The sequence below is a fragment of the Camellia sinensis genome, chromosome 12, assembly GCF_055761805.1.
Source record: "Camellia sinensis isolate YWXY chromosome 12, ASM5576180v1, whole genome shotgun sequence".
Taxonomy (NCBI): domain Eukaryota; kingdom Viridiplantae; phylum Streptophyta; class Magnoliopsida; order Ericales; family Theaceae; genus Camellia; species Camellia sinensis.
This window is the reverse complement of record NC_138972.1, coordinates 138,100,406-138,244,584: the sequence shown is the minus strand read 5'-3', so window position 1 is coordinate 138,244,584 and position 144,179 is coordinate 138,100,406. Positions and strand designations below refer to the sequence as shown.

The 144,179-nt window shown below is 34.2% G+C and overlaps 2 protein-coding genes, 2 long non-coding RNA genes and 1 pseudogene across 9 annotated transcripts; 2 read left to right on the top strand and 3 right to left on the bottom strand.

Annotated features, from left to right (window-relative positions):
• Positions 1-54,443: 54,443 nt before the first annotated feature.
• LOC145803911 (L-type lectin-domain containing receptor kinase IX.1 pseudogene) lies at positions 54,444-55,184 on the bottom strand (annotated as a pseudogene).
• Positions 55,185-65,353: 10,169 nt separating this feature from the next.
• LOC145804823 (uncharacterized) lies at positions 65,354-85,009 on the bottom strand. Of its 2 annotated transcripts, none has more exons than XR_014347325.1 (5): positions 84,806-85,009; positions 77,358-77,484; positions 67,875-67,966; positions 66,431-66,514; positions 65,354-65,950 (listed from the first exon to the last, which is right to left on the bottom strand). It is a non-coding gene; the product is annotated as an uncharacterized LOC145804823 (long non-coding RNA). The 2 variants fall into 2 exon arrangements; XR_014347324.1 differs by having other exon boundaries at positions 65,354-65,938.
• LOC145804824 (uncharacterized) lies at positions 82,006-82,746 on the top strand. The gene is made up of 2 exons (XR_014347326.1): positions 82,006-82,362; positions 82,466-82,746. It is a non-coding gene; the product is annotated as an uncharacterized LOC145804824 (long non-coding RNA).
• Positions 85,010-109,400: 24,391 nt separating the features above from the next.
• LOC114303534 (uncharacterized) lies at positions 109,401-120,286 on the top strand. Of its 5 annotated transcripts, none has more exons than XR_014347321.1 (11): positions 109,401-109,748; positions 110,772-110,873; positions 110,982-111,141; positions 111,672-111,851; positions 112,679-112,813; positions 113,130-113,212; positions 113,577-113,670; positions 113,793-113,892; positions 116,365-116,420; positions 118,548-118,742; positions 119,687-120,286. XR_014347321.1 is itself a non-coding variant. In XM_082900008.1 (9 exons), exons 1-8 carry the CDS (start codon positions 109,510-109,512, stop codon positions 113,880-113,882), a joined length of 1,083 nt encoding a protein of 360 aa, XP_082756134.1. In that variant the 5' UTR covers positions 109,401-109,509; the 3' UTR covers positions 113,883-113,892; positions 114,652-115,072. The 5 variants fall into 5 exon arrangements, 1 of the variants encoding a protein (XP_082756134.1); XR_014347320.1 differs by having other exon boundaries at positions 118,481-118,742; XR_014347323.1 differs by lacking the exon at positions 116,365-116,420.
• LOC114303533 (oligopeptide transporter 4) lies at positions 116,651-120,044 on the bottom strand. Its single transcript, XM_082900007.1, has 4 exons — positions 119,509-120,044; positions 118,573-118,825; positions 118,065-118,247; positions 116,651-117,463 (listed from the first exon to the last, which is right to left on the bottom strand). The coding sequence occupies exons 1-4, from the start codon at positions 120,042-120,044 to the stop codon at positions 116,849-116,851; spliced, it is 1,587 nt and encodes a 528-aa protein (XP_082756133.1). The 3' UTR covers positions 116,651-116,848.
• Positions 120,287-144,179: the final 23,893 nt, after the last annotated feature.

Below are 144,179 nucleotides of genomic sequence, written 5' to 3'. Positions count from 1 at the left end.
GTGATTTTTGGATCCAATGGGTCAAGCCCATTTTGCCCATAACCTCCCTCTCTACAAAACTTGGGCACCCCTTGGGGTGTGCCCCGAGGTCCAATCCCGTGCCTTATAAACCCACTCAAAACATCCCACCAAATCAATGTGGGACAAGCCATTTTCCAACCTTAAGGAATTTCCACCAAAACTCCATTTCCGTGGAGCTCACTTTGGCTTCAATTTCCCATTCACCCGATAATGGTTCTGAGCAACCAAATATACCACGTGAATCACAACGCGGCATAGAACGCGTTACCGCTTAGACCCGCCAAAATAGACGTACGGGTCCCACCTAAATAATAGACTAAAGTTAGCAAAAAATTCTGTTTTTACCCAGAATTTTTCAACCATTTCCAACAAATTGTTATAAAGTAGGGATTAGTTTTAGGTGTGAAAGTATTTTATGAAAAAAATTGAATGTTTGATTATGATGCTTGCATTTAGACAAGACCATGTGCATTGTGGTTACATGAAATATTATTGGCCATTCAGATTTGCCAGCTCTAAGGTTGTGTTTTTCTAGCCCGATCTGATCATGGTCGATTCTCATTATTGAATCTATTGATAACCGGACTAGTAAATCTATTTGTCCAAAAAAAAAAGGGTCAAAAAATTTATTGAGAATTTGATTATGCGGGCTTTCTTTTTTAATAAAAAGGCGCTTCTATGATGAAGGAGGCATTGTGGACTATCTTGTACATTATTTGTAGTGCTCATGGCGAACACATAGCCCAACTACCACCTTGAGGCATGGACAACACATTGCCCAGCCAACACCTAGAAGTATTGTCCGCTTTGGCCTAAAGCATGATAGCTGGAGAGCCGCACGGATTTATTCCTTTGGTTTCCCAAGGACGCCTCCACAATGGAAGTGTCCAATGCTATCTTATAAGTCTATTCTAAATATTATATACAATCGATGTGGGATGGCAACACATATTTGAAACAAGATAATTGAGAATATTATCCGCAATCGATGTGGGATGGCAACCCATATATTTGAAACAAATGATATAATAACAAATATATAGCTTGGACATGAACATTGAATACATCATATTAATATTTTTCAAAACTGGTGTCGTTCAATGGTCAATTTTATTGAATTATTTTAGAAAATTTGAAGTTATTCTCAAATTTTCAAAACTTTAATTTATATTTCTTTATTTATCTTGATGAAACTTTGTCCCACGTAAAAAAAAGAAAGGATAAAAATAATGTATTAATAAATGAGGTTTTCAAAGTAATTTTTAAATCAAAGAGGCTTGATGATTTAAACCAAAAAAGCATTTTGACGGTGGAGGTATTGCTGATGAAGAGTGATAAAAAAAATTTATTAAAAAATCTACGTCAATAAATTTTTACTTTAACTTCACAAATGGTTGATATATATATATATATATATATATATATTGAATATACTTAAACAATTTGATAGGTGTAGACTGTTAGTTTTTAAAAGTACAATCATATAATACAATCTTATGAAATCAAATAGAAATCTCGACATAATCGATCAAAATTCTAATATTTAGAGCTTGTTTGGCATGAGCGTTTTTGATGAAAATAGTCAAAATGTCAAAACATCAAATCAGAACACTTTTTTACTTTTTATACATCTTTTCTTAAAACATAAAAAAAATCAATTAAAAGAATCAATTCCGAAATAGCCCCTAATGTCTTTTTTCACCTCTCCATTTATTTATATTAATCGTAAGTAATAGATTAAAATTTTACAATACATATGGCACGTTTGTTTGTTTGGTGAGTGCTACATATGAACTTAATATTCAATTCATTAACTTTTTTCTATTATAATTTGAACTCACAAAATGATTACAGGGGTGCGAACCAAAATGATAAGCAAATAAGTCTCAAAAATTGAGGCTCCGTTGGGAAAGTCTCTCAAAATATGGTTCCACCCGTTGATTTGAGTGTGTTGTTTGTTTGGGTCTTTCAAATCATAATTCTACACCCATTTCTCAAAACTCAATTTAAAACAGAATTGTTACTTTTCAAAACTCATAACCAAAACACATAATTCAAAACTTAATTCAAATCAATATTTTAATTTTTTAAATATTTTAAATATTTTTAAAATATTTTAATTTTGTTAAGATTTTAAATATTTTAATATTTAAACATGTTATGCATTTTTAAAATTTTTTGAATACTTTTAAATATTTTAATTTCAAAATATTACGATTCGCAGTTTTTAAATTTTAAAATATTTTATTAAAATAAATTCAAACTCTATTTTATAGAAATATTTTTAAGTATTTTAATTTTTTTGTTATGTATTTGGTTACGATTTAGGTGTAGAGTTGTGAAAGTCGTATGGAGTTTCGAGTTATGCGTTTGGTTATGCGTTTTAAAAATAATTTCATAATTGACTTTTGTTTTATGTGTTTGGTTACGATTTGAGTGTAGAGTTGTTTTTAAATTTAAAATATTAATATTTGAAATTATTTAAATTTTTTGAATATTTAAATTATTTAAATTTTTACGATTTAAATTTTTTGAATATTTATTTTAATTTTTTACTTTTTAAATTTTTTAGATTATTTAAATTATTTAAATATTTATGATTTTAATTTTTTGAGTATTTATTTTGAAAAAAATTTATTTCCTCTGTAGTATTTTCAATTAAAAAATTGATTAATGTTATTTTCTATTAACAATAATTTTTTTTAATAGAATTCTAAAAAGAGTTTGGTTATTAGTGTTGATCAGAATTTTCAATAGTGTGAAAGTAGTATGTTTTGTTTTGAGTTATAATAATTTGAATTAAGTTTTGAAAACTCTTTCCAAAACTCATAACCAAAAAAATTTTCTTACTTCACATGTCAGATCAAACTTTCAAAACTCAATTCCACACTCTATTCAAAAACTATAACCGAACAGATTTTCTACACTCAAATCATAATTCCATAACTCACAAACTCAAAATACAACTCATACTTTCAAATCATATTTACAAAACTCTACCAAACGTAACCTAAAACTATGTATTATTCAATACTCAAGATCTAAGAATAATTAAAACAAAAAACAAAAAATAAAAATTTAAAAATTTTGCCAAACGGGCCTTACGAAGTTGAAATCGAGACGTAATATAATTTGTTTTTATCAATTTAAATAGAATGGTTCACGACACTAGAACTATTATAAAACTACACAATTCAAAGGATTTGTAAATTCATACCAACTCAACTCGAGTCAATGCCCGAACCCACAAACAAATTAAGAATATTATTTAACAGATACCCAAAAAAATAATAAATAAATAAATAAATTTAATTTGATTCAACTCGTTACAAATATATTATTAACATCACAGTTATAAGAAGTATGCCATACAATGGTATTATTAAAATTTCAAAAATATCCCATGGCTTTTACTCAACCACCTTACTATAGAGGCTAATAAATTGTGTGCGTGACATTAGTAAGGCCAATCATCTAGCCACACAAGATCTTATGTCCCTATTTTTCCCTCCACATATTTCAAATTATTTATTTGTCATACGATAAGTTTGACCGTATAAAAAGAAATGATTTGAGACAATGGGTCAAGCCCGTGTGGTGATTTTTGGATCCAATGGGTCAAGCCCATTTTGCCCATAACCTCCCTCTCTACAAAACTTGGGCACCCCTTGGGGTGTGCCCCGAGGTCCAATCCCGTGCCTTATAAACCCACTCAAAACATCCCACCAAATCAATGTGGGACAAGCCATTTTCCAACCTTAAGGAATTTCCACCAAAACTCCATTTCCGTGGAGCTCACTTTGGCTTCAATTTCCCATTCACCCGATAATGGTTTTGAGCAACCAAATATACCACGTGAATCACAACGCGGCATAGAACGCGTTACCGCTTAGACCCGCCAAAATAGACGTACGGGTCCCACCTAAATAATAGACTAAAGTTAGCAAAAAATTCTGTTTTTACCCAGAATTTTTCAACCATTTCCAACAAATTGTTATAAAGTAGGGATTAGTTTTAGGTGTGAAAGTATTTTATGAAAAAAATTGAATGTTTGATTATGATGCTTGCATTTAGACAAGACCATGTGCATTGTGGTTACATGAAATATTATTGGCCATTCAGATTTGCCAGCTCTAAGGTTGTGTTTTTCTAGCCCGATCTGATCATGGTCGATTCTCATTATTGAATCTATTGATAACCGGACTAGTAAATCTATTTGTCCAAAAAAAAAAGGGTCAAAAAATTTATTGAGAATTTGATTATGCGGGCTTTCTTTTTTAATAAAAAGGCGCTTCTATGATGAAGGAGGCATTGTGGACTATCTTGTACATTATTTGTAGTGCTCATGGCGAACACATAGCCCAACTACCACCTTGAGGCATGGACAACACATTGCCCAGCCAACACCTAGAAGTATTGTCCGCTTTGGCCTAAAGCATGATAGCTGGAGAGCCGCACGGATTTATTCCTTTGGTTTCCCAAGGACGCCTCCACAATGGAAGTGTCCAATGCTATCTTATAAGTCTATTCTAAATATTATATACAATTGATGTGGGATGGCAACACATATTTGAAACAAGATAATTGAGAATATTTTCCACAATCGATGTGGGATGGCAACCCATATATTTGAAACAAATGATATAATAACAAATATATAGCTTGGACATGAACATTGAATACATCATATTAATATTTTTCAAAACTGGTGTCGTTCAATGGTCAATTTTATTGAATTATTTTAGAAAATTTGAAGTTATTCTCAAATTTTCAAAACTTTAATTTATATTTCTTTATTTATCTTGATGAAACTTTGTCCCACGTAAAAAAAAGAAAGGATAAAAATAATGTATTAATAAATGAGGTTTTCAAAGTAATTTTTAAATCAAAGAGGCTTGATGATTTAAACCAAAAAAGCATTTTGACGGTGGAGGTATTGCTGATGAAGAGTGATAAAAAAAATTTATTAAAAAATCTACGTCAATAAATTTTTACTTTAACTTCACAAATGGTTGATATATATATATATATATATATATATATTGAATATACTTAAACAATTTGATAGGTGTAGACTGTTAGTTTTTAAAAGTACAATCATATAATACAATCTTATGAAATCAAATAGAAATCTCGACATAATCGATCAAAATTCTAATATTTAGAGCTTGTTTGGCATGAGCGTTTTTGATGAAAATAGTCAAAATGTCAAAACATCAAATCAGAACACTTTTTTACTTTTTATACATCTTTTCTTAAAACATAAAAAAAATCAATTAAAAGAATCAATTCCGAAATAGCCCCTAATGTCTTTTTTCACCTCTCCATTTATTTATATTAATCGTAAGTAATAGATTAAAATTTTACAATACATATGGCACGTTTGTTTGTTTGGTGAGTGCTACATATGAACTTAATATTCAATTCATTAACTTTTTTCTATTATAATTTGAACTCACAAAATGATTACAGGGGTGCGAACCAAAATGATAAGCAAATAAGTCTCAAAAATTGAGGCTCCGTTGGGAAAGTCTCTCAAAATATGGTTCCACCCGTTGATTTGAGTGTGTTGTTTGTTTGGGTCTTTCAAATCATAATTCTACACCCATTTCTCAAAACTCAATTTAAAACAGAATTGTTACTTTTCAAAACTCATAACCAAAACACATAATTCAAAACTTAATTCAAATCAATATTTTAATTTTTTAAATATTTTAAATATTTTTAAAATATTTTAATTTTGTTAAGATTTTAAATATTTTAATATTTAAACATGTTATGCATTTTTAAAATTTTTTGAATACTTTTAAATATTTTAATTTCAAAATATTACGATTCGCAGTTTTTAAATTTTAAAATATTTTATTAAAATAAATTCAAACTCTATTTTATAGAAATATTTTTAAGTATTTTAATTTTTTTGTTATGTATTTGGTTACGATTTAGGTGTAGAGTTGTGAAAGTCGTATGGAGTTTCGAGTTATGCGTTTGGTTATGCGTTTTAAAAATAATTTCATAATTGACTTTTGTTTTATGTGTTTGGTTACGATTTGAGTGTAGAGTTGTTTTTAAATTTAAAATATTAATATTTGAAATTATTTAAATTTTTTGAATATTTAAATTATTTAAATTTTTACGATTTAAATTTTTTGAATATTTATTTTAATTTTTTACTTTTTAAATTTTTTAGATTATTTAAATTATTTAAATATTTATGATTTTAATTTTTTGAGTATTTATTTTGAAAAAAATTTATTTCCTCTGTAGTATTTTCAATTAAAAAATTGATTAATGTTATTTTCTATTAACAATAATTTTTTTTAATAGAATTCTAAAAAGAGTTTGGTTATTAGTGTTGATCAGAATTTTCAATAGTGTGAAAGTAGTATGTTTTGTTTTGAGTTATAATAATTTGAATTAAGTTTTGAAAACTCTTTCCAAAACTCATAACCAAAAAAATTTTCTTACTTCACATGTCAGATCAAACTTTCAAAACTCAATTCCACACTCTATTCAAAAACTATAACCGAACAGATTTTCTACACTCAAATCATAATTCCATAACTCACAAACTCAAAATACAACTCATACTTTCAAATCATATTTACAAAACTCTACCAAACGTAACCTAAAACTATGTATTATTCAATACTCAAGATCTAAGAATAATTAAAACAAAAAACAAAAAATAAAAATTTAAAAATTTTGCCAAACGGGCCTTACGAAGTTGAAATCGAGACGTAATATAATTTGTTTTTATCAATTTAAATAGAATGGTTCACGACACTAGAACTATTATAAAACTACACAATTCAAAGGATTTGTAAATTCATACCAACTCAACTCGAGTCAATGCCCGAACCCACAAACAAATTAAGAATATTATTTAACAGATACCCAAAAAAATAATAAATAAATAAATAAATTTAATTTGATTCAACTCGTTACAAATATATTATTAACATCACAGTTATAAGAAGTATGCCATACAATGGTATTATTAAAATTTCAAAAATATCCCATGGCTTTTACTCAACCACCTTACTATAGAGGCTAATAAATTGTGTGCGTGACATTAGTAAGGCCAATCATCTAGCCACACAAGATCTTATGTCCCTATTTTTCCCTCCACATATTTCAAATTATTTATTTGTCATACGATAAGTTTGACCGTATAAAAAGAAATGATTTGAGACAATGGGTCAAGCCCGTGTGGTGATTTTTGGATCCAATGGGTCAAGCCCATTTTGCCCATAACCTCCCTCTCTACAAAACTTGGGCACCCCTTGGGGTGTGCCCCGAGGTCCAATCCCGTGCCTTATAAACCCACTCAAAACATCCCACCAAATCAATGTGGGACAAGCCATTTTCCAACCTTAAGGAATTTCCACCAAAACTCCATTTCCGTGGAGCTCACTTTGGCTTCAATTTCCCATTCACCCGATAATGGTTCTGAGCAACCAAATATACCACGTGAATCACAACGCGGCATAGAACGCGTTACCGCTTAGACCCGCCAAAATAGACGTACGGGTCCCACCTAAATAATAGACTAAAGTTAGCAAAAAATTCTGTTTTTACCCAGAATTTTTCAACCATTTCCAACAAATTGTTATAAAGTAGGGATTAGTTTTAGGTGTGAAAGTATTTTATGAAAAAAATTGAATGTTTGATTATGATGCTTGCATTTAGACAAGACCATGTGCATTGTGGTTACATGAAATATTATTGGCCATTCAGATTTGCCAGCTCTAAGGTTGTGTTTTTCTAGCCCGATCTGATCATGGTCGATTCTCATTATTGAATCTATTGATAACCGGACTAGTAAATCTATTTGTCCAAAAAAAAAAGGGTCAAAAAATTTATTGAGAATTTGATTATGCGGGCTTTCTTTTTTAATAAAAAGGCGCTTCTATGATGAAGGAGGCATTGTGGACTATCTTGTACATTATTTGTAGTGCTCATGGCGAACACATAGCCCAACTACCACCTTGAGGCATGGACAACACATTGCCCAGCCAACACCTAGAAGTATTGTCCGCTTTGGCCTAAAGCATGATAGCTGGAGAGCCGCACGGATTTATTCCTTTGGTTTCCCAAGGACGCCTCCACAATGGAAGTGTCCAATGCTATCTTATAAGTCTATTCTAAATATTATATACAATCGATGTGGGATGGCAACACATATTTGAAACAAGATAATTGAGAATATTATCCGCAATCGATGTGGGATGGCAACCCATATATTTGAAACAAATGATATAATAACAAATATATAGCTTGGACATGAACATTGAATACATCATATTAATATTTTTCAAAACTGGTGTCGTTCAATGGTCAATTTTATTGAATTATTTTAGAAAATTTGAAGTTATTCTCAAATTTTCAAAACTTTAATTTATATTTCTTTATTTATCTTGATGAAACTTTGTCCCACGTAAAAAAAAGAAAGGATAAAAATAATGTATTAATAAATGAGGTTTTCAAAGTAATTTTTAAATCAAAGAGGCTTGATGATTTAAACCAAAAAAGCATTTTGACGGTGGAGGTATTGCTGATGAAGAGTGATAAAAAAAATTTATTAAAAAATCTACGTCAATAAATTTTTACTTTAACTTCACAAATGGTTGATATATATATATATATATATATATTGAATATACTTAAACAATTTGATAGGTGTAGACTGTTAGTTTTTAAAAGTACAATCATATAATACAATCTTATGAAATCAAATAGAAATCTCGACATAATCGATCAAAATTCTAATATTTAGAGCTTGTTTGGCATGAGCGTTTTTGATGAAAATAGTCAAAATGTCAAAACATCAAATCAGAACACTTTTTTACTTTTTATACATCTTTTCTTAAAACATAAAAAAAATCAATTAAAAGAATCAATTCCGAAATAGCCCCTAATGTCTTTTTTCACCTCTCCATTTATTTATATTAATCGTAAGTAATAGATTAAAATTTTACAATACATATGGCACGTTTGTTTGTTTGGTGAGTGCTACATATGAACTTAATATTCAATTCATTAACTTTTTTCTATTATAATTTGAACTCACAAAATGATTACAGGGGTGCGAACCAAAATGATAAGCAAATAAGTCTCAAAATTTGAGGCTCCGTTGGGAAAGTCTCTCAAAATATGGTTCCACCCGTTGATTTGAGTGTGTTGTTTGTTTGGGTCTTTCAAATCATAATTCTACACCCATTTCTCAAAACTCAATTTAAAACAGAATTGTTACTTTTCAAAACTCATAACCAAAACACATAATTCAAAACTTAATTCAAATCAATATTTTAATTTTTTAAATATTTTAAATATTTTTAAAATATTTTAATTTTGTTAAGATTTTAAATATTTTAATATTTAAATATGTTATGCATTTTTAAAATTTTTTGAATACTTTTAAATATTTTAATTTCAAAATATTACGATTCGCAGTTTTTAAATTTTAAAATATTTTATTAAAATAAATTCAAACTCTATTTTATAGAAATATTTTTAAGTATTTTAATTTTTTTGTTATGTATTTGGTTACGATTTAGGTGTAGAGTTGTGAAAGTCGTATGGAGTTTCGAGTTATGCGTTTGGTTATGCGTTTTAAAAATAATTTCATAATTGACTTTTGTTTTATGTGTTTGGTTACGATTTGAGTGTAGAGTTGTTTTTAAATTTAAAATATTAATATTTGAAATTATTTAAATTTTTTGAATATTTAAATTATTTAAATTTTTACGATTTAAATTTTTTGAATATTTATTTTAATTTTTTACTTTTTAAATTTTTTAGATTATTTAAATTATTTAAATATTTATGATTTTAATTTTTTGAGTATTTATTTGGAAAAAAATTTATTTCCTCTGTAGTATTTTCAATTAAAAAATTGATTAATGTTATTTTCTATTAACAATAATTTTTTTTAATAGAATTCTAAAAAGAGTTTGGTTATTAGTGTTGATCAGAATTTTCAATAGTGTGAAAGTAGTATGTTTTGTTTTGAGTTATAATAATTTGAATTAAGTTTTGAAAACTCTTTCCAAAACTCATAACCAAAAAAATTTTCTTACTTCACATGTCAGATCAAACTTTCAAAACTCAATTCCACACTCTATTCAAAAACTATAACCGAACAGATTTTCTACACTCAAATCATAATTCCATAACTCACAAACTCAAAATACAACTCATACTTTCAAATCATATTTACAAAACTCTACCAAACGTAACCTAAAACTATGTATTATTCAATACTCAAGATCTAAGAATAATTAAAACAAAAAACAAAAAATAAAAATTTAAAAATTTTGCCAAACGGGCCTTACGAAGTTGAAATCGAGACGTAATATAATTTGTTTTTATCAATTTAAATAGAATGGTTCACGACACTAGAACTATTATAAAACTACACAATTCAAAGGATTTGTAAATTCATACCAACTCAACTCGAGTCAATGCCCGAACCCACAAACAAATTAAGAATATTATTTAACAGATACCCAAAAAAATAATAAATAAATAAATAAATTTAATTTGATTCAACTCGTTACAAATATATTATTAACATCACAGTTATAAGAAGTATGCCATACAATGGTATTATTAAAATTTCAAAAATATCCCATGGCTTTTACTCAACCACCTTACTATAGAGGCTAATAAATTGTGTGCGTGACATTAGTAAGGCCAATCATCTAGCCACACAAGATCTTATGTCCCTATTTTTCCCTCCACATATTTCAAATTATTTATTTGTCATACGATAAGTTTGACCGTATAAAAAGAAATGATTTGAGACAATGGGTCAAGCCCGTGTGGTGATTTTTGGATCCAATGGGTCAAGCCCATTTTGCCCATAACCTCCCTCTCTACAAAACTTGGGCACCCCTTGGGGTGTGCCCCGAGGTCCAATCCCGTGCCTTATAAACCCACTCAAAACATCCCACCAAATCAATGTGGGACAAGCCATTTTCCAACCTTAAGGAATTTCCACCAAAACTCCATTTCCGTGGAGCTCACTTTGGCTTCAATTTCCCATTCACCCGATAATGGTTTTGAGCAACCAAATATACCACGTGAATCACAACGCGGCATAGAACGCGTTACCGCTTAGACCCGCCAAAATAGACGTACGGGTCCCACCTAAATAATAGACTAAAGTTAGCAAAAAATTCTGTTTTTACCCAGAATTTTTCAACCATTTCCAACAAATTGTTATAAAGTAGGGATTAGTTTTAGGTGTGAAAGTATTTTATGAAAAAAATTGAATGTTTGATTATGATGCTTGCATTTAGACAAGACCATGTGCATTGTGGTTACATGAAATATTATTGGCCATTCAGATTTGCCAGCTCTAAGGTTGTGTTTTTCTAGCCCGATCTGATCATGGTCGATTCTCATTATTGAATCTATTGATAACCGGACTAGTAAATCTATTTGTCCAAAAAAAAAAGGGTCAAAAAATTTATTGAGAATTTGATTATGCGGGCTTTCTTTTTTAATAAAAAGGCGCTTCTATGATGAAGGAGGCATTGTGGACTATCTTGTACATTATTTGTAGTGCTCATGGCGAACACATAGCCCAACTACCACCTTGAGGCATGGACAACACATTGCCCAGCCAACACCTAGAAGTATTGTCCGCTTTGGCCTAAAGCATGATAGCTGGAGAGCCGCACGGATTTATTCCTTTGGTTTCCCAAGGACGCCTCCACAATGGAAGTGTCCAATGCTATCTTATAAGTCTATTCTAAATATTATATACAATCGATGTGGGATGGCAACACATATTTGAAACAAGATAATTGAGAATATTATCCGCAATCGATGTGGGATGGCAACCCATATATTTGAAACAAATGATATAATAACAAATATATAGCTTGGACATGAACATTGAATACATCATATTAATATTTTTCAAAACTGGTGTCGTTCAATGGTCAATTTTATTGAATTATTTTAGAAAATTTGAAGTTATTCTCAAATTTTCAAAACTTTAATTTATATTTCTTTATTTATCTTGATGAAACTTTGTCCCACGTAAAAAAAAGAAAGGATAAAAATAATGTATTAATAAATGAGGTTTTCAAAGTAATTTTTAAATCAAAGAGGCTTGATGATTTAAACCGAAAAAGCATTTTGACGGTGGAGGTATTGCTGATGAAGAGTGATAAAAAAAATTTATTAAAAAATCTACGTCAATAAATTTTTACTTTAACTTCACAAATGGTTGATATATATATATATATATATATATTGAATATACTTAAACAATTTGATAGGTGTAGACTGTTAGTTTTTAAAAGTACAATCATATAATACAATCTTATGAAATCAAATAGAAATCTCGACATAATCGATCAAAATTCTAATATTTAGAGCTTGTTTGGCATGAGCGTTTTTGATGAAAATAGTCAAAATGTCAAAACATCAAATCAGAACACTTTTTTACTTTTTATACATCTTTTCTTAAAACATAAAAAAAATCAATTAAAAGAATCAATTCCGAAATAGCCCCTAATGTCTTTTTTCACCTCTCCATTTATTTATATTAATCGTAAGTAATAGATTAAAATTTTACAATACATATGGCACGTTTGTTTGTTTGGTGAGTGCTACATATGAACTTAATATTCAATTCATTAACTTTTTTCTATTATAATTTGAACTCACAAAATGATTACAGGGGTGCGAACCAAAATGATAAGCAAATAAGTCTCAAAAATTGAGGCTCCGTTGGGAAAGTCTCTCAAAATATGGTTCCACCCGTTGATTTGAGTGTGTTGTTTGTTTGGGTCTTTCAAATCATAATTCTACACCCATTTCTCAAAACTCAATTTAAAACAGAATTGTTACTTTTCAAAACTCATAACCAAAACACATAATTCAAAACTTAATTCAAATCAATATTTTAATTTTTTAAATATTTTAAATATTTTTAAAATATTTTAATTTTGTTAAGATTTTAAATATTTTAATATTTAAATATGTTATGCATTTTTAAAATTTTTTGAATACTTTTAAATATTTTAATTTCAAAATATTACGATTCGCAGTTTTTAAATTTTAAAATATTTTATTAAAATAAATTCAAACTCTATTTTATAGAAATATTTTTAAGTATTTTAATTTTTTTGTTATGTATTTGGTTACGATTTAGGTGTAGAGTTGTGAAAGTCGTATGGAGTTTCGAGTTATGCGTTTGGTTATGCGTTTTAAAAATAATTTCATAATTGACTTTTGTTTTATGTGTTTGGTTACGATTTGAGTGTAGAGTTGTTTTTAAATTTAAAATATTAATATTTGAAATTATTTAAATTTTTTGAATATTTAAATTATTTAAATTTTTACGATTTAAATTTTTTGAATATTTATTTTAATTTTTTACTTTTTAAATTTTTTAGATTATTTAAATTATTTAAATATTTATGATTTTAATTTTTTGAGTATGTATTTTGAAAAAAATTTATTTCCTCTGTAGTATTTTCAATTAAAAAATTGATTAATGTTATTTTCTATTAACAATAATTTTTTTTAATAGAATTCTAAAAAGAGTTTGGTTATTAGTGTTGATCAGAATTTTCAATAGTGTGAAAGTAGTATGTTTTGTTTTGAGTTATAATAATTTGAATTAAGTTTTGAAAACTCTTTCCAAAACTCATAACCAAAAAAATTTTCTTACTTCACATGTCAGATCAAACTTTCAAAACTCAATTCCACACTCTATTCAAAAACTATAACCGAACAAATTTTCTACACTCAAATCATAATTCCATAACTCACAAACTCAAAATACAACTCATACTTTCAAATCATATTTACAAAACTCTACCAAACGTAACCTAAAACTATGTATTATTCAATACTCAAGATCTAAGAATAATTAAAACAAAAAACAAAAAATAAAAATTTAAAAATTTTGCCAAACGGGCCTTACGAAGTTGAAATCGAGACGTAATATAATTTGTTTTTATCAATTTAAATAGAATGGTTCACGACACTAGAACTATTATAAAACTACACAATTCAAAGGATTTGTAAATTCATACCAACTCAACTCGAGTCAATGCCCGAACCCACAAACAAATTAAGAATATTATTTAACAGATACCCAAAAAAATAATAAATAAATAAATAAATTTAATTTGATTCAACTCGTTACAAATATATTATTAACATCACAGTTATAAGAAGTATGTCATACAATGGTATTATTAAAATTTCAAAAATATCCCATGGCTTTTACTCAACCACCTTACTATAGAGGCTAATAAATTGTGTGCGTGACATTAGTAAGGCCAATCATCTAGCCACACAAGATCTTATGTCCCTATTTTTCCCTCCACATATTTCAAATTATTTATTTGTCATACGATAAGTTTGACCGTATAAAAAGAAATGATTTGAGACAATGGGTCAAGCCCGTGTGGTGATTTTTGGATCCAATGGGTCAAGCCCATTTTGCCCATAACCTCCCTCTCTACAAAACTTGGGCACCCCTTGGGGTGTGCCCCGAGGTCCAATCCCGTGCCTTATAAACCCACTCAAAACATCCCACCAAATCAATGTGGGACAAGCCATTTTCCAACCTTAAGGAATTTCCACCAAAACTCCATTTCCGTGGAGCTCACTTTGGCTTCAATTTCCCATTCACCCGATAATGGTTTTGAGCAACCAAATATACCACGTGAATCACAACGCGGCATAGAACGCGTTACCGCTTAGACCCGCCAAAATAGACTTACGGGTCCCACCTAAATAATAGACTAAAGTTAGCAAAAAATTCTGTTTTTACCCAGAATTTTTCAACCATTTCCAACAAATTGTTATAAAGTAGGGATTAGTTTTAGGTGTGAAAGTATTTTATGAAAAAAATTGAATGTTTGATTATGATGCTTGCATTTAGACAAGACCATGTGCATTGTGGTTACATGAAATATTATTGGCCATTCAGATTTGCCAGCTCTAAGGTTGTGTTTTTCTAGCCCGATCTGATCATGGTCGATTCTCATTATTGAATCTATTGATAACCGGACTAGTAAATCTATTTGTCCAAAAAAAAAAGGGTCAAAAAATTTATTGAGAATTTGATTATGCGGGCTTTCTTTTTTAATAAAAAGGCGCTTCTATGATGAAGGAGGCATTGTGGACTATCTTGTACATTATTTGTAGTGCTCATGGCGAACACATAGCCCAACTACCACCTTGAGGCATGGACAACACATTGCCCAGCCAACACCTAGAAGTATTGTCCGCTTTGGCCTAAAGCATGATAGTTGGAGAGCCGCACGGATTTATTCCTTTGGTTTCCCAAGGACGCCTCCACAATGGAAGTGTCCAATGCTATCTTATAAGTCTATTCTAAATATTATATACAATCGATGTGGGATGGCAACACATATTTGAAACAAGATAATTGAGAATATTATCCGCAATCGATGTGGGATGGCAACCCATATATTTGAAACAAATGATATAATAACAAATATATAGCTTGGACATGAACATTGAATACATCATATTAATATTTTTCAAAACTGGTGTCGTTCAATGGTCAATTTTATTGAATTATTTTAGAAAATTTGAAGTTATTCTCAAATTTTCAAAACTTTAATTTATATTTCTTTATTTATCTTGATGAAACTTTGTCCCACGTAAAAAAAGAAAGGATAAAAATAATGTATTAATAAATGAGGTTTTCAAAGTAATTTTTAAATCAAAGAGGCTTGATGATTTAAACCAAAAAAGCATTTTGACGGTGGAGGTATTGCTGATGAAGAGTGATAAAAAAAATTTATTAAAAAATCTACGTCAATAAATTTTTATTTTAACTTCACAAATGGTTGATATATATATATATATATATATTGAATATACTTAAACAATTTGATAGGTGTAGTGTCACGCCCCCAAACCGCCCCTAGTAGTTTGGTGCCGTGATGGCCAGTAACCCGAGGTTACCGAAGGCCGACTTACAAAAATCACACACAATCAGAGTATGAAATATGGGGCTTACAAGAGCGGAAGCAAAATATATACATAAAACTGAGTAGTCCATGAGAGCCGTGCATAAGTCCAATGGAATGTCATACATCAAACATCTTTACAAGTCTTACAATTTAGATACAACAAGAATGAGATACCAAAATACATCCTGACCAAAAGGCTTCTCAAGCCGACATATGCCAAAACAAACAAAAGAAAACATAAGCCAAGAAGCATGATCTTCAAGATGGTGCAAAAATGCTAATCCAAAACATGTCGGCAATGCACCCAAAACACATCGGCAATCACGTCTAGGCCTCAATGCCTTCTTGTTCATCACCTACATATATATAGAGAGGGTGAGCTTGGATACTCAGTGAATGATATTAGAAATAAAGGTTTTGCATGATTGATATCCAAGATCTCTTACAAAACGATACATAGCATACTTTACAATCAAGGTAAAAGTCAAGTTCATTTGCCGGCTTTCAAGTTCCTTGGATGTTAATAACATCTACTTATTTCAAGGGGTGATGACACATCAAGACAAGAGTGCAGTTGCATTAGAGTCCCCTGCAACTAAGGACTTTCAAGACAAGAGTGCTGCGAAAGTTTAGAGTCCTCTAGCACTAAGGACTGTCAAGACAAGAGTGCTGCGAAAGTTTAGAGTCCTCTAGCACTAAGGACTGTCAAGACAAGAGTGCAGTCGCATTATAGTCCCCTGCAACTAAGGACTTTCAAGACAAGAGTGCTGCGAAAGTTTAGAGTCCTCTAGCACTAAGGACTGTCAAGACAAGAGTGCTGCGAAAGTTTAGAGTCCTCTAGCACTAAGGACTGTCAAGACAAGAGTGCAGTCGCATTATAGTCCCCTGCAACTAAGGACTTTCAAGACATGTCATCAAAACAAGATAGTGTTTGATATACAAATAGGGATAATCATTCATGCTAGATCAAATACTTTTCAAGACAAGGCAAAACAAGATTTATCAAAACAAGTGTAACATAGCTTTATTAGAAATACCACTCACATAATTCTTCAAACGTCGGGGTCAAGCAAGGTCCAGTCCTACAATCACATTGCAAAGCGTACTTGAACATATTTCCTCAAAACAAGTCTAACATGCATGCAAATGATTTTTGGAAAACCTACTGGGCACCAACCAGGTCTAAGCCGAGGTGTGTTTCCGAGGGCCACATACAAGGAAAAAGAGGTCGGGAAACTCTGGGTTCCCCTCTGCTGATGAACTTGAAGAACATGGGTGTGAAAACATGAAAAATACGAATGTTTGATCATAATCTGTCATCACAAATCTGAGGTTTTCGTGCTATGAGTTTGAAAACATGGACCTGGGTACCCATACTTGGAAATCATGCAAGAACAAACACAAAACGTGAATCTAGGCATAAAGCTTTCGGATCAAATCAAGACTTTCTTGAAGAACACATGAATGTCATTTTCTCTTTCTAAAATCGAGCTTCAAAACGATGCATGGCTTACAGATCATTTTCAATCATGCAATGCAATAACATAATCATAAAGAACATTACGAGTAGATCAAGAATCTAACCTTAGAATGCGGATCTAACGGTTGGATCTCTAGAAATCAAGCTTGAAGATCTACTTCCTCACTCTAAAACTCTTTCTTCCTCCTAGAGCTTCTCTCTCTACAAGACAAGGTTATGACACCAAATGATAGTTTTCTATACCCGGTTCTGGGGTTAACCCTCTGCTGAGACACGTGGCGGCGGCTGATTGGGTTTTACCTGAAAAGGTGCCTGACAGACCAGACAAGGCATGGTGGAAGGTTGTTCAACAAGCAAAACGGTATGGGCTCTCTGACAGGGCAATGACATCGGCTGACAACAAGGCGTATCTAACAAGCTACACAGAATGACACTTCGGCAAGGGGTGACATCGGCTAACAAGGACTTCGGCAACTAATGTGACAATGACCTCGGCTAGGAAGGACAACACTTGACTAAGCTGTGCCACATCTTGGCCTAGATGCGCCACACCTCGGCCTAGGTCATACCGCTCCAGGACGAGATCACTGGGGTGCAAGGTAACATCTCGGCTAACGTGGTCGAGGCAAGGACTGAGGTCAACAAGGGGTTCCAAGATGCTACTACTAGACTAAGGGTGACCTCGGCTTGGAATAACATCGGCTAGAGGCAAGGCGTGACCTAAGTTTTTACATCAAGGAAGGAACAAAACAGGTACACTATACTTAGACAAATCACAAGGCTTCAAGTCAAGGCACAGATTTCACTTGCTAAAGCAAATCAAGTCACAACATGCACATGCAAGCTTAACAAGTCATACTCATACAAATGCTCATGAACATGATTAAGATGAAAAATGTGGGTTCTTACAGTCTACCCTCCTTAAGGAAGTTTGGTCCCCAAACTTAAGTTACCTTGACCTATGAATAACTCCGGGTGACAGATTTTCATCTCCTCTTCCTTTTCCCATGTGGCCTCCCCGCCATAATGCTTCTCCCATTCGATTTTCACCATTGATATCGACTTGTTTCTCAACTGTCTCACTTGTCTGTCGATAATTCTCATCGGCTTCTCTTCGTAGCCCAAGTCTTCATTAACCACAACTCCGGAATAATCTATTACATGCAGTGGGTCTCGGATATATTTCCTCAACATCGAAACATGGAACACATTGTGGACTCGACTCAAATCTGGTGGCAAAGCAAGTCTGTAAGCAACGGTGTTGATCCTCTCAAGAATTTCAAATGGCCCAATATATCGAGGTGCAAGTTTACCCTTCTTCCCAAATCTCGAAACTCCTGTCATCGGCGAAACTTTCAAAAACACGTGATCCCCAATTTCAAATTCTAACTCCCTCCTTCTTTGGTCGGCATAACTCTTCTGTCGACTCTGTGCGGTTTTAATCCTCTGCTGAATGAGTTTGATCTTCTCAGTTGTCATCTGAACCAACTCGGGGCCAATTAGAGCTTTGTCTCCTACTTCAGTCCAACATATCGGCGATCTGCACTCTCTTCCATACAGAGCTTCATACGGCGCCATGCCTATGCTGGCTTGATAACTGTTGTTGTACGCGAACTCTATCAATGGCAAATGCGATTCCCAACTCCCCTGAAAATCCAACACGCACAACCTGAGCATGTCTTCGAGTGTCTGAATCATTCTTTCTGTCTGCCCGTCAGTCTGGGGGTGAAAGGCTGTGCCAAATCTCAACTCTGTTCCCAAGGCTCCTTGTAGACTCTGCCAAAATCTAGAAATGAACTTCGGGTCTCGGTCTGACACAATGGACATCGGCACACCATGAAGCCTAACGATCTCGTTTACGTACAATTCGGCAAGTCGGTCGGCATTGAATGTAGTCTTGACAGGCAAAAAGTGAGCTGACTTAGTGAACCTGTCAACTATAACCCAAATGGAATCCATACCTCTTTGAGTCCTCGGCAAACCCACTACGAAATCCATGGAGATGTGCTCCCATTTCCACTCAGGAATTGACAAGGGTTGGAGAAGTCCTGCCGGTCTCTGGTGTTCTGCCTTCACTTGCTGACAACTCAGACACTGAAACACAAACTCAGCTATTTCTCTCTTCATGTTTGGCCACCAAAAGGTCCGCTTTACGTCTTGATACATCTTGGTGCTCCCTGGATGAATGGCAAACTTGGAGTTATGGGCCTCTTGCAAAATCTTCCTTTTCAACTCTGGTACGTCGGCTACACACAATCTTCCTTCGAACCTAAGCACCTGATTTTCCACTGTGTACCCTGGCCTCGGCTTGGAGACAAATTCATCGATTACCCTTTTTAGGAACTTATCTTCCACCTGCCTGGTCTTTACTTCCTCAACGATGGTCGGTTCCGCTGAGACTGTTGCCAGACACGCCAAACTTCCGACCAGCTTCCTGCTTAATGCGTCGGCTACGGAGTTTGCCTTACCTGGGTGATACTGAATCTGCATGTCATAGTCCTTCAACAGCTCGAGCCATCTTCTCTGCCTCATATTTAACTCTTTCTGGGTGAACAAGTACTTCAGGCTCTTGTGGTCGGTGAAAACTTGACAAGATGTTCCATACAAGTAATGGCGCCATATCTTCAAAGCAAAAACCACGGCAGCTAGCTCCAAATCATGGGTAGGATAATTCTTCTCATTGGGCTTCAACTGACGAGACGCATATGCTATGACCTTACCTTCTTGCATTAACACGCAACCCAAACCCTTATGTGAAGCATCGCTGTAAATCTGAAATTCCTCATTAGTCGATGGCAGTACGAGGACTGGTGCTGTGACTAACCTCGTCTTCAGCTCCTAGAAGGCTGACTCTCTTTCATGGGTCCATTCATAAGCTGCTCCCTTCTTGGTTAATTGTGTCAATGGCACTGCAATCCTCGAGAAATCCTTCACAAACTTTCTGTAATAACCTGCCAAACCCAGGAAACTACGAACCTCGGATACGTTGGTCGGCGTCGGCCAACTCACAACAGCCTCAATCTTGCTGGGGTCGACTGATATACCATCTTCATTAATCACATGCCCTAGAAATGAAATGCTGGAAAGCCAAAACTCGCATTTACTCAACTTGGCGTACAACTTCTTATCCCTCAAGGTCTGCAGGGCAAGTCTCAGATGATTCTCGTGCTCGCTCGTACTACCGGAATAGATCAATATGTCGTCGATAAAAATAATGACAAACTCATCTAGGTATGGCTTAAAGACTCTGTTCATCAAGTCCATGAATGCTGCTGGGGCATTGGTTACTCCGAATGGCATCACCAAAAATTCGTAGTGGCCATATCTTGTCCGAAAAGCAGTTTTCTCGATGTCCTCGGCTTTAACCTTCAACTGGTGGTAGCCCGACCTGAGGTCAATCTTGGAAAAGACTCGTGCTCCTCGTAGTTGATCAAGTAAGTCATCAATCCTTGGCAATGGATACTTGTTCTTAATGGTCACCTTATTAAGTTCCCTGTAGTCGATGCAAAGACGAAGTGTGCCATCCTTTTTCTTAACAAACAGAACAGGTGCTCCCCACGGTGAAGCGCTCGGCCTGACGAATCCCTTATCCAACAATTCCTGTAGTTGCGATTTCAGTTCTCTAAGTTCTGTTGGGGCCATTCTGTAGGGTGTTTTGGAGATGGGTCGTGTTCCTGGCGGGATGTCCACAGTAAACTCTATTTCCCTATCGACAAGGTGGCCAGGCAACTCATCCGGAAAGACATCGGGAAATTCTTCAACAATAGGTATGCCGGCTAACTCAACACTTCCATTCAAATCACTTAGTATACTGCATAAATAACCCTGACATCCTTTTTGGATCAACTTGCAGGCCTTCATGGATGAGATCAAGTAAGGTGGGGGTACTACTCCTTTACCTTGAAAAATGACCTCGGCTTGACTTGGGGTCTTCAGTGTGACGCTCTTAGTAACACAATTAATGGATGCATGGTTCGCTACTAACCAGTCCATTCCCAATATGACATCGAAGTGGGTCATGCTTAAAGGCATCAAATCAACTAACAACTCTACCCTCTCAATCATGACAATACACGTCCTATAAACGGATGTGACAATCATATTTCTCCCAGATGGAGTAGACACAGTCAAAACATAATCAAGGGGTTCTAATTCTCTACCCAACTTCTCGGCAAATATAGTGGACACAAACGAATGCGTAGAACCCGAATCAATCAATACGTATGCATCTTGAGAACAAATTGAAATGGTACCTGACACCACTGCTTCAGCATTCTGAGCGTCTCCTGGCACTAATGCGAAAACTCTGCCCTGCCTCGCCTGTATCCCTCCGGTGTTATCCTTCTGTGCAGAGCCCGAGGTGCTTCCATTCCTCTTCCCATCAACGGTCCTTGCTTTCGGGCAGTCTTTTACGCGATGGCCTACCTCGCCACACTCATAGCAAGCTCCCGTTGCCCAACGACAAACCCCGAAATGTAGCTTCCCACAGCTCGCGCACATCGGCTTAACGTTACCTTCTTGATTGGAGTTGCTGGAACTGTCCGTACTCATCTTCTTCTTGGCATTGAACGGAACTCGGCGACTTTCATAATTCTGTCTCTTCTTCTGACCCTCACCTGAACTCTGGTATCGGTTCAAGTTAGCTTCAGCCAGGATGGCCTTGTCCAGTACTCCGGCGTATGTCGGCATATTGAGCATATTGACCCGATCTTGTATCGGTCCACGCAACCCACTTTCGAACTTCCTCGCCTTTCGGTATTCGTCGTCAACCATATGAGGCGCATATCTCGCCAGTTCAGTAAAGGCACGATCGTATTCTGCGACTGTCTTGTTCCCTTGGATCAGATTCTGAAACTCCGTGGTCTTTCGGTCTCGGACGCTAAGGGGGAAATGCTTGTTGTAGAACAACTCCAAAAATTTTGCCCACGTCAAACCCGGATTGCTTTCTCGGACCATCATCCACCACCTACGAGCATCGTCGTCTAATGTGAATGCTGCTAGAGATACCTTCTGGGCGTCTGTACTGGGGAAAACTTCAAACAACTTCTCCATCTCTAAAACCCATGCCTCGGCTTTCATCGGTTCTATACCTCCCTGAAATCTCGGCGGTTTCATCTTCTTGAACTCTCTGATTAGAGTTATCGTGTCGTTCCCATACAAAGCTTGCTGTGGAGGCACTTGTGGCGCTGGAGGGGGTGGAGCTGCATATCGGCCATTCGTCTGTTCGGCATGCGTAGAAGTGGTACCAGTATCCTGTGGCCTAGGTTGTCTCTGCTCACGAACCAAGCCTTCGACTAACCTTTCCAACCTCTCCAACCTGTCTTCTGAACGATCTCGGCCAACTGGGGGTCTACCTCTCCTCATGATGCTAGGGGGAATGCAAGATGAGACTTTAAAACAACTAAGCAGATAACACATATATGGATATCAAACGTCTATGCCAAAATGATGCACACATAGTCAAGTAGCAAGCAGTATGATGCAACTCCTAACATCATTCTAAGGGAAATCCTAGGCTCTCTAGGACCCAAGGTGTGTGATTTACGTACTACAAGGATCTTGTGCTCTGATACCAATCTGTCACGCCCCCAAACCGCCCCTAGTAGTTTGGTGCCGTGATGGCCAGTAACCCGAGGTTACCGAAGGCCGACTTACAAAAATCACACACAATCAGAGTATGAAATATGGGGCTTACAAGAGCGGAAGCAAAATATACACATAAAACTGAGTAGTCCATGAGAGCCGTGCATAAGTCCAATGGAATGTCATACATCAAACATCTTTACAAGTCTTACAATTTAGATACAACAAGAATGAGATACCAAAATACATCCTGACCAAAAGGCTTCTCAAGCCGACATATGCCAAAACAAACAAAAGAAAACATAAGCCAAGAAGCATGATCTTCAAGATGGTGCAAAAATGCTAATCCAAAACATGTCGGCAATGCACCCAAAACACATCGGCAATCACGTCTAGGCCTCAATGCCTTCTTGTTCATCACCTACATATATATAGAGAGGGTGAGCTTGGATACTCAGTGAATGATATTAGAAATAAAGGTTTTGCATGATTGATATCCAAGATCTCTTACAAAACGATACATAGCATACTTTACAATCAAGGTAAAAGTCAAGTTCATTTGCCGGCTTTCAAGTTCCTTGGATGTTAATAACATCTACTTATTTCAAGGGGTGATGACACATCAAGACAAGAGTGCAGTTGCATTATAGTCCCCTGCAACTAAGGACTTTCAAGACAAGAGTGCTGCGAAAGTTTAGAGTCCTCTAGCACTAAGGACTGTCAAGACAAGAGTGCTGCGAAAGTTTAGAGTCCTCTAGCACTAAGGACTGTCAAGACAAGAGTGCAGTCGCATTATAGTCCCCTGCAACTAAGGACTTTCAAGACAAGAGTGTTGCGAAAGTTTAGAGTCCTCTAGCACTAAGGACTGTCAAGACAAGAGTGCTGCGAAAGTTTAGAGTCCTCTAGCACTAAGGACTGTCAAGACAAGAGTGCAGTCGCATTATAGTCCCCTGCAACTAAGGACTTTCAAGACATGTCATCAAAACAAGATAGTGTTTGATATACAAATAGGGATAATCATTCATGCTAGATCAAATACTTTTCAAGACAAGGCAAAACAAGATTTATCAAAACAAGTGTAACATAGCTTTATTAGAAATACCACTCACATAATTCTTCAAACGTCGGGGTCAAGCAAGGTCCAGTCCTACAATCACATTGCAAAGCGTACTTGAACATATTTCCTCAAAACAAGTCTAACATGCATGCAAATGATTTTTGGAAAACCTACTGGGCACCAACCAGGTCTAAGCCGAGGTGTGTTTCCGAGGGCCACATACAAGGAAAAAGAGGTCGGGAAACTCTGGGTTCCCCTCTGCTGATGAACTTGAAGAACATGGGTGTGAAAACATGAAAAATACGAATGTTTGATCATAATCTGTCATCACAAATCTGAGGTTTTCGTGCTATGAGTTTGAAAACATGGACCTGGGTACCCATACTTGGAAATCATGCAAGAACAAACACAAAACGTGAATCTAGGCATAAAGCTTTCGGATCAAATCAAGACTTTCTTGAAGAACACATGAATGTCATTTTCTCTTTCTAAAATCGAGCTTCAAAACGATGCATGGCTTACAGATCATTTTCAATCATGCAATGCAATAACATAATCATAAAGAACATTACGAGTAGATCAAGAATCTAACCTTAGAATGCGGATCTAACGGTTGGATCTCTAGAAATCAAGCTTGAAGATCTACTTCCTCACTCTAAAACTCTTTCTTCCTCCTAGAGCTTCTCTCTCTACAAGACAAGGTTATGACACCAAATGATAGTTTTCTATACCCGGTTTTGGGGTTAACCCTCTGCTGAGACACGTGGCGGCGGCTGATTGGGTTTTACCTGAAAAGGTGCCTGACAGACCAGACAAGGCATGGTGGAAGGTTGTTCAACAAGCAAAACGGTATGGGCTCTCTGACAGGGCAATGACATCGGCTGACAACAAGGCGTATCTAACAAGCTACACAGAATGACACTTCGGCAAGGGGTGACATCGGCTAACAAGGACTTCGGCAACTAATGTGACAATGACCTCGGCTAGGAAGGACAACACTTGACTAAGCTGTGCCACATCTTGGCCTAGATGCGCCACACCTCGGCCTAGGTCATACCGCTCCAGGACGAGATCACTGGGGTGCAAGGTAACATCTCGGCTAACGTGGTCGAGGCAAGGACTGAGGTCAACAAGGGGTTCCAAGATGCTACTACTAGACTAAGGGTGACCTCGGCTTGGAATAACATCGGCTAGAGGCAAGGCGTGACCTAAGTTTTTACATCAAGGAAGGAACAAAACAGGTACACTATACTTAGACAAATCACAAGGCTTCAAGTCAAGGCACAGATTTCACTTGCTAAAGCAAATCAAGTCACAACATGCACATGCAAGCTTAACAAGTCATACTCATACAAATGCTCATGAACATGATTAAGATGAAAAATGTGGGTTCTTACATGTAGACTGTTAGTTTTTAAAAGTACAATCATATAATACAATCTTATGAAATCAAATAGAAATCTCGACATAATCGATCAAAATTCTAATATTTAGAGCTTGTTTGGCATGAGCGTTTTTGATGAAAATAGTCAAAATGTCAAAACATCAAATCAGAACACTTTTTTACTTTTTATACATCTTTTCTTAAAACATAAAAAAAATCAATTAAAAGAATCAATTCCGAAATAGCCCCTAATGTCTTTTTTCACCTCTCCATTTATTTATATTAATCGTAACTAATAGATTAAAATTTTACAATACATATGGCACGTTTGTTTGTTTGGTGAGTGCTACATATGAACTTAATATTCAATTCATTAACTTTTTTCTATTATAATTTGAACTCACAAAATGATTACAGGGGTGCGAACCAAAATGATAAGCAAATAAGTCTCAAAAATTGAGGCTCCGTTGGGAAAGTCTCTCAAAATATGGTTCCACCCGTTGATTTGAGTGTGTTGTTTGTTTGGGTCTTTCAAATCATAATTCTACACCCATTTCTCAAAATTCAATTTAAAACAGAATTGTTACTTTTCAAAACTCATAACCAAAACACATAATTCAAAACTTAATTCAAATCAATATTTTAATTTTTTAAATATTTTAAATATTTTTAAAATATTTTAATTTTGTTAAGATTTTAAATATTTTAATATTTAAATATGTTATGCATTTTTTAAATTTTTTGAATACTTTTAAATATTTTAATTTCAAAATATTACGATTCGTAGTTTTTAAATTTTAAAATATTTTATTAAAATAAATTCAAACTCTATTTTATAGAAATATTTTTAAGTATTTTAATTTTTTTGTTATGTATTTGGTTACGATTTAGGTGTAGAGTTGTGAAAGTCGTATGGAGTTTCGAGTTATGCGTTTGGTTATGCGTTTTAAAAATAATTTCATAATTGACTTTTGTTTTATGTGTTTGGTTACGATTTGAGTGTAGAGTTGTTTTTAAATTTAAAATATTAATATTTGAAATTATTTAAATTTTTTGAATATTTAAATTATTTAAATTTTTACGATTTAAATTTTTTGAATATTTATTTTAATTTTTTACTTTTTAAATTTTTTAGATTATTTAAATTATTTAAATATTTATGATTTTAATTTTTTGAGTATTTATTTTGAAAAAAATTTATTTCCTCTGTAGTATTTTCAATTAAAAAATTGATTAATGTTATTTTCTATTAACAATAATTTTTTTTAATAGAATTCTAAAAAGAGTTTGGTTATTAGTGTTGATCAGAATTTTCAATAGTGTGAAAGTAGTATGTTTTGTTTTGAGTTATAATAATTTGAATTAAGTTTTGAAAACTCTTTCCAAAACTCATAACCAAAAAAATTTTCTTACTTCACATGTCAGATCAAACTTTCAAAACTCAATTCCACACTCTATTCAAAAACTATAACCGAACAGATTTTCTACACTCAAATCATAATTCCATAACTCACAAACTCAAAATACAACTCATACTTTCAAATCATATTTACAAAACTCTACCAAACGTAACCTAAAACTATGTATTATTCAATACTCAAGATCTAAGAATAATTAAAACAAAAAACAAAAAATAAAAATTTAAAAATTTTGCCAAACGGGCCTTACGAAGTTGAAATCGAGACGTAATATAATTTGTTTTTATCAATTTAAATAGAATGGTTCACGACACTAGAACTATTATAAAACTACACAATTCAAAGGATTTGTAAATTCATACCAACTCAACTCGAGTCTATAGCGATCCCGGGTTTACCCTTGTTGTATAGTGATCCGGACATGTGTCCGTGGATGTTGGTAGTTGTTTATTATCTTGTTTACATCCTTTCTTACTTTGTATTTGAGTTATAGGATGTGTTGAGCGGGTTTGTTACAGGTTGGTTGAGTTTAGAAACCAAAACTAGTTGCCCAGATTTTTGGCCTGTACGCTCGAGCGGAGGTGTTGGCGCTCGAGCGTAGATTACATCCATCCAGTATCTTGTTGTGCAGTGTTGTGAGCTCGAGCGTAGGGATTGGGAGCTCGAGCGGAGGCCTGGTTCTGCAAAAGTGCTGGGCGAGTGCATTCTGCGCTCGAGCGGGAGGTTGGCCGCTCGAGCGGAAGTCTGTGAGTGGCCGCTCGAGCGGGGTGTTTTACGCTCGAGCGGAATACTGGGTTTAAGTCCCGAAATTGTGACTTTTCAAATCACTTTTTCACTTTCTCTTCTCTCTCTTACTTTTCCAAAAACACCATTGTTGAGTCTTTCTCTCTAGATACTACCTTCTCTCTAGGTTTTGATCTAGTAGGAGTGATTTACTCACCTTTGGCCTTTACAAAAAAGTTGTTGATCGTCTAGGGCTTCATTTTAATCTGAAAATCACGGGTTTTGGAGCACGTTGGGTTTTGTCGTCTTCTCCTTTGGGACTCCGAATTTGAGGTAGGGATAACCTACTCCTCTCTATGGGTTTTGTCTTTAAATTTTGGTATTTTGAGATGTTGGGCTTGGTTTGGTAAATTTGTGAAAGTTTGGGGCTTTTGTGTAATTTTACAAAGGTTGGGGTTTTATTCATAATAAACCTAGATGCATGTTTGGCATGAAAAAAATGGAATGATTGTTGAATCATTGATGAAAATGGGACCTAAGGGTTGAAATGGTAATTATGGGAATTGACCTAATTACATTGTTTAATTAATTGGGATAATTAATTGAGAAGAATGAAGAAATGAAATGTTGATTTAATATCCATTGTGCATTTATTTTCTGTTTAGAAATAACTGCTTTGGGCTATCGGTGGAGGATAGTCGGAATTGTTGTAGACACTGCATGATGATTAAGTAAACGGAAACTAATCAATGGAATGTGTCATGGAACTTGACAGTTGATAGAATACATTAATTGTATGTATTGTGTGATTGTATATAGAACCAATGTGTTTATATACGTTATGTGTAGAGGAGGAGATAGGGGATGTACTCCGCGGTTTAGGGGAAGATAGGGGATGTACCTCTAAACCGGATAGGTATTGGGAGGAGATAGGGGATGAACTCCGTAGACAGAGCTCATATGCTTGTCTAGAGAAGTGAAGATAGAGCTCATATGCTTATCTTTGTGAAGTGTGGATACAGCTTGTATGCTTATCTGTGGATATTGTTGATATACATATCTGTTGAGATTGTGGATATAGCTTTTATGCTTATCTGAATGTGAGATATAGTTTTTATACATATCTGTGGAAATGATGATAGAGCTAGCATGCTTATCTGTTGAAAAAGGGAAAATGAAAAGTAATTGGGACTTGTAAGTCGTTGACATAAATATGTAATTTATGTGATTGTATCAGTGTTGACCAACTATCAATTGCTAATGTTTTAGTCATTGTCCATGGTTGGTTTAGTGTATTTCTACTGGGCTGTGGCTCACCCTATATGGGAATATCATTTTCAGGTACAGGAAGCATGCCACCTCCAAGGACATAGCTGGGAGGCTAGTGGCGGGCATAGTTTTGTCGTTTTACTTTTGATGTATTATATGTAATTTCAAGCCAAGGGCTTAATGTGTAACGAGTTAGAACTCTTTGTTGTAACCAAGTGTTAACTTGGAAAGCTGTAAGCCCGTAGGGCATTTTGTTATGAGGTTAACATGTAATACTTATGTCTTGGAATTCTAATGAACGAAAGGAATGAGGTTAGTTTATATGTAAATGCGTGTCTTATCTGATGGGTTTAATGTTATTATTTTGAGGGCGTTACAACTTGGTATCAGAGCGTACCGGGTTCGAATACTTTGGGTACGTGGGAAGTGATTAGGATCACAATGGGTTTGTCTCGCTTGATAGAGACGTAGATGTAGTACCATATGCTATGTGTTTATTTGATAACATGCTTATGTGACTATGTGGGTATGGGATTTAATTTCTAGGATGTTGATTGGATCCTTGAGTTTCTGGGAGTCTTGTTGGAAAAGCACTTGATCAATGCTGTTTCTAACCGGAACTCTAGTAACGTCTCGGGACTATCATTATCCGGAAATGAAATTCGTAAGTGCTTATGTGTTTATGTGCTTATGTGGAGTGAATTACAGTTGTCCATGCATTAGGACGTGAGTGTTCAGTTTCGGCACACCTATGAATGTGCTAACGTTCTGTGATACCTTTATTAGGATGTCAGGACGAGGAAGAGGTGCTAGGCGTGGTAGACCTGCAAGGCAGGAAGCGCCGTTACCGGGTGAGATTCCGGCAGTGCAGGAGGGAGTTGGGCAGGCCAATGTGGCCGAGCCAGTGGGTCAGCAGGCTATGGGTGCCTTGGCCAGAGAGATAGCAGGAGCTTTGGGTATTCTTAGAGCTGGGAATCAGGCAGCTGAGGCAGGACCTTCCTTCTTGAAGAGGGAGTTCTTCCGGTGTAATCCGGACGAGTTTATCGGGGATCCTAAAGAGCCGCTTAAGGCAGATGAATGGCTCGAACAGACAACGAAGACGTTTGAGATGCTTGGCATCGAGGACGGAGCACTGAAAGTGACCTTGGCATCCTTTCAACTGAAGGGAGATGCGGGTCAATGGTGGAAGTACGAGAAAGCTCGTGTTGGTGGTACTTGGGAGGCGTTTGTGAATGCTTTTCAGGAAAGGTTTTTATCTGCAGTAGCAAGGGAGAAGCTGAGAGATCAGTTTAGCCGGCTTAATCAGCAGGGCTTGTCAGTGGCCGAGTTTGAGGCTACTTTTACCAGTCTGTCTAGGTTTGCACCTGAACTGGTGGCGTCTGAGGAACGCCGTTGCTATGAGTTTGAGCGGAAGTTGAGGCGGGGCCTCAAGTTGAGAGTTGGTGGGTCTTATATTCGAGAGTATAGACACCTAGTGGATGCTGCAGCTCATATGGAGCTTATGATGCAGGAGGAGGATGAGGGTCAGAGAGGCTCCAAGAGGAGCCAGGATAGTCAGAGTGATGGCAGGAGGCAGAGGGGTTCTAACCCTCAGCAGTCTCAGGGTGCAGTCTCTAGATCGACCTTTCCAGTGCCTAGTGTAGGCTCGGGGAGAGGCAGTCAGGGAGAATTCACTTGTTACAAGTGTGGCCAGCTGGGTCACAAGGTTTCTGTTTGCCCGCAGAAGGGTGGGGGTCAGAAAGCTGCTTCTTCTTCAGCTAGACCGCCGAGTCAAAGTTTGGGCAGGGGGGCAGCTCTTGATTTGTTATCAGTGTGGACAACCTGGGCACATGAAGAGGTTTTGCCCACAGTTGAGTGCCACTTCGGGAGCGTCTGGTTCTAGGCAGACGCAGGGTTTTCAGCCAGCTCAGTCTGTGCAGGCCTCGAGGGCCAATCCGGGAGCTTCGTTATCCCAGTCTATGCAGCAGTCTTTTGCTCCGAGAGGTGAGCAGGTAGACCAGGGGCCTACGGGACGCGTGTATGCTGTTACCGCGCAGGATTTAGTACCGGCTCCATCAGTAGTGAGAGGTACTTTTCTGTTTTGCAACTCAGTTGCTAATGTGTTGATAGACACGGGTGCATCTCATTCTTTTGTATCTGCTGCATTTGCATCTGTTTTGGAATTGGAGTTAGCACAGTTAGCATCTCCTATTTGTGTGGTATCGCCTTTGGGTGGTGAGTTGATTCTGAAACAGGGTGTTAGAGGATGTGATATTGAGGTCGCCGATTATAGGCTTCCTTTTCCGTTTGTTGTCATGCCCATGAAGGGTTTTGATGTTATTTTGGGTATGGACTGGCTATCGTCATACCGGGCTGTTATTGATTGCTACCGCCAGAGGGTCACGTTATGTACCTTGAGCGGGGAGTGGTTCCATTTCTTGGGAGACCGGGTTGGTAGTGTTTTGCCACCGGGGTTTGATTCGCGAGGGCGAAGTGAGCTTAGTGGTTTACTTGCTAGCTTTGAGAGTAGCGAGTGTGTTGAGACCCAGGTTGTGTTACCGAGGGTGGTTTGTGAGTATTCGGATGTCTTTCCCGAAGATCTTGTTAGTTTGCCACCTCACCGAGAGATAGAGTTCTCTATTGATTTAGTGCCTGGTACGGCGCCGATTTCTATGGCACCTTACCGTTTTGCTCCAGCAGAGTTGGTTGAGTTGAAAGTTCAGCTCCAGGAATTGCTCGATAAGGGCTTTGTTCGCCCTAGTGTTTCACCGTGGGGAGCACCGGCCCTCTTTGTTAAAAAGAAAGATGGTGCCTTGAGATTGTGTATAGACTACCGGAAGTTGAATCGGGCTACGGTTAAAAATAAGTATCCTATGCCCCGTATAGATGATTTGTTTGACCAGTTGAAGGGTTCCCGTTGTTTCTCTAAGATAGACTTGAGAACGGGTTACCATCAGTTGAGGGTCAGGGAGGAAGATATTCCGAAGACGGCATTCCGTACGCGGTATGGCCATTATGAGTTTCTGGTGATGCCATTTGGGCTTACCAATGCACCGGCAGTCTTTATGGACTTGATGAACCGGATTTTCCGGGAGTTCTTAGACCGCTTTGTGGTTGTTTTTGTGGACGATATCCTTATCTATTCGTCATCTAAGGAGGAGCACGAGGAACACTTGAGAGTGGTGCTTGAGTTACTTAGAGCCCATAGGCTGTATGCCAAGTTTGGGAAGTGTGAGTTCTGGCTGAGGGAAGTCAAATTCTTAGGCCACGTGGTATCCGGGGAAGGGGTGTCTGTTGATACATCCAAGGTTGAGGCAGTGCAAGATTGGGCACAGCCTAAGAGTGTGTTTGAGATCCGCAGTTTTCTGGGATTAGCTGGGTATTACCGTCGGTTTGTGAAAGATTTCTCCAGGTTAGCGTCACCGTTGACTAGACTGACTCGAAAGGGAGTCAAGTTTGTGTGGAGTGAGACTTGTGAAAAGTCGTTCCAAGAGTTGAAAATTAGATTGACCACCGCTCCGGTGTTGATTATTCCGGAGAGAGGGTTGGGTTATGCGGTTTATTGTGATGCCTCACGAGAGGGTTTGGGTTGTGTGTTGATGCAAGAGGGAAAAGTGGTAGCTTATGGCTCACGTCAGTTGAAAATACACGAGAAGAATTACCCCACACACGACCTAGAGTTAGCAGCAGTGATTTTTGCCTTGAAAATCTGGAGGCACTACCTTTATGGTGAGAGGTTCGAGGTATTCTCGGATCACAAAAGTTTGAAGTATCTGTTTACACAGAGAGACTTGAATCTGAGGCAGAGAAGATGGATGGAGTTCATCGAAGACTATGATTTTGAGTTACATTATCATCCGGGAAAGGCCAATGTTGTGGCCGATGCCCTTAGTAGGAAAACCATTAGTGATGTAGCTTGTATAGCCATCCGGGAATGGGTGATGTTGGGAGCACTTGGCGAGTTTGATTTGCTACTGGGCGAATCTGTTGAGGCTGCGGCCTTGTTTTCTGTTGTTGCGCAGCCTACACTTGTGACTAGAGTGTTAGAGGCACAGAGAGGTGACCTTGAGGTAGAATCCCTCCGAGAGAAGATCTCCAGTGGGAAAGTTGAGAAGGGTTTGACGGTGTATCCCGACCTGAGTGTGAGATACCGAGACCGTTTGTTTGTACCGGAGTCTTGCCGAGAGGAAGTACTCCGAGAATTTCACCATTCGCGCCTTGCGGTGCATCCTGGAGGTACTAAGATGTATCAGGATTTGGGTCGCCAGTTTTGGTGGCGGGGTATGAAAAGAGATGTGGCTGTTTTCGTATCGAAGTGCCTTACTTGCCAGCAAGTGAAGGCCGAGCATCAGAGGCCAGCGGGTTTGTTGCAACCCTTGCCTATTGCCGAGTGGAAGTGGGAGCATGTCACTATGGACTTCGTTGTAGGTCTTCCGAGGACTCAGCGGGGTAGTGATGCTATTTGGGTGGTTGTAGACCGGTTGACTAAGTCGGCGCACTTTATTCCTATGCGCGTGAGAGATTCGGTAGATCATCTTGCCGACTTGTATATTCGGGACGTAGTGAGATTGCACGGGGTCCCAGTGACGATCGTCTCAGATAGAGATCCTCGTTTTACTGCCAGGTTGTGGCAGAGTTTGCAGAGTACCTTGGGCACTAAGTTGACCTTTAGTACGGCCTATCATCCTCAGACTGACGGGCAGTCCGAGCGTACTATTCAGATCCTCGAGGATATGCTTCGGGGTTGTGTCCTGGACTTCAGTGGGACGTGGGAGAGGCACTTGCCATTGGTAGAGTTTGCCTACAACAACAGTTTTCAGTCTAGCATCGGTATGGCACCGTTTGAGGCCTTGTATGGCCGACCGTGTAGGTCTCCAGTATGTTGGGCCGAGGTGGGTGATGCACCTTTGTTGGGTCCGGAGTTGGTTAGGGAGACGACGGAGAAAGTTGAGCTTATCCGTAAGAGGCTTGTTACAGCCCAGAGTCGACAAAAGAGTTATGCCGATCGTAGGAGGAGGCCTTTGGCGTTTGAGGTAGGTGATCATGTCTTTCTGAAGATATCACCTAGGCGAGGTCTGATGAGGTTTGGGAAGAGTGGGAAGTTGTCCCCTCGGTTTATTGGTCCTTTTGAGATCCTTGAGAGGATAGGTGAGGTTGCTTATCGGTTAGCCTTACCGCCGCAGTTGTCCGGAGTGCATGATGTGTTTCATGTGAGTATGCTTCGGAAGTATGAACCAGATCCATCACATGTGTTGAATTGGACTAATTTAGAGGTAGATGAGGATGCCTCGTATGAGGAGAGACCGGTTCGGGTCTTGGATAGGCGGGATCAGGTCCTGCGTGGCAAGACCATTCCTTTGGTGAAAGTCTTGTGGAAACATCACGGAGTGGAGGAAGCCACTTGGGAACGTGAGTTGGAAGTCCGTGAGAAATATCCGGACTTGTTTGTTGATATGTAATCTTGTATTTAAATTTTACATTTTGTTGAACTTAAGAGCTTTTATATATGTCTTAAGTTGTAAAACATTGAAAATGTTTTGGTTATTGGAAGTATGTTTTGGAACTTGCCTCATACGGAAGTTGAATGTGATACTATATGTGTTGAATATATTGTTGAAATTGGAAAGATAGTGCATAATGTTGATGCATGTTGATAATACATATGTGGTTTACATATTGTGATATGTCTCTTGTTAAAGGGATGGGATGACCGGTAATGGGTCGAATTGTTGAATGTTCAAGTGTAACATTGATTAAAAGGGAGAAAAACTTGTTTTGAAAACTTGTGCTTAATTTCGGGGACGAAATTCTTTAAGGGGGGAGGTTATAGCGATCCCGGGTTTACCCTTGTTGTATAGTGATCCGGACATGTGTCCGTGGATGTTGGTAGTTGTTTATTATCTTGTTTACATCCTTTCTTACTTTGTATTTGAGTTATAGGATGTGTTGAGCGGGTTTGTTACAGGTTGGTTGAGTTTAGAAACCAAAACTAGTTGCCCAGATTTTTGGCCTGTACGCTCGAGCGGAGGTGTTGGCGCTCGAGCGTAGATTACATCCATCCAGTATCTTGTTGTGCAGTGTTGTGAGCTCGAGCGTAGGGATTGGGAGCTCGAGCGGAGGCCTGGTTCTGCAAAAGTGCTGGGCGAGTGCATTCTGCGCTCGAGCGGGAGGTTGGCCGCTCGAGCGGAAGTCTGTGAGTGGCCGCTCGAGCGGGGTGTTTTACGCTCGAGTGGAATACTGGGTTTAAGTCCCGAAATTGTGACTTTTCAAATCACTTTTTCACTTTCTCTTCTCTCTCTTACTTTTCCAAAAACACCATTGTTGAGTCTTTCTCTCTAGATACTACCTTCTCTCTAGGTTTTGATCTAGTAGGAGTGATTTACTCACCTTTGGCCTTTACAAAAAAGTTGTTGATCGTCGAGGGCTTCATTTTAATCTGAAAATCACGGGTTTTGGAGCACGTTGGGTTTTGTCGTCTTCTCCTTTGGGACTCCGAATTTGAGGTAGGGATAACCTACTCCTCTCTATGGGTTTTGTCTTTAAATTTTGGTATTTTGAGATGTTGGGCTTGGTTTGGTAAATTTGTGAAAGTTTGGGGCTTTTGTGTAATTTTACAAAGGTTGGGGTTTTATTCATAATAAACCTAGATGCATGTTTGGCATGAAAAAAATGGAATGATTGTTGAATCATTGATGAAAATGGGACCTAAGGGTTGAAATGGTAATTATGGGAATTGACCTAATTACATTGTTTAATTAATTGGGATAATTAATTGAGAAGAATGAAGAAATGAAATGTTGATTTAATATCCATTGTGCATTTATTTTCTGTTTAGAAATAACTGCTTTGGGTTATCGGTGGAGGATAGTCGGAATTGTTGTAGACACTGCATGATGATTAAGTAAACGGAAACTAATCAATGGAATGTGTCATGGAACTTGACAGTTGATAGAATACATTAATTGTATGTATTGTGTGATTGTATATAGAACCAATGTGTTTATATACGTTATGTGTAGAGGAGGAGATAGGGGATGTACTCCGCGGTTTAGGGGAAGATAGGGGATGTACCTCTAAACCGGATAGGTATTGGGAGGAGATAGGGGATGAACTCCGTAGACAGAGCTCATATGCTTGTCTAGAGAAGTGAAGATAGAGCTCATATGCTTATCTTTGTGAAGTGTGGATACAGCTTGTATGCTTATCTGTGGATATTGTTGATATACATATCTGTTGAGATTGTGGATATAGCTTTTATGCTTATCTGAATGTGAGATATAGTTTTTATACATATCTGTGGAAATGATGATAGAGCTAGCATGCTTATCTGTTGAAAAAGGGAAAATGAAAAGTAATTGGGACTTGTAAGTCGTTGACATAAATATGTAATTTATGTGATTGTATCAGTGTTGACCAACTATCAATTGCTAATGTTTTAGTCATTGTCCATGGTTGGTTTAGTGTATTTCTACTGGGTTGTGGCTCACCCTATATGGGAATATCATTTTCAGGTACAGGAAGCATGCCACCTCCAAGGACATAGCTGGGAGGCTAGTGGCGGGCATAGTTTTGTCGTTTTACTTTTGATGTATTATATGTAATTTCAAGCCAAGGGCTTAATGTGTAACGAGTTAGAACTCTTTGTTGTAACCAAGTGTTAACTTGGAAAGCTGTAAGCCCGTAGGGCATTTTGTTATGAGGTTAACATGTAATACTTATGTCTTGGAATTCTAATGAACGAAAGGAATGAGGTTAGTTTATATGTAAATGCGTGTCTTATCTGATGGGTTTAATGTTATTATTTTGAGGGCGTTACAACTTGGTATCAGAGCGTACCGGGTTCGAATACTTTGGGTACGTGGGAAGTGATTAGGATCACAATGGGTTTGTCTCGCTTGATAGAGACGTAGATGTAGTACCATATGCTATGTGTTTATTTCAAAGGATTTGTAAATTCATACCAACTCAACTCGAGTCAATGCCCGAACCCACAAACAAATTAAGAATATTATTTAACAGATACCCAAAAAAATAATAAATAAATAAATAAATTTAATTTGATTCAACTCGTTACAAATATATTATTAACATCACAGTTATAAGAAGTATGCCATACAATGGTATTATTAAAATTTCAAAAATATCCCATGGCTTTTACTCAACCACCTTACTATAGAGGCTAATAAATTGTGTGCGTGACATTAGTAAGGCCAATCATCTAGCCACACAAGATCTTATGTCCCTATTTTTCCCTCCACATATTTCAAATTATTTATTTGTCATACGATAAGTTTGACCGTATAAAAAGAAATGATTTGAGACAATGGGTCAAGCCCGTGTGGTGATTTTTGGATCCAATGGGTCAAGCCCATTTTGCCCATAACCTCCCTCTCTACAAAACTTGGGCACCCCTTGGGGTGTGCCCCGAGGTCCAATCCCGTGCCTTATAAACCCACTCAAAACATCCCACCAAATCAATGTGGGACAAGCCATTTTCCAACCTTAAGGAATTTCCACCAAAACTCCATTTCCGTGGAGCTCACTTTGGCTTCAATTTCCCATTCACCCGATAATGGTTTTGAGCAACCAAATATACCACGTGAATCACAACGCGGCATAGAACGCGTTACCGCTTAGACCCGCCAAAATAGACGTACGGGTCCCACCTAAATAATAGACTAAAGTTAGCAAAAAATTCTGTTTTTACCCAGAATTTTTCAACCATTTCCAACAAATTGTTATAAAGTAGGGATTAGTTTTAGGTGTGAAAGTATTTTATGAAAAAAATTGAATGTTTGATTATGATGCTTGCATTTAGACAAGACCATGTGCATTGTGGTTACATGAAATATTATTGGCCATTCAGATTTGCCAGCTCTAAGGTTGTGTTTTTCTAGCCCGATCTGATCATGGTCGATTCTCATTATTGAATCTATTGATAACCGGACTAGTAAATCTATTTGTCCAAAAAAAAAAGGGTCAAAAAATTTATTGAGAATTTGATTATGCGGGCTTTCTTTTTTAATAAAAAGGCGCTTCTATGATGAAGGAGGCATTGTGGACTATCTTGTACATTATTTGTAGTGCTCATGGCGAACACATAGCCCAACTACCACCTTGAGGCATGGACAACACATTGCCCAGCCAACACCTAGAAGTATTGTCCGCTTTGGCCTAAAGCATGATAGCTGGAGAGCCGCACGGATTTATTCCTTTGGTTTCCCAAGGACGCCTCCACAATGGAAGTGTCCAATGCTATCTTATAAGTCTATTCTAAATATTATATACAATCGATGTGGGATGGCAACACATATTTGAAACAAGATAATTGAGAATATTATCCGCAATCGATGTGGGATGGCAACCCATATATTTGAAACAAATGATATAATAACAAATATATAGCTTGGACATGAACATTGAATACATCATATTAATATTTTTCAAAACTGGTGTCGTTCAATGGTCAATTTTATTGAATTATTTTAGAAAATTTGAAGTTATTCTCAAATTTTCAAAACTTTAATTTATATTTCTTTATTTATCTTGATGAAACTTTGTCCCACGTAAAAAAAGAAAGGATAAAAATAATGTATTAATAAATGAGGTTTTCAAAGTAATTTTTAAATCAAAGAGGCTTGATGATTTAAACCAAAAAAGCATTTTGACGGTGGAGGTATTGCTGATGAAGAGTGATAAAAAAAATTTATTAAAAAATCTACGTCAATAAATTTTTACTTTAACTTCACAAATGGTTGATATATATATATATATATATATTGAATATACTTAAACAATTTGATAGGTGTAGACTGTTAGTTTTTAAAAGTACAATCATATAATACAATCTTATGAAATCAAATAGAAATCTCGACATAATCGATCAAAATTCTAATATTTAGAGCTTGTTTGGCATGAGCGTTTTTGATGAAAATAGTCAAAATGTCAAAACATCAAATCAGAACACTTTTTTACTTTTTATACATCTTTTCTTAAAACATAAAAAAAATCAATTAAAAGAATCAATTCCGAAATAGCCCCTAATGTCTTTTTTCACCTCTCCATTTATTTATATTAATCGTAAGTAATAGATTAAAATTTTACAATACATATGGCACGTTTGTTTGTTTGGTGAGTGCTACATATGAACTTAATATTCAATTCATTAACTTTTTTCTATTATAATTTGAACTCACAAAATGATTACAGGGGTGCGAACCAAAATGATAAGCAAATAAGTCTCAAAAATTGAGGCTCCGTTGGGAAAGTCTCTCAAAATATGGTTCCACCCGTTGATTTGAGTGTGTTGTTTGTTTGGGTCTTTCAAATCATAATTCTACACCCATTTCTCAAAACTCAATTTAAAACAGAATTGTTACTTTTCAAAACTCATAACCAAAACACATAATTCAAAACTTAATTCAAATCAATATTTTAATTTTTTAAATATTTTAAATATTTTTAAAATATTTTAATTTTGTTAAGATTTTAAATATTTTAATATTTAAATATGTTATGCATTTTTTAAATTTTTTGAATACTTTTAAATATTTTAATTTCAAAATATTACGATTCGCAGTTTTTAAATTTTAAAATATTTTATTAAAATAAATTCAAACTCTATTTTATAGAAATATTTTTAAGTATTTTAATTTTTTTGTTATGTATTTGGTTACGATTTAGGTGTAGAGTTGTGAAAGTCGTATGGAGTTTCGAGTTATGCGTTTGGTTATGCGTTTTAAAAATAATTTCATAATTGACTTTTGTTTTATGTGTTTGGTTACGATTTGAGTGTAGAGTTGTTTTTAAATTTAAAATATTAATATTTGAAATTATTTAAATTTTTTGAATATTTAAATTATTTAAATTTTTACGATTTAAATTTTTTGAATATTTATTTTAATTTTTTACTTTTTAAATTTTTTAGATTATTTAAATTATTTAAATATTTATGATTTTAATTTTTTGAGTATTTATTTTGAAAAAAAATTATTTCCTCTGTAGCATTTTCAATTAAAAAATTGATTAATGTTATTTTCTATTAACAATAATTTTTTTTAATAGAATTCTAAAAAGAGTTTGGTTATTAGTGTTGATCAGAATTTTCAATAGTGTGAAAGTAGTATGTTTTGTTTTGAGTTATAATAATTTGAATTAAGTTTTGAAAACTCTTTCCAAAACTCATAACCAAAAAAATTTTCTTACTTCACATGTCAGATCAAACTTTCAAAACTCAATTCCACACTCTATTCAAAAACTATAACCGAACAGATTTTCTACACTCAAATCATAATTCCATAACTCACAAACTCAAAATACAACTCATACTTTCAAATCATATTTACAAAACTCTACCAAACGTAACCTAAAACTATGTATTATTCAATACTCAAGATCTAAGAATAATTAAAACAAAAAACAAAAAATAAAAATTTAAAATTTTTGCCAAACGGGCCTTACGAAGTTGAAATCGAGACGTAATATAATTTGTTTTTATCAATTTAAATAGAATGGTTCACGACACTAGAACTATTATAAAACTACACAATTCAAAGGATTTGTAAATTCATACCAACTCAACTCGAGTCAATGCCCGAACCCACAAACAAATTAAGAATATTATTTAACAGATACCCAAAAAAATAATAAATAAATAAATAAATTTAATTTGATTCAACTCGTTACAAATATATTATTAACATCACAGTTATAAGAAGTATGCCATACAATGGTATTATTAAAATTTCAAAAATATCCCATGGCTTTTACTCAACCACCTTACTATAGAGGCTAATAAATTGTGTGCGTGACATTAGTAAGGCCAATCATCTAGCCACACAAGATCTTATGTCCCTATTTTTCCCTCCACATATTTCAAATTATTTATTTGTCATACGATAAGTTTGACCGTATAAAAAGAAATGATTTGAGACAATGGGTCAAGCCCGTGTGGTGATTTTTGGATCCAATGGGTCAAGCCCATTTTGCCCATAACCTCCCTCTCTACAAAACTTGGGCACCCCTTGGGGTGTGCCCCGAGGTCCAATCCCGTGCCTTATAAACCCACTCAAAACATCCCACCAAATCAATGTGGGACAAGCCATTTTCCAACCTTAAGGAATTTCCACCAAAACTCCATTTCCGTGGAGCTCACTTTGGCTTCAATTTCCCATTCACCCGATAATGGTTTTGAGCAACCAAATATACCACGTGAATCACAACGCGGCATAGAACGCGTTACCGCTTAGACCCGCCAAAATAGACGTACGGGTCCCACCTAAATAATAGACTAAAGTTAGCAAAAAATTTCTGTTTTTACCCAGAATTTTTCAACCATTTCCAACAAATTGTTATAAAGTAGGGATTAGTTTTAGGTGTGAAAGTATTTTATGAAAAAAATTGAATGTTTGATTATGATGCTTGCATTTAGACAAGACCATGTGCATTGTGGTTACATGAAATATTATTGGCCATTCAGATTTGCCAGCTCTAAGGTTGTGTTTTTCTAGCCCGATCTGATCATGGTCGATTCTCATTATTGAATCTATTGATAACCGGACTAGTAAATCTATTTGTCCAAAAAAAAAAGGGTCAAAAAATTTATTGAGAATTTGATTATGCGGGCTTTCTTTTTTAATAAAAAGGCGCTTCTATGATGAAGGAGGCATTGTGGACTATCTTGTACATTATTTGTAGTGCTCATGGCGAACACATAGCCCAACTACCACCTTGAGGCATGGACAACACATTGCCCAGCCAACACCTAGAAGTATTGTCCGCTTTGGCCTAAAGCATGATAGCTGGAGAGCCGCACGGATTTATTCCTTTGGTTTCCCAAGGACGCCTCCACAATGGAAGTGTCCAATGCTATCTTATAAGTCTATTCTAAATATTATATACAATCGATGTGGGATGGCAACACATATTTGAAACAAGATAATTGAGAATATTATCCGCAATCGATGTGGGATGGCAACCCATATATTTGAAACAAATGATATAATAACAAATATATAGCTTGGACATGAACATTGAATACATCATATTAATATTTTTCAAAACTGGTGTCGTTCAATGGTCAATTTTATTGAATTATTTTAGAAAATTTGAAGTTATTCTCAAATTTTCAAAACTTTAATTTATATTTCTTTATTTATCTTGATGAAACTTTGTCCCACGTAAAAAAAGAAAGGATAAAAATAATGTATTAATAAATGAGGTTTTCAAAGTAATTTTTAAATCAAAGAGGCTTGATGATTTAAACCAAAAAAGCATTTTGACGGTGGAGGTATTGCTGATGAAGAGTGATAAAAAAAATTTATTAAAAAATCTACGTCAATAAATTTTTACTTTAACTTCACAAATGGTTGATATATATATATATATATATATTGAATATACTTAAACAATTTGATAGGTGTAGACTGTTAGTTTTTAAAAGTACAATCATATAATACAATCTTATGAAATCAAATAGAAATCTCGACATAATCGATCAAAATTCTAATATTTAGAGCTTGTTTGGCATGAGCGTTTTTGATGAAAATAGTCAAAATGTCAAAACATCAAATCAGAACACTTTTTTACTTTTTATACATCTTTTCTTAAAACATAAAAAAAATCAATTAAAAGAATCAATTCCGAAATAGCCCCTAATGTCTTTTTTCACCTCTCCATTTATTTATATTAATCGTAAGTAATAGATTAAAATTTTACAATACATATGGCACGTTTGTTTGTTTGGTGAGTGCTACATATGAACTTAATATTCAATTCATTAACTTTTTTCTATTATAATTTGAACTCACAAAATGATTACAGGGGTGCGAACCAAAATGATAAGCAAATAAGTCTCAAAAATTGAGGCTCCGTTGGGAAAGTCTCTCAAAATATGGTTCCACCCGTTGATTTGAGTGTGTTGTTTGTTTGGGTCTTTCAAATCATAATTCTACACCCATTTCTCAAAACTCAATTTAAAACAGAATTGTTACTTTTCAAAACTCATAACCAAAACACATAATTCAAAACTTAATTCAAATCAATATTTTAATTTTTTAAATATTTTAAATATTTTTAAAATATTTTAATTTTGTTAAGATTTTAAATATTTTAATATTTAAATATGTTATGCATTTTTTAAATTTTTTGAATACTTTTAAATATTTTAATTTCAAAATATTACGATTCGCAGTTTTTAAATTTTAAAATATTTTATTAAAATAAATTCAAACTCTATTTTATAGAAATATTTTTAAGTATTTTAATTTTTTTGTTATGTATTTGGTTACGATTTAGGTGTAGAGTTGTGAAAGTCGTATGGAGTTTCGAGTTATGCGTTTGGTTATGCGTTTTAAAAATAATTTCATAATTGACTTTTGTTTTATGTGTTTGGTTACGATTTGAGTGTAGAGTTGTTTTTAAATTTAAAATATTAATATTTGAAATTATTTAAATTTTTTGAATATTTAAATTATTTAAATTTTTACGATTTAAATTTTTTGAATATTTATTTTAATTTTTTACTTTTTAAATTTTTTAGATTATTTAAATTATTTAAATATTTATGATTTTAATTTTTTGAGTATTTATTTTGAAAAAAATTTATTTCCTCTGTAGTATTTTCAATTAAAAAATTGATTAATGTTATTTTCTATTAACAATAATTTTTTTTAATAGAATTCTAAAAAGAGTTTGGTTATTAGTGTTGATCAGAATTTTCAATAGTGTGAAAGTAGTATGTTTTGTTTTGAGTTATAATAATTTGAATTAAGTTTTGAAAACTCTTTCCAAAACTCATAACCAAAAAAATTTTCTTACTTCACATGTCAGATCAAACTTTCAAAACTCAATTCCACACTCTATTCAAAAACTATAACCGAACAAATTTTCTACACTCAAATCATAATTCCATAACTCACAAACTCAAAATACAACTCATACTTTCAAATCATATTTACAAAACTCTACCAAACGTAACCTAAAACTATGTATTATTCAATACTCAAGATCTAAGAATAATTAAAACAAAAAACAAAAAATAAAAATTTAAAAATTTTGCCAAACGGGCCTTACGAAGTTGAAATCGAGACGTAATATAATTTGTTTTTATCAATTTAAATAGAATGGTTCACGACACTAGAACTATTATAAAACTACACAATTCAAAGGATTTGTAAATTCATACCAACTCAACTCGAGTCAATGCCCGAACCCACAAACAAATTAAGAATATTATTTAACATATACCCAAAAAAATAATAAATAAATAAATAAATTTAATTTGATTCAACTCGTTACAAATATATTATTAACATCACAGTTATAAGAAGTATGCCATACAATGGTATTATTAAAATTTCAAAAATATCCCATGGCTTTTACTCAACCACCTTACTATAGAGGCTAATAAATTGTGTGCGTGACATTAGTAAGGCCAATCATCTAGCCACACAAGATCTTATGTCCCTATTTTTCCCTCCACATATTTCAAATTATTTATTTGTCATACGATAAGTTTGACCGTATAAAAAGAAATGATTTGAGACAATGGGTCAAGCCCGTGTGGTGATTTTTGGATCCAATGGGTCAAGCCCATTTTGCCCATAACCTCCCTCTCTACAAAACTTGGGCACCCCTTGGGGTGTGCCCCGAGGTCCAATCCCGTGCCTTATAAACCCACTCAAAACATCCCACCAAATCAATGTGGGACAAGCCATTTTCCAACCTTAAGGAATTTCCACCAAAACTCCATTTCCGTGGAGCTCACTTTGGCTTCAATTTCCCATTCACCCGATAATGGTTTTGAGCAACCAAATATACCACGTGAATCACAACGCGGCATAGAACGCGTTACCGCTTAGACCCGCCAAAATAGACGTACGGGTCCCACCTAAATAATAGACTAAAGTTAGCAAAAAATTTCTGTTTTTACCCAGAATTTTTCAACCATTTCCAACAAATTGTTATAAAGTAGGGATTAGTTTTAGGTGTGAAAGTATTTTATGAAAAAAATTGAATGTTTGATTATGATGCTTGCATTTAGACAAGACCATGTGCATTGTGGTTACATGAAATATTATTGGCCATTCAGATTTGCCAGCTCTAAGGTTGTGTTTTTCTAGCCCGATCTGATCATGGTCGATTCTCATTATTGAATCTATTGATAACCGGACTAGTAAATCTATTTGTCCAAAAAAAAAAGGGTCAAAAAATTTATTGAGAATTTGATTATGCGGGCTTTCTTTTTTAATAAAAAGGCGCTTCTATGATGAAGGAGGCATTGTGGACTATCTTGTACATTATTTGTAGTGCTCATGGCGAACACATAGCCCAACTACCACCTTGAGGCATGGACAACACATTGCCCAGCCAACACCTAGAAGTATTGTCCGCTTTGGCCTAAAGCATGATAGCTGGAGAGCCGCACGGATTTATTCCTTTGGTTTCCCAAGGACGCCTCCACAATGGAAGTGTCCAATGCTATCTTATAAGTCTATTCTAAATATTATATACAATCGATGTGGGATGGCAACACATATTTGAAACAAGATAATTGAGAATATTATCCGCAATCGATGTGGGATGGCAACCCATATATTTGAAACAAATGATATAATAACAAATATATAGCTTGGACATGAACATTGAATACATCATATTAATATTTTTCAAAACTGGTGTCGTTCAATGGTCAATTTTATTGAATTATTTTAGAAAATTTGAAGTTATTCTCAAATTTTCAAAACTTTAATTTATATTTCTTTATTTATCTTGATGAAACTTTGTCCCACGTAAAAAAAGAAAGGATAAAAATAATGTATTAATAAATGAGGTTTTCAAAGTAATTTTTAAATCAAAGAGGCTTGATGATTTAAACCAAAAAAGCATTTTGACGGTGGAGGTATTGCTGATGAAGAGTGATAAAAAAAATTTATTAAAAAATCTACGTCAATAAATTTTTACTTTAACTTCACAAATGGTTGATATATATATATATATATATATTGAATATACTTAAACAATTTGATAGGTGTAGACTGTTAGTTTTTAAAAGTACAATCATATAATACAATCTTATGAAATCAAATAGAAATCTCGACATAATCGATCAAAATTCTAATATTTAGAGCTTGTTTGGCATGAGCGTTTTTGATGAAAATAGTCAAAATGTCAAAACATCAAATCAGAACACTTTTTTACTTTTTATACATCTTTTCTTAAAACATAAAAAAAATCAATTAAAAGAATCAATTCCGAAATAGCCCCTAATGTCTTTTTTCACCTCTCCATTTATTTATATTAATCGTAAGTAATAGATTAAAATTTTACAATACATATGGCACGTTTGTTTGTTTGGTGAGTGCTACATATGAACTTAATATTCAATTCATTAACTTTTTTCTATTATAATTTGAACTCACAAAATGATTACAGGGGTGCGAACCAAAATGATAAGCAAATAAGTCTCAAAAATTGAGGCTCCGTTGGGAAAGTCTCTCAAAATATGGTTCCACCCGTTGATTTGAGTGTGTTGTTTGTTTGGGTCTTTCAAATCATAATTCTACACCCATTTCTCAAAACTCAATTTAAAACAGAATTGTTACTTTTCAAAACTCATAACCAAAACACATAATTCAAAACTTAATTCAAATCAATATTTTAATTTTTTAAATATTTTAAATATTTTTAAAATATTTTAATTTTGTTAAGATTTTAAATATTTTAATATTTAAATATGTTATGCATTTTTTAAATTTTTTGAATACTTTTAAATATTTTAATTTCAAAATATTACGATTCGCAGTTTTTAAATTTTAAAATATTTTATTAAAATAAATTCAAACTCTATTTTATAGAAATATTTTTAAGTATTTTAATTTTTTTGTTATGTATTTGGTTACGATTTAGGTGTAGAGTTGTGAAAGTCGTATGGAGTTTCGAGTTATGCGTTTGGTTATGCGTTTTAAAAATAATTTCATAATTGACTTTTGTTTTATGTGTTTGGTTACGATTTGAGTGTAGAGTTGTTTTTAAATTTAAAATATTAATATTTGAAATTATTTAAATTTTTTGAATATTTAAATTATTTAAATTTTTACGATTTAAATTTTTTGAATATTTATTTTAATTTTTTACTTTTTAAATTTTTTAGATTATTTAAATTATTTAAATATTTATGATTTTAATTTTTTGAGTATTTATTTTGAAAAAAATTTATTTCCTCTGTAGTATTTTCAATTAAAAAATTGATTAATGTTATTTTCTATTAACAATAATTTTTTTTAATAGAATTCTAAAAAGAGTTTGGTTATTAGTGTTGATCAGAATTTTCAATAGTGTGAAAGTAGTATGTTTTGTTTTGAGTTATAATAATTTGAATTAAGTTTTGAAAACTCTTTCCAAAACTCATAACCAAAAAAATTTTCTTACTTCACATGTCAGATCAAACTTTCAAAACTCAATTCCACACTCTATTCAAAAACTATAACCGAACAAATTTTCTACACTCAAATCATAATTCCATAACTCACAAACTCAAAATACAACTCATACTTTCAAATCATATTTACAAAACTCTACCAAACGTAACCTAAAACTATGTATTATTCAATACTCAAGATCTAAGAATAATTAAAACAAAAAACAAAAAATAAAAATTTAAAAATTTTGCCAAACGGGCCTTACGAAGTTGAAATCGAGACGTAATATAATTTGTTTTTATCAATTTAAATAGAATGGTTCACGACACTAGAACTATTATAAAACTACACAATTCAAAGGATTTGTAAATTCATACCAACTCAACTCGAGTCAATGCCCGAACCCACAAACAAATTAAGAATATTATTTAACATATACCCAAAAAAATAATAAATAAATAAATAAATTTAATTTGATTCAACTCGTTACAAATATATTATTAACATCACAGTTATAAGAAGTATGCCATACAATGGTATTATTAAAATTTCAAAAATATCCCATGGCTTTTACTCAACCACCTTACTATAGAGGCTAATAAATTGTGTGCGTGACATTAGTAAGGCCAATCATCTAGCCACACAAGATCTTATGTCCCTATTTTTCCCTCCACATATTTCAAATTATTTATTTGTCATACGATAAGTTTGACCGTATAAAAAGAAATGATTTGAGACAATGGGTCAAGCCCGTGTGGTGATTTTTGGATCCAATGGGTCAAGCCCATTTTGCCCATAACCTCCCTCTCTACAAAACTTGGGCACCCCTTGGGGTGTGCCCCGAGGTCCAATCCCGTGCCTTATAAACCCACTCAAAACATCCCACCAAATCAATGTGGGACAAGCCATTTTCCAACCTTAAGGAATTTCCACCAAAACTCCATTTCCGTGGAGCTCACTTTGGCTTCAATTTCCCATTCACCCGATAATGGTTTTGAGCAACCAAATATACCACGTGAATCACAACGCGGCATAGAACGCGTTACCGCTTAGACCCGCCAAAATAGACGTACGGGTCCCACCTAAATAATAGACTAAAGTTAGCAAAAAATTTCTGTTTTTACCCAGAATTTTTCAACCATTTCCAACAAATTGTTATAAAGTAGGGATTAGTTTTAGGTGTGAAAGTATTTTATGAAAAAAATTGAATGTTTGATTATGATGCTTGCATTTAGACAAGACCATGTGCATTGTGGTTACATGAAATATTATTGGCCATTCAGATTTGCCAGCTCTAAGGTTGTGTTTTTCTAGCCCGATCTGATCATGGTCGATTCTCATTATTGAATCTATTGATAACCGGACTAGTAAATCTATTTGTCCAAAAAAAAAAGGGTCAAAAAATTTATTGAGAATTTGATTATGCGGGCTTTCTTTTTTAATAAAAAGGCGCTTCTATGATGAAGGAGGCATTGTGGACTATCTTGTACATTATTTGTAGTGCTCATGGCGAACACATAGCCCAACTACCACCTTGAGGCATGGACAACACATTGCCCAGCCAACACCTAGAAGTATTGTCCGCTTTGGCCTAAAGCATGATAGCTGGAGAGCCGCACGGATTTATTCCTTTGGTTTCCCAAGGACGCCTCCACAATGGAAGTGTCCAATGCTATCTTATAAGTCTATTCTAAATATTATATACAATCGATGTGGGATGGCAACACATATTTGAAACAAGATAATTGAGAATATTATCCGCAATCGATGTGGGATGGCAACCCATATATTTGAAACAAATGATATAATAACAAATATATAGCTTGGACATGAACATTGAATACATCATATTAATATTTTTCAAAACTGGTGTCGTTCAATGGTCAATTTTATTGAATTATTTTAGAAAATTTGAAGTTATTCTCAAATTTTCAAAACTTTAATTTATATTTCTTTATTTATCTTGATGAAACTTTGTCCCACGTAAAAAAAAGAAAGGATAAAAATAATGTATTAATAAATGAGGTTTTCAAAGTAATTTTTAAATCAAAGAGGCTTGATGATTTAAACCAAAAAAGCATTTTGACGGTGGAGGTATTGCTGATGAAGAGTGATAAAAAAAATTTATTAAAAAATCTACGTCAATAAATTTTTATTTTAACTTCACAAATGGTTGATATATATATATATATATATATATATATTGAATATACTTAAACAATTTGATAGGTGTAGACTGTTACTTTTTAAAAGTACAATCATATAATACAATCTTATGAAATCAAATAGAAATCTCGACATAATCGATCAAAATTCTAATATTTAGAGCTTGTTTGGCATGAGCGTTTTTGATGAAAATAGTCAAAATGTCAAAACATCAAATCAGAACACTTTTTTACTTTTTATACATCTTTTCTTAAAACATAAAAAAAATCAATTAAAAGAATCAATTCCGAAATAGCCCCTAATGTCTTTTTTCACCTCTCCATTTATTTATATTAATCGTAACTAATAGATTAAAATTTTACAATACATATGGCACGATTGTAACCCATTCTGAAAAATACATGCATAAATTCACATTCAATAAATTAAGGGCACTTCTGGAATTATTTCGAAAACCAGTGAAAATAACACTCAGAATTTTCGAACTAGAATTATAACTAATCCAAGCTTCATATTCTATCCCCCGTGTTATATCACAGTTTCATATTTCAATAGCAGTAGATTGGAGAGAATTGATATTAATACCTACATGAGGTCTCGGGATACTGTAACGGTCAATCCCATGATCGTAATAGGTATCAAACTCCATAGCAATGAAAGAACTAAATGATCTGATTGTACCAGGTTTGATCGTAATAGGTATCAAACTCCACAGTTGATATTGACACCTCTACCGTTAGTTACCGTTTATAATCAAACGGAAATTGTCGACGTGGCACTGAAATTTCGTTTGAAATTTTATTTTATCCCCCAAACTATCTCAAAAATTTCAATTGCACCCCAAACTTCATATTGTTGAGGGGTCTAATTGATATTTTGGGAATAATTTAGGAATAAAATGAAATCTCAAATGAAGACGGCAATTAACGGTGGGGTGAAATTGATTCAAAATTGATCATCGATGTATAGTTTGAAGGACAAAATGAAATTTCCTCTTTTATTTATATGAAGAGTAAGTAGACTGTTGGAGATGAATTTTTTGTGTTATGACTCTTTAGGCTATGTTTGGTTTAAGAATTTAGATAGGACGGGACTCGAAACTAGGATCATATGTTTAATAATGAAGACACTTACAACTTGAACAACTCATACTATATATGTATTTTTCTTTGTCATTATTCTTATACTAGTACATTTTACATATTGCATGTGTCGACTAGTAATTTGACATTTCTATGAATTTATTGTTCCAAAGTCACTGTGGGTCTTCTTTCATCACAAATGAAATGAAAACGTGGCATGGAAATTTCTTAAGCACTATCATAGGGGAAATTGTACTATACACACCCCATTTCAAGGGTGTAGTATATGCACCTCTAATTATGTCATTTTTTTTTTAATTATGACTAATTTTTCTTCTTTAATTATGATATTATTTTAGTTATAACTCATGAGATCTTTGGTTATACCTTATGTAGTGTTTGGTTATGACTTGTTTTTTTTGAGTTATGATTTAGAATGTATGGAGTTAGATCATTTTCTTCTTTGATTATAACCTGCATATCATTCCCATATTATGGAATCTTCTCTGGCTTGTATATATGTATATATATATTCAAAACTGATAGAGACCCCGTTAAAAATGAGTCTTAACTTTTGGGGTTAGAGTAGTACTCCGGGAATATTTAATAATTTCTCCTTAATACTTCTTGGAATTCTAGTTATGTATTTTTTTTTTTCCTTGTAAGCAATAAATATATATGTTTTCGCTTTTTGTTTAATGCTTTCATTTTTTTGGAAAACACAAAAGTCTAGGAGGGTTGCAGTTTGAAAGTCGCTCATAATCCACAAACACAAAACACACACATATGGTTCCTATTCTAAGTTGAAGGTTTCAATGACGTTTGGAGTGTCAATTGGGTTGAGAGCTTGATTTAATGTACGAAATTGTCTTCAATAATTTATTTTGTTGGACTTGAGCACAGTGACAATCCCCAAGTCAATGTAAAGTCTCTTATTTGGAGACTTGGGATCAAACCCCTCCTTCGTCTGGGTAAGAAGTGTTTTTAATTGGGAATGTATTGTATCCACACACACACACAAATCCACTCTGTCACTAAAATTATCACATTTGTGTCACCCTACACCTGCCTATCAATTTGGAAAACAAAAATGCTATGGACCCAGATTTCTTGTTCCAAATTTTTCTGGGTAAAGTGTTTGTATGATAAAGATTAAATTGGTATAATGGAATGAATTGATGTTTCTGGATAAATTTTAGGGTAAAATTTTTGGAATTGTAACATTGTTGTTTGAACAATTAACTCTTTAAACTAATTAGTTCACTATATCCCAAACAATCAAATGTGGTTAATATTTTTTGAGCAGGTCTACCGACTAGAAAATGGAACCAGAAAATCACCCAAAAATTACAATCTAATGTTAAGATTTATTTATGCTGGGTCGACCCATGACAATAAGCTTTAAAATGGACCCTAGATCAGGAATTCTTTCTGGTATATTTTCCGGGGACAATAGACTTTTTGTAAGGGCCAAATATTACAATGAATTGTAGCAAATTATTCAATAAAATTATTGTCAGCAAGTATGACATTTCGTCAAAAATATATATATATATATATATATATATATATATATATATTAACTCTGAAGTGAACTAATGTTCAATTTAAAGGGTAAACTGATAATTTGAAGATGCAAAATCAATTTTTTTTCTCCAAAAAAAATACATGAAAATCAAACCTGGAGAGCGTGCGTGCTTCATGAGTTTGACAATGAAAAAGACCTCTGCAAAAAAATGCCATTAATAACACACACTTTCTCTCTCTCTCTCTCTCATAAAGAGAGATTAAATAGGAAAATTTTAAAGGTTCTAAAATTTCTACCAAATGACATTTGATAAAATATTTAATATGGTGAAAGCCGCTTGCAAATTGAAGAGAATCAAAACAATTAAAATAATAATAATTCTACACATATTCACAACTTTACTAAAAATCTCATTAAAAATACAAATGATCAAATGTGATCGTTATCAAAATAATAATTTTATTTAAATCTCCAATGATATTTGGATATGAATGATTTTAGTAGGATTAGCAATACTACGAACCCATCTTATCAACTCAGAAATTACTTAGAATTTTCAACTTATAGTTCAGATTTATTCTATACATAAACCCCACATGAACCTCACATTACACAAATTAATCTCTACCATACAATCACTTATCCAGAATTTTCTGGATGAATAAGGGTGGGTCTCTAGACATTTCTTTAGTAGGATTGTTAGTAAAATTTTAAATAAATATAGTGATGCTCTTAAAAAAATACAAAGGCAAAATTACATAAAATAAATAAATAAATAATTTGACACTTGTAATAAAATTAATTTTTTAATAAAATTACTTTTTTAATTTTTTCAATTTGAAGTCCAAATTTTTTTTTCAATTTAAATTATTTGACTATTTTTATTAAGTAAAATTAATCAAAAAATAATATTTTAATTATTAAACTGTGTACATAAAATGTCTATAAAAAAATTTATTTAGTTTAACGACTAAAATATTCTTTTTTAGTCAGTTTTACTTAATAAAAATAGCTAGATGATTTAAATTGAAAATAAATCAAAAGATTAGATTTTAAATTGATAAAATTAAAAACTTAAATTTATTTTGTTACAATAGTCAAATCGTTCTTCTTCTTCTTCTTTTTTTTGTAATTTTTCCAAAGGAATTTCAGGTGTGAGCTATATACGTAAATAAATTTTTAATTTTATAAATTTAAACTCTAAGTTTTTATTTGTTTTCAATTGAAAATATTTGGCTAAATTTGTTAAGTAATACTGACAACAACAACAAAAAAAAAAAAGAAGGCATTTTTGTTAGTAAACTCAATGAAAAAATGCATATTTTAGATATTTATGTACACCTATATTGAATATAATGATTAAAATATTATTTTTCTACCAATTTTACTTAACCAGTAAATGGTTTAGATTTTACCCCCAAAAAAAATTGATTTAGATTGGAAATAAATTCAAGTTTTAATATTTAAATTAACAAAATTAAAAACTCATGATTTATTCATTGAATTTTTTATTTTGGTAATTTCCCACAAAATAAAGAAATAAATAAATTACTCCTTGCTATCTCTTAAAGCATCTCCAATTTTTAATCGCCTTTTTTATCCAAAAAAAAAAGTGCTCAAAATCATCTTTCAATTCATTCATTAAAAATGTTTATCAAAACAAGACATTTTTTTTTAATCAAACTGAAAATTTATCAAATCCTTCATCAAAATGAAAATTTAAAAAGTTGAAAAAAACTATTATTCATTAATGGTTTTGAAACTCAAAATAGTTTTGAATTTTTACTTTTAGTCCTTGTGGATTAGTGAGCATAAATGCACCATTATACAATATATTTTCATTTCATTATTAAGTTCATATCAACTCGTTATATTGTTTCCACAGTTGTAAACTCCGAAACATATTTAACATTTGATAATCATGAACAAAGATATGATATATATATATATATATATCGCTGCGGATAATGTTTACAATGATAAATTTGTTGAAGTTTGTGTATTTTAATATTAAAACAACTATATATAAATGGTTGTTTCTATAATAAACCCAAAACAAACACTGGAATACATGGGTACAATACATTAAAATATGCAACCAACTAGGCCTAACCTAGTTGGCCACCATACCTTCTTCAGGGTTTAGTCCCAAGTAGGTTATGAGTTCAATTCCCCTTAGAGGGGTTGAATTAAGGGAGTGCAAGCACCTGGGTGCTTTGCCAAGGGTGGGAAGATATTCTCCCATAGATGTTAATCTAACAACTAACATTTATCGATAAAAAAAGAAAACATTAAAATATGCTAGTACTCAACTCGAATACATTGAAATATTGTACTAGAAACTATATGAATCAACTTATTGATGATGTATACAAATACGATGCAGATGGATCAGAAGTTGCGGTGGAGCCATTTGTTAAAGCAGCCAAAGATGAAGAACTAGTCATCGAAGGAGCAAAGTATGTTGGCACAGGCATTTTGGTAGGGAGAATGGGCAATGGAGCTTCAAAATTAAGCACATGAATTGCTTGCCTAATTGAAGGTCGGAGATTGTGATCTGGGTGAGCACACCAAAGCCCAACAATCATCAAGCATTCCACTTCTTCTTGAACGAAATCTGCACATATCTTCGAATCCAATGCCTCAAGAAGCCTACCAGTACCATAGAGATCCCAAACCCAGTCTACCATTCTCATTTGACTTTCTGGGACCTTCAAGCTAATGGGTTTTCTTCCACATGTTATTTCCAGTGCCACAACTCCAAAACTAAAGGCATCTGATTCCTTATTGGCTTTGCCTGTAACTAGGCATTCTGGTGCCATGTAACCTATTGTTCCTGCCAAAATTGTTGTTTGTGACCCCTTACCGTGGTCGACAAGCCTTGCTAATCCAAAATCCCCAAGTTTAGGATTGGAATTTGAATCCAACATGACATTACTTGATTTTACATCTCTGTGCACTATACATTGTTCACATTCTTCGTGTAGATAGAGCAATGCTGAGGCCAAGCCTTTAGCAATTTTGTACCTTATTGCCCATGTCAATAAACTTTTTTCTTTGAAGAGATGATAATCTAAGCTTCCATTTTCCATGACCTCATAAACAAGTAAGAATTCTCTTTTTTCATGACACCAACCAAGTAGTTGGACCAAATTTCTATGCCACAACCGACTAATGATCTTCACTTCTGATATGTACTCCTTTATTCCTTGTTTGATTCCTTAGATATTCTCTTCACAGCGACGTGGAGGTTGGATTCCCTCAAGAAACCTCTATAAACCCCACCAAACCCTCCCTCTCCAAGCTTCTGTTCCTTCGCAAAGTAGTTTGTTGCACGAATTAATTCACCATATGAAAACTTCTTTGGTCCGGTACCTACCTCGAATTCATTGTCCACGGATAATTCAATAGCAAGCTCATCTTCTTTTTTTGCTGCTTTATTACTACTTTTGTTCCACAACACAAATCCAAGCAAAGCTAACACACTAATAACCAAAATAAATGAGCCGACAACCACCCCCAGTGCCTTTTTGTTGTTTTCACCCATCCTCTTCTTATCGATTTGCAAAGTCGAATTGAATTGCCCTGTTCTCACATTATTTTTCACAAGAGGATCTTTATGCATGGCTCGACCAGCTTTTTGCAATCGGTTCAAGTCCCGGTCGTTTGGGGTGACTTGGATGCCATCTTCGTTGATATAAGCAGGTGGATCAGCTTTTATGTCGATATTTTCACGCGTATCAATCTTCGTGAAGTTGAAGCTTAGTGAATTTGCTTGAAGAGGGAAATAGTAAAGGGTGAAGAAGAAGAGAGAACAAAGAAGAATAGTACTTGACGGAACTAATGGGTTCCAAGAGTTGCACAGAGTCATAGCCATGGTTGGTTTTGTTGTGAGGAGAAAAATTAGTTCTTAATTCTTGATGAGTATAAATTAAATAATCATAGAAGTGTGAACAAATGTATTTTCACCAACTCATTGCTCCCAAGTCTTCTTATACTTATGTTGGGGTTATCTTTAGAAAGCAAACACAAGACACTTACGCGTCTTTGATTAGGCGAACGTTGAAATTATTAATTTGTAAGATTTGTATTTGGGTATTAGCACTATAAAAAATTAAAATTTTAGAGATCAAAATTTAAAAACAAAATTATTTTTTAAGAACTAAATATTTTTGTTGCAAAAAGTGCCGTCATTATATTTTTAGCAACGAAAATTTGACATTAGTGATGAATTATTATTTTTTCGGAATCAAATTTTTTGTCTAAAAAAATAAACCATTTTGAGACCAAATTATTTTGTTCCTAAAATTCTCTTTATTAGTGATATTTTAAAAAAATTGTCGCTAAAAGCCATGTTTTTAACTTTTCGGGACGACCTTTTAGCGACTACTCTCACAATGATAGAAATTAGTCACTAAATGTCTTTTGCAACAAATTTTTACTTTTAGAGATCAAAAAATTTAATCTCTAAAACTTTTATATGTTGTAGTGTAGACTCTGATAGGTATTCTATCTAACAAAATTGGTGAATTTTTTAATTTTACAACTTATAATGTTTTTTTTTAATCAGTAAAAGTTAGTGATTAGTTGGTTAAATTAGCATCTCAAAAGGTTCTTACTCATAGAATTCTCGGACTTAAATTGGGTTTTATTGAATCATGTGGTTCTAGTATGAATATGAGGTTTTAATTGATTCATAGGGTTTCAACAGGAGAATTCCTATCAATAATAATAGTAAAGTCACATTAGGCATAATCACCAAGCAAAAAAAAGAAACAGGAAAAAAAGAGGATTCAAAAGGCCTATAAGGATCAAGATAAAGATAAAAAGAGGACCATATTTTAGATAAAGAGGCTTATAAGAAAACTGAGAGAACTTTACATTTTTAGCATTATCGCCACAAAGGAAGATCTTTTGGTTTTTTCTTTCCACTGGCCAAAGGGCTAGCCAGGCCACAACCACTTGGTTCCTACAAATAATAATGTCAATCAAAAAAATATAATTGAAATTATATATTTCTATTGTATATTCCATTAATTCAGCTATATAATCAATTCTACACTAATTTTATAAATTGTTGATTCCCTCATTATTAATCTTTCTAATCAAATAAGGTCTTAAAGTAAGTTGAGACTATTGTGTGACACTATTATGCAGTGTTTCTGATAAACGAAAAATTGTAAAACACATTAGGTAAGTCATTATTGTCTCTCAACTACTTAGCACAGGTGGATCAATATGGTTCTACCTATAAAAATTTTATGACACCCTTGGTGACAATAATATTGAAATATTTTAATTTTTCAATAACCAGGTTATCCGTGTCACCTCTATGTTATGTAAGTTGAACACTAATTTGACATGTTCAATATTCGTATTATCAAGTCGTATCATACATATGTTCGTGTCAAAAAATAGTCAATCTTAAACTGTTAACTTCGTATGCTAACTTTGGGTACGATTCAAATCGTGTTATTATGTCGTGTCAAAAATTAACTCTTTTACCTAGTCGTGTTATGTGGAACACATTTTGGGGAAGAGATATACGGATGTGCCTGCAAAGGCTTCATTATTGTGATTTGTTATTCACATTTACACTATGTTTGGAAACTTAGAAGAGAAAAAAAAAGAAATTATTACTTAAGTTATAAGAGAAAAGAAAAGAAATAAAATGAAATAATTGTGATTTCTCTCCTTCTTATTTGGATAAGTAAGAAATAAAATAAAATAAATGATTTTGATTTCTCTCCTTGTTTGGTTAGATTTCATAAGAGAAAATAAAAGAAATTAATTTATGTTATATTACCAAAGTAACCTTTCTATATTTTCAATCATTTTATTTCCTTTATTTTTACTGGGACAAAATTAGTATTATAAAAATATTAGTTTCTTTTCTCTCCCAATCCCTCTACTTTTAGAAATATTGAAAATGAGGGTTACAATAGAAATGAGTTTTTCTTTATTTCTCTCAACTTCTCTTCACTTAAGTTATTCAAACAAGAGAAATACATATCTCTTCATTTCTTTTCTTTTCTTTTGTCTCCAAATCACTCAATCCAAAGGTATCATCAATTAATGAGAATGCAAACATTGCAATAATTTAATTACATGGTTAATTTGTTGGGATTTATTCCACATTTCACCAATGTAAATAGAAGCACATTCACGTACCAACAAAGAAAAAAGTACAATCACACTATGAGATTTACATAGTTCAACTCAAATTGTCTACATCTCCAAGTAAGAGAGATGATCTATTATAAATTGTAAAGAGTACAATCATGAGACCAAAAACTCGACACCAATATCCGAGCCCTAGACAATATTCATTTCCCGATCAAGAGCAACAGAGCCCCAAAGCCACACCTGCTCACACTTGGTGTCTTCGGTAATTCTCATAAGTTCCTTATTTATAGGCAAATACAAGATATCATAATCTCATACGATTAATAGAACCTATACATAATGGACTCATAATATATCTCAAACTCTACACTCTAATCCAAATATTTTTTTTAGTGAATAACTCTAATCCAAATATATGCAAACACCAATAATTATATGGGTCCTGCAAAAAATAAAACACACCCAACATAATTTAAAGTGTACCAAAAGTAACAAAGCCCTAAAGCCACACCTAGTGTCTTAAAACACACCTGCTCACACGCAACAAAGCCCCCAAGCCACACCTGCTCACACCTGTTGTCTCCGATAATTCTCATAAGTTCCTTATTTAAGGGCAAATCCAAAATATCATAATCTCATACGATTAATAGAACCTACACATAATGGACTCATAATAGATTTCAAACTCTACACTCTAATCCAAATATTTTATTTTTTTTTAGCGAATAACTCTAATTCAAATATATGTAAACACCAATAATTATATGGGTCCCGCAAAAAATAAAACACACCCAACATAATTTAATGTGCACCAAAAGTAACAAAGCCCTCCTAGTGTCTTAAGACACACCTACTCACACCCAACAAAGCCCCGAAGCCACACTTAGTGTCTCCAGTAATTCTCATAAGTTCCTTATTTATAAGCAAATCCAAGATATCATAATCTCATATAATTAATAGAACCTACACATAATGGACTCATAATAGATTTCAAACTCTACACTCTAATCCTTTTTTTTTTTTTTTTTGAGTGAATAACTCTAATGCAAATATATGCAAACACCAATAATTATATAAGTCCTGCAAAAAATAAAACACACCCAACATAATTTGATGTGCACCAAAAGTAACAAATCTCTAAAGCCACACCTCCTCACACCCGGTGTCTTAAAACACACCTGCTCACACTCAACAAAGCCTCGAAGCCACACCTACTCAAACCTGGTGTCTCCGGTAATTCTCATAAGTTCCTTATTTATGGGCAAATCCAAGATATCATAATCTCATACGATTAATAGAACCTACACATCATGGACTCATAATAGATTTCAGACTCTACACTCTAATCCAAATATATATTTTTTTTAGTGAACAACTCTAATCCAAATATATGTAAACACCAATAATTATGTGGGTCCCGCAAAAAATAAAACACACCCAACATAATTTAATGTGCACAAATGTAACAAAGCCCCGAAGCCACACTTGATGTCTTAAAACACACTTGATGTCTTAAAACACACCTGCTCACACCCAACAAAGCCCCGAAGCCACACCTGGTGTCTCAGATAATTCTCATAAGTTCCTTATTTATAGGCAAATCCAAGATATCATAATCTCATACAATTAATAGAACCTACACATAATGGACTCATAATAGATTTCAAATTCTACACCCTAATCCTTCTTTTTTTCTTTTTTTTTTCTTTTTTTTTTTTTTTTTTTTTTTTTTGAGTGAATAACTCTAATCCAAATATATGCAAACACCAATAATTATATGGGTCCTGCAAAAAATAAAACACAACCAACATAATTTAATGTGCACCAAAGGTAACAAAGCCCTGAAGCCACACCCCCTCACACCCAACAAAGCCCCGAAGCCACACCTGCTCACACCTAGTGTCTCCGGTAATTCTCGTAAGTTTCTTATTTATAGGCAAATCCAAGATATCATAATCTCATACGATTAATAGAACCTACACATAATGGACTCATAATAGATTTTAAACTCTACACTCTAATCCAAATATTATTTTTTTTAGTGAATAACTCTAATCCAAATATATGTAAACACCAATAATTATATGGGTCCCGCAAAAAACAAAAAAAAAAACACACCCAACATAATTTAATATGCACCAAAAGTAACAAAGCCCCCAAAGCCACACATGCCCACCTGCTCACGGTTGGTGTCTTAAAACACACCTACTCACACCCAACAAGCCCCGAAGCCACGCCTGGTGTCTCTGATAATTCTCATAAGTTCCTTATTTATAAGCAAATCCAAGATATCATAATCTCATACAATTAATAGAACCTACCCATAATGGACTCATAATAGATTTCAAATTCTACACTCTAATCCAATCTTATTTTATTTTTTTTTATTTTTTATTTTTTGAGTGAATAACTCTAATCCAAATATATGCAATCACCAATAATTATATGAGTCCCGCAAAAAATAACACACTCGACATAATTTAATGTGCACCAAAAGTTGCCCACTAATTTCATTTTTTTTTAATTTATTTATTAGGATGGCATTGCGGAAAATGGTGGTGCGACAGTTGAATTAAATGGGTTTTTGGGGCTGATCTTTTGATGGCTTTTTTGTGGGTTTTTTCCCGTCAAAGTTAATTAAAAATAAAAAATAATTTACTTTTTTTTGTTTTTAAATATTTTTTTTTTCGCGTCTATGCAAAACCAATTCAACCTGAAAAGTAAAAAAACTTCAAATAATTTTGAAAAAAAAAACATTAAAAACAAAACAAAAATATATATATATATATATATATATATATAAGACTTTTTTTCATTGAATACCAAAGTCACCCTAAATATTTGTTCCTGTTTGACTAGGCCCAAAAAATAAAATAAAATAAAAAATCTATTTTATCTATTTGGTTGGTATGATCGTACGTATGAATGAATTTCATGTTCTAGCCAACCAAAAAAAAAAAAAAATAAACACTTGACCAATCCAATAAAAAGTTTTCTTCCACTAACGATTAGAGCTAGACTTGAACGAGGATGACAGCAATCTATGCTGACAATATTACCCACCAAATGAATAGTGTGAGAATATAGGACAAATTACACTTGACACCTCTTGTATTTTTATTAAAATTTTATTTTAATCTCTTCACCTTTAATTATAGCAGTAAATTTCTTATATTATAAATTAAATTATAATTTCACCATTTAAAAAATTAAAAATGATGGACCTATGGTAAAAGTGAAGGGAATAAAATGAAATTTTAATAAAAGTATAATGGTACTAATAAGACGAGAAAAATGTTACGTAGTTTCAAATGACAAGTTTCGTGATAAAAGGGTGACATTACAACTTGACTTAAAGTATAAGAAATTGACTACTATAATTGAAAGTGAAGAGATTAAAGTAAAACTTTGATGAAAATACATGGGTGATAAGTGTAATTAACCCAAGAATATATATGTATTATTCAAGTTTATTGGACATCAAGTCTAAAATAATCATTTCTTCTTTATTTTGAGAAAGCAAGGCATTTAAAAGAAAAATTATTCATTCTCCTAATTTTGGCCTTCCAATTCCACCCCTAATGATGATAAAATTAGAAGGGCTAAAGATGAGAGAAGGGGACTACATAAATCATGCAGCAAAGTTAGTAGGTTAGGAATAGTCATTTTTTCGACATCTTATCAAATTAGTGTCAAATTTGCACAGGGAAGATAAATAAACAAGTCAAATTAGTATCAAATTCACACACCATAGAAAATTGATGTGGATTAATTTATTTATTTATTTTTGACATGATGCGTTTCACACAATAGGAATCGGACATGAACTCAAAATGACACAACATGATAATATAAAATAATATATAAAAAAAAAAAAAAACTAACTGATGGAGTTAATATCGAAAGAATTCTGAAACGATCCAAGATGACATGATATGAATACGACCAACACAACACAGGTCTCCCCCTTATTCAAACTTTAAGGGAAAAAACAATGCATATATATAATTAGGGTATGAGCCCACCAGATAAGTGTGCTTAAAATATAAATTTTAATTTTAAATTAAAAACATATCTTTTATGTTCTTTAATTGGTGAAATTATTCATTATACGTTTAAGTCTTGTCCCCCTCTCAGTACTTGACAAAAGAAAAAAAGAGATTCATAAAAACTAAATGAGTTGTTTACTTTTTAATAATAATAATACTAATAATAATAATAATATAGATATAGATAGTATAGACAAAAAATAAAAAGGTGGCGAAAATAGAAGGGTTAAAGCTTGTGGCTTCTGAAAGCCAACCAATAATCTTCGTTGAAGAACACATGGGTTTCCGCTTTATGTTTGGAGTGTGAATTTAGTCGTCGAAAGCGAGCGGCGCAACACTTTCAAGGGTTTTATTAGGTGGGAATGTTGGTGAAGTAATTTTTAAAAAAAAATTATTTGTTTACTAATTATTGGATTAGTAAGAATGTATATTTATTTTGTTATTTTCTGATGAAATTAATTATATGAAATTTTATGTTTTTGATATATTTTAATACTATATTATTTTATGATGATCTATATTTTTTTGGTATAAATATATTATTACACTATTTTATTTTAATATTAAAAATTATTTTTATATTAAACTATTTTTATAAAATTTGGGACAAAATAGTATTTCTACCTCTAATCTGGTGAGATTTGATATCAATATCACATCTCCCATAAGATTTTTAGTTCTTAAGATCACCAAATAACTTCTCTATTCAATGACGCAAGACACATTCTTTAATTGTATTTGTCATGAAATGCTTTCAATTTAAAGACAAAGGGGGAATCAGAAATTTTGTGTCAACATACGCGCATAAAAAATATTGAGTTAATTTTTATACATTAGTAATTGAAAAAAACAAATCTTATACAAGCGTTTGTAAAAGAAGTGTTTTATGAAAAGAAAAATAAATATATCCAATTTTTTTTTTTAATTTTTGAATTATTAATTGGATCTTAATTAAATCAATTCGAACAATGTTTTAAACTACTTTTTTTATTAATATAATCTAATAAATAGAAAGTTCAAAAAAAGACCCGTAAAATATGAGCCTTAAATTTACACCTCATAACATGAACTATTGGATCTCAATTTTTGATTTGCTTATAAATCAATCAACAACTATTACCCAACCCCCCAACTAAGATCATCTCATTATACAAGCAGTCCCACAATTTTGTCATAATTACGCCAAATTATGACAAAAGATACATAGAGAAAATATATTTCAATGTAAAGAAAATGACAACATTAATTTTTATCCATATAACTACGGAATTATTGATGAAAAGAGGCTAAGTGTTATGTGAATTAAAAACCTTAAGGGAGTTTAATATAATTATATCAAAACTATGTAACCTATTATATTTTTTTCAAATTTCAAGGGATGTCAATGTAATTTACCCTTATGAAATACAGAGTTAATAAAGTGATTTTCATAAATTTAAGGAATCATTCATTATACATACATTCTACAAATAGTCATAATATGTAGAAATAATAGTAAATTTTTAAAAACATACCCAAAACATTTATAATAATAACTATTGTTTTAAATAATAATTAAAAAAAAAAGACTAAATAAATGCTACAGGCTTCAATGGAGCAAGCAGTGGCCCATCTGAAGCTGGGTAGAGAATGTATGAAAATATATTTGGGCCCACTTAAAGCCTTACCAAATGGCTAGCCATTGGGCTTCAAATATTTTTCCCATTTTTTTAGATATTTATACTTGAATTTTGTTTGGACATGTATATAAATCTAAAAAATACACCTATCTATATTATACTATTATTAAAAGGAAACTCTTTATCATTTTATTTTTATTTCTCTTAAATGCCCCAACTGCTATAGTTATAGACTTTAAAATATTTTAAGACTCTGTTTGGATCAAGAATTCAGGTAGTACTTTGAAAGGAGAGAGGCAAAAAATAGGTGAACATTTCACCAATCTTTTCTCTTTTTCCTTTTCAAATCCCTACAAATTCATGATTTAAATACAGCATAAGGGTATAAGAGAACATTTCATTCAAGACAATAGTTACATAATCACCATTTCCTTTTTCCTCTCCTTATTTCTAATTTTCCTCCATCAGTGGTGCTACATGCATCAATTAGTATATCAACTAGTACACCAACATATGTTATGACATTATTATTGACTCATTATACAAATTACAAATACCAAAGACCTCTTAAATTATGTCATATCATCAATTGATATACTAATTGGTATCTTAATTGGTGCATATAGCATTAGCAATCCCCCTATTTTAACTCCCATTAACCTCTTTACCTAAAATAAATTTCTTTTCTTTGTCATCTATGTCTGTTTTAAGATAAACGAATTTTAGGTGCTCAAATTAAGTAATATATTCTCTTAATCCACATATTACATTAACTATTAAAACTTTTACTTTATACAGTTGGAAAGCCAGTGTTGCAAACCCTTCTTTTTGCTAATTTTTGCTAATTTTTGAATTTTTAACTTTTTGACACTAGTGGATGGGGAAAAGGGGGTACTGCTTACTGCTGCCCCCTTTTGGGAGGTCTTTCTGAGTATTTTTTTTGATAATCTGAACTGTTGTAAAATTCGTCAAGAATATTATTCATATAAAAAATCAAATTAATCAGATATTCATAACATTGTGATTAGATCCCAATTGTTTTTAAAAATTTATAAAAGTTATGTTAACCGTTAATTTTTATAGAAACAAATGTACTTTAGTTATAGGGTTACAGATATCCAATCAACTTGATTTTTTGTATTGTTGATCTACTCGATGAACCCTACAATATGAACGGTTCAAATCATCAAAAAATACTTAAAAAAACCTTTCCCAAGAGGCACAACAATAACTACTGTGCCTTAAGGCACAGCAGCACCCCCTCTCCGAGTGGATGTATAAAGCAATCTTTGGTTTACGTGGTTCTCTTTGTTTGATGCCTTTATAAATAAAATTTTATTTACTTATCAAAAACAAAATTGCATTAAAGTTTTTACATCATGCAATGAGCTCAAAGGAGGGGAAGGTTTGACATGGAAAGGTATAAGTTCCACCACTTAATTTCTGTCAAGTATAAGAGATAATATATGTCATCGATTTTTGGTTATTATTTTATATCTTTGTCTACATAAATACTCTACATTGGTTCCATATTTAGAAATAATCGCCAAGAAAAAATAGTGACAACAATAATATCCTAACATGTATTCCGATAATATAAAACGGTGAAAAAATCAATTGATATATAATATAGTCTTCTATGCGAAATTGTAATTAACGGACAAAAATTATTCGGTACCTTATGCGATAATGTCATCCATACCATTAATTGATGTTGTCGAATGCCCTTTACATACTCAGATTCTCTGTCATTCTTTCTTTGCAATGATCTTGTTATGATTTTTACCATAACAAGACACATCAGCACACAAAAAATAAAAAATAAAAAATTTACAATTCACATTTAAATTTAAAACATAATAAAATTCAAATGTACGATTGTTTTATTTTACACTACACTTCAAAACGACCTCATTTTCCTTCATGTGTAAACACATATCGTCGAATTATCACAACAAAATCACTACAGACAAAAATATGGCAGAAAATCCAGATTCTGGTCCCTAATTCGCCCTCTGCAGCATTGTCGCAGCGCGCCACAAATAACTTCTCCTAAATGAAACCCTTAACAAGTGTGAAAACTCGACATTTGGGATCTTATCTTAGAAGCTAGTTTTGCTAAGGAAATGTTAACTTTTACAGCTTGCAAATGCTGTGTTGATTATAAAAGCATTATTAAATTTAAATTTCAACAACGACCCTCCACGTACTAATCTTTTTTATCACTATTTAATTTTCATCTCCAAAGTGTGAACACAACTTTAAATAATCAATCTTTACAAGCCTCCTATCAACAAAAAAGTACTACATTTATTTGTGTGACAATTTTAAATTATTAAGCATAAAGTGTGAACACAACTTTGAATAATCATTTCCATGATATTCCTCGTATTGCTAAGCCATTAATATAAAATTCATGACCGAACAACAACACTAATCTTTCAGAATTTGATTTGGAACTTTTCAGTGTGAACACTACTTTTAGGTATTACCAAATTTGATTATAATATAATTTATTAGACATATATATAATCAGCAGCTTACCTTCTTTACTTGTTAATTAATGCTTTGTTTCCTTGCAGCAAGAGGTGTGAGATTCCAAATCTTTTGTGCTTTTTCCTTCATGATCTGCACAGAAAAAGAAAAAATTCACCATAGACTTTTGTGTTTGGATAATGGACAGAAAAAGGAAATAGAATTATTTACAGATACTTATTTTTTATAAATAATATACAAAAAAAAAAAAAAAACTTTTTTTTATTTGTCTTCTCATTTTATTAACCTAACAAAAAAGATGGGGAAAATTTTTTGCTTCAAATTCAAATTTTTTTCCCATCTTTTTACTTTCATATTATTTTTTGTTTCACAAATCAACAATACAAACGTAGCCTTACAAAAACTACTTATGGGGCAAGAGACTCATGCCAATTTTTTTTATGCAAAGATGTATAAATAGAAGTATAGCATGTTTGAAGTCCCAGTATTAACTAGTTGTGCATCACTTAGATGTTCCTTTTGTTTCCCTGCAGTCCTCCCACTGAACATGCATCAAGTATGCACAGCATTGTATATTGAGTTAAGAACTGTTACTATACAGTATACACACCGTAAAAAAGTCTATACAATATGCACATAAAGCTTCAGCTACATGGCTGATAATTTCTACCAATTTAAGTCATAACTAAGTCTAAATTCGTTCGTAACTCAAACACTACAAAGTCTCGTAACCAAAACTAATTTCTTTATAAACAAAATATCATAAAGCCTCACAATAAGTTCATCACAAATTATCATAACAACTCATAATAAGATCACAAAACTTGATAACTAAAATATGAAGTACACACTTTTTAAGAGATGTGAACCAAAGAGTTTTCCTATTGAGTTTGAGGATTACTCAAACTCACTTCCACATGTTGGGGGATGGTTCATTAAATGACTAAAATCTGTTAACTCATCTATAGTAAATATGTGTGTGTGTGTGTGTGTGTAAATTTAAGTAACACAACATAGCATATATGCATGTATATCTACTAGAATTTTAAAAGAAGACTAACGCTATACATAAATAGATTACTTATCATATTTTCATACTACTAAACACAGATAAAATGGAGTCCACATTAACGGTAGAAAATGTATTTTACAGGAAACTTTTTCTAGAAAATGTTTTCCTTAGAAAACATTTTTCTACATTTGGTTGCGACTTCACACTCGTGTGCTTGAGATTGTATTAGTGGTGGAGGTGGTGGTTTTGGTGGTGGAGGGTGGAGGTGGCAATGGTAATGTGATGGCATTGGTAAAACTTCACTCCAGGAAACGTTTTCCACCTTTGAAAAATGAAAAACTTTTTTACGCCCAAATAAGCTTGTTTTCCATTGACTTTTGTTTTTCGTCACACCAATAGCCAAAAAATGTGAAAAACATTTTCCAAACAATATTTTCTACCAAAACAAATAGACTAATAAATACACATGTAAACCATTACCTTCATGTCTAGTGGTACGAAAACCTAATAAGTAATCTGTTTATGTATATGTATGTGAGATGGTGGTAGACTCAGATAAACCTGCCTCAGAACTGCATGAAAACTGTGGCCAAGTTAGGTTTATGATACTGAAACAGAACCCAATGCAAAATGACTTTGGTGGATAAATTGGCCTCAAACCTCCACCACCACAAATGAAATAGTATTATAATTTACACTGCCAAGTACATTACATAAACTAATCATATCCAGAAAAAACACTATAATATAAACTGAGCAGATTTACCATTTTCAGCGTTTGCATCACATTTCTTTAACACACAACAGACAAATCTTAGCAAGATGAACCATAACAACTACATCAATATAGTTTTTTTTTTTTTTAACCATACTGATATCCTTGCAACAAACACCATATCCAGAAAATAATGGTGGATGAAGATGAGGTGAGAAAACCAAAAAAAATTCATCCAGTGACATTATTTTCCAAACTAAAATTTCCACAAAGCATATACAAACTTCTCATTCTCAAGGTCACTCTATTTCCAATATTATTCGCATGTTTAAGAGTGAAACCAAGTACTATGTAACAAAAACAAGAATGCTAGCATATATAATCAATCCACCTACTATCCCCACCTGGCTGATCTGGCCATGGCAATAATGAAATTCAGGATTTAATCCCCCCATTTCTTAAACAAAAGTAACGGAGATCGAAAAGTTATTGGACGACAATAAATTGAAGAATATACAAATCTTCGTATAATTAGAAATTATGGTTTTTAATAGGATTTTATTTCTTTATTAGTTAGCTTCCTATTCCTTTTGGTTTCATAGTTAGTGCTTATGCCTATGGCTTTTATGTAATGGTTTAGATACTAGACTGGACTTTTGATATGAATATTGATTTGGGATTGGTTCTCTGGTCTCCCATCTTTTTTTTCTTTTTTTTCTTTTTTTGATTGGCACTGGGATATCCAAATCAAAACCCAACTAATCTCCAAGGGTGCACAAGCCCTTGGCAAGGAGTTTCCTGCAAGTGCACTATGGTTAATTTAAGGGTTTTCTCCTAGTCCGATGGTCCCAAGGAATTGTTAGCACCTAAGAAGTTTCGATCCTGAACCTTGGAGAGAGCACACCCCCAAGATCCAAGGCCTTGCCACCAACACCTTTTGATGCTACATCACAACGTTGTTATGATCTCAGTAACTAGTGGTGAATGTTCGGAAAAAACAAAAAATAAAGAAATAAAAAGAGTAACTAGTGAGTAAAGCTATAGCCTATAAAATACAAAACCATTCTGGAAATGATACGTAAAGGTTTTACATGAATCACTAAAACGGGGTGGCATACATAATCGTGCAATTCAAAACAAGCAATTCACAAATAAAGATCTATCACACATTTTATCCATGCACAAACTCACCATACCTTCTGTGAAAAAACTATGTACCCCAAAAATGTTATAGCGATCCTAGTTTTGACCCGACTCTTGTGGTATCCCGAACTTGGGTTTAATGATTTCATATTGTTGATTACCTCTTTCTCCCCTTGTACCTCCTTGAAATTGGCTTTAAGGTTGTCGTGGTTGTGTTTGGGCAGGTTGGTCGCTTGTTTTTCAAACCTTGTGCTATCCAGAATTTGGTCCTTCGCTCGAGCGGCACTTCCTGCGCTCGAGCGGGCTTTGCAAACACTCAGTACTTTTGCAAATCTGCAAAATTACTGGGAGAGTGATTTCTATGTTCGAGCGGCGTTTCCTACGCTCGAGCGGGTGGGCACTCGAGCGGTCTTTCTTGCGCTCGAGCATTGGTCTGTTGTCTACAAAACTGTTGGATGTGTGTTTTCCACGCTCGAGTGTCACTTCTTGCGCTCGAGCAGTGAATGTCTTGTCGATTGTGTCTTGGCGCTCGAACGGAACAACTTATTGTGTCTGACGCTCAAGCGTCAACTCTTCCGCTCGGGCAGACTGTATGTATATCAGATCGTGAAAATGACTTTTTACATCACTTTTTCAGATATTTTCTCCCTAAAACCTAAAGTTGAGACTCTCTCTCTCCAAAACACTCTTTCTCTCTACATTTTCACATAGTTTTAGTGATTTCTTCACCCTAATCCCTTTGATAAAAAGTTAGACCATCTCAAGATCTCCATTTTGATCCGAATAGAGTTGGATTTCGGCATCTTTGAATTTTCACTCTTGCTTAGCTCGTCTTCTCTCTTTGAGGTAGGGATTTTCTACACTTTCATAGGATTTTTAGCTTAGCTATTTGTCATTGTGTAACAATAGTGGGATTTAAGAGTAGTTTGAACAAATCTAGGGTTTGGGGATGAAATAAAAAGAGAGGTTTTCGGTGAATGTGAAATAAGTGGATATAGAGTTTGAATATGAGGTTATATTGTGTCAAAATTGTTGATTTTGGTACTTAGGGTTGATATTTGGGAAATGGGAAGTTTTGCCCTAATTGGATTAAATTGTTATTTTGTATGAATAATTGAAATTGATAATGGTAATGTAAATTGGATGATTATTGATGTAAATGGTGGAGTTGGACACGTGTTGTCTCTCACCCATAGAAATTTGAATAACGTATCTGTTGAGAAAATTTTATATCTGTTTAGAAATATCTGTATTATAAATTGCATGAAGATTAGGTAAATTGAAACTAATCTATTGTTGGTTGTCATTGAATATGACTATGATTTATATACATTGTATATGTATGATAATTTGGGAGGAGAAAGTAGATGTACTCTATTGTTTGGGAGGAGATAGGAGATGGACTCCATTAAAATTAAGTTGGCCGGAGTGTTCAGGGTGAAAGTTCCGAAATCTTGTGTCCACATGGGTGCCGATCCCGCAGACGAAATTTTCATAAAATGGCAGATTTGAAGTGTTTGTGTAATAGTGCATTAAACTGGAAAGCCACTGAGTTGTAATCTCAGTTGGGTTATTGAAAATGATAAAATTGACTCATGAATTGAGAATACTGAATGAACTTGAAATGAATTGAAATAAAATGAATTGAGATATAAACCTTGGCGTCTTTCGGTTATATAAATGATGGAGATTTTGTCACCGGCATTGTATATACACATTGTACTTATATCTTCGTTAAATCTCATATACTGTGTTAGATTATTTCTACTAGACTTTGGCTCACCCTATTTGGGAAAAACCATTTTCAGGTGCGGGTAACCTGCCTCTACCAGGGCAATAGCTTTGAGGGATTTTGGGAGCAAGAGCTTCCTTTTTTTTTTTTCTTTTTTTTTTTCCTGTTATATTCTTTGTATAGCCAAGGGCTTAAATTGTATTGAGCTCACTTTTGTGTAACCAAGTAATGACTCGGAAAGATGTAAGCCTGTAAGGCATATGACTGTTTATTTAGTTTCAATTCCTTCATCACTGCAACGCATGCTGTAGATTCAGGATGAACATTTGTAAATGTATAATGCATGTGTTAACTTTTGTAAACGAACTCAGATGAATGAAAGTACCTTACATCTGTTATCCTTCTGCTTATGAGTTGGATTAATGGTATTATTTCGGGGGCGTGACAAATATACTCCAAAAATGAAGTGTATGATGTAGATTCAAACTTGGTGCAATGTAGACCATGCCTAGAATAAATCAAGTATGCACATTTCAATTTTGGGGTACTTTTTTGTCCCCACATGTAAACTATCATAAAACGCTTGACAAACTTGCAAGTTTGCAACCCCTCTAGTGTTTTACCATTAATTGCTGCATAAAGGGGACAAGGTAGAGAACGATCCACATAGGAACACCCCCACAAAGGCTTCTCTGGACTTTGCACGCTAGCTAAATACTAAACATTTCATAATTGACAGGCATGTAAGCTGCCCTACAGTTACAGTACATGGACATAACTATGAATATACTAATGTTATTATATAATTATTGTCAAAATTAGAATGAAATTTATGCACAAGCTCTCTCAAGATTCCAAAACAAAGAGCCAAAAGTAAAGTAAAAACACACCCAAGTGTCTGTTCTCAACGTGCCAATGACCCATAGGATGGATCTTGTATCAAAGTTTTGATTGTTTATATAATAATAGTAATAAAAGTCACCCATAGTATCTGTTGTTCTAATAGTCCGGGGTTAGCTTACCTCACTTCCTTTCGTGAATGAAAGCTACACTCTCTCTTCCCTCATCTGACATTAGTCTCTAAGTTGCTTGTGTGAGCTTCACCTATATTCACTACGTCAGCTTGTTAGTCCTCAAAACCCATGATATTCCCCCAACATGTGGGTCTTCTATACTGAATCTCGAAATCTTTAGAATGAATTATCAATAATACTATATAGAAAAGTACATCTATGGACCACAATCATTCTAAGTGTGACCCACATCCCACCAACTTTAAATTTACACCATCCACCTCATTTTTGGGATAGATTTCAGGGCACAAATTCATGGTACATAGCATTTGCTGTGAAGTATTGCCAAAGCATCAAAAGATGCACTTGACTGACAACAATATTTTCCATTGTTCCTGTACTAGAGAATTTAATTCTGAAGCTAGTTGTTATATGTAGTATGCACAAAAGTTCAACACCAATTTGTGTTTTATTGATCTTGTTGAGTACTGTTAGAAGTAGTCTTTGTAGTTAAAAGCATTTTGTATGTAGTCAGAATTTTCAAATGAACATAATTAGGCCTTTACATGTTAGTGAAGAATGTGCATTGGTCATCATACCACTACTCTTGAGAATTGAAGAGAGTACACATAGGTGGTAAAAGATGACCTTTCTCATTAAAAAACATGTCATTTCACTGTTTTTCTTTTTTCACCTTGTACATGGATCCACGCAACAAATGTAATGTATATTAGTGATGCACAAAAGTGTGTATGGAATGAACATAAATAACAATAACAACCACAAACAGCTTGATCTAGAGAAACATTCTATGTAATTTATTAAATAATTCACCAACAATAATGATAGGATGACCATATACTCTTACCATGTTGTGTTTACCACCTTATATGTTGATGAATACTATATTGGTTTAATGGGTCATGAGAGGTGGGACTCATTAAAGCAATATATTATTGACACATAGGGTGGTAAACACAACATGATAAGAATACATGGTCATCCTAGCATTATTGATTCACCAATATGCATCAATATGCAAGACTCACTATATTCAAAAAAATAATAGAATCTATTATACCACATGACAAGCCACATGAGAGGTGAAAAGGTTCGGTGAAATACTCCTAAAATGATATATAGCATCCCTCTTCTCATGACTTTATTTGTTTAATAATACTATAATGACCACAATTTTTTACCATATTAGGTTTTACCATCTCATGTGTTACAACTTCATTGCAAACAAACATCTCATCTATTACAGCTGCATTGCAAACATACATGAGTGATGGAAGTATGTTTCCAATGCAGTTGTGAAACGTGAGGTGGAAAACAAAATGTGAAAAGAAATTTGTGGTCAGTCTAGAATTATTGATATTTGTTTTTTGTATTCTTTGTGAGGCGATTACCTGATGTTCATGTACTCGCGAAGGTATGCCTAACTTTCTACATCACATCTCCACATCTGAAAACCATCAAGTGTTTTTTGGGTGCAAACTAAAGAACTGCTCCATGTTTCCCAAAGAACAGGTCTTCTTACTTCTAATCAGCTTTTGGCATTCCTTATAAAGCAAGAAATGCATCCGCTGCCGCCATCCATCAAAAACTGATAACCAGTACACTCTCTCTCTCTATTTCTCTCTCTATACATTATTAAGTTCAACATGGTCCATATTTGTAGCTGATTGTTATACAACATTTCATCTAATTTTCATCAATAATAAGTTTTGGGCACTTTATAAGATGTATGTTTGGATCTGGCAGAGTAAACCAGAGACAAAACCCTAGGATAATTCAATAAGAAGAGATGGGAAGAGGAAAAATTGTCATCAGAAGAATTGATAATTCAACGAGCAGGCAAGTGACTTTCTCAAAGCGCAGAAATGGATTGCTTAAGAAAGCCAAGGAACTATCAATTCTTTGTGATGTCGAAGTTGGAGTGATTGTCATCTCCAGTACTGGGAGGCTCTATGAATTTGCAAGCCCTAGGTCTCTCTCTCTCTCTCTCTAAAATTCTGCATCTTGGAGACTGATATCCCATTATTTATGTTGTTCCTAAATGCTTGTATCTATTTGTTCTATGTTTTTGTTTTGATTGTTTTCTGGTTTAACAGGAAGTTCAATACTTCACAGATTTAGGATTTAAATCTACTGTTTGCCTTACAATGGACTAACATCTACTGTAAGTTGTGAATTGTGATGATCTAGTGAAAGTCTAATCACTACTGTAAACTTTTTGAAAGATCATAGTCAAACATGCACCTGAATGCCAATAGAAATAGAAAACTATCTAGTTTAAGGTTATGCTAAATGAAAATTTTATCAAACAATAAAAGTTGACCATGGAAACATTGCTTAGGGTTTAGCAGATTAGTGATGCATATTTTATGATAAGTTTAAAATTGTATAAAATAGGCTAAGGTCTGTAGAAATTTGATGAGTTATGCTTCTTGGTGATGAGAATTTCCATTGAATAGTGAAAAGGAATGCAATGGCAATGCAATAGATGCTGTAAACAGTTCAGAGTTTTCTTACTATCACTAGTACCCTTATTTGGATGACTAGTGACCCTCTCACATCATGTGTGTGCAAAACAAAGTAGAGGGTGAGGTGGCTTAGGGAGACTGGAAAACTAGACTATTTTGAGATGTAAGTCTTCTAATAGTCTTTTCCCAAATAGTTACTAATGGGTACAGTTTAAACAATATTGAAACTATCTTTTTGGATAATTTTGGTATAAGATTTAACATTACATAGCTTCATTTTTGCGTCCACACCAATAAAGGTATTCACTTAATAATATAGCACATAGATAATATGCTATTTTATGTATTTTACACTCCAATAACAAGCATAGGAAGAAAAGGAAAATTTATTAAACTATTAGAATCAGTTGGCATTAGATCTCTTCTTTCACTATCATTATCCAATAACTTCCTTCACAATAAAAATTCATGCATAAAAAGGAGAAAATATTCAGAAATTATAATGATATTTCACGAAGAAAAAGAAAAAGAACGTCAAGCTCAAGCCTACATTAGGGAAAAAAGAAGCCATCTTGATTTTCTTTTCTTTTTTTTATCAGCAAAAAGGAAACTTTATTGATAACGACAACATACATTCATATGAGATTACATCAATAAAGGAGGGAAGTGCATGAAGCTCAATCATGAGCTAGCACAACTATAAAGGTTGGAGAGGAACCAACACAAGCCAAGGAGAGAAAATAAGAAAAAATAAAAAATAAAGAGGTGCTGCTGCTGTTGCACCTTCTAACCCAGACACCAAAAACACCCCAGACACTGCTACAATGCACAATACTGCTGCGCCTTCTTGATCTTCTAATTAAGCAATATTGACCTAAATATTGGTGAAACAGGCAGCTCACAGCAGAAAATCACTGTCAAGACATACTATAAAGGAGAATACTAAACTTCATTGGTTAATTCCTTCAAGATGCTCCTAACCCTCAAGTCAATTAGAGATTTCTTCAATGCAATTCAGCCAATAAACCAAGCACTTTTTTCCTTAAAAATTTTAGTATACTTAAATAACAATAAATTCAAACTTATGTTAACCCAATTATTATTAACTGACCTAGGCTTTGACATTCAAATTTTGTTAGTGAATTTCTCCTTGCTGCAAATAGATATAATAGGATAACCTGAACATGCAATCTTCAGATGTCACACACATAAACAAACAAACAAGCAAGTAACATATTATGTAGTGTGGATCTATGTACCAACACACTCATGGACATTAAGCAAGTAAAGAAATATATATAGAGAGAGAGAGAGACATAATTTAATGTTTATAACTGTTCCCTTCTCATTTATTTTCTTTTTTATTACCCTTTGAACTCTTTTGCACCACCAAGTGTCTCTAGACGAAAGCCTACTTCCTTCAATTCTCCAAAAACTCATTTTGCTACTTTTTTAACTCAACTAGACATCACACACCACATAATGTTAGTTTCCTCATTTGAAATCCATTGTCTTTCCTTGATCATCCTATTTTCAAAGAGTACTAAATTTTCATTTTTCAAGCTCCATACCTAGTTCCCCTTCTATTTTTAATTCATATTATATCTCCTAATACATATATCTAATACCGTTAATTTATATTGCGAAATTAAGTTCTCATTACTATTATTTACAATCTCATACATTTCCTCTACCAACCTTTATAGAAAGAAAATATATATATATATATATATTTTACTAACATTTTGTTCTACTTTTGAATGTTACTGAATTATCTATCCCTCGTTGTAAAACAAATGCTTGCTATTACACAGTACACAATTATATGCCATTACAAATTATATGATTGCGTATGTATTACCTCCATCATTTCTCATTCTAATCTTTGATCCATTATGGCTGTGTTTGGTTAGAGGATTTGATGAGGGAAATGGAAAGGGAAAGAAAATGGAAAGAAAATGAGAAAGAATTGATAGGATTCGAATTCCAAGCTATGTTTGGTCGAGTTGGGAAATGGAGAAAGAAAGGAGCCAAAAAACACAAAGAGTGCCTTTCTTTTCCATTGTGTTTTCCACTATAACCAAACAAAGAGTGGGATTGCATTTCCTTTTCCCTTTCCATTTCTCACACCAAATCCTCCAACCAAACATAGCCTATATCCATCCCTTTTTTCCCATTACTGTTCCGATATTCCAAATACCCAAGCACATCCTATACTCTTTGACTAACTTCTTTACCTGCACTTGGCTATTAAAGTGTAGGAACTGTTGCCTACTTCTCACTGCATCTTGGCTCTAACATACTGCAACTCTAGCCCTCCCTATTTGCCGAGAGAAAGAGAGAGAGAATGAAAAATGAAAGAAAAAAATTAACTTAAATACATCGATGAGCTCGAGTCAATAGCCATTAAATTCAGATTTACATCCTTTCCTCCCCAGTGACAATCTTGATAGAAGGAACTCTTGCTCAGGCTTATGTTGTTTAAAACATAAAAGCAGGTAATTCTTCAGTAGATTGTACAGTTTACACTATGAAAGTAACCAATATTTTTTGTTGTTTTTCCAGCAGAGAAAAATCAATATTATTTTGAATGACCATCTTACAAGCGCAACACATTTCTTTGCTTTACTTTTTATTTCTTTCAGGGAAAAAAACCAAACTCATTGTTCAATAGTTTTTTCCTTGCATGCACAAATGCCACACAACTATGATCTAGTAATAAGAAATGTAAGCAATTTAAAAACAAAAAATGTTGAGATCTTTCTGTCTATTACTAATGACCTCTTCATATGATATGATGCAATGAAGTTCTTGCATTATAAGTTCATAAGTAAATATTGACAAACTGAGCAGCTAATGTTCTGACTTTACCTTATCAGCATGAGATCAATATTTGAACGATACAACAATGAGCAGGAGAATCATCAGCTTTTGAGTCCTACTTCAGAAGCCAAGGTATTCTTTCATGAGCAACTCACCTATTACCCTGCAAGCTTTCCTGCATTAGTATAGGATATTCAATTAGGTTTTGTTTTTGAATATATTGATTTAAAAGCTAAAATTTTTTGACAGACAGTTCTAATTTTATAGAACTCTTACCATCCAATGGATAGTCACACTTAACAGAAAATGAAACTCATACTAGAATCACTTAAAGCTATAAATTACATCAAATTGATACATGTTTTCCTCTTTTTCTATTTTGATGGGAGAAAGTGTTAGGGAATCCATAACATCTAACCAAGATGGGTGAAGTGAAAACACATAAATGAACAAATGCACAAGAAAGATACATCACATGCACACACGAAGAACACAAGATTTACACAGTTCACCCCAATCTAGGGCTACCTTCACACTTACAATTTTCACTATGATCAGAAAGGTTACAAGAGATTACAAGAAATAGTTGTCTTCCCTCAACTGCAATACATAGAAAATTAGGGGAACAGGTCACAAGTGTGGAAAGGCATGAGTGGTTAGTGTTCAGTACTTATCAACTAAGAAGCACGGAACACTACTAATAAGGTCACGGACACACACTCCTCAAACATATGTCCGATACTCTTTTTCAATGTCCATAATGTCCGATACTCTTTTTCATTGTCCATAATTAAAAATTTAAAAAAAAAAAATCTTAATTTCAGACACGTACCCAACATTCATTTTGCTTTCCATTACTTCTTAGCCATGTCTATCACTAGAAAATAAATATGAGACCAACACTTCTTGGGAATTTTCTAACACATGATTTTCAAAATTTGAGAATTTGACATAAATATTTTATACCTTTAAAAAAAATGTATAGTCATTAAGAATATATCCTATAGAAGTTTCACATAAAATCAAATGAAAAATCAAAAAGATACATACATGTATTAGTAGATCACGTAGGAAGATATGAGAAATGTTGCAATTATATATGTTTGTTGTAGTTTGTTTGATTTTTAACTATTATGATCCAGTAGTCTAAAAATTCATGTAAGACAGTTAGATACAAGATTTACTTAGTATCTATTATTAAGTGAAGGCCTCATTTGCTACAGTGAAGCCTTTGCTCTCCTCATGTCACGTGGCAGTAGTTTTTATTTTATTTTTTAAAAAGATATAGAAAGAGGTGACTTGAACCCATGACCATGGGATTAAGGCAAGAGGACTCATACCACTTAAGTTAGGTATACATTATAATATTAATTTCATTATTATTTTTTTTTATTCTTACTTATTTGAATTACGCATGCCACCCGCTAGTAAAGTAATTTTTAATTTTGTATGTATCATGAACATATATAAACTATACAATAGAATATGTTCCTAGATAATATAATATCAAGATATAATTATTTGTGGCTTGTCTGAACTATATCCATGTCCTACTTTTTTAGAATTCGCCGTTAACGTATCTGTGTCATGTCGTGTCTTATTTGTGTCTCATGTCCATGTCTATGCTTCATAGCTTATCAAGATCCACACTACCCCAATAGAAAGGCAGGAGTAAGGTGTTCAAACCCTTCAAAAGTCTAAGAATTCCTTATAAAAAAAAATATAAAAAAAAAAGAACATCAATAAAAGAAAACAAAGGTAATTTTTTTGACAGATTGCTTAAGTCAGGCCTATCACATTTGCTTTTCAATTTTTTGAAATTTCTAGCTTTGGCAAAGGGAGGCAGAAAGCTTAAGGCAACAGTTAAACTACTTGCAAGAAAGCCACAGGTATAATCACCTTTTTCTTTGTCTTATTTTCAATAAATATGATCACACATAAAATGTGCGATCAATGATCACATGTAAACCATAAAATTGCCAAAATTGTATTACATTGCATGTGCAAAAACAAAATATTATATGCTTATTATACATTTTTAACATGTCAATATCAAACCACATTTATGCTTAGTCGCAGCATGATGTAGTACAGCTTTAGAAAACTTGGAATACAGCAATCTACAATTGGAATTTATGGTGGGTTTGGGACAAGGAAAGCTTCTACGTATAGGGTCTACAAGGGTAGAAGAAAGGTTGTACGGTATGGGATTGAAAGGGACTGAGATTAGGTTGCTTTCAACACTAACAGCCTAAGAAATATGGGCGCTTCTATGGAGGAAGCGTGTCATGCAGACATGACACTGTGAAGACACTCCTAAAAGCGATCATGTCCAACACTTCTTTAACATGTCGTAATTAAAAATTTTAAATTCATAATATCAGACACTTCTCAGACTCTTCGGCAACACTTCTTGAACCCTCTGAACACGACCTATGTGATGAATCTCTCCATGGTAATAATGTCCATGTTGTGCCTTGTCGGTGTCACATGTCAATGTCTATGCTACTTAGATAATAGCTCACAGAAGTTTCATAAAAGGTGTTCCAAAATCTTGGGAAAATATTTGCAAGTTTTGATGTTAAATTAAAGGCTATTGGCTAAGGGAAAGGGTTAAAGCTCATAGTTGATTGGAAACACTACTAGTTCTACCCTAGTATTCTACATTTTAGAACAAATGTTCCAGAAATGGTACATTTCCATTCCAAAACACAAGACAAGACACAAAAATTTAGTGATCTGATAATTTTTTCCCATTTATTGCCTTAGTATTTTCTTATGAGAAAAACACGAGTTATAATGAATGAATATCTTGAAAGAGTGAAGTTCTACCAAGCAAAAGATCTAAAGAAAAGGATCCATATCGCACCAATAGGCTCATCCTCTGTTATCAGAATCTTATGATTCGTGATTCGATTTACAATTCGATTTACATTTTTTGTAAAATCGATACGAATCTATTTTGGAAGTAAATTTCTAGTGAATCGCAAGATTCACAATCGATTCACGATTCGAGTCACTTTTTACGATTCATGCAATTCTTGAAATTATCAAGTCCGATATATTTTTTACTTTTTATTTCTCTATCTTCTTATTGAAAATGACATAATACAACTTTTAATAGCATTTAGTACCAAAATAACCAATATATGTACCTGATTTGTTATTATTTTAGTAATCATAGAGTTTTTAATAGGATCCAATCAAATTTCGTCAGACCTAATAACCTTTATTCTTTTTTTTTTCTTTAAATAATCATAATATATCTTCTAAAGATGTTTAAGATTAAAATAACCTATACCATGAATTATCTATTACTATTTTATCAAATTAAATATAATTGCATATTACATGGACGACGTCAATTACACATTTGCAAATATTTTAGACTTTAAAATAAAATATCATAAATAATGTTTTCTTATTATTTGGTCATTGTTACTTGGAAAAAGTATGTATGCTTATTGTCCAAATATTAATATCATTGTCAGATTGTTGTTATTTTGGAAATTGAGAGTTTTTCTTTGTTTACTGGCTTTATTAAGAATGGTTGAAAAAAAATATCTAAAAAAGGAAAAATGTAAGATAGTGATCTTACATAGAAACCTTTGTTAATTTCTTACCTATTAAACTACATGATCATCATTCAAAACAACATTTTTATTGATTTAAATCTAAATATTTCATATTCATAAGATATATTTCACATCCAAGTGTGTAGATATATTTTTCCAAATAATTTAGAAAAAGTGACCGAACCTTTACAATTCACGATTCAATTCGATTTACGATTCGAATCCCGATTTGACAACTATAGGGTCAACTTGTATAGGAGATATAGAAATGTGCTTTTAAATAATTAATTTGACCATGAGAAAATTTCAAAGGTATGTAAACATGCATTTTTACATTTGATTAAATGTACAATTGCTAGTTGATAATCAGTCTCACACTTGGAGGTGGATTAATCCATTCCACTAATGTGATCTACATAAGCATACCCTCATGTTCTATATTATGAACCATGTTCTCACTCTTCCAAATGATTGACATTCCAAGTAACATTGATTATAATGTTTCCTCTTATTATACTACTTAATGTGTAGATACAGTAAAAAAAATACTACAAGCATTTAAAGAATCACCATTTATAACACATGGACTTCAAACTAATAGCAGTTGAAAACTTTAAATTGGTTGACTTCTGGCTTTATCCTTCGTGCACAAACAAGTGAAAAGACGATGCAATAAAGTATAAAGTCCTTGTGCATCACAAAATAAAATATTTTGTGTATAACCATTTGAGGACACACCCATAGAATCCCAGAACTTCACCTACACTTCCACTGTGATAATAATTTCAGAAAATTGACGGGAGAAGAACTTTCGGATTTGAGTGTGGAAGATCTGGAAAATCTGGAAGGCCAATTGGAAACGAGCTTGAAGGGTATCCGAACAAAAAAGGTACAAAAAATTTAGATGCTATGCAATTTATTATTCAGTGATATTCAAGTTACAAAATACAAAACACTTATGTGATCCTTATTTGGTTTTTGACTTCTGTAGCACCAAATTTTAACTGATGAAATACAAGAATTAAACCACCAGGTCTTCTCAAAATTTTAGCACAAGTAGTACCAGTTTCGTTTAGGGGCCGATTTTACTTCAGTGTAGCTAACTTCAACTGATTCCACTGCAGGGAGTTATTAGTCATCAAGAAAATATGAAATTGTATAAGGAGGTTAATGTCCTGCGACGAGAAAATGCAGAATTACATAAAAAGGTACCGACTGCTTGTATTGACTTTAAATATTTATTTAAAATAACGAACTTACATACTTGATTTTATTTACAAATTCATCCAATGTGAAAGTTGTTCTCTACAAAGCCTAAGAATTTCTGTTTCAGGCTTATGGAGCAAATGACATAAACAGAAGTTCCTTCAAACCATATGGTTGCAGCAATGGATATGACTTACATGTACCTATACAACTGCAGCTAAGCCAACCGCAACAAACACACAATGAAACACCAGAAACGCAAGGAATCTAGGGTAATCTTTCTGCTAGGTACTCTGAAGAATTAAATCAGAAACTAACAGTACCAGATCATATTCTTTTAACATTAATTCTGTCACATCTTCTTCCAAATCGCAGATGATTACAACTGCCTTAACAAAGCAGACAGACAACTGTGGAGAATATAGTCAATTTTCATCAACTACTTGCCCCGGAGTGACAAAAATCATTGTTTGCAAACAAGATTGTGTGTAAGATAGTGGAAAATAGACATTCAGTATAAACATCATCAATTTCGTAATGATATGGTACTTGGATTAAACTTAAGATTGTTGTGGTAAGATCAATCACCTTGTGGTATGATCAATCACCCACCAACTTAATGTAACAATTAGAAATAATGAGAAGTTATTTCAGGGTCCAGGTAAAATTTTAGATGTTTTATTATCAAGATTTTTAAAATAGACATTTTGACCCCCACCAATTCAATGCTGAATTTTCCATACTTAATTTTCAGTTTTATCAAGCAGCCTCTAAAATGATTAGAAAGTTAGGGATGATTAGTTAGGATTCTTTAGGCTTATTTCTTATTACAATTGAAAACATTTAGACATTACACAATAGGATTATGGCTTACGAAAATAAGGCCATGAGTTTAAATATTAACAATAACATTTTTCACCAAAAGAATAAAATTGTTTTCTTTTTAGTCTAATCACCCTCGCCGATTCTAAAAGCGCAATTTGACTCAACGAGAAGGTTGTGTATATATATTGCTTCATGCAGTGGGTCGTCTTTTTTTTCAACCCTTGAACTGAGTTAGATTCAGATCCATTTCTGTTTTATAATTAAAAAAAATAAAATAAAAAAATCCCAATTTCATTAGATGGGATTGTGTCAATTTTGTAACTAACAACTCCCTAAAAGAGAACCAACATGTATAAGAATATACTATCAATCACTGACCCCAATGGCATATAGAAAAGGAAAGAGCTCTGCTACAGAGCCCGAAAGGGTTTCGAGCCAAATTTGGCTCGAATTTGAGAAGGAGGAAGAAGAAGAAGGGAAGGAGGGGGAGGGGAGGGGAGGGGGAGGAAGGACTGGAGGGGGCCTAAAAAATGGAGGAGGAGGGGCTGAGGCGAGGCAGACGCGATCGGCGGTGGCCGACGCGATCGGGAGAGGCGACGCGATCGGCAGTGGGAGGCGCAGGCGACGCGACCTCTCTCTCTCTTTCTCTCCCTCTCCCTCTCCCTCTCCCTCTCTTTCTCTCCCTCTTCCTCTGCATTGCAGAGGTCGAAAATGGCGGAAAAAAAGAAAAAAAAAAAAAAAACGGAATGCCCAAAACGACGTCGTTTTGGGCATTCGGGGCATTCGAGCCAGGCATTTCGGGCCCTCAAACATTTTCCAAAAGGAAAATGCTTGGTAGCTCCACAGACAAAGGGCTCGAATGGCCCGAATGTCTCTCTCTCTCTCTTTCTCTTTCTTTCTTTTTCTTTCCCTTTCTTTTTCTTCTCTATCTCTCTCCTTCTCCAACAGATTTTCTCTCTTCTCTGTATCTCTCTCCTTCTCCAAAAGCATCCCTCTCATGCCTGAGAGATTTTGCAAATTCTTATTCGATTTCACTGGAAAGGAACCACGATCTATGGCTGTGTCAACAGATTTGGGTTTGATTTTTTTATTTTGATTGTGGGTTTGGTTTGGATTTTGGATTTTAATTTTGATTCTGAGTTTGGATTCAGAAAACCCCAAAATCAACATAATGAAAATGATTAATTTCAACAAACAAATGATCTATTAGTTGTGTTATGATTTGTATTGTTGTCTGGTTTTTGTTGGTTTTGAAGGCGTTATGATATATATGCATACACACACCGATATATATATATATATATATATGTATTGTGAACACGGATATTGGTTTTATAGCCGGCGCCCATAAAAAAACCGCCGGCCAACTTTGAGCTTGATTTTTCTTGTTCTGTTCTGCTGCTTTTTTGTTTACTTTTTTTTTTTTTTTTTTAAATTGTGGTTGTGGGTTTGGTTTTGATTTTAGGTTTTGATTTTGATTTTGATTCTGAGTTTGGATTCAGAAAAGAACAGAGGAAGAAGAGGGAAAAAAAAAAAAAAAGTGCTTCAAGCCACTCCTTATTCAAGCTACCCAGCAGCTCCGTGGCATATAATATTGAAAATTGTACAAAACACATGATTTGCTGACACCCCTACAATTTATCCAATAAAAGTAAACTTGTATGTCATATAATTGCAAACAAACAAACCAAGTCAATTTAGCATAAAACCCTTACAAAACTTGTTGACACCCTTACAATTTATCCAATAAAATAGTAAACTATGCATGTGATACAATTGCAAACAAACAAACAAACAAACCAAGTCAATTTAGCATAAAACCCTGAAACAATTTTATATTTAAATATAACAACAATATAATAAAAATGACAAAAGAATGCATTGTCTTACCTGTTGAGCGTAGATGCTTGGGAGATCTCATAGAATAAACAAATGGGCTACAATTGACTGTCAGATCCACGAATAATCCATGTTTAGGCATTTTGATGTGTACGGAGTTCCATGTTGTATGTGTATTGGGGTGTCTGTATGTATACCCCATATGGGATTCACAAAGTACAGAACGGTCTTCTTCATGCACAGTGGTGATTTTTTTTAGGGCAAATTACATATACACCCCTCGAGGTTTGGTTAAATTACAGATACCCCTGAGGTTTCGGAAATTACATCCCGCCCCCTGAGGTTTGTATTTTCATAACAATTTACCCCATGAGGTTTATATTTCATAACAAATTACCCCCTAATTTCTTATGCAAATATAGCATTCAGGGGGGAATTTGTAATTTCTCAAACCTCAGGGGGGTATTTGTAATTTAGCCAAACCTCGAGGGGTGTATATGTAATTTGCCCTTTTTTTTAGGGCACGGTACCCATTCGGGAATTTGAGATTTTTTTTTTTTTTTTCAAAAAAAAATTACATACAACCTTCTTATAAATTTCTTTTCACTTTTATTAATAATTGGTTAGTTATATAAATACAAAAATAATATTCAGTGTGTTTAGTTCGAATTTTTTGAATTATGTTTTTTAAAAATTGAAGTTTTTTTTCCTCGTGTTTTTGTTTTTAGTGAATATTTTTAAAATTTTAATCATTTTCTTTTACTTTTTTAGATGTATCTTACTTAGATGTATCTAAAAAATAAATATTTGTGAAAAATATTTTAAAAAATTAATAAATACACAAAAGTATGAAAAATATACTAAATTTTTATATTTTTGGTGTTTAGTAAATTTTTTAAAGATTTTTTCATAAAAACTATACTTTTTAAGTGTATTTATGTTAGGTGAGTCTAAAAATTAAAAAAAAAAAAATTGCTTAAAATATTTAAAAAATTCAATAAAAATAAAAAAAATGTGAAAAACAAAAAATTAGAATTTTCTGAAAACCCAAACCGAGCAAATTTATTTTTAAAAATTTTAAAAAAATCAATGATATATTTTTAAAATATATAAGTGGATTCAAATTTAAAAATAATTAATGAAAAAATATTTTTTAAAAATCAAAATTCAAATATGAAATTTTGGAATTTCTAAAGCAAAAAAAGGCAATTTAATTTTGATTCTAGTTTTTTTTTTAACTTGAGTTATTGCCCAAGTTCCCCAAATTATCTTAATTGCACACAAAAAAATGTATTTTTTTTCCAACTAATTTAATTAATTTATTAAGATTATATTATATTACTTTTTTTTATTTTTTTAAAATCATTAATAACATCAAACTAAATAATTTATAAAATGTCAGAGAGGTAAAAATTGAAAATTTTATATGCGCTATGTTGGTCTTTATAAATTTTAAATGAGAAAAAAAATAATTTTGTATTGTATTATTTGTGTTTATGATATATGATAGGGTAATTTATAAAGAAAATTGGGCCGAGCTACGATCCATTAATCTCTGTTTTGGGCCAGACTAAGGATCGGGGTATGGGCTTTGGGTAGCTCGGTCCCAGGTCGTTTGGGTACCAAACTGGGCAGAAACTTCGGGAGTGGTTTGACCGAACTACCTAAAGCTAGGCCTGATGGCTGGACGAGGTGTTAGTAAGAAGGAAGGCCGAGCTAGGTGTGGCTCGGTCGAATGCCATCTACAGCATTGCTTAGTTAAGAGCACGACAGAAATAAGCTAGCTCGGTTAAACCGTACCAACATGGACAAGAAGAAAACTATCTCACTTGGTTGGTAGTAAGTAGAGTGTTATCAGAATAGACACTCTTCACTGTGAGTGTGATTCCTACGAGGACTCTTATAAGGAGAGTTGGAATCCTACTAGGATTGTGCCAGGCCGAATCTATAAAAGCTCGTAGCAGGACCTATGTACAGGTATCACAACTTTTATTCTAAAAAACACAGAGCTTTTTATCTATTGTCTATTTACTGACTTAGGCATCGGAGAGGTATCCAGCACACACCCGCCGGTTAGCTCACGTTTGTGTTTTCTGGAAGTAAAGCGACAACGTTTGGAGGAGTACAAACTTGATCAACAGGATTATACGAGAAAATTATTTCGTGCTCATACAATTGGCGCTGTCTGTGGGAAGAATAAAGAACAAGACCTTTTGATCAAGTTTTACTCATTAGTTGAAATCAATGGCGCACAATGAAGATTTGTTACAATCCGCTATAGATGGGCAAACCCCGAAAGAAGGCGGGAGGCGTGAAGGTTTACCTACTATCCCATCCATGGCAGAATTACACCTCCAGCGAAGGAACTCCAAGAGGGACACACGAGAGAGACGGGGCACCAGTCTTCATCGCTCTCAAAGTCCTGAAAGACAAAGGCGGAGGTTGGATCCTCAGGTTCTAGAGGATCGCGTGAGGAAGCAAAACGAATTAATAAGGAAGATGGCGGCAGACATGGAGACTATGAAGCGCCAGATAAAGGGTAAAGGGGTGGCGACAGAAGAATGGCGCAAAGGCGACACGCTCTCTTACCACTCGAAAGATCGTGACAGACAAGTCACACCATCACAAGTTGAAAGTAGGAGCCTCAGAACAAGCGACACTCAATCAAGGACTTCCATGACTCGTTATTCTAGGTCTGAGAGAACGAGAACTGAAAGGTCGCATGCGAAAGGAAGTAGCTATTGGCCCTCACATACGCACCAAATGACATCTAGGCACACGGAGTTGCCTAGGTCAACAGACCTGTGAACAATGCAATTTGAGAAGGCCCGATGGAAGGAGGACACCAGGGCTCGCGACCTTCATAGGGTTTCAGCCCTACAGCGATTAGCCCTTAGGACACATGGGAGTGTCGAGGTAGGGATGCCAATGCCGCCCCTTGCGTACGAACCAGCAGATAAAGTGCTAGCAAGGTTACAAAGCTCGCCGTTCGTTCCAATAATTGAGAGCGCACCACTACCCTCAGGCTTCCACTAGCCCAAATTCACTACTTATGAGGGAAAGTCAGACCCCTACATGCACTTAAGCCACTTTCGCCCCGTTATGGCAATATATCGGCAAAACGAGGCTCTAATGTGTATCTTGTTTCCTTCCAACCTTAGTGACCTGGGTCTAACATGGTTCGAAAGGCTGCCAGAAGGCAGCATAGCCTCATGGGCGCAGTTGGCAGAGGCATTTGTGACTTGATTTAGAACAAATACTAAGACACCAATGGAGATAAACCAGCTACTCTCCATTGACATTGGCGAGAAGGAAATATTGAGGTCTTACAACAGTCGATATTGGGAGACTTTCAACCAGATTGGGGATTGCCCTACAAACCTTGCCATCGTATAGTACAAACGGGGTTTACCGGTCGGTAACAAGTTGAGGGATTCAATAACGATGATGCCACCCCTCACGATGGAGGCCCTAATGGAGAGAGTGCATCAACATATCCGGGTAGAAGAAGATAGCGCCCGCGCTAAAGCAAAATCTGGCACAACAACGATGCCGGATAAAAAGATTACAGCAAAAGTCAACACGGTAGAATAACCAAGCAAGAATAGGCGAGACAGACGAACCAACAAAGAGGACCCCCAAATAAGAAAGTTGAGAGTCTGTACTACCATTACCACAGTATTCAACAAACCTATCTACCGGATTCTTAATGAGATATGTGATGAACCCTTCATTCGGCAGCCAGCTAAGTTGGGAGAAACATAAAGAGGTTACGATGCGAGGTACCGTTGCACCTTACATGATGAAAAGGGGCACCGAACTGAAAATTGCACACCATTGAGGCAACATTTGGAGGAATTGATGGCCGCTAGTCACCTAGACTAGTATATAGAAGGGGGAACACAGCCGACCCCCCAGGACCACAACAGGCCGAGCGGGATGCCGGTCGACGGCCCACTTCAAGGCATAATCAACGTTATACATGGAATCGTCGAACCTAAGTGAGTATGTGAGCTTAGAGGGATAATCAACAAGGCTAAACACTTGAGGGAGGTACTAAGTGCACAACCTACCGTCAAAAAGGGAAAAACGGAGGCCACGAACGTCATATTCTTCTCAAACAAGGATCTAACAAGGCTACATTCCCTTCACAATGACGCACTGATGGTCACTTTGCGCATCAAGAATTTCGACATCAAACGGATTCTAATTGACTAAGGAAGCTCATGCGAGATAATGTACTACGAGACCTTCAAGCAACTAAAACTGGAGGACAAAGACTTGGCGCCTGCGACATCTCCCCTCATCCGTTTCAACTCAATGCCAGAATGGCCAGTGGGTAAGATAATTCTGCCAGTCAAGGCAGGAACAATGACAAAATATGTGGAATTTTGGGTATTGAAGGTCTCTTCCACTTACAACATAATCTTGGGAAAGGCATAGTTGCACGCCATGCGTTCGGTGGCATCAACCTACCATTAGGCATTACGGTTCCCCAATGAAACCGGAGTGATTGAAGAAGTCTTACGAGACCAAATCATGTCAAAATAGTGCTTCGTCACGGCAAACGACAGCCGTGCTGCAAAAGGGTTTGTACAGATGGTAGAGAAGCCAGAAAGTAATAAACTGTTTGCAGATGTCGACAAAGCAGCCAAACAGAAGGCAGTGGAAGACTTGGTAGAGGTAAGGATAAATGAAAAGAACCCAGAGAAGTTCTTTTTGCTCGGCTCATCCTTGTCCAGCACTAAGAGAATAGAGGTCGTGGAATTTTTAACCTTTAACATCGAAATGTTTGCGTGGACACCATACGACATGCCTAGCATTGACCCTAATTTCATCTGCCATCAACTTAATGTCCATCCAACTGCTAGACCAATTATACAGTGCACTCGCCGATCGGCACTCCACCACGTAGAGATAATGGCAGATGAAGTGGGAAAGAAGTAGGAGCAATTAAAGAAGTACACTATCCCAGGTGGATCTCTAATACTGTAGTAGTGCCAAAAAAGAACGGCAAATGGCGCGTTTACGTGGACTATAAAACAGTTAACAAAGCATGCCCAAAAGACAGTTTTCCCCTACCGCGGATCGACCAACTGGTGGACTTGACAGCAGGGCATAACCGACTTAGCTTCCTTAATGCGTATTGGGGTTACCATCAGATCGCTATGTACGAACCGGACCAGGAGGTCACGTCATTTATAACACCCAGAGGACTATACTATTACAAGGTCATGCTTTTTGGCCTAAAAAACGTAAGGGCTACATTCTAACGGATGGTCACCAAAATGTTTGAACCATTGTTAGGCAGAACAATGGAGGCTTACATAGATGACATGGTGGTCAAAAGCAGAGATGAGAAGGACTATCTCAGGGACCTAGATGAAATGTTTCAAATTTTGAAGTCCCACAAATTGCATCTAAATGCATTTAAGTGCGCATTCGGCGTAGGGTCAGGCAAATTCCCAGGCTTTCTAGTGACCAACCAGGGTATAGAAGCTGATCCCTCTCAGATCAAAGCCATCCAAGATCTTGAGAGGCCCAACACAGTCAAAAAAGTACAGCATCTCACCGGCCCAGCAGCCGCGCTCAACCGGTTCATAAGTCGGTCGTCAGAAAGGTGTCGACCATTCTTTCAGGCACTGAAGGCCAAATTTAAGTGGGATGATGAGTGTGACCGTGCCCCAAAAAGCTTGAAAGACTACATGACCTCTCCTTCGTTGTTAGTAACCCCGGTACCAGGAGAAGAGCTCTTTTTGTACTTAGTAGTTTCACAGCATGCAGTCAGCGCAGTGTTGATCAGAGCAGAGGGAATACAACATCTGCCTATCTTTTATGTTAGCAAGACCTTGCAGGGCGTTGCAACAAGGTACCTACCATGGAAAAAGCTGGCCTTGGCTTTGATGATGGCTTCAAGAAGTTGTCACACTATTTCCATGCCCATACCGTGATTGTCCCAACGGCTTTCCCTTAAAAGCCTTGTTTGAGAGGGTGGATTTTTCTGGACAAATCTTGAAATGGACAGTGGAGTTAAGGCAGTTCAATATCAAGTTTCAACCAAGTACCGCAATAAAAGCCCAAGCTTTGGCAGACTTTGTGGCCGAGTTCATACCAAGAAATCATCATGTCTGCCCGATCGACTTGACCAGGGCAACCGAAAAGAAGGGGGGAAAGTGCCGTAGGAACTGCACAACCCCCAAAGTAGGACGCCCAGCTGCATAGCAGGCCATACAGCTTTGAGGACAGGGAAGAAGGAACAGATCATGCTGTTCTTAGTAGGGACTTACCAAAAAGTAAAGACTTGAGGCAGCCAGACAGTGAAGATCAAACCCTAACAGCAGACATCGACTTGGAAGAAAACATCAGCAACACCCCTGATCGCAAGACATCATCCGATCCCTCTACTTGCTGGAAGCTATTCGTCAGAGAAATGTGGAAACTCTTCGTGGATGGAGCATCCAACAGGCACGGTGCAGGACTTGGTATAGTCCTCATGTCACCGGATGGCCTAACAATTGAACAGACAATCAACCTTGGCTTCCTACCATCCAACAACAAGGCAAACTATGAAGCATTGCTAGCAGGTTTAAAATCAGCACTTTATATGAAGGCCACCGAGCTGATGGTGTACAGTGACTCCTAGCTGGTAGTCAACCAGATTTTAGGCGACTACGAGGCAAAAGATGATAGGATGGCTAAGTACCAAGAGTTGGTCAGAAAGGAGATCATGAATTTCGAAGTAGTCTAAATAGAGCAAATCAGCTGAGAGGAAAATAGGAAAGCCGACGAGCTGGTCGGTTTTGCATCAATGGCAGATACATCTATCCCACACCCATTACTGATCAACTTCCTACCCAGACCAAGTATTGAAGAACCCAAAGCAGTCGAGGCATGTTGTGCCGAACTAGGCCCATCCTGGATGGACCCCAGCATAGTATTTTTAAAAAATGGAATCTTACCTGAATAAAAGAAAGAAACCAACAAAATTAGAGCAAAATCACAGGAATTTGGCTCTCTTCATCACTAGCATTGTACAAAAAATCATTCACAAGACCTTACCTGAAATGTGTCCATCCCAGTAAAGTCGAGGCATTTTTGTTCGAAATACACGAATGCGTCTACGGAAGCCACCAAAGGGGAAGATCATTGGCCTACAGAGCAATTTCACAAGGATATTAATAGCCATGCATGCAAGCAGATTCAGAAAAATATGTCAAAAAGTGCGAGAAATGTCAAAAGTTCGCGCACCAAATACATCAACCAGCCAGAGAGCTTTTACCATTGACCAGCCCGTGGCCCTTTACAATGTGGGGCCTGGATATAGTGGAACCACTTCCAACTATGCCCGGCAATAGAAAGTTATTTCTCACAACAACAGACTACTTCACAAAGTGGGTGGAGGCAAAAACACTCGCATCTATAAAAGAGAAAAACATTAAGAAGTTCGTCTGACAAAACATCATAACTCGATTCGGCATACCCAAGGCTCTAATATCTGACAACGACACTCTGTTCGATGGCAAAATCTTCAGGGGCTTTTGTGAAGAATACAAGATAGAATTCTATAACTCTACACCCATATACCCTCAAGCGAATGGCCAGGCTGAAGCTTCTAACAAAGTCGTCTTAGACGGTTTGAAGAAAAAGTTGGAGAGAGCAAAAGGCAAGTGGGCTGAGGAGCTTCCTCATGTTTTATGGGCTTACCATACCACACCTCGGTGATCAATTGGAAAAATGCCTTTTTTCTTGGCCTATGGCATGAAGGTAGTAATCCCGCTGGAAGTAGGCCTCCCCATTATTAAAAGTGAAAATTTTGACCCAAACTTGAATGGTGAAGCCATAACCTTGGAACTTGACCTTGCGGAAGAAAGAAGGAAAAGAGCACTAGTTCACATTGCCTCATATTAGCAAGAGTTATCCAGAAAATATAACAAAACAGTGCACCCGAGGCAATTCAAGATTAGAGATTGGGTACTGCGCAAAGTAATGGGCAACACTTTGGTACCTGGAGATGGCAAGTTAGGACCTAACTGGGAAGGACCATACAAAGTGATTGATTTAGCAGGAAAATGGGCATATCACTTGAAAGATATGGACAACAAAGCTATTCCCAGGCCATGGAACACAGCTAATCTCAAACTATTTTATTTTTAGCTTTTTCTTAAAATAATTGTAATTTTTCTTTTTTCAAATAAAGCAAGTAGTTTTTTCCAGCACAATTCTTTCTACTGTAAAAGTTGTTCTTAGTTATTGCCAGCTAGGGGGAATCAACAAGGTTGGCAGGTATGGCCAATACTTTTTCTTCTTCAACCGAGATAAGGATCTAGGCTGAAGAAGGTTGGCAGGTTTGACCAAACATTCAGTTCTCTTCTTCAGCCGCCAGGAATGACCAGCACTTTTTTCTTCTTCAGCCGAGATAAGGATTTGGGCTGAAGAAGGTTGACAGGAATGACCAACACTTTTTTTTTTCTTCAGCTGAGATAAGGATCTAGGCTAAAGAAGGTTGGCAGGTATGACCAACACTTTTTTCTTCTTCAGCCGAGATAAGGATCTGGGCTAAAGAAGGTTAGCAGGAATAACTAACAATTTTTTCTTCTTCAGCCTAGATAAGGATCTAGGTTGAAGAAAGTTGGCAGGTATGACCAAGACTTTTTTCTCCCTCAACCGAAATAAGGATCTAGGCTAAAGAAGGTTGGCAGGTTTAAATAACACTTTTTCTATTTCAGCCGAGATAAGAATCTATGATGAAAAATGTGGACAGGTTTAACCGACCAAATTTTTTGAACTCTTGGGCCGAGATAACTATCTCGGCCAAAGAAGGTTGACAGGTTTAGGTAAGGCCAGGCTAATTAGATTGGCTTGGCATAGTGCAAAACATTAACTGGAAGATAATTACAAAAGGTGGGATGTGAACTGAACAAAAGTAGTAAAAAAGAAAATTTTCTTTCATTTCATTGGGAAGTAAACACAAGAGGAGGGGCTTGCAGCCCGACTACATTTTCATTAAAGAGAAATAAAAAAAATAAATAAATAAGGTAAAGAGGTCATCCAGTGTCACAACCCAGAACCGCCCCTATGGGTTTAGCACCGTAACCGGCCAGTAATCCGAGATTACCGAAGGCCTGCTTAACAGTAAGACAGTAATACAGAGTACAAGGGCTGGCGGAAGCCAAAACAGTAACTAAAAGATGTCCAATGAGCTGTGACAGTCTGTATGCAAAAAGACTTTTTTAAAACATATTCACATTCAGAACAAAACGGTACTATACGAACATACATAAACAAACATTCGGGTTAGGGACCAAATCCCTACCATAACGGTACAATACAGGTCTATACAGTCTATACAAAACAGATACAGAAAATAGGAAATCTAAAACACCCCGAAGCAGCCTTAGCTTGGCAGCACTTGGAACCTCAAGGTGAGGCACGATGATTCGCTTGACAAAACAAGAGCTAATCCGACGCTCCTAACTCCGGTCCGGTGCCTGAACACCTACATATATATATAAACAGTAAGCTAAATCCCAGTGAATAACATATGCGTAAAGAGGTTAGGAATGAATATCCTTTCAGTATTGAAAACAGTCATTTATCAGTATATCAGTCATTCAGTTTGTGGCTTATAATTCATGCCATAATAGTCATTCAGAAACTATAATAGTCATATGTGGTACATCCAATAGCAAAACAGTACAGTAGGTCTTAACAAACCGAGCAGTCAATGATAGCCATCGTATCAGTAAACAGTAGTGGTTCTAAACATGGGAACCGACAGAGATCTCTGTAACACTAACAGTAACAGTTCAGTAACAGTAAATTGCTATGGATGCCACGAATACAGTTCACAAATAGGACAAACATTCATTCAGTAAACAGTGTCATTTCATAAGGCAGTACAGTCTTTTGTTCAGACAATAATCTCAATTGAACATATCTTTACAACATTGTTACTCACAGAGCACTGGGCTATAAGCAGCTAAAGCGTCCTCGGATGCCAACCCTACACAGTTACAGAACGAACACACACTAAGCTACAAAGTTGGGAAATAATAACTTAATCCCTATTTTGCCACAGTGTGGTTCTACATCAATATCCTCATTAAGATGCCTTAGACTAGGCCTAGGAGTGCCTAGGATGAAATGAGGATGCAAAGATGCACTTTAAAACACTTTTCAAAATTTTCAGAAAACAAGGGTCTTGCTCGAGCGTGGCTTTCTACGCTCGAGCGGACATGCAGACAAATGAGCTTCGCTCGAGCATGACTTCCGTCGCTCGAGCGGACTGTAAGCTACAGTAAAAGTACTAGATGCACAAAAATCACGCTCGACGGGCGCTCGATCCACGCTCGAGCGTGAGACACAAGTCCTCGCTCGAGTGTGAACTCTCTCGCTCGAGCGGACTGTAAACGCATGCAAAGTATACACGAATTTCACGCTCGAGCTCCACTTTCCTCGCTCGAGCGGACTTCGTGTATTCAGAGTGTACGCTCGAGCGTGGAGTTCCTCGCTCGAGCGTGGGTCCAAAATCTGGAAATTCTAGATTTGAATCTCAAGCTCAAAACTCAACTCTAATGTAACAAATTCGATCCTTTTGGGCCATTTTTCTGGAAAACACTTGTAAATTCATAGTATAACATGATTCAAAGCTCAATTTGTAAAATCAAGGCCCAAAGGTGAGTCAATTAAACCCAATTTTCGAATAAACTTCAAGAACATGAAGAACAATGCAAATTCAACACATGCAAGGGTTCCTTGAAATTCCAAAGCTCTAAAACAAGATCAAATGCAAGATTTAACTTCAAAACATGGTGAGTTCATGGACTATAACAAAAATGTGGACATGCATGTAACAAATTCCAGGAAAATAACTTCAAAACCTCAATATAAGAGCATGCATGCATGATCTACTTCTCAACTCAACATTGTGAACCAATTCTAGCCTTAGATGACTAAATTACCGTGAGCCATGCATGAATTAACTTAAATTCACAAACAAGAAGGTAAATTTTCTACCTTAGGTCTTGAATTCAAGATGTAGAAGCTCAAATATGTAAATGCTCTTCAATTCCTTTAGATTCAAGCAAGACTTGAAGAAATCAACTTAATCTCCTACTCTCCCTCTCTCAAACGGTTTGGTCTCAAGAATGAATGAGGAAAAGGTGCTAAGACAATACAGAGGGTGAGAGAATGAGTGATCTAGTACAACCCACTAAGTGGCAAAATGGAAATAAAGGCAAACTAATGTGATACAACTCTAATTAATCCAATTTAATCATGCCAAATCACATTTTAATTAAACATGCCATAAAATCACATAAATTCTAATTAGCATAAAACATTAGTCAATTTTGGATTCGGCCGCCGATAAGGCCTTTAATTTGCAGTTTAAACATAAAACACGAACAAGTAATTTAACAGTCAAACAGATAGACATGCATTTAAACTAACACACTCAATCAATTAACTCAGAATTTCAATCAATTTAATTACTTATCATGATCAGTCTCAGTTTAGCAGCAATCAGTGGTGTTATTAGTAAACAGTAGTGAGGGTTGTCACAGTCTCCTCACCTTATAAAGAGTTTGGTCCTCCAAACTCGAGTTACCTTCGTTCTGGAAGAAAACAGGATTCAGTGGGAACAATTCAGGATATCTCTTCATCATATCATCTTCCCTCTCCCAAGTGGCATACACGCCACCATGGTTTTGCCAGTCAACTTTCACTAACGGAATTTCTTTGTTCCTCAACTTCTTGATCCGTCTGTTTACAATCTGTATGGACCGTTCTTCATAAGTGTAGTCATCACTTAGCACTACACGGGTAGGCTCAATCACATGGAAGGGATCCCGAAGGTATTCCCTCAACATTGAAATATGGAACACGTTATGCATATGCTCCATTTTAGGAGGAAGGGCTACTTGATACGCCACCGGATTAATCTTTTCAATAATCTCATACGGTCCGACATATCTCGGCGCTAGCTTACCCTTGACTCCAAAACGAGTCTGGCCCTTCATCGGTGTCACTTTCACAAAAACATAATCACTTACTTCGTACTCTCTGACTCGCCTTCGGACATCCGCATAACTTTTCTGTCGATTTTGTGTGGTTTTCAATCTCTGTTGAATCAGTTTCACTTTTTCAGTAGTTTTCTGTACAATCTTGGGCCCAAGCAAAGGCCCATCTCCAACTTCTGCCCAGCAAATCGGAGATCGACATTTTCTGCCATATAAAGCCTCGAAAGGCACTATACTCTCCCTCTCTCAAACGGTTTGGTCTCAAGAATGAATGAGGAAAAGGTGCTAAGACAATACAAAGGGTGAGAGAAGGAGTGGTCTAGTACAACCCACTAAGTGGCAAAATGGAAATAAAGGCAAACTAATGTGATACAACTCTAATTAATTCAATTTAATCATGCCAAATCACATTTCAATTAAACATGCCATAAAATCACATAAATTCTAATTAGCATAAAACATTAGTCAATTTCGGATTCGGCCACCGATAAGGCCTTCAATTTGCAGTTTAAACATAAAACACGAACAGGTAATGTAACAGTCAAACAGATAGACATGCATTTAAACTAACACACTCAATCAATTAACTCAGAATTTCAATCAATTCAATTACTTATCATGATCAGTCTCAGTTTAGCAGTAATCAGTGGTTTTATTAGTAAACAGTAGTGAGGGTTGTCACATCCAGCTCGACATCAAAATTAACCCTGACTTCGCCCATTTCGCCCTCACGTGTTTGATCGGTCAAGACCGCTTCGTCAAAATTCAGCACGGCGTGGTTAGGGACTTCAGACCGGGTAGGCATCGAAGACTGGCGACCGGCATCAGTGTTGGCAGGTGGAATATAGGCTGGGTTTGGGACCTCTTCCTCCCCCTCAGCTTCCACTTGAAGGAATTTTTGCTAGATGGCATGCGCATAGTTCGTCATGTAGACCAGAATGAAATGTGGAGGAGGATTGAGAAACATTTCAGAGTTGTGCGACTGACCGAGCCTTTCGGCCATAGCCTTCTAGCCACACTTGATAAAAATGTCTTTTGCAGCCTCACATTGATCGACATAGGTTTCTTCGCCTTCCTTGTAGCCCCGGTCCTCCGTATCCTCCATCTCTTTTTACAGCGCCTTTATTTCGCCGTCCTTCTTCTTCTTGAGCTTAGCAAGCTCGAGCAGGTGTCTATCATTTTTCTCGGCTAGGGCTTTCTGTTTGTCAGCCTCAGCCATGTTGATTTGCTCGGTGAGTTTTTCATTCAAAGCACTTAGTTCGGCCAGGGAAGCCTTCAATATTTTTAGCTCAGCCTCTTTTGTCTTGACCTCAGTAACAGCTACCTTGGCCGTCTTTCGCAGTTCGATCACACGCTGGTGGGCAGCGTGATTTTTCTAGATGGCCTACAAAAGTGTACAAAAGGGTAAGTCTTAAAACCGCACAAAGAGATGACTAAAAACAATAGTTTTTCTAGACCAGAATTTACCAGGACCATCGACTTCATGGCAGACCGAATCACCTTTAGCTCGGTCAAACTTTCGGGTCTTTCCATATCAGCTGGAAGGCACAGACTTTTAGATAGGCTAAAGGCGAGCAAGATCCTTTTCGGCTGTAATAGAGTCAGCCGCGGTAACTGCGCAGCCTTTGAAAGTTACGACCGGCGCCCACTCCAAAGACGAGCTAGCACGGCCGATGGTGTCAGCCCTTTACTTCGGTTGGGTTATGGTTGGCTTGGTTTCCGATGGTTTCGTGTCCTCTTCATCTATCAGGCGTTGCGGTTTAGAGGTCGAGGTACGCGGCCTCTTGCTTGGCCGGGATGAGGTAGCTCGGGAGGAGGGCAATGCAACAACCGTTCCAAAAGTTTGACCGATTGTGGTCTGCTCAGTCTAGACCCCGGTGTTCGGTTGGGATGCCTGCTCTGTGATTAAAGCCCGTACGGCTCTCTTCTTGGCCATTTCTTACTCTTCGGTCAAAGGGATAAGGTTGATCTAGGGCAAGGTGGGGTCCGGTTCGGGTCATGATTCAAGAAGAAAATTAGTGACCCTTGTTTTTCTCTTTCCACTATACCGGTAGGTCGGCTTGAAGTTTAGGAGCTCAGCCCAATCTCGGTGGTGGTATCGGAGGGTGGCGCAAACCCCTGTTTTTCTCTTTCCACTAAACAGGTAGGTCGGCTCGAAGTTTAGGAGCTCGGCCCAATCTCAGTAGCGGTATCGGAGGGTGACACGAAGGGCATCTTGATTGGCGTAGGCGTAATGTGTTTTAAGTTGGTTTAAATCTGCAGAAGAGAAAGGTAAGGAACATAGTGGGTTAGCATAGTGAATAATTGAAAACAACAAAGAAAAATTGAACCGAAATGTTCTTACCAGCAGTCCTTTTATCCCAGTTTATGTTATAGGCCGGTATATGGGCTACCTGGTCTTCAAAATTACTAGAAACCCAGAAGAAATCGTCGTTGTTCAAGTCTTTGTTCGGTGTGTTTTTTATTATTTTTTCTCGGCCTCTCTTTACTCTAAGATAGTACACCTAACCGTCGTCATTTTGGCAGAGTAAATATTAATAAAATAGCTTGGCCAATCCGAGGTTGAGGCCGAGCCGGCAGTTTAGCTCGGCGATGCCATTTATTATCCTATAAGTATTTGTAGAGAGTTGGGTTGGGCACAATCTTGTTTGCCTAAGGAATTCACATATGAGTGGTTGAACGGGAAACTGAAGGCTGGGTTCTACGATCGATATCATGGTAAAAGGAACGAAGTCCGGTTTTCCCCAGGGTGTGGTTTCTAGTTCGGCTAGGGAGAGGTGGACGTCATCAGGAATTTGGTAGTCCCTTCGGAATTCAGCCATGGCCCTAGGAGAGTCCACTAGAAACCGATATTTACCCATGTTAACTTAAAATTGTTAATGTGTTGACAGTGGCCTAGCTCGACGCGGCTAAGGCTTTGGTTGGCTTGGTTGAGCAAAGCCGTTTAGGGGCAGGGTGCAAAGGTGTGCCTGGCCAACCTAATCAAGTCTGCAAAGTGGAAATAAAAAGTGTTATGCCAAGACAACTGAACCGGGCTAAGTAAAAAGCCAATTTAAAGAAAATAGAAAAAGCTTAGCTCGTCTACATTTGGGTTACAGGCAGTTCTCAGTTCGGTCGTGAAGAAGGGCCAACTCAAGGTCTCTAGCACGGTTGGTGGTTAGTATGCAAGGTTATAACCCGTTTCTAGTTCGGTCATGTGCAAACTTAAAAGTTGCAAACAAGCTCCTAGTCCGGTTACAGCATGGTTTTGGATCAAGTATCATATTTTTCAAAAAAACAGTAGGTATGCCTTTGAGCTTGAGTATGGGGTTTTGGGTTTGTGGTATTTTCTCAACACTCTAGTGCATATAAACGCGCATATATAGAGATTTAAGTGTTGAAAGTACAGAAATAAATAAAACAACAACATCAGAGAGAAGCATTAGTAACTTACGAGTGTGAATACGTGAAAACAAAGTCCAAACAGCAAGAAAACCAACAAAACGTACACAGTCGTTACTTGGTTAGGGGTTGAAGCTCAGGAGGCGAGGGTATAGAGCCCATAAATACAGAAATGCTCTAAAAAACGAAGATGAACAAATAAAACAGTGACTGTTCAAAATGAAGGGGGCATATTTATGTGAGAGACAAAACAGCGGGCCTTTTTCAAATTTTTTGGAGTAATGTGAAATGGCTGGCATGGTACAAGTCAGTTATTGGTGTGTAAAGCGTGTCCAGTTAGGGACGTGGTGATAGGCTTTTTTGAAGCGTCAGGTCGTACGACTGAAGCAAAGATCAGGAAGCCGAAACAGACTCCAGTCCGGCTGAAATCGTTAGCTCGGCCAGAAGTTCATAATCCCGAACATGCTCTGCAGATGGAATTAAGGGGCAATTGAGAGAGTAATTTATAAAGAAAATTGGGCCAAGCTACGATCCATTAATCTCTGCCGGGGTATGGGCTTTGGGTAGCTCAGTCCTAGGTCGTTTGGGTACCAAACTGGGCAGAGACTTCGGGAGGGGTTTGACCGAGCTACCTAGAGCTAGGCCTGGTGGCTGGCCGAGGTGTTAGTAAGAAGGAAGGCTGAGCTAGGTGTGGCTCGGTCGAATGCCATTTACAGCATTGCTTTGTTAAGAGCACGATAGAAATAAGCTAGCTCGGTTAAACCGTACTAACTTGGACAAGAAGAAAATTATCTCACTTGGTTGGTAGTAAGTAGAGTGTTATCAGAATAGACATTCTTCACTGTGAGTGTGATTCCTAGGAGGACTCTTATAAAGAGAGTTGAAATCCTATTAGGATTGTGCCAGGCCAAATCTGTAAAAGCTCGTAGCAGGACCTATGTATAGGTATCACAACTTTTACTCTAAAAAACACAGAGCTTTTTGTCTATTGTCTATTTGCTGACTTAGGCATCGAAGAGGTATCCGGCACACATCTGTCGACTAGCTCACGTTTGTGTTTTTAGGAAGTAAAGCGACGACGTTTGGAGGAGTGCAAACTTGATCAACAGGATTATACAAGAAAATTATTTCATGCTCGTACAATATATATTTAATATAATATAATAATGTAAATGACTTTAACGCCATTCTAATAATTTTTTGTATACTTACTATTATTATAAATTTAAATATATAATTTGGCTGTCAGTTTACTCTAATTATTTAGCATATTTGTTCAAACTAGTTCAAATTTAATCCAAAATTATAAATTTTTACTCAAGCCAACTCAAAATTTAAAAATATTTATGGACAAATAACGACAATAATCCCATTAATTCAGTTCTTGTGTCATTTTGATATATGTAATTTCAATTGACTCAATAATTCGAACCGTTTATGTTATAAAATTCGTTGAGTATATAATCAATGCAAAAAATCAAATTGATTTGACATCTATAACTTAGTAACAAAAGCATATTTATTTTTTAAAAATAAACGATTAACATGATCTTAATATTTTTTTTAAAATTTAGAATTTGATCACAGGATTGCAAATTTTTGATTAATTTGATTTTTTTTTATGAGGTATATTCAATGAATCCTATGTGTTGAACGGTTTAAATTTATATATATATATATATAATAAAGCAGGAAGGTTTTTGAAAATATGTTAGACACAATTGTCCTACTAGGACATTTCAATGGTCATGATTCACTTGTGTATTTACATAGACAGATGAGATGACCCCCTTTAAATATATATCAATCCCTTTCCCGCCCAAACACTAAAGTACCTGCTCACCCACGTCTCATCTCCATTCTACTCACCCACGTCTCATCTCCTTCTATCTTTAAGATCACTCTGTTATTCAATCTTTATCTCCTCCCTTCTTTGTTCTCACCCACCTCATTCCCTCTTTTATCTCTCTGCTCTCCAGCCCTATTATTCTTCTTCTGCTCTCTAGGTAAGATCACTTTTCAATTGTTCTTGCGATCTTCAATTGTTCTTGCGATCATAAATAAATGAGTTTGATTATCACTTTTCAATTGTTCTTGCGATCATAAATAAATATGGTCTCTATCACTCTGTTGTTTGATTGCCCCTACTGTTGCGATCATAGTTCTGATTAATTCTTACTATCTGTTCTTGCTTTCATATTTTCTTATTATCTTTTTTGATATTTTGGTTCTGCTTGAAATTTTAGAGGCTTGCGTTTTATTTTCATCATTTGACTGGTCTGAATCTTTTTATATGAACAGTGTTTCACTCCCTTCTCCCATTTCCCTCGGTCTCCATTCTCTTTAGAGAGAGAAAAAGCGCGAGAGTGTAGAGAGAGAGAAGATAGAGGAGGAGATTGGCGGTGTTCTTGATTGCAATCACCAAGTCGACCATTTTTTTCTTTTCTTTTTGTATCACTTTTACTATCACCTAATGAAAAACAATCATGATCATTACTCTCACTATCCTTTCATCATCACCACCTCTCTCTCTCTACTCAAAGACTTCCATTACAACCCATTTTACAACTCAAAACAGAGTCCAGATCTCGAGTTACTTAATCCCCAACCCATTTTGTCTCCGTACCCATTGCTTCTCTTTCTCTTATTCTAATCTTCTTTTTCAATCCAGGGCTTCACACTCATTAAGTGTTTGTTTCAATGGGTCTGAGAGGTTGTTCCATTTTTTAACTAAATCGACAGTTAGGTTTTCTTGAGCTGTCCATTTCATGGGTTTGTGCTGTTGGGTTTTTTGGTTCGGGTTCATTTTGTTCTGTGCCTCCAACGAAGTTGTTTTCAGTGATCAAGATGGTATTACCATTGTTCTCTTTGTTCTTTCCTTTTTTATTGCATTTCTGGTCACTTAATAGGCATGAAATTATCAGCATTTGGTACTTGAATTGAGTACCTATTTGAACTAAAGCCTCTCTAATTTCTGTGGTCTTGCCTCTTATTAGTTCTATCCTTATATGGGTTTAACTCCATTTTTACTATCATCAATCCCCTCAGTCACATAAACATGTATCACAACCATTGAAGTAAAAAACATCTGTTTATAAGAAGTAATATTACTTCTTATTACTTATCAAAAACATCTGTTTATAAAAATTATAGAGATATAAAAACATGCTTAAAAAAGTAAAAATGGAGTGCAAAATCCATTTTTAAGAAGTAAAACATGCTTTGGGAATTTTGAATTTTTATAATGAGCAGATGTTTTGAAGATGTTTTATAAAAATGGAGTGCAGTAATTTTGAATTCAAAATTTTTTATAAAAACATCTGTAATTTTGATTTTACAGATGTAATTTTGAGCAGATGTTTAGAACAAAAATGTAGTAATTTTGAAAATGGAGTAATTTTGAACAAAAATGGAGCAGATGTAATTACTGCACTCAATTTTGATGATGTTTTTGTAAAATTACTGCACTCCATGTCATTAGTTTTTGAATTCAAAATTTTAATTTTTGAATTCAAAACATCTGTTTTATAAAAATTCAGAATCCATTAATTCAAAATTTTAAAGTAATATTACTTTGGGAATTTTGAATTTTTACAAAACATCTGCTCATTTTTAAAACATCTGCTAAAAAATTACTGCACTCCATGTAATATCCATTTTTATAAAACATGTTTTTATAAGGAGTAAAAATTACTTCTGTTCAAAATTACATCTGTTTATAAAAATATGTTTAAAGCATCTTTTATAGCGATCCCGGGTTTACCCTTGTTGTACAGTGATCCGGACATGTGTCCGTGAATGTTGGTAGTTGTTTATTTTCTAGTTTGCATCCTCTTTACTTTGTATATTGGGTTATAGGATGTGTTGGGCGGTTTTGTTTCAGGTTGGTTGAGTTTAGAAGCCAAAACTAGTTGCCCAGATTTTGGCCTGTACGCTCGAGCGGAGGTGTTGGCGCTCGAGCGGGGAATACACCCATCCAGTATTTGTTGTGCAGTGTTGTACGCTCGAGTGTAGGGTTGGCAGCTCGAGCGTAGGTCTGTTTCTGCAAAAGTGCTGAGCGAGTGCATTCTGCGCTCGAGCGGGAGGTTGGCCGCTCGAGCGTAAGTCTGTGAGTGGCCGCTCGAGCGGGGTGTTTTACGCTCGAGCGGAGACCTGGGTTAAAGACCCGAAGTTGTGACTTTCCAAATCACTTTTTGCTTTCTCTTCTCTCTCTTACTTTTCCAAAATCACCATTGTTGAGCCTCTCACTCTAGATACTACCTTCTCTCTAGGTTTTGATCTAGTAGGAGTGATTTGCTCACCTTTGGCCTTTACAAAAAAGTTGTTGATCGTCGAGGGCTTCATTTTAATCTGAAAATCTCGGGTTTTGGAGCACGTTGAGTTTTGTCTTCTTCTCCCTTGGAGCTCCGAATTCAAGGTAGGGATATCCTACTCCTCTTTATGGATTTTGTCTTTAAATTTTGGTATTTTGAGATGTTGGGGTTGGTTTGGTAATCTTGTGAAAGTTTGGGGCTTTTGTGCAATTTTACGAAAGTTGGGGTTTTATTCATAATAAACCTAAATGCATGTTTGGCATAGAGAAAGGGAATGAACGTTAAATCATTGATGAAAATGGGACCTAAGGGTTGAAATGCTAATTATGGGAATTAACCTAATTACATTGTTTAATTAATTGGGATAATTAATTGAGAAGAATGAGGAAATGAAATGTTGATTGAATATCCATTGTGCATTTATTTTCTGTTTAGAAATAACTGCTTTGGGCTATCGGTGGAGGATAGTCGTGATTGTTGTAGACAATGCATGTTGATTAGGCAAACTGAAACTAATCAATGAAATGTGTCATGGAATTTGACGGTTGATAGAATACATTGACTATATGTATTGTGTGATTGTATATAGAACCAATGTGTTTATATACGTTATGTGTAGAGGAGGAGATAGGGGATGTACTCCGCGGTTTAGGGGAAGATAGGGGATGTACTTCTAAACCGGATAGGTATTGGGAGGAGATAGGGGATGAACTCCGTAGACAGAGCTCATATGCTTGTCTAGAGAAGTGAAGATAGAGCTCATATGCTTATCTTTGTGAAGTGTGGATACAGCTTGTATGCTTATCTGTGGATATTGTTGATATACATATCTGTTGTAGAATATGGATACAGCTTGTATGCTTATCTGTGGATATTGTTGATATACATATCTGTTGAGAATGTGAGATATAGTTTTTATACATATCTGTAGAAATGATAATAGAGCTAGCATGCTTATCTATTGAAAAGGGAAAATGAAAAGTAATTGGGACTTGTAAGTCGTTGACATAAATATGTAATTTATGCGATTGTATCAGTGTTGACCAACTATCAATTGCTAATGTTTTAGTCATTGTCCATGGTTGGTTTAGTATATTTCTACTGGGCTGTGGCTCACCCTATATGGGAATATCATTTTCAGGTGCAGGAAGCATGCCACCTCCAAGGACATAGCTGGGAGGCTAGTGGCGGGCATAGTTTTGTCGTTTTACTTTTGATGTATTACATGTAATTTCAAGCCAAGGGCTTAATGTGTAAACGAGTTAGAACTCTTTGTTGTAACCAAGTGTTAACTTGGAAAGCTGTAAGCCCGTAGGGCATTTTGTTATGAGGTTAACATGTAATACTTATGTAATGGAACTCTAATGAATGTAAGAATGTGGTTAGTTTATATGTAAATGTATGTCTTATTAGATGGGTTTATTGTTGTTATTTTGAGGGCGTTACATCTTTATAATGAGCATCTGTTTATAACATCTGTTTTTGAGATGATAAGTAATATCTCAAAGCATCTTTATAAAACATATTTTTGTAATCTGTCAATAAATAAAAATTTATTAGTGACAACATTTTTAAAATAGAAAAATTGTCAGTAAATCCAAGTTGAGGGGTGCATTAAGTATTATATCCAAGCTTTGGTCTTTGTTGTTTATAAAGACTCATAACACTTCTGAGTTGGTAAGGAAAAACATGTGATGGCAGGGATAATTTTTAACATACTTACCCTATATTTTGACCTAAAAAAATTTAAAAATGCATAACTTAAGTTCTACAAATCTGTTTTTAACAAAATTAATATAGGTAGATTTGTCTTTCTGATATCTTTCAAATAATAAGATCAATGTTTGAAATTTAAAAATAAATAAATAATAGATTGATTTTTCGATTAATTAAAATAACAAAACAACATTTTTTTTTTTTTTGAGAAAGTAAGCACTCGAAGCCTCTTTCGGTAATTTTGAATGGATAGATCTCACAACAAAAAAATAAATAAACAAATAATTGGAATAAAAACAATACTCTAAAACGGAATAACAAGCGTAAAGGTATGAGTTATTGAGATTTTAACATCATAAGTGAATTTTTTTTGCATCTTCATATACATATTTGTTTAAATTATTTGAATCTGACCGTCTAAATTATTTTAACTTTGTCCCATATTTGAACCTATCGGTCCAAATCATTTTAACATGTTTCAATAATTTTAACCTATCTGTACAAATTATTTTACCATAAATGCTAATATTTATGCTAATATTTTTACATGTTTGTGCAAATTTTTTGAACATATTTGTTCCCATATTGTTAAATTATTTGTCCCCATGTTGTTGACTTTTGTGTCCAAATTATTTTAACATATGTATGTCAATATTTTTACCTATCTGTCCAAATTTTGTGAAGTTATCTGTCCCAATATTTGAACTTATCTATCCAAATAATTTTAATATAAGTGTCCAAATTTTTTTAATATATCAGTACAAATTATTTTAAGCCATGTATATTGTAACTCTTTTGAACTTATTTATCCCCATTAACTTATGTATGCCAATATTTTTTTTTTCTATTTGTAAATTTTTTTTAACCTATTTGTCCAAATTATTTTAACATATCTTCTCATATTCTTAACCTATTTGTCCACTTATTTTAATTAATAAATTTTTACTTATATGTTTAAATTATTTTAACTTATTTGTTTTCAAAATAGAAAAATACGTACATCAATTTGGATAGATAAAGATACCTGAAACTTAAAAAAAAAAACATTTGTGGATTACATCTTTAACATGTCATAACTTTACACTTGGTAATCTATTTTGGACAAGTTTTGTTTTGTTTTGTTGTTTTTGTTTTTAGATTTATGCATATGAAACTGCGGAAGGCGATTTTGAGTGATTACTTTTGCCAAAAAAAAAAAAAAAAAATCAATATTAGTCTTCTTTGAAAGATCTTAAAAAAATGAATTTACAGATATCAATTTTATAAAGAACAAATTTGAAAAACTCAAGTTATGAGGAGCAACTTTTAATTATTCGAAACGTTCATATTGTAAGGTTCGTTCAGTAGATCATCTATAAAAATAAAAATAAAAATAAAAAAATAATTGGATATCTTTAGTCCCATGATTAGTTTTTAATTGTTTTAGAAGACATATAGGACCTGTTATAGGTCCTACATTGCTGCTGATTAGAGCATGTTCACAATCGATTTTGTAGTGTGTTCTTATATGCCTTCCAATATGTTTGTTCCTGTTAGCTAGTGTGTTACTTCCACCAAGTAATACAATCGATTGAGAACACACTGTATAGCTAGTTTTCTTTCTAACTATATGTGCCTTCCAAAGGCACCTCAATCGATTGTATTCTTTTCATTTTGCATTATGAATTTGGGATTGTTTGTTCCATTTTTTTTTTTTTTTAGAAATGTTCCATTGTATTTTTTAATGTGTTGGATTAGTTTTACTTGAGAGTTAGTATAAATTGCTGATTAAATTTTTTTTTTTTATGGCATACATTTATGTTTGGACTTTCTAAATGATAATGATAAATTTAAATTTAATTTCAACACTATAAAATTGAAGTCAGTTGGCGAAGAGAAGAGTTCAAATTTGGACAATTGTTGTGTTCCCATTTTAATACTCTTCATGTTGCTAGGGTTGATTTTAATTTTATCGTTTTAATGTGATTGTTAAAATACATTATCGAACAGCCATAATTATATAACCAAACATTTCAGGTTGAAGTACAATAGTTATGGACAATATTACTATTTTCGATCAAGTAAGTTTTTTTTTTTTTTTCCTCCACAGAAATTTAAATACCTCTCTTATAATGCAAGGCCTATTTATTTATTTATTTTAAACTTATCATATCTAATTTTCTTCTAATAAATGTTTTTTCCCTCATACTTTATAGGTGGATGAAGACTTACGCCGAACAGTAATATCAAAAAATAAATGATTTTTTTTCTTATTTATGTGTACAAAATTTTATTTATCACTCTAAAATTTTTGTATATATAGATTCAATTTCTTCAAGAAAGAAATGTTAATGTTGTTGTCCGCGATTAGTGTGACCTTAATACTATTCGCATTCGTGAGGTAAGCCTACAAGTAACTTATATTCGCATGCATTTTCTTGTCATTTTAAAAATATATTTGAATTATATACTCTACTTATTTTTTATGGGGAAAGGAAAAGGAAAAACACAAAGCAATATCAAAGGAGACAGAAAAGGCTATCCCTTCTGGTAAAGGAAAGGAACATGCAAATCCCGTAGTATGGTTTCTCAACATTTTTAAAAAGTTTTTTTTTCGAATATTTATTAATTTTTTTATATAGATTTTTGTAAGAATTGCATAGTGTCGTATACTCTTTTTTATGTAGATTTTTATGAGTTATTGTTTTTGAAATATTTATTCAATTATTTTGACTGATTGTAAAATATTTTTCTAAACCATGTTAAAGTAAACATTTGTATTTCTTTCAAATTGCAGAGTACTGGCTGGTGTGCATTATTTGATATTTAATTTTTTTTTATATTTGATTTGTTTGGAATTGTAGAGTGTAGTCTATTAAATATATTTTTATAATTGCATTTTAATCTTAAATTTAAATAGTGTTACAATTACATTTATATTATAATTATAACATTATTTACACCGTACCTTCAGGTACGGACATATGCTAATATATATATAAATAAAAAATAAAATAAAAACACTTGAGAAAAGGCTCAATGGGGACACTACAACCCCTTGTTGTGATCTAATTATTTTATGTCAAAAACATTTAATTTTTTTTTTTTGAACTGGAACACAAATGTTATTAGTAATTAGACCAAAGTAATAAAAAAATAAAAATTAAATTAATTAAAAATAAAAGAATTAAAATAACACAAGAGGTATAGATTATAGGAACACATTTTTCTGAATCCTTTTTTTTTTAAAAAAAAAAAAATCCCGGGTTACTCCTAGGTTTAACCCGCTTAACCTAACCAAACCAAACAAGCTGTTCTCTCAGCCGGCTCTGCTACAACATTCCCAATGACTCTCTGGCTCCTCCGGCGATGGACTCCGAACTTGTTCAACCTGACTCGAAGTTTCCGATCAAACTCTGCACTCGAAGCCCTAGCAAAAGCCTCCGAAGAAAAAACCCCAATCATCGTTCTCTACAACTACCCTTCGTTTTCCGGAGCTTTCTCAGCACTCTTCGCTCGCCTCTTCCACTCTCATCTCAACCTCCCATGCCTCATCCTACCCTTCTCCTCCGTCGAACCTCTCAGGTATACATACACATTCTCACAAATTCGCATATACATTCACATGCACACACATTCATGTACATACTTATATTGCAGCTTGTTAATTTTATGTAATATTTATGTTTAGCTGATCCTCATACAGATATTGGGTCTTCTAAGAGCATCTCCAATTCTTAATTATTATTATTTTTGCATCAAATTTGAATGAAAAATTGGTTAAAGGCTTACAATATGTTTTTAAGTTTGGATTTTTTTAGGATAAGTTTGATGAAAAAAGAGAGAGTTAGGATTGGAGTGTTGCATAACACTATTGCATGGCATTTGACATGGTAAGCATGGTATTTGACATATGAGAATGATGCTTAGGAACATTTCATCAAACACTTGGTGTGCACTCAAAATTGGCACATTTAATTTTTTTTTTTTTTGTTTGGTGCAAGCACATTTTAAGGTTAATTTGGTGAAAAAAATTGCCTCTCCATTGATTTGATACAGATTTGTTGAAATGGTTGGAGTGCAAGTTCAGCCATTTTTTTCGTCAAATTTGAATTTGATAACAAAATAGAAGGACTGGAAATGCTCCTTTTGGGCTAGAAGAGTCAGCACCAATCATTTCACCAAATCAAGCTCTAACCAAATTTTCACCAGTCATATTTTTGCTCAATCTTTATAATTTTCAGATTTATTCACCAATTCCCAACAAAATTTTAAAAAGAGTAAGGATTGGTTATGGTCTTCTTTCATAAGAAATGGTTAAAACAAGTTTTTAGGATCACTTAAGATTTTTTCAAAAAGATTTGATGAAAAGAGAAAAGAGAGTAGGATTGGAGTGTTCTATATCATATCAAAAATCTAACCAAATTTCACTCAAATTTGATGAAAAAAAGAGTAATGTTTGGAGATGCTCCAAGGAGTCTACATTTTAGTGGAAAGAATAATTTATTTACTTCATATTCTGTACTTATGTTATCTTTCCTCAGCCTTTTGAGCAGCCAAACAGTTTTGTTTACCCGTTTTATTATTATAGTTTTCAAAATAATGTAGGGTTGAAGATTTGTGTGTTGAAGGGATCAAGAAATGCTACTTTCTTGATTTTCTTGGGCCGAGAGGATTTGCGGCGGAACTTTCATGGCGAACTTCATGCGAGTAAGCAAACATTTGTGTGTTAATTTGATTTGAATGGTGGTTTTGTTGTTTGATTTCACTGCTTTTTTTGGAGTATATGGTCACTTAATGTGAAGTTGGTTTAATTAGGGTGATTGGGTTCGATCATAGAAAATCAGTGCTGTCCAAGATTTCATCTGACCATGATTGCAGTGGGAACCTCACATTTCATGTTGATATTGAGAAGAGCAGCTCGACTGCTGTGTATGAATACTTCTCTGCAAAACTTTCAGAGATGAGATACGGTGATGTGAGTACAAGTGCAATTATTCTCTGTGTGTGCTTTAACACCTAATTATTCTGGTAATATAAGGTTGTGTTTGCTTGTGGTGAATTGGGATCCCATTCAATGATTCAGTTCAACTGAATTCAAAATTCCAAATATCATTGGAGTGTGGCATTCACATTAAATGCAGAAACTCTCGTTTCATAGTGCAACAAAGTAATGTTTCTCAAAAATAAAAAATAAAAAAATAGAGCAACAAAGTAATGGAATTTAAATTGGGCCATTTTTTTTCGAAGCAACCAAACACAATTGGGGGCTATCTTTTCTACCACAGAATTAGAGATAACACAAAACGTGAAAATTTTGCTTTTGTAGGGAAATTATTTTTATGGCTTTGTGGTGTAAGGAATTTAAGTTCGAAGACAAATTTAAGTACATGAAGTGGCCAAACATTTGAATTGCAAACCAAAGTCCCAATTTCATGCAACCAGCTTAAACACCAGTGTTAGGATGAATATTATTTAATTATTTATCTACATTTTTGTGTATAACAGGGCAATGTCAAAAGTTTATTAAACCCAAAAGATCGAGATCGCATGGAATTGGTTCTTAAGTACATTGAAGATGCAGATCTTCGCCGATGGATTTTACCAAACATTAAAGATTTTAACATTGGGCTTGGTGAATGGCGTTCTATGTTGAACTGCATCACTAATCCACACATGTATGAACAGGTTCAGTGCTTCAAATTTTGAGTTTCTACTTGTATTTTTTTTAAAGAATTTATTTTGACTAGCATATTGTTTAATGTTACTGTTCTTTTGTTTGATATTCATGCCTAATGTTTTTGTCTTACATGTGAGATTTTCTTAAATAGTAGTAGAAAAAGAGATGCGAGCTCGCTGCAATGTTAACTCCAAGCCTGCTGTCTATTTATATTATCTGTGTTGTATAGCTAAAAAATTCATCAAAATCTATTTTTTACAACTATTTGTAAGAGACAAGCAGATTTCTAGGAAGTGCAACCTCTCTTGTAGAAATGAGCAGCCATGTTAATATTTTTTCTAAGGGTAATTTTATTTGTATACCACAAAAAATCTCAGTACAGACCATTTATGCCGTTCGGATATAAACTTTTGTACAAAAGTCAAATGTTGGGACATAAACTTTTGAACAAAAAACAGTTGTTCGAATATGAAAAGTTGAACGGAATGTATATCTGAACAATTCATATTTGTTCGGAAGTTTATGTCTGAACATTTGACTTTTGTTCAGAAGTTTATATCCAAACGACACAAATGGTGTGCATTGAGATTTTATGTGGTGTGCAAACAGAATTTTACTTTCTCTAAACTGATTCATGCTACTCAGAAGCAAACGTATAAGCAGAGATATGTTCAGTTGTGTGCACTACTTATTTATTTATAATCTGCATCTACAGGCTAAAGTTAGAATGAATTGTCATATGAATCACTTTTTCCCTTTCATCTATGGTTCTTGTGCTTTAGTTTAGAGTTTTAATGTCAGTTCTTGAACTTGGCTCAAACTGTCTATTTTACAGTTACTGGAGATAAGCTCTGCAGATTTAATTGGCAAAGGAATTTCTTATATATCTACTCGGCAGGATGCTGCAAAAAAATTGCTGGATAAGGTTTTCAAAGTTCGTTTAGGCAAAGGATTTTATGGGGAGTGTCTGGTAAACTAGCTATGCTAAAGCGCTATCTTTCAACAACCACAATAATTTTAGTCCTGGTATATTTTGCTTGAGACTGTTGTCATGTGGCTTTTATGTATAATGTTTGTCACCTGAAGCCCTATGTAACTTTTGGTTTTAACATTTGTCTTTAAAGCATATCTACCTCATTAGATATTGGAGATGCTAAACTTTTAAAACTTTTGAGTTCTTTCTTGTTAAAATGATTATCATTCCTCTTCTTCTGTTAGTGAACAAACATTTTTACATCTTCTTCAAATGTTCAAGCAATTTTTGATTCCATGAATCTGGTCCTTAGGGAGTAAGAGCTGATGGAAATTCTAATTTAAGTGATGAAATTGGTAAGGAACTTAGCATAAAGAGTGCTGCAGCTGGATTGAGGTAAGTTGCTATTGGAATAGATTTTATTGACTTAACTATATTATTTATTTCTAAAATGATATTTTTGGCATGTGAACTGTCATCAATCTATCTACCTAAGTGTCAGGTCTTTTTTGATGGTTCTATACTAGGTCATGCTTTATGTAGCATCAATTATCTGTACCTTGAAGGTTGGCTGCATTGCTATTTAAATAGTTTCCTCCACTCACAGTTGCAGATTGCGAGTTAGAACATTTCAAATTTTAACCACTCTTGAGTTTCTAAACGAAGAGCTTTTCTTATCAAAATACTAAACATTTTCTTAGATTATTGCTAATTAATGTGCAATACATATCTTCTTGAATATGCGCATTTGTCATGTCAGGCCCATAGGAGCTGTTGTTTACATGCAACGTAATAATCTTAAAATGTGCTTAAGGAGTACCGATACTGCTACTGATACCTCTGAAGTTGCAAAGGTGTGCATGATGATGAAAAGTGTTTTTTTTCTTTTTTTTTTTGGGTCTTTCTACCTCCCTTAAGATTGGATGTTTTGGGATCAGTTTTAATCGAGTTTGCATTGCTTGTTTTAAACATAAAGGCATATGGTGGAGGAGGTTCCCCAAGTTCCAGCTCCTTTATAATAAGGATGGATGAGTATAACCAGTGGCTCTCAGTACACCAACCATGAAAACATTAAGGTATGTCATTATTTACCCTTTTTAGACAGCAGTAAATTGGTTCTTTAAATGTTGTAATCCATGGAAGCATTTCCACTGACTTGTGCTACTAGTACCTAGTCATCTGAATTCCCAAACAATTCTCTTTACAGAATCAGTTACTGCGGCTACTCTTATTCTCTCATATCTTCTCATTTATCAGTAGCTATCTTATGTTTATCAATGTCATTGTTTCACTCCTTTCAATTGTGTAAGAAATGATGTTATGATATTTTTTATTTAATTTACCCCCTTATAATCTTACTAAATTCTCATTAAAAATGTGGAGGATGTTGGCCAATGACTCCTAGATGTTCCAATCTATACATTTGATTGGCCACATTATACTTTGTGTGTGTGCGTTTGTACACTTTGACAAAAATAGAAAGTAAAAGATTTCACAATTGTGCTCCATTTTCTTATCAGTCTGGGTACTTGTGAAAATAAAATAAAATGAAAACTTATCAGTCTGATTGCATTTGTCTACTTGTTCCCTTTCAATCTTCCTTTTCTTTGATTAATTAATCGCTTGCATTTTTTTTTTTTTTGTCAATGTATTTTGCATGAATATCATAAATAGCTCTCATGAAAAACATTTCTATTCTGCACCTTTCTCTAGTTCAGCGGGTAAAGGCAGAAGGATGATTAATTGGTGGATATGAGAGGGTTTAGTTTGGCTTTCACATATGCGTGTGGGAGAAATTAGAGTTGAATATGATATATGTACACTGATTTTAACAGCCTCAAATTACCAGCAAGATTGATTGAAACCCCCAACCAGGCCTCCCCTTTCCAAACAGAATGGAAAAACAACCCACTACTGCCACTGCCACTGCCACTGACACCATGAAATCAGAAGAAGGAAAGATTAACTGAACATGGATATAGCTAACAACAATGTCATCAAAAACAGAAGGAAATACCAAAGAAAGAAAAAAGTTGATATATTCTTACTCCATCATGGGCATGATCCTGGATTGTTAAGCTTGTCGCCCAAATGCATTATATATGCGCAGCCAAGCATCCGATTGTTGAACAATTAGCACAAGATTCATTCTAAGCAGTAAAAGTTCTTGACTGTTCAATTCTTATATTTATGATTATGTGTATAAGTGTGGTTATATAATACAATCATAACCAATAATATTGAGATGTGTTAATTGAATTGTACGATTTTAAATTTTTTGGTTCTTGGGTTGGTTTAGGTTACACAGTCACCAACCAGAGAACCGAACCGATTGGTTGGTTCTGGGATTTTTGGACCCAGAATTGAACCGAACCAATGCTAGAGCTGAACTTACACAACCCATAAAGGTTGATTTGGTTTGGTTCTTTTGTGCACTCATACTATTTAGACATCCACTTAGGTTCAAAATGATATAATTTATACATGCATATGTAATTTACATAAATGTATGTAGATGTCCTGATGAGGAGTTTTTGCCATTATATTTTTTGAGTTAAGATAATAGTTGGGCGTTGTGATTTTGAAATGACCAATCATGCTTCTTGGGAAAATGGAGTCAGCTTGTGCTTTTTATATTGAGCTTGGTTGCAATTCTTCCCACTTTGTTTTTTTAGTTCTAAAGATTGGAGAGCGGTTTGTGATTTGTAAGTGATTTCTTTGTTTGTTCTTCTTTTATTTTTTTTGGTGATGTGTTTGCATATGTAGAAGACTACTTGTCCTCTTTTTGTATCTCAAAAAATGTCCTTTTTGTTGTATAAAAAAAAATGTTCAACTTTGATGGAACATATTTGTTGCTAATAAAAATAATAATAAAAAATATAAGCTGCATGTTAATCTAAGAAGCACGGACATTTCTAAGAAGGTGACGTATCCGTGTCGTGTTCGTGTCGGACACCGACACTCTTTGGACACTCTTAGGACACGTGTCTGACACTTTTCAAAACGTGTCCTATTTTTAAATTTTTTTTAAAGATCCAAACACTCTTTGAACACTTGGAGGACACATGTGTCAATCACTTAAACACATGTGTCTATCGATTAGATACATGTGAAATTAATTATAAGCTTGAATACAACAATTTAAGATATAATAATAAAACAAAACCCATATAAATTTATAGAAATTAGTGTCATATTGCATTTTATATTATATTTGAATGATATATTTATATATATAATATATAATAAATATATAAAATTATATATTCCATGCGTGTCCCCCACGTATCGTGTCCTGTATTTTTTGAAAATTAACGTGTCAGTGTGTCCGTGTCGTATCCGTGTCGTGTCCATGTCCATGCTTCTCAGATGTTAATTATACACACATAAGTCTTATTATTTGCTTGGGAATGAAGTCTCTGAGTTCTTCTACATCAGTGCCTAGGGCATTGTAGCATAGTGGTATAGGTGTGACAAAGGAGAAGTGAATTTAGGGGTTCAATTCATGGTGTTTGAGCTCTTACTCAATGCTAGTCTTGCCAATGCAGGGCGTTGGGAGAAGCAGATTTGGAACTAACCTAACGTTCTGAATTATATGCAGAAGGTGATTTTCTCATGCTCGTAACTGTGCTCTTAGCTTGATAGCTTCTATGATAGCCCATTTACATATGAAATACACCAGCATTTGTTAAGTAGTTTATTGGGCAGCCATCTTGCATAATGCCCTTCGCTATAATTGCTGAGTGAGTGTTCACCTTTATTTACTTGTCGATTTGTTTATGTATTTATGTACTTTTATTTTTGGGGAGAGTGGGGGATTGTTTAACATCCGTATTCAAAAGTAAACCTACTATAAAACAGTGAAATCCATATGGAACTTACACAACTGGGAAAAATAAAAATAAATAAATCTGTATGAAACATACAAATTCCCATGTGGTGCTGTGTTTTTTCTGGCCATCATGTGCCTTGCTAATTTTATGCTGTGAAATTTTGAGCTAAGAATTTGCATAATATACAAGAATTAGTGCATCAGTTCGCTGGACAACCATCTGCCACTATGCCCTTAGCTGTTGGGCAAGTTGCCAAGTCACAATGTTCACCATTTGTGCCCCACCAAGTGATTCCTTTATTCTCCATGCCAACTGACAAGTATAGCAGCACAGCCATGAAAGCCACCCCTGCGTCCAGAGCCGCTGAAAGAATATAGTTGTACCTTTGCCACCACTTCTTTCTGTAACGAAAGATGAAAAAGTTGAAAATTGTTCCAACTAGGATCCACGAATTGTAATTAACTGCTGTTGCTGGTGGCATGTAAGCTGTTGCTCCCAAAAGGACTGGAAGGTTAATCAGAGGAATCCACGACTGCTCGGGAAATGCCTTATGGAAGAGCCAAACGATAATTGGTCCCACTGCACCTCCAAGAAAGAACCAATTCATGGAACTATAGTTTCCAAGGCTTCCAAAAATCCGTTTAGGCCCTACCAGACCCCATATAACCGAGGCGTCAAAGAAGACCCGATCACCAGGACATGTCCACGGACTGTCAGCTGGAAGGAGATCATCCTGGCATATGTTCGTAATAGAGTTGAGCAGCCACCATGCCACTGCAATGTTTACAGTACCCGCAATGATTGTTCCTATGAACTGTAATATGAGTAATATATGTCACAGATTGTACGGAAACAAATGTCTGAAATAATTTCTAAAAGAGAAGGAAAACTATCCTTGGAATGATTTGCAGTAACAATAAACCTTTCAAGTTTGGGTGAAACAATTGAATAGCTTGATATACATTGTGGAACAATTTCCTAACAACTTAAGCTTTTGGGATAATCTAACATTGTATCAAAGCTAAACCTTTAGGTTGGCGGTGTAGTAAAGACTTGAGAGGATACGATCTAAGGTCTCGAGTTCGAGTCAACCCAAGGGGCCACTTGAGGTTTGCCTAGTCATTAATTTCAAGGCCCTGGGATTAGTCGAGGTGTATGTTATATAGTAGTGTGAATGCTCCTACCACTGACTTTTCATGGGGAAGTATTTCATTTAATCCCACAGCATTTCTTTCTTGCAATAAGAAACTATTTCTAAGTACTTCTATTGCAGCATCAATGGATTATTATGTTTCTAGTGGTCCACAAATATCTAGATGCTGAATTGTGAACATATGTGGCAGATTTGTATGTGTTCTGTTATATATATATATATATATATGGTATGTCAGATTTGTAGGGAAAATATAATTTACCTGAACTAAGAACATTGATCTTGGAGGGATCTTCATGTAGTGTCCAAGCTTGAAATCACTGAGGAAAGAGACGGCCTGAGAAATGCTCATATAACCATAGACTTTGAAGCACACGTTAGCTATTGGTCTTCCTGGATATATAATACCCATGACATACTCTGTGATTATGTTCAGCCCTGGTGTCTGCGTATAAAATATTAGAGCATTAGGGGGGGACAGGAAACAGATTTCACGTCAATGTCTAGGAAAATAACACAACTTTGATTTTAGAGACAAAAAATGTTTTAACAATTGCAGATTTCCTATTTGTTACAACTTTTTAAATATAATTTTACCAGGGCCTGAAATGGTATTTTGAATTCTTGGCCATGAGGCTTGAAATGGTTTTACACTAACAGAACATAGTTCATGTTCAGCTTGTGCAGGGTAAGGAAATGATACATTATTTACTTATCATGATGCAAAGCTAACACATAAATGTAGGGACTAAAAGAGACTGCTCAGGCACCTGATTTGTTGTAGCAGTTATGATGCTGATTGGAAGGGTGAAAATGAAGGCGATGATGCAAGCAAATATGAGTCCCCACCATGGCATCTGAACCTGATTGTTCAAGAAGATGCAAAGTACAAAAGAGGCTGCAACTGTCACTCCAAGCAACACGTAAAACCACCAGGAAGGTATGTCCTCGTATTTTCTCATCAATCTTGTATGGATATCCTCCTTACCAGTGTACGAAGCACGGAATCGATCGTATATCTCCCTGTAGAATCACCATGAATGCATTTCTTATCCAAGTGTCAAAAAATACCGAAAATGAATATCAAAGTGCCTCTTCTTTTTCTTTTCTTTTCTTTTTTCTCTTCCTTCACTTGATCTTGTAATCATATATGTATGAACATATATTTATCTTATTAGTTATTAGTTTCATGTGATAACATTAAAGAACATGTGGAAAACTGAGAGTTCATAAAAATTATTGAAATGGTGTTCAGTTTTGAAAACTCTCATTTGGGTAAAAATGGAAATTTAAAGAGTCTTGAGAATCCACAAAGCCTTTTGGGGTTTGGGAACATAAGGCCATTGTTGGTATTGTTTTTGTTTTCCATTTTTTTGTAGCAAAAAACAGTTGCCAAAGTGTTGAATGTTTTAATTGGGTTTGTAATGATTAAAAGGCACAGGAAATATAAGATATGGATTGTGCAAGATAATATGTTGTATGTTCTCATCATTTTCTATGTTCTTGCCTATCCAAAAATAAAAAATCTTACTCTTATCATTGATACATGTTCTCAACTTGGGATTTGTACAAATTATTCACACAAAAATTTGATTTGAGTTGGAGCTCATAAAAATGTGGGGAAAAAAACTTGTTTTAATGATGTAGTCATGCCGTGATGCTGACAGTAATATTGTACCTAAGGCACCTTTGGATAAAGTGTTTACCTTCCATAGAAGAGGCCCACATGCGTAAGAGTGGATGCAATTGTGGCAAAACCAAAACCATAAGTGAGTGCAAAAAACATGCTTAGATGTAGCCGTCCTTGCTGCTGATACTGAGCCATATCTATCTCAAACTTCTTGTTCACAATAGCTGATATGTTATACCTCTGACCTTGTGCAGTGAACAAGTGTGAGGAGAAGATGGGAAATCTTTTAGCACCGTACAAGTCTAGGCCCCAATAGGATATGGGGATTGCAATGTAGACGATCAAGGTGTACCCGAGGAAGACATTGACAATGGAAAAGAAAGGGGATATGAGAGGGCTGAACAAGAAGGATGCAACAGCAGTCCAGTCGAGTGTTAGTGCTCCGAGTCCAAGGCCTCTCATGCCCGATCCAATCTGTTGGGCAGTGACCGACTTGGAGAAAATCCAGCAGACCCATGAGATGCTTGTGAGTGTTGTGAAGATGTATCCAGGGACCAGATACCAGGAAAAGCTGCAAAATAGTGCAATTAGGAAGAACTTTGCCCTTGACATGCGTGCCTCGTCTTTTTCATGCAAAGCCCTGCAAATTTGAGATCAAACATTTCCTCTTCAGGTTAGTCAGTTATGGAGAACACGTGTATCAGTGGACTATATATATATTGTTCTTCTTTGTTTCCATAATAATTTTGCTGTTTGGGGGTGCACTTTGAATACCTGATGGGTTGGTGTTACATGCACTAATTAATGTACTAACAACTATACTAATATTGGTTATGACATTATTATTGACCTCACTCATCATGCAAATTATAAATACGAAAAACTTTTTAAATTATGTCACATCATCAATTGGTATACTAATTAGTATACTAATTGGTACATATAACATTATTCTGCCTGATGTGATTATTGAAGAAAAATCTTTGGTTTCATAGAGAATGAGAATCACATTATCAGGAATGCTATTCACTTTGTTTGATTTTGGTTTTCAAAAAACAGTTTTCAAAAAATTTTATTTTATTTTTTTTCGTATTTTAATGTTTTTAATGAATTTTTTTAATTTTTAGACACCTAACATAAATACATTTAAAAAGTATAATACTAGTGATAACCCGTGCTATGCACGGGTAAATAACAAAAGGTGATAAATAATACTAAATATGTTAAAAATTAATAATAAAATTCTATGATATTAATTTACATAGGTACTTAAAAAATAGATTTGATTGATCTCAACCGAAAAAGAAAGGTCAGAGTGAAATTTTATAAATATATGATAAAAGTAAAAATAAATTAAGTTTGAATTTGAAGATAAACTATAAGAATATAGAAAGTGAAAATCAGATAAATCCTAAAAAAAGAATAAACTTAATTGAAAAATTAAGAGTAAGAGTAGATCCTGTACATATAAGGTAAAGATTAAAAAAAATTAAAATTAAAATTAAGTGTAAATGTGAAGATAAATTATAAGAATATAGAAAGAGAAATTTAGATTAATCCTAGAAAAATGAGGTAGAGGGAAATTTAGTAAATATCAAATGAAGATTGAAAAAAAAAAAATCAAAGTTGAAATTTAAAAATTCAAAAATTAGATAAGATAAACTTGATTAAAAAACATCTAATATATAGAAGAACTGGAGATAATAGTAGTTTAAAAGTTAGATAAGAGTAAAATGCTACCTATAATAAAAAATAGAACCATAGTAAGTTAAAAATTACATAAGAGTTAAATGCCATCTATAAATTTTTAATAAACATTTATGTGCTTAGAAGTTGATTGGCTTAGAATTTTGAAAAAAGAAGTTGATTTTTTATTTTTTAAAAAATAAACATTTTTTAAAATTTAAATTTTGTGTAGTTAAAAAATAATTTTTTTAAAGTTGATTGGCTTAGAAGCTATATGGTTTGGAGCTGGAGTAGAAGTATGTCAATTGTTTTTGATTTGCTGTATTGGTGTTCTCTTTTGGATTTTGGCTGATCTTGATTGGCTTCTTGCCAATCTTGGGTAAAGTCCATGCATATGATTGTGCTTTTTTCGCGGTGCCAACCTAGAAGTATGTTATCTTATTATACAAATTTTAACTTTATTTTTAACAGTTTTTGTATTCTAAAGCTATTTAATTACCAACAAAATTCAAGGATCACTTTTTATTTTTTTAAATTTGTTTTGTGTCTATAACTTGTAAATTTCAACAACTTTCGTATTTTGAAGCTACTAAATAAAAAAAAAAAAATTAACATCACTTCATTTTTTTTTTTTGTTTTTTTTTTTAACTTCGTAGTTAGTTTTATTTTTACTTTATGTTATATGATAATATAATCATTCATTTTAAATACAAGAAAGTCTTAACCATGAAACGCGCATGACATGAATATTTCTATAGCAGTGACACGTGAATATAAAATTCAGCAATCATAGAAAAAAAAATTCTTACCTATGATTTTTGTCTAAATATATAAAACATATTTATTCAAATTAAATTTTAAAATTTTGATCATTAATATGTAATGTGTTTATAATTTCAATACAAACAGAGTTGAATAATAATTTTTTTTTATATATATAAGAAATTAACCAAACTTTTATTAAAATATTCACATATTGTTCAAAGGCCCCTTTAAAGAAAACAACAAAAAAAATCCCCCCACTACATATACATATAGGTATACAAAGAGAATAAAATTTATCAAAACCCTAAAATCCTACAATTGCCTAACCAATTATAACGTTGTTGATGGTTGAATGTAACTCGAATCTTAAATGTAGAGTTTGAACAAAACTTTATATCCAATATGCAAACACTAAAAAAACTCAATGGCATGTTAAAATATATAGCTAAATTGTGAAGCATTTGAAAAATAAGATAGAAATGAATTTGAAGATAATTATTAGATTAGAGATTAAAATAAATTAAAAAAAAGGATCATACGAAAAATATAATAAAAATAAAGTTGGAGATAATGATAGGATTGGGGATACAAAAAAAAAAAAAAAAAATTAAAAAGGAAGAAATAAGAAATAAAGAAAAATGAAAATATTGGAGAAGAACAAGATAAATAAAAAATCAATAAAAAGAGATAAGGAGTCTTCGATAATAAAAAGATTTTAAAAGTTAAAAATTTAAAATAAAAACAATAGTAAGAGAAAAAAAATATTTCTTATTGGAGAAAAATAAGGATGAAAAATTAAAAACATAACTTTGAGAGAGCAACATGTAGGAAATAGAATCTTAACTCTGCTTAAGAATTGAGTATAGAGACTTTAAAAATTTTAGAGAACACACTATATTTGAAAAGTAAAAATGGTTCAAATCTAATTTGAAAAGTAAAAATAAAAGTAAAATAAACATCCTACAAAAAAAAGAAGAGAGAAATGTGAGAATTCGGTTGTTGATAATCAAAATTTTAAAAAGATAAAATATTTATGAGAGATTACGTATGAGTAAAAGATAATTTAATTTTGTTTGTTATATCAAAATAAAAGCATATATATTTTATTGAATAGTAGCAAAATAAATTTACTTTTTTAATAAAGTTGTAATAGAATAAAATATATTTAATTTTTAAATTGCATGCTTGATGATGATTTTTTCAAAAAAAAAAAAAAACCATCGATAGAAAATTTTAAAATTGATGGTAGTCAATTGTTATCATTATAGCCTACAAAAAGAACTTTGGATAAAATCATGGATAGCCAATAAAAAATTAACACTTAGCATTAAATTTTGCAAAAATTAAAAAAAATGAAAAATTCAAACAAAGTATTGGAATTCCTCTAATCAAAATTTAGATAATACACTAATAGATTTGAACCATTTTTTTTAATATTATTAAAAAAAATTCAAAAATTTAAATTAGGTATGTTTAGATAGAATTTAAACATTTTAAAATTAAATATTGTTAGATGTACCTATCACTTTAAGCCAAATATATTTTTTATTTTTAAAAATTTTAAAATTGAGAAATTGTGTTTAAGGTTTTGAAACTGTTTTTTGTGTGTGTATTTAACTGATCAAACTTGCAAAATATAACAATCGAGAAGATGAGTTATTTTGAGAAAAGATAGGTAGATGAGAGAATGATTGAATGTAATAATGGAGAAGATGAAAAGATATGTAGATAAATTGAAAAATATTGGCAATATGTATATATATATATACATACAAAAGTAATAAACACTAAAAAAATACATATAAAATAAGAAATAATATTAGGAGCATAAAAATGGAGAATATGAAAAGATGTGTAGATGAATTGAAAAATATTAAGAAAGAGAAATATATACACACAAAGTAACAAACACTAAAAAAATACATATAAAATAAGAAATAATATTACACTGACCTTGTAATGATTTTTTCAGATCATCAAACTTGCAAAATGTAATAATGGAGAAGATGAGTTATTTTGAGAAATAAAAGATGGATAGATGAGAAAATGATTGAATTTGATTGGAATAAATTGAATAGAGGTGTGTGTGAAAGTTATAAGAGTTCCGGGTTTTTTTTTTTTTTTTATTAAATTGAGATTGAGAGTGAGATAGATATTATTGTAGGTGATGGATATGGATGAATATTTTATTATTTGGAAATAAATATTATTGTTGGTGATGGACATGGATAAATATTTTAATATTTTATATTTTATATAGGGAGAGAGAGTATGAAAAGGCTTGAAGAGGAAAAAGAGAGGTGAAAGACAGTGCCACATAATACTTTTATTCTTTCAAAATTATGAGAATTTAGGATTCAAGTTTTGAAACTTTTTGACAAAATAACGACATTTGGTTATAGATATCGTATAGATTTGTGAAAAAAGCCTTTAAAAAATGCACTAAGGGGTGGTTTGGAATAATCTAAATAAGTGCACTTTTTGATTTTTTACGAAAAGATGTGCAGAAAATTAGAGAGGTGACGTGATGAAAAAAAGATAAAAAGATAAAAAGTGTGTACTTATTAGTACATCCCAAAAAATACAAAAAAAAGAAAAGAAAAGAAAAGAAAATTCAATATATTTTTCGTATTTTTTTGTATTTATTAATTTTTTAAAATATTTTTTCACAAATATTTTACTATTTAGATACATCTAAGTAAGGTGCATCTAAAAAAAATAAAAAAATTGTTTAAAATTTAAAAAATATTCACTAAAAACAAAACAAAAAAATTTTAAATTTTCAAAAAAAATGAAATCAAACACACTGCTTATTAATAATAATATTCATGTTTAATTCCAATTCAAATGTTTGGCTAAGTTAGAAATCCTCAATCTACTTGCTTTATTCTTTAACGAGACAATTTTTTTTAGGACTGGAATAGAATTCCGTACTTGATGTGGAATCTCATTTTGTCTAAGGAATCAAAACTAGGAATCACGTTTTCATTCCTGAAACAATGGAATAAAGAGAGTTGAAATGGATCTCGTGGTGAAAGGGATTCTTGCATTGGGATGAATTACAGGTTTGGTTTAGTTGTAATTGATACAAGTGATTTGTAGGTATCAAAGATTTACTTGGCCCACCATACGAAGAAATAGAGCAATTAATTTCGATAGGGTATAGGAAAGTCAAGGTCAGCATGACAATTTCAATGGTCAAATATCACACTTGTTGAAGTTGAGAAATTTGACTAGCCTCAAATCTGGATCCACAATAGCAGTCTGTGTCTGATATGGATTGACATTACCATTTTTATTAATAAGTTTTTCTTAATATATATATATATATATATATATATATATATATAATATTTGAGAATACCTCATGTTTTCAATAATTTATAAGAAAAAAAAGAAAATAAGTTTTGCATGATGTATTTGATGTTTTAAATATTTTTATTAGTTTTCGGATTCAGAAATATAGACTTAGGCTATGTTTGGCATGCCCATTTGGGCTAAAATAGCCATATATAACCAAATTAATTATTTTAACGAAATAGGACAAAATATCACATCTAAATTATAATATTATCAAAAAAATTATCCCAAATAAGACTTTTTAACTCCAGGCTAAATAGTCAAAAAAAACTAAAAAATTAACTCACATTTCAAACGAAGGCTAATAATAATAAAATGAAAACAAGGTCCCCAAAAAATAATGTTTGTGTTTTTGAATTCTTGATTATTTATATTTTCAAAGCTCAAGAAGCCAAAACAAAAATAGTGAATATGATAACCAAAAAGGCATTAAATACTTTTTTTATTTTTATTTTACTGAAACATATAGTTCCAATTATTCCTAACATTAAAAGCGAAAAAGATAATAAAAAATAAAAAGTAAGAAAGAAAGAGAGAAATTCTCCCACAATGGCTTGAAGTTTTTGAGTACTATTACCGTCACATTTTTTTTTTTTATAATATTTTTTATTGCTTACTCACTGTGAGAGTAGACCACACATCATCACATGTTAGGATTGTTTTGTGCAATTTACAAATTTACAATTCTTTACAATATTTTATTTTGTGCAAAATTCTATTAATTAAATTTTTTATTAGAAGCCACTACCATTTGAGACTGTTTGGTGCAGTTTTATAGATTTATAATTTATTTTGTTTTTTAAATTTTATATAGTGTTTAATATAATTTCTATTTATAACTTATGAAAATAAATAACTTATATAAGTTAATTATTAAAAAATAATTTTATTTTTTATTATTAATTTTTAATTTGTAAAAAATTATATCAAACACGGTGATTGAATGGGACTCCAAGTCGGCAGACTCGAAGAGAGTGTGAAGGTGGACTCCACAAAAGGCCAATCTTGAAAAGATTCTCAGTTTGTTTATTTATTTATTTATATTTTATTTATTCCCTTTTTTTCTTAAAATCAAAAAAACATGCAACGTATTGTTAAAAAAAAAATTAAAAAAACCCAGATTACAAAATATGAGATCGATCATATAGCCACACAAGATCTTATGTCCCTATTTTTCCCTCCACATATTTCAAATTATTTATTTGTCATACGATAAGTTTGACCGTATAAAAAGAGATGATTTGAGACAATGGGTCAAGCCCGTGTGGTGATTTTTGGATCCAATGGGTCAAGCCCATTTTGCCCATAACCTCCATCTCTACAAAACTTGGGCACCCCTTGGGGTGTGCCCCGAGGTCCAATCCCGTGCCTTATAAACCCACTCAAAACATCCCACCAAATCAATGTGGGACAAGCCATTTTCCAACCTTAAGGAATTTCCACCAAAACTCCATTTCCGTGGAGCTCACTTTGGCTTCAATTTCCCATTCACCCGATAATGGTTTTGAGCAACCAAATATACCACGTGAATCACAACGCGGCATAGAACGCGTTACCGCTTAGACCCGCCAAAATAGACGTACGGGTCCCACCTAAATAATAGACTAAAGTTAGCAAAAAATTCTGTTTTTACCCATAATTTTTCAACCATTTCCAACAAATTGTTATAAAGTAGGGATTAGTTTTAGGTGTGAAAGTATTTTATGAAAAAAATTGAATGTTTGATTATGATGCTTGCATTTAGACAAGACCATGTGCATTGTGGTTACATGAAATATTATTGGCCATTCAGATTTGCCAGCTCTAAGGTTGTGTTTTTCAAGCCCGATCTGATCATGGTCGATTCTCATTATTGAATCTATTGATAACCGGACTAGTAAATCTATTTGTCCAAAAAAAAAGGGTAAAAAAATTTATTGAGAATTTGATTATGCGGGCTTTCTTTTTTAATAAAAAGGCGCTTCTATGATGAAGGAGGTATTGTGGACTATCTTGTACATTATTTGTAGTACTCATGGCGAACACATAGCCCAACTACCACCTTGAGGCATGGACAACACATTGCCCAGCCAACACCTAGAAGTATTGTCCGCTTTGGCCTAAAGCATGATAGCTGGAGAGCCGCACGGATTTATTCCTTTGATTTCCCAAAGACGCCTCCACAATGGAAGTGTCCAATGCTATCTTATAAGTCTATTCTAAATATTATATACAATCGATGTGGGATGGCAACACATATTTGAAACAAGATAATTGAGAATATTATCCGCAATCGATGTGGGATGGCAACCCATATATTTGAAACAAATGATATAATAACAAATATATAGCTTGGACATGAACATTGAATACATCATATTAATATTTTTCAAAACTGGTGTCGTTCAATGGTCAATTTTATTGAATTATTTTAGAAAATTTGAAGTTATTTTCAAATTTTCAAAACTTTAATTTATATTTCTTTATTTATCTTGATGAAACTTTGCCCCACATAAAAAAAGAAAGGATAAAAATAATGTATTAATAAATAAATTTTTCAAAGTAATTTTTAAATCAAAGAGGCTTGATGATTTAAACCAAAAAAGCATTTTGACGGTGGAGGTATTGCTGATGAAGAGTGATAAAAAAAATTTATTAAAAAATCTACGTCAATAAATTTTTATTTTAACTTCACAAATGGTTGATATATATATATATATATATTAAATATACTTAAACAATTTGATAGGTATAGACTGTTAGTTTTTAAAAGTACAATCATATAATACAATCTTATGAAATCAAATAGAAATCTCGACATAATCGATCAAAATTCTAATATTTAGAGCTTGTTTGGCATGAGCGTTTTTGATGAAAATAGTCAAAATGTCAAAACATCAAATCAGAACACTTTTTTACTTTTTATACATCTTTTCTTAAAACATAAAAAAAATCAATTAAAAGAATCAATTCCGAAATAGCCCCTAATGTCTTTTTTCACCTCTCCATTTATTTATATTAATCGTAACTAATAGATTAAAATTTTACAATACATATGGCACGTTTGTTTGTTTGGTGAGTGCTACATATGAACTTAATATTCAATTCATTAACTTTTTTCTATTATAATTTGAACTCACAAAATGATTAGAGGGGTGCGAACCAAAATGATAAGCAAATAAGTCTCAAAAATTGAGGCTCCGTTGGGAAAGTCTCTCAAAATATGGGTCCACCCGTTGATTTGAGTGTGTTGTTTGTTTGGATCTTTCAAATCATAATTCTACACCGATTTCTCAAAACTCAATTTAAAACAGAATTGTTACTTTTCAAAACTCATAGCCAAACACATAATTCAAAACTTTTTTCAAAACTTAATTCAAATCAATATTTTAATTTTTTAAATATTTTAAATATTTTAAAAATATTTTAATTTTGTTAAGATTTTAAATATTTTAATATTTAAATATGTTATGCATTTTTAAAAATTTTTGAATATTTTAAAATATTTTAATTTCAAAATATTACGATTCGCAGTTTTTAAATTTTAAAATATTTTATTAAAATAAATTCAAACTCTATTTTATAGAAATATTTTTTAGTATTTTAATTTTTTTGTTATGTATTTGGTTACGATTTAGGTGTAGAGTTGTGAAAGTCGTATGGAGTTTCGAGTTATGCGTTTGGTTATGCGTTTTAAAAATAATTTCATAATTGACTTTTGTTTTATGTGTTTGGTTACGATTTGAGTGTAGAGTTGTTTTTAAATTTAAAATATTAATATTTGAAATTATTTAAAATTTTTGAATATTTAAATTATTTAAATTTTTACGATTTAAATTTTTTGAATATTTATTTTAATTTTTTGCTTTTTAAATTTTTTAGATTATTTAAATTATTTAAATATTTATGATTTTAATTTTTTGAGTATTTATTTTGAAAAAAATTTATTTCCTCTGTAGTATTTTCAATTAAAAAATTGATTAATGTTATTTTCTATTAACAATAATTTTTTTTAATAGAATTCTAAAAAGAGTTTGGTTATTAGTGTTGATCAGAATTTTCAATAGTGTGAAAGTAGTATGTTTTGTTTTGAGTTATAATAATTTGAATTAAGTTTTGAAAACTCTTTCCAAAACTCATAACCAAAAAAATTTTCTTACTTCACATGTCAGATCAAACTTTCAAAACTCAATTCCACACTCTATTCAAAAACTATAACCGAACAAATTTTCTACACTCAAATCATAATTCCACAACTCACAAACTCAAAATACAACTCATACTTTCAAATCATATTTACAAAACTCTACCAAACGTAACCTAAAACTATGTATTATTCAATACTCAAGATCTAAGAATAATTAAAACAAAAAACAAAAAATAAAAATTTAAAAATTTTGCCAAACGGGCCTTACGAAGTTGAAATCGAGACGTAATATAATTTGTTTTTATCAATTTAAATAGAATGGTTCACGACACTAGAACTATTATAAAACTACACAATTCAAAGGATTTGTAAATTCATACCAACTCAACTCGAGTCAATGCCCGAACCCACAAACAAATTAAGAATATTATTTAACAGATACCCAAAAAAATAATAAATAAATAAATAAATTTAATTTGATTCAACTCGTTACAAATATATTATTAACATCACAGTTATAAGAAGTATGCCATACAATGGTATTATTAAAATTTCAAAAATATCCCATGGCTTTTACTCAACCACCTTACTATAGAGGCTAATAAATTGTGTGCGTGACATTAGTAAGGCCAATCATCTAGCCACACAAGATCTTATGTCCCTATTTTTCCCTCCACATATTTCAAATTATTTATTTGTCATACGATAAGTTTGACCGTATAAAAAGAGATGATTTGAGACAATGGGTCAAGCCCGTGTGGTGATTTTTAGATCCAATGGGTCAAGCCCATTTTGCCCATAACCTCCCTCTCTACAAAACTTGGGCACCCCTTGGGGTGTGCCCCGAGGTCCAATCCCGTGCCTTATAAACCCACTCAAAACATCCCACCAAATCAATGTGGGACAAGCCATTTTCCAACCTTAAGGAATTTCCACCAAAACTCCATTTCCGTGGAGCTCACTTTGGCTTCAATTTCCCATTCACCCGATAATGGTTTTGAGCAACCAAATATACCACGTGAATCACAACGCGGCATAGAACGCGTTACCGCTTAGACCCGCCAAAATAGACGTACGGGTCCCACCTAAATAATAGACTAAAGTTAGCAAAAAATTCTGTTTTTACCCATAATTTTTCAACCATTTCCAACAAATTGTTATAAAGTAGGGATTAGTTTTAGGTGTGAAAGTATTTTATGAAAAAAATTGAATGTTTGATTGTGATGCTTGCATTTAGACAAGACCATGTGCATTGTGGTTACATGAAATATTATTGGCCATTCAGATTTGCCAGCTCTAAGGTTGTGTTTTTCAAGCCTGATTTGATCATGGTCGATTCTCATTATTGAATCTATTGATAACCGGACTAGTAAATCTATTTGTCCAAAAAAAAAGGGGTCAAAAAATTTATTGAGAATTTGATTATGCGGGCTTTTTAATAAAAAGGCGCTTCTATGATGAAGGAGGTATTGTGGACTATCTTGTACATTATTTGTAGTGCTCATGGCGAACACATAGCCCAACTACCACCTTGAGGCATGGACAACACATTGCCCAGCCAACACCTATAAGTATTGTCCGCTTTGGCCTAAAGCATGATAGCTGGAGAGCCGCACGGATTTATTCCTTTGATTTCCCAAGGACGCCTCCACAATGGAAGTGTCCAATGCTATCTTATAAGTCTATTCTAAATATTATATACAATCGATGTGGGATGGCAACACATATTTGAAACAAGATAATTGAGAATATTATCCGCAATCGATGTGGGATGGCAACCCATATATTTGAAACAAATGATATAATAATAAATATATAGTTTGGACATGAACATTGAATACATCATATTAATATTTTTCAAAACTGGTGTCGTTCAATGGTCAATTTTATTGAATTATTTTAGAAAATTTGAAGTTATTTTCAAATTTTCAAAACTTTAATTTATATTTCTTTATTTATCTTGATGAAACTTTGCCCCACGTAAAAAAAAGAAAGAATAAAAATAATGTATTAATAAATGAAGTTTTCAAAGTAATTTTTAAATCAAAGAGGCTTGATGATTTAAACCAAAAAAGCATTTTGACGGTGGAGGTATTGCTGATGAAGAGTGATAAAAAAAATTTATTAAAAAATCTACGCCAATAAATTTTTATTTTAACTTCACAAATGGTTGATATATATATATATATATATATATATATTAAATATACTTAAACAATTTGATAGGTATAGACTGTTAGTTTTTAAAAGTACAATCATATAATACAATCTTATGAAATCAAATAGAAATCTCGACATAATCGATCAAAATTCTAATATTTAGAGCTTGTTTGGCATGAGCGTTTTTGATGAAAATAGTCAAAATGTCAAAACATCAAATCATAACACTTTTTTACTTTTTATACATCTTTTCTTAAAACATAAAAAAAATCAATTAAAAGAATCAATTCCGAAATAGCCCCTAATGTCTTTTTTCACCTCTCCATTTATTTATATTAATCGTAACTAATAGATTAAAATTTTACAATACATATGGCACGATTGTAACCCATTCTGAAAAATACATGCATAAATTCACATTCAATAAATTAAGGGCACTTCTGGAATTATTTCGAAAACCAGTGAAAATAACACTCAGAATTTTCGAACTAGAATTATAACTAATCCAAGCTTCATATTCTATCCCCCGTGTTATATCACAGTTCCATATTTCAATAGCAGTAGATTGGAGAGAATTGATATTAATACCTACATGAGGTCTCGGGATACTGTAACGGTCAATCCCATGATCGTAATAGGTATCAAACTCCATAGCAATGAAAGAACTAAATGATCTGATTGTACCAGGTTTGATCGTAATAGGTATCAAACTCCACAGTTGATATTGACACCTCTACCGTTAGTTACCGTTTATAATCAAACGGAAATTGTCGACGTGGCACCGAAATTTCGTTTGAAATTTTATTTTATCTCCCAAACTATCTCAAAAATTTCAATTGCACCCCAAACTTCATATTGTTGAGGGGTCTAATTGATATTTTGGGAATAATTTAGGAATAAAATGAAATCTCAAATGAAGACGGCAATTAACGGTGGGGTGAAATTGATTCAAAATTGATCATCGATGTATAGTTTGAAGGACAAAATGAAATTTCCTCTTTTATTTATATGAAGAGTAAGTAGACTGTTGGAGATGAATTTTTTGTGTTATGACTCTTTAGGCTATGTTTGGTTTAAGAATTTAGATAGGACGGGACTCGAAACTAGGATCATATGTTTAATAATGAAGACACTTACAACTTGAACAACTCATACTATATATGTATTTTTCTTTGTCATTATTCTTATACTAGTACATTTTACATATTGCATGTGTCGACTAGTAATTTGACATTTCTATGAATTTATTGTTCCAAAGTCACTGTGGGTCGTCTTTCATCACAAATGAAATGAAAACGTGGCATGGAAATTTCTTAAGCACTATCATAGGGGAAATTGTACTATACACACCCCATTTCAAGGGTGTAGTATATGCACCTCTAATTATGTCATTTTTTTTTTTTAATTATGACTAATTTTTCTTCTTTAATTATGATATTATTTTAGTTATAACTCATGAGATCTTTGGTTATACCTTATGTAGTGTTTGGTTATGACTTGTTTTTTTTTTAGTTATGATTTAGAAAGTATGGAATTAGATCATTTTCTTCTTTGATTATAAACTGCATATCTTTCCCATATTATGGAATCTTCTCTGACTTGTATATATGTATATATATTCAAAACTGATAGAGACCCCGTTAAAAATGAGTCTTAACTTTTGGGGTTAGAGTAGTATTCGGGGAATATTTAATAATTTCCCCTTAATACTTCTTGGAATTCTAGTTATGTATTTTTTTTTTTTCCTTGTAAGCAATAAATATATATGTTTTCGCTTTTTGTTTAATGCTTTCATTTTTTTGGAAAACACAAAAGTCTAGGAGGGTTGCAGTTTGAAAGTTGCTCATAATCCACAAACACAAAACACACACATATGGTTCCTCTTCTAAGTTGAAGGTTTCAATGACGTTTGGAGTGTCAATTGGGTTGAGAGCTTGATTTAATGTACAAAATTGTCTTCAATAATTTATTTTGTTGGACTTGAGCAGTGACAATCCCCAAGTCAATGTAGAGATTGGGCAGGGAAAGAAGGCTCATTTAAGGAAAGTGACAATGAGCTTAGCAAGTAAAGTCTCTTATTTGGAGACTTGGGATCAAACCCCTCCTTGGTCTGGGTAAGAAGTGTATTGAATTGGGAATGTATTGTATCCACACACACACACAAATCCACTTTGTCACTAAAATTATCACATTTGTGTCACCCTACACCTGCCTATCAATTTGGAAAACAAAAATGCTATGGACCCAGATTTCTTGTTCCAAATTTTTCTGGGTAAAGTGTTTGTATGATAGAGATTAAATTGGTATAATGGAATGAATTGATGTTTCTGGATAAAATTTAGGGTAAAATTTTTGGAATTGTAACATTGTTGTTTGAACAATTAACTCTTTAAACTAATTAGTTCACTATATCCCAAACAATCAAATGTGGTTAATATTTTTTGAGCAGGTCTACCAACTAGAAAATGGAACCAGAAAATCACCCAAAAATTACAATCTAATGTTAAGATTTATTCATGCTGGGTCCCATGACAATAAGCTTTAAAATGGACCCTAGATCAGGAATTCTTTCTGGTATATTTCCCGGGACAATAGACTTTTTGTAAGGGCCAAATATTACAATGAATTGTAGCAAATTATTCAATAAAACTATTGTCAGCAAGTATGACATTTCGTCAAAAAAAAAAATATATATATATATATATATATTAACTCTAAAGTGAACTAATGTTCAATTTAAAGGGTAAACTGATAATTTGAAGATGCAAAATCAATTTTTTTTTCTCCAAAAAAAAAACATGAAAATCAAACCTGGAGAGCGTGCGTGCTTCATGAGTTTGACAATGAAAAAAACCTCTGCAAAAAAATGCCATTAATAACGCACGCACTCTCTCTCTCTCTCTCGCTCTCGCTCTCATAAAGAGAGATTAAATAGGAAAATTTTAAAGGCTCTAAAATTTCTACCAAATGACATTTGATAAAATATTTAATATGGTGAAAGCCGCTTGCAAATTGAAGAGAATCAAAACAATTAAAATAATAATAATTCTACACATATTCACAATTTTACTAAAGATCTCATTAAAAATACAAATGATCAAATGTGATTGTTATCAAAATAATAATTTTATTTAAATCTCCAATGATATTTGGATATGAATGATTTTAGTAGGATTAGCAATACTACGAACCCATCCTTATCAACTCAAAAATTACTTAGAATTTTCATCTTATAGTTCAAATTTATTCTATGCATAAACCCCACATGAACCTCACAGTACACAAATTAATCTCTATCACACAATCACTCACCCAGAATTTTCTGGATGAATAAGGGTGGGTCTCTAGGCATTTCTTTAGTAGGATTGTTAGTAAAATTTTAAATAAATATAGTGATGCTCTTAAAAAAATACAAAGGCAAAATTACACCAAAAAAATAAATAAATAATTTGACACTTGTAATAAAATTACTTTTTTAATTTTTTCAATTTGAAGTCTAATTTTTTTTTCAATTTAAATTATTTGACTATTTTTGTTAAGTAAAATTGATCAAAAAATAATATTTTAATTATTAAACTGTGTACATAAAATGTCTATAAAAAAAATTATTTAGTTTAACGACTAAAATATTCTTTTTTAGTCAGTTTTACTTAATAAAAATAGTTAGATGATTTAAATTGAAAATAAATCAAAAGATTAGATTTTAAATTGATAAAATTAAAAAGTTAAATTTGTTTTGTTACAATAGTCAAATTGTTCTTCTACTTCTTTTTTTGTAATTTTCCCAAAGGAATTTCAGGTGTGAGCTTTATACATAAATAAATTTTTAATTTTATAAATTTAAACTCTAAGTTTTTATTTGTTTTCAATTGAAAATATTTGGCTAAATTCATTAAGTAATACTGACAAAAAAAAAAGAAGGCATTTTTGTTAGTAAACTCAATGAAAAAATGAGTATTTTAGATATTTATGTACACCTACATTGAATATAATGATTAAAATATTATTTTTCTACCAATTTTACTTAACAAGTAAATGATTGTACGGGGAAGAAATAATTTTCCTCGTATAATCCTGTTGACTAAGTCCACGCTTCTCCGTACGACGTCGCTTTGTCACCTGAAAACACAAACGTGAGCTAGCCGGCGGGTGTGTACCGGAAACCTCTCCGATGCCTAAGTCAGAAAACTTGACAAACAGACAAAGCTCAATGTATTCAGGAAGCAAAATTGTATGTTGTGTTATGTTACCTCCTCCAAGGTGATGCTTGTGAACTTTTATAGGTTTCGAGTGTCCCAATCCTAGTAGGACTTTTATTCCTCCATGCAGAGTCCTCCTAGGATTCATACTTCTAAAGGATAATGCTTATCCTTTTACACCCCCCCTCCACTGCTTAAACCAAGTGGGATGGTTTTTACCGCGGCCGAACTACCAATTGACCGAAGTAAACTGGCTAAGCTGAGTCACAAGGTAGGCCGAACTATCCTTAGTTCGGCCCTTCCTTTTACTTCTCATCTCGGTTCTCCTTTGTATGAATCATGATATGTTGGGACCAAGCTACCGAGTAGCAAGGTCTTGACCGATCTATCCAGAATACGTCATGACCGGACTAACTCGGAGACCGGACTAACTCCAAGTCGTCCAAACCGAAGTAGCTTCACAATTCCTGAGCCGAAGTAACTTCATCTTTTTTGGCCGGAGTAACTTTATTTCTCTTGGGCCGGAGTAACTTCCCGGCCCATTTTACCCAGTCCGTCGTACTTTGGGCCATAAAGTCCATCTCATAACTCGGCCCAATTTTCACCAAAAATTACCCTCTCAATTGCCCCTTAATTCCATCTGCACAGCATGATTGGGATTACCTAGTGACCAGCCGAGCTAACGTTTTTAAGCCTTTCCAGCCGAACTAAAAAACCTCCTTTAGACTCTCTAGCCGAGCTTGCTTTACTCCGGGTTCCGCTTGTCCGGTCAAAACATCTCTTCAATCACTGACTGTAACGTTTCACTTTCCAATGACACGCGGCAGGCTCTGATAGGCTGTGAGTAGCTGTCACGCCGCCCTCGTACCACGAAAATTTTGAACAGTTCCCGCTTTTTTTCCCTCTCTCCCTTTTCACAAAACAGCCCTTTCATTTTTGGATCAATCACCTATTCTATTCATCTTCTCTCTTCGTGCCTCTGCTTTTCCAACTACCAAGCTTGTGTTCTTCATTTGCTGCCACTGTTTTCGTCTCCAGCTCTCCCTTCTTTAATCTGGTAAACAGATCCATCTTCCCTGTTCTATTTGTTTTTTGCATTTGTTTTATGCGTGTTGCTTACTGTATTTTTGCAAAACATTTTCTTCCATTTCTGCTTCGCTTCTGAACTTTCATGAAAAAATTAGTAGAACTCATGCGTGTATGAACTATTCTGTAGAAAACTAGTCTTGGATCCAAAATTATGTAGCAACTGAACTAGGATACTGTTTGTCCTACATAGGAAGATTACTTTAGCAAATAACCGAACTAGAACTTGTAGAAGAAACAGCAGTTTCAGTAGGTTATCAACTCTTGAATAACTCTAATCGGGACAATCCCACCGAACGAAGTTTGACTTTATTAACTAAGGAATCTCGGTCTTTAACCGAGCTAAGCCTTTGGGGCTAAGCCAGCTTTCCTAGTTTCTAAACCAAACTCAGAAAGCTACCCCTAGAGGCTCAACCAAAATAACAAAACTCCTAGTTCAACCGATTTAGGCCTTTGGGGCTGAACCAGCTTTCTTAGTTTTTTAGACCGAACTCAGAAAGCTGCCCCTAGACGATGAACCGGTCTAACAAAAATTGTTTCCAAAGCCCGTATGCCGAGATGCCTGCCAAGATTTGGCTAATAAGAACCTTGCTCAAACCGAGCTACCAAGCATTTTGCTGAACCGAGATAGAACCTGTCCATTAAGCCGAAGTAGGACTCTTTTAGCTCGCTTTTAATTCGTAGCACGGTCCAATGATCTGTGCTTAACTCCAGTGTTTTCTACTTTGCAGACTTAGGTTGCCCAGGCACTCTTGCGTGCGCTCAACCGAGCTACTAAGCACAATTTTTTCACCGATATAACTTATTCGTAAATTATACGATAGATGGGGAAGTATAGATACCTAGTAAATACTCCGGGCGGCCTAGCCGAATTCAGGAAAGACTACCAAATACTTGATGACGTCCATCTGGTCTTGGCCGAAAAAGACGTCATTCCCTGGGACAATGAAGGCTTCGTCCCCTTCACCCTTTTATCCATTATAGAAACCGGACTACGGTTTCCAGTCCAGCCATTGATTTGCGAGTTCCTTAGGCAAACCAGACTATGCCCAACCCAACTATCTACTAACTCCTACCGCATCATTATGGGAATAGCCGAACTGAACCATCAAGCCGGACTAAACCTTGGCCTGGCCGAAATCTTCCATCAATATTCCATTAGCTCAAAAGAGGATGGGTGGGTTTATTACCTTAGAATACGTCGCCGCCGAGAGAAGATAATTAAATATACACCGGACAAAGACGTAAATGACGATGATTTTTTCTGGGTCTCTGGGAACTTTGAGGATTTTCAAGCCCAAATTCCTGGCCGACCTATAAATTGGAAAAAAGGAGAGCCCGGTAATTTAACTTCGGTCTTCTTCCTTGCATTTTTTTATTTCGGTTTGTTAGTGTATCAACCGAACTAACAGTTCTTCTTTCGCAGATTCTGCCCACCTTCATTCCTTATACAGTTATCCAAACCTTGCAACTTTGCGAGCCGCACTACGATATCCAGAACGTAGCTGGGCCAAATTGCTGCAATTCGAGCCGACCTACTGATACAGCGGTCACCGGAAAGCCAAAGTAACTGACTTCCTTCTTGAAGACGCCCCAGAACCGGACCCATCCTTGCCCGAGATTAGGCTAGTCCCACTTACAGCTGAAGAAGAGATGGCAAAAAAGAATAGAGTCAGGGCCCTTTTAACCGAGACAACCAGGCCCGAAGTAACGCCACCTAGCCAATCGCAGCCTGCTGTTGTGGCCCTCCCCTCTCAACAGCCGTCCTCTTCCCGCCGAACCAAGCGAGCTCGGGCTGCCGAAACTGAACAAACTTTGGTTGATGAAGAAGAACCCGCTCTTCCACCGAGCTTACCACCGAGCCCCCAACCGGAGCCCTCTGACCGAACGACCGGTTGCTGGGCACCGAAACTTACTTTCAACAACCGAGACATCCAAGCGTCGGACTCGATTGTTGCTGAAAAAGACCATCAGTTAGCCTTCAATCTGGCCAAGGGTGTGTGCCTCCCCAAAGACATAGAGCACCACCAAAAACAACTGAACACCGAACTAAAGGCCATCCGGTCAACGACAAAATCCATGATTCTGGTAAGTGACTTCGGTCGCCTCTCTGTCTACTTTTCTTTTTTCAACTTTTACTTCGGCTAAAGGGAAATCTTTGCTTTGTCAGACCATTCAGAAAAACCAAATCACTCATAGGAAAGTACTGGAGCTTAGGAAAATAACAAGGCAGGCCGCGGCAGAGGCTGAAGCAAAAACGACCGAGCTAGAGGAGGCCAGAAAGCAAATGGCCGAGCTACAAGGTGAGATCGGCAGACTGATCGGACTGGTTAGTTCGGCCGAAGTCGAAAAGCAGAAGACTGCCATTGCTCTGAAGGACAAGTACCTGCGTGAGCTGGTAAAGCTTGAGAGAAAGAAGGATACCGAAATATCCCAAGCGAAGGAGAGCGCAAAAGAGGCCGAAAAGAGAGTCTTCAAGAAGGCAGAAGATGTATATGTCAAACAGTGTGAGGCCGCCAAGGAGCTGTTCTTTAAGTGCGGCTGGAGGGGAGCCGTTGAGAAGCTCGGTCATGATCCGCAGACCGAGGTTTTCAACCCTCCAACCTACTTTATACCGAACTCCTTCATGGAATATGCAAATGCCATGCAACAACAGTTTCTTGAGGGCTCAGACTCTGATGAAGACTCTGCCCCTAAAGATACTCCGGTTGTGCATGTAGATCAGGCAGTTCGGTCGGAGCCCATGGTGGAAGATCTAACTATTGAACCACCAGGTGAAACCGTGGTTCCGACCGAAACCACTCTTGCGACTAAAAACGTCCTTCCGCCTGAAACTGGTCTTCATGTTGATGCCGATGCTGCTTTTGACGCCGAAATTGAAGATCTTTTTTCTTGATTTTTTCTCTTTTTTTGTTACCTTTTGTCTTTGTAACCGGGCTATGCCCCTCTGTACTTGCTTTTCAATGAATGAAAATTTTGTTTGAACTTTTATTCCGGTTTTGATGTGTGCTTGCACTTGTAATGTCTTCTATTGTTCCAACTGCTATTCCGGTTTTAAATGGTTAAACTATGCTTATCAGCCAACCACTCCTTAGCCGACATAATTACTTCGGCTAAGGAGTACGATGAGTTGGTTTTGTAGCCAACCACTCTTCAGCCATACCCATACTTCGGCTGAAGAGTACCAAGAGTTGGTTTATTCCAGCCAACCACTCTTCAGCCATACTCATACTTCGGCTGAAGAGTACTAAGAGTTGGTTTATTCCAGCCAACTACTCTTCAGCTATACTCATACTTCGGCTGAAGAGTACTAAGAGTTGGTTTATTCCAGCCAACCTCTAAGTTAGTTTTTTCCAGCTAACTTAGAGCATTGTTTGGTTATTCCGACCAAACGTCCTGCAGCCTGGATCCTTATCCTGGGCTTAGGAAGGGTGTTGGTTTATTCCAGCCAACCTCTAAGTTAGTTTTTTCCAGCTGACTTAGAACAAACGTCTTGCAGCCTGGATCCTTATCCTGGGCTTAGGAAGGGTGTTGATTTATTCCAGCCAACCTCTAAGTTAGTTTTTTCCAGCTAACTTAGAATAAACGTCCTGCAGCCTGGATCCTTATCCTGGGCTCAGGAAGGGTGTTGGTTTATTCCAGCCAACCTCTAAGTTAGTTTTTTCCAGCTAACTTAGAACAAAAGGTTTGCAATATTCCTATCTTTATTAAAACTGACTTTTACAAAGATCAACTTATGCTGAAAAAGAATTGGTTGTCTTATTGAGAAAAAAGAAGAAATTACATGTTTGAAAGAAAAAAAGCTAAAAATAAAACAACTTGAGATTGGCCGTGTTCCATGGCCTAGGGATTGCTTTGCCGTCCTTGTCTTCTAGGTGGTATGCCCCTTTGCCTGCTAATCCAACCACTTTGTAAGGACCTTCTCAGTTTGGCCCTAACTTGCCATCTCCTGGTACCAAGGTGTGTCCCATTACTTTGCGCAGCACCCAATCGCCGATCTTGAATTGTCTTGGATGCTCCTTTTTGTTGTATTTTCTAATTAACTCTTGTTGGTATGAAGCAATGTGAACCAGTGCCCTTTCTCTTCTTTCTTCCGCAAGGTCGAGTTCCAATATTATGGCTTCTTCATTTAAGTCTGGATCAAAATTTTCGCTTCGAATTGTGGGGAGGCCAACTTCCAGTGGGATTACTGCTTCCATTCCGTAGGCTAAGGAGAATGGTGTTTCTCCTGTTGATCGTCGAGGTGTGGTGCGGTAAGCCCATAAAACATGAGGAAGTTCGTCCGCCCATTTGCCTTTTGCCTTTTCTAATCTTTTCTTCAGTCCATCCAAGACAACTTTATTTGATGCTTCTGCTTGTCCATTTGCTTGAGGATATGCCAGTGTAGAATTGTAGAACTCTATCTTATACTCTTCACAAAAGCCTCTGAAGATTCTGCCGTCGAACTGAGTACCATTGTCTGAGATTAGGGCTTTTGGTATGCCAAATCAAGTGATGATGTTTTGCCAGACGAACTTTTTTACATCTTTTTCCTTGATTGATGCTAATGCTTCTGCTTCTACCCACTTTGTGAAGTAGTCTGTTGCCGCGAGAAAGAATTTCCTGCCGAGTGCTGTTGGAAGCGGTCCTACTATGTCCAAGCCCTACATTGCGAAAGGCCATGGGCTGGTCAATGGTAGGAGTTCTCTTGCTGGTTGATGAATTTGGTGTGCGAATTTTTGGCATTTCTCACACTTCTTTACATATTTCTCTGAGTCTGCTTGCATGTATGGCCACCAATAACCTTGTGAAATGGCCCTGTAAGCTAACGATCTTCCGCCTTGATGGCTTCCACACACCTCTTCATGTATCTCGTACAAGAAAGCTTCTACTTTGCTAGGATGTACGCACTTTAGGTAGGGTCCTGAGAATGACTTCTTGTATAATGCTAAGTATGGGGAGAGCCAAAATCGCTGCAATTTCGCTCTTATTCTGTTGGTTTTTAAAAATTTTGTATATGATTTTTGAGGTTTGGGAGTTTGGGTGGTTGTGTCCTTATTATGGTCACTGTTGTACCTCATTCATTCGCACTTTGAATTTTGGGCATAATGTCCCATGTTCGTATTATATATGATGGGTTGCATTTGTGGGGTAGTGTAATGGGGATAGCAATCCAACAGACTTTGTAATGTTTCATGATCATTGGTCTGAAGTAAAACATTAAAGGCACATCGGTACAATTGGTCATGTAGGTCGATTGATTTTGTTATGTTTCACGTGACTGCGTGGGATATGATGCACGTTCTGTATTTTATTTTTTATTTATTTTTTAATAAAAAAAACTGGCTGTTTTTCATGTGCGTTAACCCAAAAATGAATGTGTCGTTTGCACAATGGTGTTACGTAAAAGTGACGGCTGTCCATATGTTGGTCAAAGTTGCAGTCGTTTGCCTTAAAGTGTGTTCGTGAAATTGGCGACAGCGTTCGGTTTTATTGTCATTTAGGTATTGTGTATTGGGTTGTCAAGCTAGTGTGGAACTATCATGCCATTGTTAACTACTGGTGTTGTGCATATTGTGTCCACAAAGTGTTAAAGGCATTAAGGCAATTAGCAAGAATGTTAGCAAGAACATTAATTCCCAAAATAAGGGAGTTGTATGTGATTAAGGTTTGAAGTTCGCAGGGAAACATCGGGGCTTGATGTTGGTTTTTGATTCATCACCAGTCAATACAAAAAATGGCGTCAGTCTGTGGTGTGTCTTATTTCGGCCTAATGCACTAATCACGTATTTGCCACCCTCATTTATGTTTTTTTGAATTGGCTATTTAAAAAGTTGGCTGTCATTTTTTTTCCCCTCAGATTTGCCATACTGTCAATCATAATGATGTTTGACTCATTGTTGTTGTTTCATACATTGGGACACCACTTGTTGATCATGCTACTACAGGAAAAACGAGTTTTAGCAGCGTTTTTAAAATGCCGCTAAAAGCTTGAAAAACGCCGCAAAATGTTACAGCGACGTTTAAATTTTTCGTCGTTGATACGGCCGCCGCAATAGCTTTGCAACGTTTACAAAATGTCGCTAAAAATATTACATGGCGTTTTTTAAAATGCCGCAAAAGCTTTGACATCCGTCTCAACTTCCATCCCAAACTAACGGATGACATCACAATGACGTCATTTAGTGGCGTTTACTTTTCTTTTTTTCTTCATATGAAATGAAATATCAATTCCCCCCCTAGAAATGAAATATCAATTCCCCTCCTCTTCCTCTAAGCTGCTGCTACTACAAGAATATGGAAAAAAAAATACCAAAATTGGCATTCTCTGTATAGTTGCTGTAAAATACAATCCAGGTTTTCAAAAACAGAATCCCAAAAATTGAAAACAAAATTCACTAGAACAATTACAACAAAAATACTCAAAACAATCATCAAACAGGCCTTTATCCCATGAAAATTATGGAACTAAAAAGGATTATAGAACAAAAACAATCAATTAAATATTAGAACTTGCATGAACAATGGCCTTGATCAGCAAATTTTGATATGCCAATGACTGGACTGCTGTCTCATCTCTGTCGATCCATCCTCATCTTCCTCGTTCTCTTGAGACATTTCCTCCAATGATTTTCCTTTCGACTCAGGCACCAAGAACGTAAACACCATACCCAAGAAATTGACTCCGCCAAGAACCATGAGCGCATTCCTCAAACCAATACCCGGTGGATACCCTTTATCTGTCTTAGTTAGGTCTTGATTCTAAGCTGTATATAAGAACCCGAATGGCCCAACAATTGCCCCAGCTTTCCCAGATGCTGCTGATATGCCATGACACGTAGATCGTAGCCTTGCAAGGAAAATCTCAGCGGGGACAACAAAAGTCGTTGCGTTTGGACCAAAATTGGCGAAAAAGAAAGTTAGCGAGTACATGACAATGAACCCAATTCTGTTCTCCTTATGAGTCTAGTGATTGTAAGGAATAGCTAAGGCATTCATTGTCTTGGCATCGGGAATCCACCCGATTGCACTGAAAATGTCATTTTGGAAAAGGTTTTGACTGTAGAAGGCCATGTACACATTTTGAAAGCAATAAGATTTTAATTTGGTGAGTTAGCAAAACTGACAATTTCAAAACTCCAATAGAAAGGTGAGAGGTCCACCACCTCCCACAGATCCTCTAAAGATTTCCAACAGGTCCACCACCTTCATCTTCTCAAACATTCTAATTGATTTTTTTGTTCCCCTTCCAGCCAATTCAAACCTGCCTTCAATAGTTTTGAACACTTTGAAACTTGTAGACTCTTCAATAGCATGAATAACTGCAGAAGACATCACTGAATTTTGACCGGAAAGATAACAAGAAAATGTAGATATGCATCATCT

Bases quoted from the DNA above. Each gene is read 5' to 3' on its own strand.
- LOC114303534 (XM_082900008.1), top strand. From the start codon at position 109,510: ATGACTCTCTGGCTCCTCCGGCGATGGACTCCGAACTTGTTCAACCTG. The intron at 109,749-110,771 runs GTATACATACAC...AAAATAATGTAG, and splicing joins TCCTCCGTCGAACCTCTCAG to GGTTGAAGATTTGTGTGTTG. The intron at 111,142-111,671 runs GTGAGTACAAGT...TGTGTATAACAG, and splicing joins CAGAGATGAGATACGGTGAT to GGCAATGTCAAAAGTTTATT.
- LOC114303533 (XM_082900007.1), bottom strand. From the start codon at position 120,044: ATGTCAAGGGCAAAGTTCTTCCTAATTGCACTATTTTGCAGCTTTTCC. The intron at 118,248-118,572 runs GTGCCTGAGCAG...TTTTATACGCAG, and splicing joins TAACTGCTACAACAAATCAG to ACACCAGGGCTGAACATAAT. The intron at 117,464-118,064 runs GTAAATTATATT...CTCATATTACAG, and splicing joins GATCAATGTTCTTAGTTCAG to TTCATAGGAACAATCATTGC.